Source organism: Rhineura floridana, chromosome 6 (genome assembly GCF_030035675.1).
Source record: "Rhineura floridana isolate rRhiFlo1 chromosome 6, rRhiFlo1.hap2, whole genome shotgun sequence".
In the NCBI taxonomy this organism is placed as follows: domain Eukaryota; kingdom Metazoa; phylum Chordata; class Lepidosauria; order Squamata; family Rhineuridae; genus Rhineura; species Rhineura floridana.
The window spans coordinates 36,558,286-36,680,181 of NC_084485.1; the positions used below are offsets into that span (position 1 = coordinate 36,558,286).

The window sequence follows — 121,896 nt, forward strand, 5'->3', positions numbered from 1 at the left end:
CTCCACTTTACATTTAAAGCAGCACCATACCTGTTTAAACTGCTGTGGCTTCTGTAATGTCACCTGTTTATTATACAGCCACTAGAGTGGCTGTATACTATAGCCAGCTTGGATTTTTTGTATTCCCCAATGTTAAATTGAAAATACCCCCACATGCATTTCTGATGCTTCCCATAAGCTCATTTCAAAACAAAACCTTACAAAACGTATAGTACTGAACTCAGAAACGCTTGCATAACAACCGTATAAATGTTTTCTCTGAGAGTTCTCATAATCTGTTGAAATTCATTAAAAATCAGCCATGTTCACAGAGTACCTGTAATCCTAATACTGACCATGCCCCATACTCTGACCTTCATCTTCTGCAGTTTAAAAGTTAAAAAAATGCCTGGCTGATCTTTAATAAATTTAAGGAATTTTGGCTGGAAGCCTATGATAACGCGGGGCATGCTCAGTAAGAACCAACTGTCAGTGTTCTAAAAGCCTCACAGCTGCTGGGCTTGCCTAATCGGGGCCACACCCACACCAGACTTGATTTCACTTGAGACAGTCATGGCTTCCCTCAGAGAATCCTGAGAAGTGTAGTTTGTGAAGGGTGCTGAAAGGAGACTTCTATTCCACTGACAGAGCTTCAGTGGCCAGACTGGTTTAACAGTCAGCCACTCTGACTGAAGGTCTGTGAGGGGAACAGGGCGTCTCCTAGCAACTCTCATCACCCTTCACTAACTACACTTCCCAGGATTCTTTGAGAGAAGCCATGACTGTCCAAAGTGAAATAAAGGCCTGGTATGGATCTGGCCAGGACAGCTTTGGTTTCAGTTTGGGTGGGAGGCTACATGTGCCTGCTGTAGAATAAAAAGATGGGGGGAATGCTGAAAAACAATGATACTGTTCACAATGTTTTCCTTTTGTTCTCTGCTATCTTTTTGGCGCCTTTTGAAGACTTTCCCTCTTTTAACAAGCCTTTCAAGTTGAGACCTATCCCAGTCTACGTCTGTGTTAGAATTGCCTTTAATATGTTTTCTTTAATAATGTGTTAACCCTTTTTTTTTAAAGATGTTTTTAAAGCTTTTAAAAAAATGTTTTTAACGTTGTTTTGTTTTAATGTATTTTAAGGTCTTTTTATGATGTTTTAAAGTGTTTTTATCATTTCTGTTTGCCGCCCTGGGCTACTGCTGGGAGGAAGGGCGGGATATAAATCAAATAATAAATAAATAAATAAATAAATAAATAAAGGAAAGGGGCTTCCCTTCTGCCCAGTACCCACCCATCCAATCTCATCCCCCTCTCCCTGCCCCTCCCGCAGATCAGTGTTGGACTATGACCTGGGAGATCATGGTTCGAATCCCCACACAGCCATGAAGCTCACTGGGTGACCTTGGGCCAGTCACTGCCTCTCAGCCTCAGAGGAAGGCAATGGTAAAACCACCTCTGAATACCGTTTACCATGAAAACCCTATTCATAGGGTCAACATAAATCAGGATTGACTTGAAGGCAGTCCATTTCCATTTTCAAACATGATTGCACAGAAATAAATCCCACTGAACTCAAAAAGTATGCAAATAATCAAACCCACCCTCCCTTCTCCTCCCTCCTATTCCCTCCCTCTTGCCTCTTCCGTCCCCCTTCCTTTGCCTCTCCCTACCCATCCCCAACCCCTTCCAATCCCCTCCTTCCCCTTCCCCTTCCCCCTCCTCCCCCTCCCCCTCCCCCTCCTCCCCATGGTCAGTTTTACCTATCTTAAGCATGATTGCATGGAAGTAAATACCATTGAACTCTATAAGCCTGCAAATGATCAGACCTGCTTTTTTCCCTCCTTCCCCTCTCCTCTACCTTCCTCCTCCCCTCCTCTCTTCCTTCTTCCTCCTCCCCTGCCCACTCCAGCCCTCCCTTCCTCCTCCCCTGGTCAGTTTTACCTATCCTAAACATGATTGCACGGGAGTAAATCACACTGAATTCAATAAACATGCAAATGATCAAACCTGCCCTTCTCCCCTCCCCCTCCTGCCTGCTCCCATCCCAGTCCTCCTCTTTGTGTTTCCTCCCCTCATCCCCTGTGGTCAGTTTTACCTATCCTAAGCATGATTGCAGGGGAGTAAATCCCACTGAACTCAATAAGCATGCAAATGACCAATCCATTCTCAGCAAACTTGGACATGATCCCAATTCTTACTTCCCGGATTAAAAAGCAGGGAAATTCACTAATCCTTGTGGTTTAAGAACGTACCTATAGCCCACAGCTATTTCTATCAAACTTTAAAAAGCAGGGAAATTGGGCAGCTATAGTGAATCCACCAGGGGAGCAGGAGAGCTGAACTCCTCTCTGAGATATTGGACTGCCCTACAAATTGGTCAAAATGCAAACACTATTTGGGTTGGTCTTTCACAGTCCAATCCACTTGCTGTGTAGCTTGCAAGAATTTGGTAACGTGCCTCTGAGCATATGGTGAGTGGTGGCAACACCTGCAATCAGCCCAAATGATAGAAAGAAGACATGTGCTGTGCTGATCTTGTTTTAGCAGGGAGGAAGCAGCATTATTAAGACAGTTGATATAGTTCAGATGGTCACTTTAGATATGTCTGATTTACTTTGCAATTTTAGTGAAGTTGCCTATAGGAAATCATTTTCTTTTGTTTCTATTTCTGTGATTATGTGAAGTAGAGCAAATTTTGCACTAAAAAAACTTCAAACATAATTGTGGAATAATGGCACTGATTTCTGCAGAATAGTCTCCAGTGGACCTCAGGAGTGTGCCAATTTGCACAAGATAAAACAGTGGGAGGTGAAATATATTCTAGCAAAATTCTAGCTGTGCTCTATGTTTTTAATTGACCATGCCCACCTTGCCTTAAATGAAGTGGTTTAAACATAGCAGGCTGAAAACATGCATCCTCTTTTTTCCCCACAGCTAAGAGTCATTTCAGAAGTAGCAACATATTGTAATCAGTCTGATTTTACATCAAACTGCAGTTTCAGATTCAACTGTTAATACACCCAAAATAGAAATAGAACATAACCTCCAATTTGAAACACAAAAGGCTGTCTTCACTATCATATGACATTGACCAATAAAAAGGCTTTGAAATTAATAAAATAAATTTGACACAGATTTCTGGGATGAATAATGAGGGAAATTAAATTTTTCTAGTTTAGATTCACTGTAGAAACATTAGTAACACAGGAAAGAAGCAAAGTAAGAAGAACACCAACAAACATAGACAAATATAATTCTCTGTCTTTGGAGATGGCAGGTGTTGCCACCACTCACCATATGCTCAGAGGCACATGTTACCAAATTGTTGCAAGCTACACAGCAAATCGATTAGACTGTGAAAGACCAACCCAAATAGTGTTTGCATTCTGACAAATTTGTAGGGCAGTCCAATATCTCAGAGAGGAGGTCAGGTCCGCTGCTCCCCTGGTGCATTCACTATAGCTGCCCAATTTCCCTGCTTTTTAAAGTTTGATAGAAATAGCTGTGGGCTATAGGTACGTTCTTAAACCACAAGGTTTTTTGCCTATTAGTGAATGTGTATATTGTTCATGGTAAGTAGTGTTTGAGTGAATAGAATGAGTGACAGGAAGTGGATATTTGCATATGGCTGGTGATTGGCTGAGAGAGTGGGGGAGAAGTGGGAGGGAAGGATAGAAGTATGCTGAGGGAGTGAGGTATGCTTGAGGAGTTCTGTTAAACAAAAAAAATAGATAGTGGTAGGGTGTAAGTTCAGTTGGTTCCATGACAGCTGAGGATAGGGATTAAAAGTTACAATGTCTAGGTTTTGAGTCAGGTCTATGATGAGACTGTGCATGATTGTAAAAGAGAATACATAGAAGTCAATCTAATTAGTAAAACAGTAATTTAAATATATGTGCTGGAGGAGGATAAAGTTGCTTCTTAATGAGTCACATCTTTCAATTGTAATTAATAAATATTCTGTTCTTTTCATCACTCCGCGCATATGGCTTGATTACTCCCAAGGTAATATAGGTAATATAGATGAAGGTAGTAAGATTAATGCATGTCTTCGCATCCTCATATCCTAAACAGTACAAGTATTTGGACCTGGGGTAAAGATCCTGGTGGCAGCATTTCTCAGTGTGTGATGGAAGGCGCTGCCTGTTGAAGTAAAGGACTGCTAGGACAGGGTATTGCAATTAAAGGAAAGAGAGCAGGGGTGCCACAGCTTCCCCCAAAGAATCCTGGGAACTGTATTTGTTAAGGATGCTGAGAGTTATTAGGAGATCCCTATTCCCTTCACAGAGCTACAGTTCCTAGAGTGGTTTCATAGTCAATCCCTCTTCCCACGTAACTGTGGGAATTGTAGCTCTGTGAAAGGAACAGGAGTCTCGTAACGACTCTCAGCACCCTTAACAGACTACAGTTCCCAAAATTCTTTGAGGGAAGCCATGGCACTGTTATGATACTGCCTTAAATGTATAGTGGAGTCTCACTCTTGTGAAAGGTCAAGCACACATTTGACTCCTGGCCACCACGAAAAACAAGTCCTAAAGATAATATGAAGTTCTCTCTACTTTTGTGTGTGTGTAGTGTGTATTTGACTGCCCTAATTCCTATATTTAACTATGTTCATTGGCTATAGAATAAAGACATGAAGAACAAGTGGCTGCTACATGAGGGGAAAATCCAAACCACTAGCTACACAGTTCAGTAGCTGCACAGATAGGGATGGGGGAGTAATTCAGTTTGGTTCATATTTTAATATGAACCTGCCTAATTCACCCTTCTTCAAATAATACACAAACCAAAACACAACTATCCTCTGAAATTTGCACTTTTCTGAATTTTATGATGGACTTCTCCAACCAAATACTGTGCACAAAAATGTATATATTAGAGGACAGTGCGCATAAGAATATGTGTATTAGTGAAAATAACATCCAAAATGCATTATATTAAGGAAAACTGCTTGCAAAAATATGTAAGTTAGGCAAAAGTGCTTACAAAAATTTGTATATTAGGATAAATGTACACTAAAATGCTGATGAATGTTCATGAAGACATCTTTTTAAGAAATCATAAGCTGATGCAAATATGGAGAACTGAATTTAAGATTGGAAAAATGAGAAATTGAGAGAACTGAAACTGACAGAATTGTCCATTCCTAGGTACAGGAAGATTAGTGATTCAGTGAAACCCATAGTTTGGGACTACATTCGTATGTCAGTTTGTGTGGGTAGCCTTTGCTGCATTACTAATCTTTTGGCCTCACAGTCTCTTCTATAAGGTTTAATTGCCCTGCCTCCCATGATTATGCTGAGAAAATAGCATTCCTAGTTTGAAGCCCTAAACTGTATCCCAGCAGAACTATAACAAGACAGAGTGGTATAATGTGTGCAGAGGCAATGAGCAGGGAATATGCAAAGGTGATAGGAATGCTTGAGAAATTTGATTTCTGTGATTTCCAGTGTGAACTGACCAGATCTACACCTTCTGGACAAATGTGTGGCTCAACCGTAATTATCATTTGGATTTTGCACTTTTCCAAATTTTGTCATTCAGTGCCAACTTTTTTTTACAAAAACCCAAAATGCATTAAACTGTTAAAATAAGAAAAACTATCTGCATAGATATGCAATGCACAAAACACAATTTTTGTGATAGCATACATATTTAAATGTGCATGTATATATGAATTTTCATGTAGCTTTTTAAAAAGTAAAAACAAACAAACCACAGATCAATGCAGAAACAAGATGGCTCAGACTTATGAATGAATACATGCAAAGCTGGCATGGACCAAGAGGAGAATATTTCATTCATCCCTAGCCCATTGGCGTAACACAGCCAGTACTATACTTGTAACACTAAATGTAGTATTTTGCAGTATTTCTACAACACAGACTTGAACTAATTAATACCCATTCCTTCAACACTGAGAAGGCTGGGAACTGTCATTCTGAGAAGGGTTCTATGGATCTCTAACACAGAAGTCTCGGTACTCTCACCAAACAATAATTCCAAGAATTCTTTGGGGAAAGCTGTGATAGATAAACTGGCATAGAACTGTGTGTCGCAATAGCTGCCACTGTCCCATAAGAGCAGCCCCACTTAGAGAGGCAGGGCCACCTTTAGGCCATCAAGCAGAAAATGATGGCCCGATTGCAGGGTGACAGGGATGCATAAGCATGATCAAAACAGAAAGGGACACTTGAGTATCATGACACTGAAAGGGGTGACATTCCTGAGTCACCATAAGATCAGGCAGACTCATGGCACTTTGGGAACATGTGGGGAGGACATAAAAACAGAGAGGCTGAGAAAAGCTGGTCCAGAAGCTAGCCATGGGGGATCTTTCCTTGTGGCTTTAGAGAGAAGCATCTAGGTTCTGTTAACTCCCTTTCTTGGTGAGAAGTCATAGCTCAGAGTTATAGCACATGTTTTGCATCTCCAGTTTAAAAGGATCAGGGAGCAGGTGATGTGAAAGACCTCCTCCTGATACCTTAAGAGAGCCACTGTCAATCAGAGCAGCCAATATTGGGCTAAATGGAGATCCAGCGTGGCGTAGTGCTCAGAATGTTGAACTAGGACCTGGGAAACTAATCCCCACTCAGCCATGAGGCTTGCTGGGTGACCTTGGACCAGTTACAGTTGTTCAGCTTAACCTATCTCACATGGTTGTTGTAAGGGTAAAATTGAGAGGGAGGAGAACCATGTATGCCACCCTGAGCTCCTTGAGGAAAGGTGGGATATAAACGTAATAATAAATCAAATAAATAAATAGTCTGACCTAGCATAAGGCAGATTCCTGTGTTCCTCTATCTGAGTGGAGCTGCATCATAGCTATCTCTTCCCAGCTACAACATGATACAAGTTTGTAGTTTAGATATGCCCCTTCATCCCAGGCAATAATGGCTGGTATGGTGCAACTTCCAGCATTGTGTTCCAGCAAGCAAGGAGTGCTTCTGCAAGTCATTTCCACGTGTAAAACATCACTAGGGAAGAGTCCATATACATTGCTTCTTATGAATTAAGTCCAAACAATGTGGGGTTTTTTGGGGGGGGGTGTCATGTGATTTATTGAAACCAGTCTCCACAAATTCCATGCAGATCCCTCACTGACCCACTGAAAGCTGAACAGGGTCTCCATGTCTTGATGCGGGCACATCATGGAATACCAGATCATGGGGACAGGGAATGAGCAAATGTTTGACAGTGTTGGATGGTGGGTTTGGGGGCTGATCAAGTAAACCTTTTCTTGGGTTCTGCTCTTTTCATAGTGTACCAGAACCCCTGGGTTAGCTTAGCCCACACAAGGGACACACAACTGGATATAATCCTTTTGGGGGGATATGCTTTGCATATGTCCATCCTTAGGTGACACAGAGATCTTGTATAGGTATTGCTGAGAAAGACTGGAAGGCCAAAGATGCTGGAAATGCTTGGCAATAACTGTGACAAACTGTAACAGATGGCAGGGTGGGGTGGCAGTTCTTACCTGACCTCCCAGCAGCAGAGTCCCTGCTGCTTACTGGGAGGGAGAGTGGGATGGCAAGGTGGCATGGAGGTTCACACTAACTCAGCTGCTTGCCCTTCCCACTCTCTCTACCAGTAAACAGCAGTGACTTTATTGCCAGGATATGAGTAAGCCATCCCACCCCACCATCGGCTACTAGTGAAAAGGTGGTAACAAATACAGTATATTAACCGTTCTTACATAAGACCACAGTGGACTTAATCACATTTGATGTTGTGTTGGATGATGGGCTCAGACTTTGGGCTCTTTCAGATAACCTGTTGATTGAGCATTCATCCTGATCTGTTTCCACAAAAGTTGCACTGAGGTTGTAAGATGTTGCTGTTTATTGAGCATTAATTCTGGTGACCTTGGGGCAGTCACTGCCTCTCAGCCTCATGAAAACCCTATTCATAGGGTTGCCATAAGTCAGAATCAACTTGAAGGCAGTATATTTACAATTTTTTTGTGCAGAGGTTATATGATGTCCCCTGAAATCGCTGTTATCCCACACTGTCCCGTGCATTTTCTCATCACTTGTCTTACCACAAACATTCTGAGCGCTTTTTTTGGAAATTGGTTTGTAGTGCAAGAGCACCAAATCCACTTTAACCGTGCAACCTAAATTTGCTGGGGTACAGTTGAATCATACAAAATAGTGACAGTCTGGAAGTGCCCTTGAGGACAATTGATGTGATTTTGATTCAAACTCTACAGCTGGGCAACATTGCTTGTTTGTTTTTGCATGGTTAGGTCTATTATACTGTCTATGGTCTGTCAGTAGCTTCTGGCATATTGAATGAAGCACTTGGATGTTCCAGCATGCATCCAGATTATGGATATTCTCACACAAAACATATTTGAGCCATTGCATTATTCCACACAAATGCACCAAGTGGAAGAGAGTGTTATTTTTGTTTGAATGTATTTTCAATTGCCAATGTTGGTACACCATTTCTGCAAATCTTACAGATGCAGGAAATGCAACAGCCAACTTAAATGCCATGTCAGTTTTCTATGATGTCCTGCTGGAACCCAGAAAAAAGGCCCAAACCCCAGTATGATGTGATCATTCCCAACACAGAGAACATTCAGTGGGTTTATGGCATTATTATTTCATGAGTCATTTTAATTTGCACAATTTTTTACCTTGCTTATCTTAATAACTTTCCTGAAAGGTATGTCATTGTTTTCCTTATTTACAGCTGGGGAACTGAGGCTGAATCTTGGCCAAATCTACATACGACAGAAGAAGAGCGATAGCTATTTGCAAGAGCACATTTTCTGCATACAGAAGATCCTGGATTCTAACAATGGTTTCTCCAGGTACCATAATCTAGAGATACTGCAGAAGTATTGTCAGAATAGCTGAATTAGACAGACCAACAATATGACTTATGATAAGGTGGTATGACTTGAACCCCGGTCTTTTAGGTAAATGTTCAAAAGGAAAAACAAGGAAAAGTAAATGTTCAGAAGATCAGCGTGCAAACAATTATGTTGATTTTACCACTTAAATTGTTTTGGAGGGAGGTGATCCATGGGAACAGGACTGTAGTCATCTGGGGTCTCTGGGGTGGGTGGGTCATAGACCCCTTACTTTTCTGGGAGCAGGATCCCAGCCAGGTCCCCATGTATGAGCCAACTAGCATGAAAGAGGAGCATGTTAGCCACTGAGAAGAGTCCTTGTCCTTTCATGCTGATTGGAGCCAATCAGAACGAAAGGAGGTGAGTCTGCCACTGAGAAGCCTCTTCTCAGTAGCTAAAACACAGCCTCCCCTTTCATGCTGATTGGCTCCTAGGGACATCTGTTGTAGTGGAGTGTGGACTAGGAGATGACACAGAGAGAAAAGGAGAGGTGGGAAAGTGGAAAAGGGGGCAAGGATGTGAGGAGTCATGGTGTGGCTATCACACAGAGACATAGCACTTCTGAATTTGCCACTATGCTACTGCAAGGGAGTGACTAACAGGTGAACCTTTGTCAACCCTTAATATTTAAAATGACATCTACCCAAGGTCTAGCCTGCCTGAACTACACCCCCTGTCAAGCAGCCTTCTCCAAAAATCCCAAAAGAAAAAGCGCTGGTTATGCTTATTTGCTCTTGAAGGGAAAAACAAACAAACACTTTCTTCTCTATTGTCACTTATGTGCTAGGCCTGTGACCTGGCAAATGGAAATAGGTCCCAAGAGGCCAAATCCTCGTATCCCTCATCTGCCTCACAGGTGGCACAAGGATGGAAGGTGTTGCTTTACACACTGAATCAGGCAATTGGTCCATCTACCCCAGAATGCACTCCTGCTTTGTCTCCTAACCCTGACTAGGGATGGCTCTCAAGCTGTGCTGAGATCCATGAAACACAGGTGATCAGACCAGGGACCTTCTGCCTGGCCCAGCGTATGTGCTTGCAAGCAGAAGGACCTTGGCAACAGTGGGGGCTGTGTCCACTGGGACTGGCAGGGCAGAAGGCAGGGAGATGGGCAGTAGGTGGAGCCACAGCCAGTGACAGGCAGAGCCACCCCATGACTTGCTGCCAGTAAGAAGGCTGGCGGGTGGACCTGGCTGAGAGCTCACTATTGGTGCAGCGGTGCCCCATTCATCTTAATGGACGAACCTCCACTGGCTATAGTTCATCTCCCTTATGGAAGACTAGGGAACCTACTAGCCGCAAGAGAGCACCCTATCTTCTTGGCTTGATGCTTTTTTTTAAAAAAGCAAACACTTGAGGCATGGGAAGAAGATTGTGCATCTTTCCCCAATGTGGATTGCAACACCCATCTTTCCTTTTGCTTTTGTCTGGGAGCTACCGGGGAATTGGTGCTGACTGCACATGGATATCATGTGGTTTATGAGGATCAGATGTGCTCAATCAAGGCACCAAAGGCCTGAGAAATCCATAACCCCCTGCCAACATTCCTCGAAGCTGGCATTCTTGAGGCAGGCACCCTCCGCCTGCCTCTCTCTTCCCAGGCCTGCCCCTCTCCACTCTCGGCCTCTGTCTCTTGTCTCTCATCCCTGCTTTTGTTTCCCTCCTCCTCCTCCTCTTTTTTTTAAGCATTTGTTTGATGCTGCACTGCAGGGGTTTGTCCCCTGATTGGTAGGGGCGAGCATTTCAAAGGCCAGCCGGCTGGAGGAGGAGATGGATGGACGATTATGCTAATAGAGAGAGAGAGAGGGACCCGCCTCTCTCCCCTGCCGTACTAGGGGAGCCGGGGCTGAACTGCAGCGAGGCGAAGAGCGAGGCAAGGTACAAAAGAGAGGCTTGGATTGGGAGCGAGGCGCTCAAGCAACCAGGGGCCAGAGATCCTCGTCGCCTTTGCCCGGAGCAGAGGTGTCGCTGGCTTGGAGACCTCGCCTCCGTTGCATGAGAGGATTTCCCCAGCCTTGGAAATCGGTGAAGAACTTTTCGTAAAGGAGCGAAGCACAGCCCATCTTCCCTCCTGAAGGGTTCTAAGAAAAGAAAAGAAAACTTTAGTTTTTCATTTTGGGAAAGCAGAGAGAAAACTGGCTCCAGCAGATAGTCCTTCGGCTGATCCGCCGTGACGAGAGGAGGGAAAGAGTTTACAGCCGCGCATCCCTCTCGCTCTCCTCGGAGAACATGAACAGGGCAAGGAGATTCTCCGGGGGGGCTTTCTCGTGCGCGTCGATCTCTTTGCTGTGCGTCGGGACGCTGGTTTGCCTGACCGATGCCAAAGGGACCTATTATCGCCACCCTGTGCCCATCCCTTACGGCAACAGATATAACCTCTATACCTCAGGATCTAGGCCCCAGCTCACGCCGGGAAAACCCATGGGAAAGCACAAGTAAGCGCTTCAGTTTCTGGCTCCTTCTTCTCATCAGTCGTCCTCGTATTCTCGCTCCCCGTCTCTTCTTCTCAAAAAGGCGGGGTGGGCGAGAGAAAGAAATGATAGTGTGGTGACAATGTCCAGTGACATTTCGAGTCAATTTCACCCGGTTTGTGTCAGGCTCGTGGCTTGTCAGTTTCACTCATGGGTCAGTTTCGTGCCGTGCTATCTCTCTCTCTCTCTCTCTGTGTGTGTATGTGTATCAGAGAGCGCGCGCGCAAATATGTTATTATGTAGCAAATCGCTTCGGGTTGCCTTATGAGAAGCGAAATGAACTGTAATGGGTTGTAGCGTCTCTAATGTTAGTCCTACTTAGAGTAGATATAATTAGGTCGATTAACGTCAGTGGGTCTACTCTGAGCATAATGTAGTTGAATACAACCCCCTCCCCTTTTTAAGGTGCTGCAATCTGGGATGAAGGATGGAAACCAAGGAGGATGATTCTGCATATGAAAAGGAAGAGCTGGGTGTAAAGACTCGACCAAATGCTTTCCTCCGGTCGCGTGTGTGGACTGTTGCCTTTCCCCTCCTTACACACCCCCTTCGACTCTTCCTTCCACGAAAACGGATCTGCCAACAATTCATATGGATTTTAACATCCTGGAATGCTCACAGAAGGGGGTGGGGATGGACTGAAAGAGAAGGGGCTGCCTTGTTCTGGAGCGCTTGTTTTGATTTCCAGTTGCTTCCGGGCTGTCTGTTTTCTGGGCAAGAGCTCCGTTTGCAAATCAGTGTAAAAAGAAAGATGCAGGAGAGGTTTCTCTCTGCGCACAGCCACACCGCCGAAGGTCGCGCGCGCACACCCACACCCCGATGGAAAAGGAACATTTTCCATCTGCACACTATTAAAGCATCGTATTGGCCCCAAACTGCAAGCCACAGGTGGGGAAGAGAGGGAGACTGTTTCTCCAGCCAGCGTTGCCCCGTAACCTTTTGCCTGACTGGCTTGGGATCCCCCGCGCCCTTCTCGCTCTAAGAACTCCTTAGAATTCGGCTCCTAGCCAGGCAAAGTTTGCACAAAGTTTGAGGAGGAGGAGCGAGTGCTAGGCTGCGGCGGCGGGGAAGGGGGGGGGAGAGATCAGGCCTCTTTGCCAACTGCGAAGGTTATTTAGGTGGTCATACCAAGGCAAGCAGCTGCCCTGAATTGGACTTGTTTAGATATAATCGTGAGGGTAATTCCAAGGAGCGAATATATTTGCTTCCTGGCCTGCCTCCACACCATACATTGGAAGCAGATTTAAAGCATGCACACACCCCAAGAATCCTGGGAACTGTAGTTTGTTAAGGGTGCTGGGAACTGTAGCTTCCTGAGGGGTAAGCTACAGTTCCCAGGATCCTTGGGGGGAGTGCTTTAAATGTGTGTTCGCAGCCTCAATTCCCCCCTTTTTTCTTCTCTCTAAATTTGTTTTAAGTGCTCCTGAAAGCAACTGCAGTAAAATCTTAAGCACTCTTGGAGGAAGTTCCTCACTTTTCAAACAGGAATGGCCAGCGCAGAGCCCATGGGCATGCATGTGCCCACAGAGGCCTTCCCTAGTGCCTCCACCTGCCCTGCCCATGCTGAAATTTGGCTTGAAAGCAGCATTATAATGAAACCAATAGAATAGATTGTGTTGTGTGCTTGGTTGACATGTATGTGTGTGTGTGTGCCCACAGCTGTTTCTCCAGTTTGCAGATGTGCCCATATGCCCCAAAACTTTGGCAACCCTGGGTTTACACTTATTATAAGGGTACCTGAGTGAAATCATAGACAGTGAACCTCTTCTATTCAGTGTGTTTATATGAATCATTTATTTGGCACTTTAAAGTTGGAAAGTGCTAGAAATTTTATTTATTTATATTTTTATCATGTTATTATATATTGCTTTTCTTCTCACAATGACCCATATGAGATAGGTCATCATTATTATTTCCATTTACTGATGAACTATGTCCACTGTTTCAGATTTCAGTGTGCGTGTGCGTGCACATGTGCATGAGTGTCTTGGGGGTAAAGGTTTTCAGAATTGAGGGTGGGGGGAGATTCTCAGACAAGTTGAATAGCGTACTGGTGGATATATTCAAGATTAAATTGCAAACAACAGTTTATTTTAGGAGCATTTTCTGCAGTTGCTTATTATACCACACAGTAACCTTAGCAGCTTTATCTATCACACACACACACTTGAAAAACCAAAAAGCATAAACAAAAAAGGCAAGTCATCAAGCTGAAAGGTACCTAGGAGGCCATCTAGTCCAACCCCCTACTCATTGCAATGCAGTATGCAAGAACAACATCCTTGACAGGTGGCCATCCAGCCTCTACTTAAATACCTCCACAAAGGAGAGCCCACCACCTCACAAAGCTGCCTTATGTGTGTTCATAACAAGTTGCCTTATACTGAGTTGGACCATTGGTTCATCTAGCTCAGTATCATTGTAGTAGTGTTTCTCCTGATTTCAGACAGAAACCCAGATATTCCAGGAATTGAACGTGGTACCATCTGCATGCAGAACAGGTACTCAGCAATATCACTAGCACACTGGCCCACAGAATAGTTTATAACAATTGCCCCTGGTGTATAGAATAAATGCACTGAGCAGAAATGCTGGCGCTCCTGACAAATAATCACAAATGGTCTGAAATGGAGGGGGTGGCTATTATCCTTAAATGCTCAACGGGCACCCTGGAACTGAAGCTTAGAGAGACAGCCTAAGAGACCATAACATGAAAAAGGTTCCCAGCCCCACTATCTTAAGAGTCAGGAATGAATTTTTACCCTAAGTCATCTGATTTTGACGTGTCAATTAGCTGACAGTAGCATCACTGAGAGCACACTGTCTCCCCAATCCTTGCAACACACACAGGGTAAGGTCAGCTAAAATGAGGCATGACTATAGGCAATATACTCATAAATGGGATATGGGTGGACTGTAGGAGTGGACAGTGTTGGGAACCAGATAAGGATATCTACTGGAATCCATGCCCTCTCTCCCACCCCACTATCCAAATATTATTCTTGTGTTCATACTATTATTTCCAACTTCACACGAAGCCTACTGGTAAGCCTCATGTTATATCTAGTGTATCAGCTTTTCTCCTAAAGGGTGCAATTCATCATAGAGAGTGCCACACTTAGGCTGCAAAATCCTAAGCATGCTATCTTAGAAGTAAGTCCCATTGAAGAAGAGCACATATTGTCTATTGTTTCCATTAAGTATACTGGTTTGGGACCAAAAGCTTTTAGGAAGGGTATGAAAGTGGAGGTAATAGGTGCTCAGAGCTGCAGCACTAAGAAATAGGTAATGGCCCATAAATGAACTTTCTCATCCTCCACTTTCTTTAATAAAATAAACATCTAGATCTGTTCTGCCCCCATTGAGGAGGATCCGATCTTTGTGGAGACCATCCAGATAGGCAATATAAGGCCAGACAGATCAGTGAATGATCTGATGCAATATAAGGCAGCTTTGTATGTTCACCTTCCCCAACTCTGCCCTTCTGCTGAGGCTCATACATGTTCAACCATAGCTCTAGCAGTACCAACAAGGAGTCAGCAGGTGATGGCATTTGCAAATATAAACCACAGGGTCACATGAGGGCAAAGTTGGATGAAATTTGATTTATAAGAGTCAAGTGGAGGACAAAGCTAAATTAAAGTAGTAGAGTTCATCTTCATGCAGAAGTATTGGATTTTATAGCATGGGGATGGGACGTATGATGGTGTATTATACACTTTTGCAGGGCAATCCAAACCCAAGATCTGCTGGGATGAGCAAGTTTGAAACAGGCGGGTCTTGGGGGTGTCCCAGCTGAGCCAGGGATATGCTGGTGTAACTCTCTCAACCTGGCTGATGGCTCAGCTGGGGGGGGGTCAGTTGGCAGAATATTAACTGCTTAAGCCTCAAAAAGAGGATGTTCAGGGAGCATGGTGGGAGCAGGGCAGGGAAAGGAGAGTCACCAGTTCCAAACCTCTGTCAGCTCAGTCACATGATCTGGCAACCTGGCAGAACATCCACCAACGAAAAGGTGGTAGAAGTCAAACTCTATGTTAAAGGCTTGTTTTCGCTGTGCCAGGCTCAGGCCAGCTCAGCCAACAATAGCCTGGCTCCTGAAAGGAGCTTGGTATAGGGGTAACTTACACAGGCTTAATGTAAGCTATATTCTGCCAGCTGAACCCCCTGGCTAAGCCATCAGCCAGGCTGAGGAAGTTACACCAGCAATCACACTGTGCAGAATTTAGAAAAACTCAAGCCCCCAAGGAGCTTGGCAGCAGGATATTTGATGGGCAGATTTCTCAGTGTTTTGCACAGCTTCTTGCCATTCTCCCTCACTTGAAGAATCCGAACAAGTTATGAAGCAATAATTGCAAGTTGGCTTGATCCGCGTAATTTATCCAGTGCAAGAAATCCAGCTTTGTCTAGCACAGAATTTGGACTACTGTGAAACACCCGCAGTTTTAGCTCTGGACCCCAGCCGGACTAAGGGCCACCACTACTTTCTTGTGCAACTCTGAGAACTTACCATTGTGGGGTATGTGAGTCTCCCACTCTAGAGTCTCCACTCCCCAACACAATGACTTCTGTATCTCATGTTGGAAGAGTGAAAGCCAAATGAACTCCTAGCCATGCAGAAGAAAAAGACTCCAGAGAGCACAACACTGAAAGGCCATAGTCTACATGGACTATAGGTTACTTGTGTGCATGCATGCATGGGGCTTTCCTCAGGAATCGGATACGACTGGTCTGCAGAAGCCATGCGAACTCTGGGCAACCCTGGGCCTGCACTCTTCCTTTACTTATGGGGGAATCATAGTGAGTCCAGCATGACCCTCACCACTAGCATTCTACCATACTGTATCATACTTAATTTTTCAAAATGTAATTTAGCCCTCAGGTCAGGTGCTGAATTGGAACCCCCCAACTCCCCCCCTCAAATCCACCCACCAAATAAGCAGTCTCCTGTGTAAATGTTCCATAAGAGCATATGTATATGGGAGAGGTCTTTCCTAGCCCCATTTCCTGATACTCCTTTGGCTGAAGATGCTAGGGACTGTCCTCTGCCATTGAGGTATAAGGCCCTTTTCACAAAGTCCTCCAAGTTATTTCCACTCAGCACCAGCAGACAAGAAATTCTTGTTGGGGCTTTAAACCCAGGTCTATTAGCATCCCAAGCAAGAATCATATGCATAAGCCTCACCTTGGAGTGATGCAATTGACTGTTAAAGGCTGCCTTCCTACACACGATTACCTTAGAGTAAAATCCATAGAATGGGACTTAACGTCTCAGCAGAAATGCCATAGGATTGTGCATGTAAGTGAAGTAGTATAGGTATGGTTTATGTGGCTCTAGAATGGAGTTCAACACTAGGGGTGGGTTGCAATCTGGTTTGCTTGTCGGAGAAGCCCAGTTAGTACCTCTGAAGAGTAACTGCTTAAATGGTCTCCAGTAGTGGGGCCGCAAACACCCCCTGCCACAGCACTTTGCAAGCTGATGGCCGTGCTGTGCTAGAAAGGCTACAGTATTTGATCTATTCTTAAATTCTGTGTTTTAATCTAGTACTATTTAAATCCATGCAACAGGATACCTGCCAAAGCAAAGATGGCATCAAGTCCAATAAGCTCACTGCAACCATATGCCTGGACACTCACCCAAGTCTCCTCTTTGGTCCCAGCTGGTATTTATTGAGCTGAACATAAGTTCCATAAGGGGCTATTTTCCTGGATGCCTGAAAATGGCTCCTTGTGCTTTTAATATCATAACCTCTTGTGCAAGCAAGTGTTTCTTAAAGACCAACCATTATGAGGGCTCACTGCATGATCTAAGACAGTGGCTCTCAAAGTCCCCCCCCCCCCGCATCACTTGAAAATTGCTGGTGGTCTCGGCAGACCACTTAATGATTTTTCTGCCTGTTGTAGCAATGTTAATGTCCTGTGCTAGATGCTGTAGGATTAATTGTATTTGGATTTCTTCTTTTATTGCAATTTAATTTGTATTGCAATTTATTATATTACAATTTGCATGCCCTAGAATTCAAAATATAATGCAATGAAATACAGTATAAGAAATAAAAGAAGTAACACAAATATAATTAAAAATCAGTATGAATATCTAATGCAGGCAGGCTCATGGACCACTGGTGGTCTACAGACCAGAGTTTGGGAACTTCTGATCTAAGAGATTCAGTTTCCATTTGCTTCCATTTGCTTCTCCCCTTCATTGCTAAAAGTTATGGTGATGACTTAGGGCATTTCCAGACTGTCACTATTTTTCGGCGGGATTCAGTCATATATCTGCAAATTCAGGTTGCATAATTATTGTTGATTGGGAAGTCTTGGGCAACTAACCCACTTCCCCCAAAGATTTTGTGATAGGGAAAGTGATGGCAAAATGCATTGGAAAGGGCTAGCCTGCTTGTCCTCAGGTGCAATGGAGGGCATTGTCCCATCACCAGTGATGAAATCTGATTCAGCTACTAGCCTGGTCAGCTTTTGTATGTGGAATGGGGAGGTTGAGGTGTTATTTTGTCCTTTTTCTCAGGCAGCAAAATGTTTTGGGATGGTTCTGTTGCTCATGTCCTGCTTACAAGCATCCCATAGGCATCTGGTTGGCAGCTATGAAAAGCATGATGCTAGACTAGGCAGGCCTTTGGTCTGATCCAGCAAGACTTTTCTTATGTTCTTACTAAATGATGCCAGGGTTTTTTTTGGGAGGGGGGAGTGGAAACAGTGGAAGTGGACTATTGCCTTTATGTTGTGGTTAGGGGCTTCATGGAAGCTTCTGGCTGGTGACATTTGGTCTGATCCAGCAGAGCTGTTCTTGTGTTCCCTGAATGCCCTCTTTGATCTTGGTCATCTGAGGTCTTATCTCTTGCCCGCCATCACTAAGGGCTACTTCTTAGGGTAGGGATGAGGGAATCTGTGGCCCTTCCAAGGTTGTTGGACTCCAGCATGGCTAATAGTCAGATATTATGGAACTGTATCCCCGCAATATCTGGAGGACCACAGTTTCCCCACCCCATCTTATGGGATCCTTTGGTATTTGGACATAGATGTAACTGTTAAATTAATGGTTTCATTACACTGCATGCAGTAGCGTATACATTCTAGTGTTAACTAAATAAAAACAAAATGAATGCACTGCCCATTGGTGTTTTCTCCTTTAAAACGCAAAGAAGCACAGGTCCAGATATCCCTTGTGTATTGTAAAAGTGGAAGACAGCACTAAATCTACATGCTCACTTCCTTCTCAACAGGCAGCATTTGTGTTTTGTATTTGGGCATTCAGGCCCTAATAGGCACAAGCACACACACAGATGCACACTTTCATTAAAAGGGTCTCTGAGCACACCACTGCGTCCTGTAACCATTCCCATCATGTTATCTTTTACTCAGTGCCCCATCCTTCCAGTGGGTGGTGCTATGAAAGACAAAGATGCTCCCTTTGAGTCCATCTCCCAATTGTATAGCTAACTGAAGCCATTTGGCACCTGTTGAGCCCAGCTACTCGAGACATGTGTTCATTCACTCTCATTCTCCATCCAATAAGATTATCTGCTGTTTCGGCTGAAAAATGCTTGGACAACATAAAAGGAAAAGTCCAGACTCAGTGTATGCTGTATAAGAGCCTGGTTTTTCTCTCTCCTGGGAGACTTTTGTACTCATTGAAAGAGATTACAGTGGCTGGACTGGATGAACAAAATGCCTGATTGGTAATCTGTAGTGAATTCCAGACCCAAGAGATGCGGTTCAGAGTTGCAGAGACTCAGTGCATCACAAAATTAAAGAGAGGGTGTGTTGTGTAATGTTAGCGAGCTATGAGCCAGGGAGTCCCCAGTTCATTCTTTCATCAGCTATGAATTCACACATGGCCTGAAGCAAGCCAGATCTCCTATCCACATCACCTCTGCTGCACCATGTGCACAGCATGGAGCTAATACTAGCCAACTTTACAGGGCTATTGTAAGGATTACCAAGACAATGTGTACACTATCTATCTATCTATCTATCTATCTATCTATCTATCTATCTATCTATCTATCTATCTATCTATCTATCTATCTATCTATCTATCTATCTATCTATGCAAAAACATTATTAAATATGAGACTTCTTTATTATAATGACAAGAATTTATTCTTAATGGTGGGATTTGCTGCCACAGAGTGCTCTGGTGGCCAGCAGTTTTAAAAGAAGATTAGATGATTCCAGCAGTTGGTGGCTATTGGCCATGAATGGAGCCACCATTTCAAAGGCACTATGCCTCCGGATGTTATAGCTTAGTCCCTACAAGCAAAAAGTAACGGTGCCAGGCACATTTCCCTGGGGATAGCATTCCACAGATGGGGGTGGGCACATGAAGAAGGGACTCTAATAACAAATGCAGTGTCTGAGTAGGTTCATATGGGAAGAGGCGATCATTGAGGGATTGAGGTACTGAGCCACATAAGTCTTTATAGGTAAAAAATAGCACTTTAAATTGAGCCTGGAAACTAAGTGGTAGCCAGTGCAGTTGTGCTAAAATTGGTGTTATATGCTCAGATTGCCTTACCCCAGTCAGCAATCTGGCCCCTGAATTTTGGCCACCAGCACTTTGAACTGAGCGTGGGAACTAATTTGTAGCCAGTGCAGTTGGGCTAGAATTGGTGTAATATGCTCATATCATTTTACCCTAGTCAGCATCTGGCCACCAAATTCTGCACTAGCTGCAGTTTCTGAACCATCTTTCAAAGGCACTCCCAAGTATAATGCATTGCAGTAATCTAAATAAATAATCTATCCTAGAAGTTACCACAGCACAGACAACAGAAGCTACACTATCCCTGTCCAGAGAGAGTCAGAGCTGAGCCACTAGCAATAGCGGGTGGAAGGCACTGCATGCCACTGAGGCCACTTGAAAGTAATGGATCCAGAAGTACCCGCAAGTTGCATACCTGCTCCTTCCCGGGAATGTAACCCCATTTAGAACAAGCTGGATCCACCCATCCAATCAAAGGAGATCCACTCACTAACAACACCTCAGTCTTATCTCGATTAAGCCTCAGTTTATTGGCTCTTATCGGGTCCATTACCAATGCTAGGTCTAGCACCTCCATCACCACACCTGCAGATATAAAGGAGAAATAGATCTGTGTATCATCAGCATATTGCTGACAATGCACTCCAAAATTCTGGATGACCCCACTCAGTGGTTTCATGCAGATGTTCAATAGCAGGGGGTATAAAATCCCTGTGGGATCCCACATCAGAGGCTCTATGGGGCCAAACAATCCCCCCCAGCACTACCTTATAGGAATAGTCATTCAAGTAGCACTGGAACCACAGCAAAGGGGTACCATCCCTAGTTCGGACAGCTGCTCCAGAAGGATACAATGGTTGATGGCATTGAACGCTGAGAGATCAAGGAGAATTAACAGGGATACAATCCCCATGTCTTTACCCCCCCCCAAAAGTCATTATTCAGGGCACCTAAGGCTGTTTCTGTGCCAACACCAGGCATAACCCCTGAGCGAAATGACCAAGAACTGCATTTTTTCTTTTAAAAAAAATGAAAATAAAATAAACCCTGATCTAAATCAAACATCTGATTTAAATTTTTAAAATCCATTTATTTATTATTTTTAATAATTTTTATCCACACTGGCTAAAAATGATGCTATATCCTGACATAGCTGTGTTTCCATTAAGGCATCCCCCATAGCTGTCACACTGCTGCTGCTTATAATAGCTGTGCCATTGCTTATAGCAGTAGCAAAGCTTTTTTTTACTACAACCCTTTGTCAACTCAATACAAAAGTTCTTTCCACCCCACCAAGGGTGGTCATTTATACATCACAAAAACAGAAGAAATGCATCATCAAAAAAAAAAGGACCAAAGAGGACACCAATTTACATATGCTAGTTTATATGTCCAGATGAAACATTAGAAATAACTACTAAATGTAAATCGAAATGCAATACATCTCACCACAGTAAGGAAGAGCTGACCTGTGTGCCTGCTCAGTCTGTGGTCCATGACTTTTGATGGGCACTTTTAAGGCCCCATACCCCTCTCTTGTTATAGTTCTTTATATTTAAACCAGACCTGGACCAGACAGCCTTTCAGCAGAGGACACCTTCAAATAGGTACAGTAACTGTCCTTTCACAGCTTGTCCAATGGAGGACTGTCCTCTGTGAAGTAGGACATCTGGCCACCCTATAACCCCACCTTGAAAATCTCAGAAAATGTCTCCTATATTCACGGAAGACAAATGACATCACCAAAGGGAAGGCATTTTTGGTCAAGCCTGAACCTACAAAAATATGCTGCCAAAAGGCGAGACCATGCCACGTTCCTCCATGGATCAACTGAATCCAGAATTTAGTGTCCTGGATGCAGGGACCAGGCCTGCCCATGACCAAATGACATGCTTATAGGACAAAAAGCTCTTCCTTCACACCATGCTCAGTGGCAGAACACATACTTCGGATGTAGAACATCTCAGGTGCAATCCCTGGCACCTCCAGGTAGACTCCTGTCTGAAACCCTGGATAGCTGTTGCCAGTGCAGACAGTACCAAGCTAGATGGACCAATGGTTTCATTCAGTATACCACAGCTTCCTATGTTTCTATATTCCTTGCATACATCCTGATAAGTGAACCTGCATTAGGTAGGTGGGAAGCTGAGGACATGAGCAAACAAGGTGGTTTATGCCAGAGTTAGCCTACAGAATGAAGGTTCAAGGAGAACGTCACATTACAAGAACACAAAGAGCACTAGAACAGAAGCCAACCCACATACTTCGGGGGAAGTCTGTAAGAATGTGGGTCATCTACTGGCTGATACAACAGTGATGGCCAGCCTTTGGGGCAGGTGTGTTTGATGTTGAGATCAAATAATAAGGCTGGGTTTACATATGCTGCAAAATGAGATGGCACAGTGAGGCAACTGCCCCAGATGGTAAATGCTTAGGGCAGGCAGATATCTTATTACTTGTATATGCCCCCTCCATTTAGGCCCTCCTCCTCACCCACAAAAGAGGAATATAAATTTGCATATGACACAAAGTCTATGCACATTTTATGGAAATGTGTGTTCTCTTTTGCTAGTGGGGCAGAGGGTCCCATCTCCAGGCAGTATACTGGGCCCAGGAAATTCTGTATGCATCCTCGCAACTCCCCTGTTCCTCACTGTGGTTTTGCCTTTACTCAACTTCTGAGGGAGCTAACAGCAATGCAACACAGAAGAAGCAAGGAGAAATGTGGGGGAGGCTCTCTTACGTTTCATCCAGGTGTGCTAGCAACCCCATGCTGCTCAAGCCACTCATAGCAGGCATGTTGAAGCTCAGCCATCTATGCCCATCAGGCACATCCTCTTGGCTGATTATACAATCTGGGATCAAGAAGTAGTTCCCAGACATATTAGCTAGTAGCTCGGACTGTTGGGTGCCTGCGTGGCTATTCCCCCATCAGATATGGTTTGGGGCTCTCTGTTCTGCAGGTATGTTGAGTGAGTGCCCCATATTCATGATCTTCACTTATGCCACACCACAGTCTTCTTTATATGAGTTGAGAGACAAAAAGCACAGGTGAACTTTCCTTGTGGCACTTAGTAGATATGAGGTTCTTTCATTCCATCTTTCTATTATGGCAAACTCTAATAGCAAACTCAGGTGGCAAGTGCTGACAAATAGGAAGCCACAATGGGGATACTGAGGAAAAAAGGGGATACTGGCAATCTTAAGAAATCCCACAGTTTGCAGAAATAAAAAAAACTGAGGGGGGCAATCCCCCCCAAAAAAACAGCCCAACGAGAACTGACCATGTTGAGTAACCACAGAATGTTGACTGTCAGTTGGGGGGGACAAAGCAGAAAATTGGAGGGGGAGGGATAGAACAGAATTGAGTATCCTGGAGAAAGGCGTGGCTGGATGGCTGAAACTGAACAGGAGCACAGAAGTGATGATGCACTGCAACATTTTGTTGCAGGTCCCACTCATTCTTTTCCTGTCTTCAGGCACCAGCATCCTCTTCCCAGTGTGGCAGCCTCTATTACCCCACTCAAAGTGGCCTAGCATCTTTCTTTGCAGTTGTGTCCACAAGTGACCTACATATATCAGATATGGTTTGGAGCTCTCTGTTCTGCAGGTATCTTGGTTAGTGCTCTTTGTGTTCATGATCTTCACTTATGCCACACCACAATCTTCTTTATATGAGACCAATTTTATATGGATTAGAGATGGAACAAATTTTGGGCAGAAAAGTTTCTGCCAGGCTTTCATTGCATCTGGACATATCAAGAGCTCAGCCTCTAAGCTTCAAGTCTAATGTTTGACTTTTGATCTTGGAGTATATTTTTAAGTTTGGTGGATGCAGCATTGTATAAAAGGATAAGAAATGCCTTGCTGGATCACATAAAATGCCCATCTATTTGGGCAATATTGGATAAGCCTTGCTGGATTTTTTTTAAAATAAACTCAGATCTCTCAACTTTTAGCCAACTTCACAAAATTTCCCAAGAAATCCGCTAAAGATTTGCAGCACTTTTTAATGCTTATGAGATGTTCAGGATATTTGGTATGCTTTGCTATGCAGTCTGATTTTCGTTTTCCTTTTTTGTTTTTTAACTGAGTTTCATTATTATGAAATTTCAAACACATGGGATTCCACTGGCAAACTGTTAAAGCAGTTGCTTCGGTATTCCGAACGAGCACTGCAATAAATTTCAGAAGATACATTTTATGTCAGACCCTCAAATTTCAGATTTCCTGTCTCGCAAATCCTCAAATGTCACATGTGCTACATATCAGGTCTGATAAGGATTGTGCCAACATTTCCTTTCAACTGAGATTTTTTATTATTATTATTATTATTATTATTATTATTATTATTACATTTATATCCCCCATCCATCCAAGGGAGCCCAGGGCAGCAAACATAACAAAACAGTTTAACAGCAACAAAAAGAAAAGCATTATAAAAACAGTTCAAAACATTATAGAACACAGTTAACAGTTTTAAAACATCATTTCATCCAGTAATCTCCAGGTTGCCAGTCTCCTTCAATCTGACTCTTTCCACATTTATACCTCTGAATAACATCTCCACTCTCAGCATCCTAACATCTCTTCCCATCTGCCATATCACAAGGACCTACTTTTCCCATCTTTTGACCTGATCTCTGCATTCTTTCTCCTCTCATAGTGCCATGTGCTATATCCCTGGGTCCTTATTCCTCCTTTGCTGTGTTGCCTTCTCTTACTTGCCACATTCTGAATTTCACATCATATCCCATATGTTTTCCATTTGCATCCAAGCACCCTGGTCTGAAATACCGTCTCAAGTCTCCATCTGTTCTACTACTATACACCCGTAACCTTTCTCCACTGTAGCCTTTATTGGAGAGTATTTCCTGCCTTCGGTTGCTTAAGCATAGAACCATAAAAGGCCCATAGGTAATTTAGTCCCACACTCCTGCAGCTAGGTGGGGCCATCAATGCAATTCAACCGCTAAAAATACTCAATTGTTAAAGGTTGAATTGTATTTAGAACTGGGCCTGTCAGTGCACAAAACCCCACTTGTGCAACCCAGAGAGTAAGTGTGCAGCAGGAGCATGCTTGTTGAACAATAGGAACCTCCCGTTGTGTACACTGGTGTATTTTCTGGTGAAACCACAGAATGGAGGAAGATCCTCCTAGGGATAGCTCCACCCATAAAGGGAAAGGTTGTAACTCAGTTGTAGGCTACTTGCCTTGCTTGCAGAAGGTCCAGATTCAAACCCAAGCATTTCAAGATAGGGAAGGAAATGTTCCCTGTCTGAAACTCTGCTGCCAGCCAGTGTAGAAAATATTGCACTAGATGAACCAATTGTCTGACTCAGTATAAATCAGCTTTCTAATGTTCCACCTGCAAGGCTGCCATTAGTTTCTCATTACCTGGTCTGGCTAGAAGCACTTCTAGATGAGGTCTTGGGTTTTTGCTTGGTATCCCAAGGATCCATGTTGGGATTGGTGTTTTTTAACATGCCCATAAATGATCTAGAGTTAGTGAGCAATGAAGCAGCCAAATTTACACATGGTGCCAAATTGTTCAAGGGGGTAAAAATAAAAAGTGGGTTGTAAAGAGCTCCACAAGGATCTCTCCAAACTGGGTGGATGGACAACAAAATGGCGAATGTGAGTCAGTGCTAGTAAATGTAACATTATGCACATTGGGACATTTTCTCTACATATACACTGATGTGGGTCTGTGCTGGCAGTGACTGATCAAGAAAGGAGTCCTGAGGTTGTAGTGGAAACCTCAATGACAACGTTGACCCAAGGTATGAAAAAAATGAATGCCATTAGGGAAGGAACTGAAAATAAAACTGCCAATATTGTTATATCTTTATAGTGTGACCATACTTGGAATACTGTGTACAGTTCTGATCAACATCATGATATATTGTAGAGCTGGAAAATGCAGCCAAAATGATCAGGGTCTGCAACTCCCCTGCAAGTTTGGGCCTTGTGAACTAAAAAAAAAAAAGCCCACCAAGTAAGAGAGGATATGATTGAGGTCTACAACATTATGCATGGTGGGGAGAAAGTGGCTAGAGACTCTTCTCCCTCTCTCATAACAGTAGAACCACAGGACCATTCAGTGAAGTTTGTGATGTTCCTGTGTCTCTGGGATTATCACCTCCTGATTCCCAAAAGCCTGGATCAGGAAATCCCCAGGAAGTCCATCTCAGCCTGGGTCAGATATGCCTTCTGGACCACAAGCTTTAGCCCCACCACCTTTTCCCCAAAAGGTGACCACTGGTGTAATCTGTCTGTAAAATTGCCATAGGTATAGGTACAAAATAGGACCTTAGTATGGTAGCACTCTTGACCAAGCTGGCATGTAGGATTTTGAATCAAAGAAAAAAACTTTATTATTATATAGCCACGAGAGTGGCTGTATACTATAGCCAGTGTGGATTTTTCACATTCCACAATGTTAAATTGAAAATACCCCCATGCCATTCTGATGCTTCCCGTAAGCTCATTTCAAAACAAAACATGTCAAAACTTATAGGCCTGAACTCAGAAACGCTTGCTTAACAACCCTCTCAATTTTCATGGCGATACACAAAACAGTCAGAGAGAATAGAGAGTTCAAATTGTAAAAAGAGAGAAAAAAACTCCAGACCCCTTTTGGACTTTTTTCTGTCAGAGTTCTCATAATCTGCCGAAATTCATTAAAAATCAGCCATGTTCACAGAGTACCTGTAATCCTATTATGGACCTTACCCCATACTCTGACCTTCATCTTCTCTGGTTTGAAAGTTTAAAAAATGCCTGGCTGATTTCTATTTAATTTAAGAAATTTTGCATTGAACGCAATGATTGTGTCGGGCATGCTCAGTAAGAACCAACTGTCAGTGTTCTAAAAGCCAGACCCCAAGCTGCTGGGCTTGCCTAATCAGGGGGCCACACCCACACCAGACTTTGATTTCACTGGAGACAGTCATGGCTTCCCTCAGAGAATCCTGGGAAGTATCATTTGTGAAGGGTGTTGAGAGGAGACTCGTATTCCACTGACAGAGCTCCAGTGGCTAAACTGGTTTAACAGTCAGCCACTCCAATTGAAGGTCTGTGAGGGGAACAGGGCATCTCCTAGCAACTCTCTGCACCCTTCACTAACTACACTTCCCAGGATTCTTTGAGAGAAGCCATGACTGTCCAAAGTGAAATAAAGGCCTGGTGTGGATGTGGCTAGGGACAGCTTTGGTTTAAATTTGGGTGGGAGGCTGCTGTAGAATTAAAAAGTGGGGGAAACACTGAAAAGCAATGATACTGTTCACAATGTTTTCCTTTTGGAAAGGAAAGGGGTTTTCCCTCTGCCCAGTGCCCACTCACCCAATCTCCTCCCCTCCCTGCCCCTCCGCCAGGTCAGTGTTGGACTATGACCTGGGAGACCAGGGCTCGAATCCCCACACAGCCATGAAGCTCACTGGATGACCTTGGGCCAGTCACTTCCTCTCAGCCTCAGAGGAAGGCAATGGTAAAACCACCTCTGAATACCTTTTACCATGAAAACCCTATTCATAGGGTCACCATAAGTCGGGATTGACTTGAAGGCAGTCCATTTCCATTTTCAAACATGATTGCACAGAAATAAATCCCTGAACTCAAAAAGTATACAAATGATTAAACCCACCGTCCCTTCTCCTCCCTCCTATCCCCTCCCTCTTGCCCCTTCCCTCCTCCTTCCTTTGCCCCTCCCTCCCCATCCCCCTCCAATCCCCTCCTTCCCCTTCAATCTTAAGCATTATTGCACAGGAGTAAATACCATTCAACTCTATAAGCATGCAAATTATCGAACCTGCCCTCCCCTTCCCCTTCCTTTGCCCTCCTCCAATCTGCTCCATCCCCTTCCCCCTCCCCCTCCTCCTCCCCCATGGCCAGTTTTACCTATCCTAACCATAGCTGCATAGGAGTAAATCTCATTGAACTCAATAAGCATGGAAATGATCAGACCTGCCTTTCCCCTCCTTCACCTCTCCTCTCCTCTCCCTTCCTCCTTTCCTCCCCTCTTCCTTCTTCCTCCTCCCCTGCCCACTCCAGCCCCCCCTCCCTCCCCTGGTCAGTTTTACATATCCTAAGCATGATTCCAAAGAAAGGGTATGCCAGTGAATGCAGTAATTATCAAACTATTGCCTTATCCCATGCAAGTAAAGTAATGCTGAAGATTCTACAACAAAGGCTCTTACCATATATGGAGCAAGAAATGCCAGACATCCAAGCTGGATTTAGAAATGGAAGAGACATCAGAGATCATATCGCAAACATATGTTGGACAATGGAACGGACCAAGGAATTTCAGAAGAAAATCCCCCTGTGCTTTATAGATTACAGCAAAGTCTTTGACTGTGTAGATCATGAAAAACTATGGAATGCTTTAAAAGAAATTGGGGTGCCACTGCATCTGCTTGTCCTCATGCGCAACCTATACTCTGGACAAGAGGCTACTGTAAGGACAGAATATGGAGAAACCGATTGGTTCCCCATTGGAAAGGGTGTGAGACAGGGGTGTATTTTATCACCCTATTTGTTTAATCTGTATGCAGAACATATCATACGGAAAGCAGGATTTGACCAAGGTGAAGGAGGTGTGAAAACTGGAGGGAGAAATATCAATAATTAAAGATATGCAGATGATACCATACTACTAGCAGAAACCAGTAATGATTTGAAATGAATGCTATTGAAAGTTAAAGAGGAAAGAACAAAAGCAGGACTACAGCTGAACGTTAAGAAGACTAAAGTAATGACAACAGAAGGTTTATGTAACTTTACAGTTGACAATGAGGACATTGAACTTGTCAAGGATTATCAATACCTTGGCACAGTCATTAACCAAAATAGTCAAAGAAATCAGAAGAAGGTTAGGACTGCGGAGGGCAGCTATGAGAGAACTAGAAAAGGTCCTCAAATGCAAAGATGTATCACTGAACACCAAAGTCAGGATCATTCACACCATGGTATTCCCAATCTCTATGTATGGATGTGAAATTTGGACAGTGAAAAAAGCGGATAAGAGAAAAATCAACTCATTTGAAATGTGGTGCTGGAGGAGAGCTTTGTTAAGCAAGCGTTTCTGAGTTCAGGCCTATAAGACAAATAATTGGGTGTTAGAACAAATTAAATCAGAACTGTCACTAGAAGCTAAAATGATGAAACTGAGGTTATCATACTTTGGACACATCATGAGAAGACATGATTAATTAGAAAAGATAATAATGCTGGGAAAAACAGAAGGGAGTAGAAAAAGGGGAAGGCCAAATAAGAGATGGATTGATTCCATAAAGGAAGCCACAGACCTGAACTTACAAGATCTGAACAGGGTGGTCCATGACAGATGTTCTTGGAGGTCACTGATCCATAGGGTTGCCATAAGTCTTAATCGACTTGAAGGCACATAACAACAACAAGCATGACTGCATGGGAGTAAATCCCACTGAACTCTATAAACATGCAAATGATCAAACCTGTCCTTCTCCTCCCCTCCCCCTCCTGCCTGCTCCCCTCCCCCTCCTCCCCTCTGCCCTCTCTCCTCCTCTTCCTCCTCCTCCTCCCCCTCCCCTCCCCATCCCCTGTGGTCAGTTTCACCTACCCTAAGCATGATTGCAGGGGAGTAAATCCCACTAAACATGCAAATGATCAATCCATTCTCAGCAAACTTGCACAGGATCCCATTTCTTAGCTCCTGGATTAAAAAACAGAGAAATTCACTAATAGGCAAAAAAAACCCTTACATACCTATAGATATTTCTATCAAACTTTAAAAAGCAGGGAAATTGGGCAGCTATAGTGAATGCACCAGGGGAGCAGGAGACCTGACCTCCTCTCTGAGATATTGTACTGCCCTACACATTTGTCAAAATGCAAACACAATTTGGGTCGGTCTTTCACAGTCCAATCCACTTCCTGTGTAGCTTGAAAGAATTTGGTACCATGTGCCTCTGAGCATTTAATTTCCCTGTTAACATGTGAGAGGAGATATGACTGGCATAGAGAGAATACAGGTCCTCTCATCTGCCTGCTCCTTTTGTTCAACTTTTTGCATGACCAAGAGAGAAGGTTTAAATCAAAGCTGGCATCTTCCCTCCTCATTTAAAACTCAAAATGTCCACTTTCAGTGATTTGCCATTGTGTGTGTGTGTGTGTGAGAGAGAGAGAGAGAGAGAGCCCTCAGATTTGTCCATCTCTTGAGAAACTGTACTATTGAAAGATAAAGTGTCAAAACGCTATTATCCAAACAAGAGCAACCTATGTACTATTTGATTCAGTCAAAAATTCACTCAGTGCCACATACAATAAGAATAGATATAATGCAATGCCTACACTGTGAGCCCTTCGCCATGAATTAAGGAAACACATGTCTCTCACAGGTTAACATTGGAACTGAACAAGCTACTAGCATAAGATGTCCAAAAGCACTTATTCCCTTTGTTTCTGTACAGTCCCAACAGCAGATCCCATTCCTCCAACAATTAATTCTGCTAGTTAGGATTTCACCTGTGAGAGACTAACCCTACACGGTTTGTCCTGCACAGATATTGCTGGGAAAATGGCATGGGCAATTCCAGTTTTGTTCCTGGTCCATTTAAGGAAGCATTTAAACTACCAGGAATATTTCCACCTATGAATAGCAACATCTATGCTACAAATCCCTTTTAGGTCACTCAAGCAAGCTCTAATTTTTTCATTATGATCCCTTACTAGACAGCCAACCTCGGAGGGGTTCCTCCAAATTCCATGCTCTTTCTCTGAGACTGTTTCAGGTTACTGGTACGGTATCAGTGAGTTGATTATTCCCAGGGAACCCAGGAGAGATCTCTCTGGCAAATACCGGGCAATTGCAGATAAAGTCTGGCCTGGAGAAGGGGCTTGGAATCAGATCTGGCCACCAGATGTTTGACCAAATCTTGCTTTGTTTCCAATGCAGGAGCTACTGTGCATATGTGGTGCAGAGGAATATAACTTGCACCCTTCAGGATGGAGCAGAGAGCTATGTGAAAGCCGAATATCACAAGTGCAGTTGGGGACCCAAGTGTCCTGGGAAAGTCCTGTAAGTAAATGCTGGAGTGCAGCTGTAGCATGGTGAGCACTGCACAGGATTATTGGCATCTTTTGACACTGTTAAGAGAAGCAGTTGCCTCCACAGCAACTATTATGAACAATTAACCATCATAATAAGTAGTAGCAAAAGTCCTACAAGTATGAACTTTCTTTTTCGTTTTCTTGTTATCTTCTCCCGATTTCTCTGCCTGCCTTGCCATTGTCTTCTTTGTTGTCACCTTGGGCCCTGCTAGGCAAATGTGCCACAGACAGCCTTTCTAGTGCTCATTGGCTTAGCTGCTGTGATGTCATAGAATGACAAGGCAAGTTAATTCTAGGCAACTAAGTGCTAAGTGAGACTTGGGAGACCATGGAGTGGAATTCTAAGTTTTAAATCGAGTAAGTATTGCCTATGTGTCATGATCACTGTAGTTACAAGATTGACTGAGTGGCTTTGGATCTTGCAATGAAAAGCCATTTAACAGAGGCAGACAGATGACACTTGCTGCTTATAGTATGTGATGCTTAATTTAGGGCAAACAAGGCCGCAGCTTCCCATGCTCCCTTGGGAGCTTTGCTTTCCCATGTTGTATTTTTAAGTGACAGAAGTGCTCTTGTATACCACAAGCTTAAAAGATTAGAAGGGTCTTATGTCTGCCTCCTTCCAGCAAAGGCCCATGCTAGCTAAGAGTCCAAAAACAGCTCAGTGTGGCCCTGTATCGCTTGGAAGTGCACCCAAATATAGCATAAATCCTTCACATGCTGTGGACTGGATCCAAAGAATCATGAGTGGAAGGAAAATAGCCATCAGTACCATTCCACGAACACTTGCACAAGAGACTTCATGTAATGCTGTCAGAGGTGGGTTCAGGAACAGTTCTCATGCTTCTGCTTGCGCAAGAGAATGCACTGATAGAAGAACATCTTGGGAGTTAGCTTCACTTTTTCATGGCCAGGTGAAATATAGCCCTTCGTTGAGCAGCAATGCCTTCTGTATGCAGACAGGCATCTTTGGTCCCAACTCTCTGTTTTGAAACAGAGGAATGGCACACAGAGCAATTAACATAAATGTGTCAGCTTAATTGCTCAGTAGGTGTTACTCTGTATATTTAACACTCCTGTACACACTTACTCTGGAAGTAAGTCCCTTCTTTCCTTCCAAACAAACATGCTTATGGTCAGGCTGCTAACAGTCTGCTTGAATGATGCATTTCATTAGCAGGACTGAGGATACCAGTAAAATCTGCAAAGCTGGGGCAGAGTCTTACCAAGCTCTAAATGGCTTTCAAAGTGCCTAGGAAGAGCTTGGGACAAGACACATTATACCTGGTTATGTTAAATATAGATAGAGGTGCATGAGAAAGTTTGATCCAATCAAAGTTAAGCACTTTTAACTCCCTATCACTACCACCTCCAGTTAGGCAGATATATGTAAATATGGCATGCTTCCTAACAACATGGCTAGTAGTAGTAGTAGTAGTAGTAGTAGTAGTAGCAGTAGTAGTAGTATATTACCATTATTTATACCCTGCCTTTCAGGAGAGTAGTTTGTCTTTAATACACCCAATTAACTAACTGACCATCTACTGAAGAAAGAAACAGCAATCTTACTACCCCAGCCAATGGTACAGTTAGGTAATATTAGACTCTGGATTTAAACATCTTACAAGGAAGTGAGACTTTTTAGATCAGGTATGGGGAACCTTTGGTCCTCCAGATATTGTTGACCTACAACTTCCATCAGCCCCAGCAAGCATGGCCAATGGCCAGGGATAATGGGAACTGTAGTTCAGCAACACCAGGCAGGCCAAAGGTTCCCCACACCTTCTTTAGATGGTAGTATGTGTTACTTCACTTCAAAATGCAGAAAAGTCAGCCTTGCTGCATTTGAGGCCCCTCTTGCTCATTCTGCTGATTGGGGTTCTGGACCTCTGCCCCCAAAGTCCTACTATGATGGCACCAGTTGTCCCCATCCTTTCATAACAAGCACATGGTATTTTCTAAAAAGGATGTTTTTTTGAACAAAGTCGGTCCTGCCAGATGAACTTTCTACATGGCTTGGAAAACTGAGAAATAGATGTAGCTTTTTCCAGCCACCGGGGCCACTGTTAACTGTTTATCCAGCTGCAATAAATACTTCCTGTTGCTGACATGTGGAGTGGAGTTTTTTGCACTTTGAGAGGACATTATTCCTGAAAAGAAGCAGTCTCCCCTCTAACTGAAAGCAGCACTTAGGGGCAACATGGCACGGCTGAAGCACCTCTCTGCCAACTATCTCCTTTCTATGACCCTCAAAAGGTTCTGCTCTTTCTACAAATCTTGCTGTCTGCCGAGAGAGGGAGAGAGAGAGAGAAGTGGGCAGTGACCCAGATGTGTGCAGAGAGCCAAGGCAATGGCTTGCGCCAATGTTGTTATTGACAGTGGCTCAGCTGGGCAGCTTTGTGCAGACTAGGCATGATTTCCAAGAGGGTTTACATGTGCCAACCTTGCTTTCTCTTTAAGCTGCTACAGCAAATTGGAGGCTTCTGCAGGGAGTAATAATCTGCAAAGGCCTGCATTCTCTGCTCCCACTCACATCAGTGAACGACAGAGAAGACAAACAGAAGTTTATGGTAGGTTCTGGTAAAGCCTGGAGTTCCATGGCAGCTTCCCAAAAGGAGGCTGCCAGAAGTGGCGCCTTTCCCCAGTGTCCAGTGGCTCACCGGAAAAATAACAAAGAACTCATCTAGTCCTGAGCACATTGCCGAAAACAGCTAACGTAAGTACATTACATAAGAGGAGCTTTGCTCGATCAGGTGGAAGGCCTGCCGACTAGTTCAGGATTCTGCTTCCCACAGTGGCCTACAGATGCCTATGGGGAACCCAAAAGCAGGGCAAGAGTAGTTATACTCTCTTGCACATGTTCTCCAGCAACGGTTATTTAGACAGGGGTATGGTGCTTCTGTTCCTAGAGGTCCTGTTTAGTCATTTTAACTAGTAGTTATTAATAGCCTTATTCTCCATGATCATCCAGAGGAGTGCTGTTTGTGGTCCCCCATGTTACAGAGGCCTAATTGGCCTCAACCAGAAGTCAGGCATTTAGTGTCACTGGTCCTGTTACATTGATCAGGATAAAATACAGCTTCTTTATTTAATAATTCTTAAACAGTAAAACATCTGAGCTTGTTCTGTGCTAGGCCTCACCCAGCACACACAACACTGATTCACTAACTCCAGTAACTAAATCAGTCTATCTCCTCCTAGGGTAATATCCTCTAGAGAAAGTTAACTCTTTCTTTGCTGTGCATCCCTAAAGACACATTTCACTACATTTCCCTTTCTTTGAGTTCTAACTTACTTTGTGTATTTTTTCTATCAGCAAACATTGTGTAGAATAACATTTAGTCTCTATAACGTTCTGGTTTTCGAATTACTCTTCCTCTGGATGTCACTCTCTTCGGACTCTCAAGAGATAGGCTGTCTTTGGCAGGTGATGCTTGCTCACATTAATTTGTCAGTTCTTTGTTCATAGTCTTTTGAGATTGTTCTGCTCTTCTGGTATTTCTGCCTCTGAATTCTCACTTTGTTGTGAAATTGGTTGTGGTTTGGGAACCAACTGTAGATGTCTCCTGTTCCTTCGGAACATTCCATTGTTGGTAGTGACAACATAAGATCTTGAAGTTTGACTTTGGCTCTGGACTGTTGCTGGTTCAGACCATTCTTTCTGGTCATCCAGTTTAAGTCTTACTTGTGAACCAGGTTGTAATTTTAGAATTCACTCCATAATGTCTGTTGTAGTAATATTTGTAGTTTCTTTTAGCCATGTTGTCTGTGACACTGACTTTTCCCAAATCAGGCCACTGAGGATACAAATTTGCTTCTAAGGTTGGAACTGGTGTTCTTAATTGTCTTCCCATTATCAGTTGTGCAAGACTGCACTTCGTTGCATTGATGGGTGTTGCTCTGCAGCCCGTGCTAGGAAGGGATCTTCCTGTCATAAGATTCGTTTTGCAGTTTGTACTGCTCTCTCTGCTTCTCCATTGGCTTGTGAGTAATGGGGACTGGCTGTAATGTGACAAAAGTCATATTTCTTTGCAAACAAAGTAAATTCTTTCCCTAAAAATTGTGGTCCATTATCTGTTACTAGCTCATTTGGGCATCCCCATCTGGCAAAGATATTCTTCAGACAACTGATAACAGCACAGCTTGTTGAATCAGGCATGTATTCAATCTCTATGTATCTGGAGAAATAGTCTATTGCGACTAAGTACTTTTGTCCTTGTAACTCACAGATGTCTGCTCCCACTCTCTTCCATGGTGTATCTGGCAATGGAGTGGTAATGAGTGGTTCCTTCCATTGTGAAGGTTTATTTGTCTGGCAAAACTCATAGTTTGCTATTATTGCCTTGAGGTCTTGCCCTATTCATGGCCACCAGTCATTCTTGCACGTTCTCTGCAGTTAGTGATTTCTTGATGACCTTCATGGAGTTTTCCCAACATTTCCTGACACATTGCCTCAGGAATGACAATTCTATCACCAAATAGGACTGTTCCTTCCAACTCTGTAAGGCTTCCCTTTTCTGCAAAGAAAGGTTTAAGGTTAGTTGCCACTTCAGACATGTACAATGGCCAACCAGTTCTGACACATTTCAGCACTGTTGAATGGTCTGGGTCAGTGCTGGTAGCTGCTTGAATGCGTTGAAGGAGTGTGGTAGATATTGGTTTAGAAGCTTGTAGAAGATTTACATAGACTTTGATTTCCTCAACTAACTGGGTTGTTTCAAGGTCTGGAGTTTCCAGTGGATTTCTTGACAGTGTGTCTGCCTCAACAAGAGTTTTGCCTTGTTTGTATTCTGCCTGAGGATTGTACCTCATCATGCATAAAAGGAGTTGCTGACATTGTATTAATACTCAATCCAGGTCTTTGCAATTTATCAGCGGTACCAAGGATAGCCTGACCATTGTTGTCCACACACTGGTAACCTCCAGGCTGGATTACTGTAATGCGCTCTATGTGGGGCTGCCCTTGAGGTTGGTCCGAAAGCTGCAGCTGGTGCAAAATGCGGTGGCGAGACTGCTCACTGGGGCAGGGTATCGCCAACATGTCACCCTGCTGCTGAAAGAATTGCACTGGCTGCCCATTTGCTACCGGGCCAAGTTCAAGGTTCTAGTTTTGGTGTACAAAGCCCTATACAGCTTGGGACCAGGATACTTGAAAGACCGTCTTACCCCTTATATACCCAGTCGATCACTGTGCTCTGCAGGTGAGGGCCTTCTGCAGATACCATCTTATCAGGAGGTTCGTTCTGCACAATATAGGAAATGGACCTTTAGTCTGCCATCCATTGCTTTCCTTTGTTTTGTTTTGTTTTTCAGTTGTTTCAGGAGCTCTGCTACCCTGGAGACACTATGAGGATTTCTTAACTTCTGACACCATGTTATATTGATCAGAATGAGACCAAGGATAAAATAGAGCTTCTTAATTTAATAATTCTTAAATAGGAAAACATCTGAGCTTGTTCTGTGCTAGGCCTCACCCAGCACACACAACACTGACTAACTAACTCCAGTAACTAAATCAGTCTGGCTCCCCCTAGAGTGTGTAATACCCTCTAGAGAATGTTAACTCTTTCTTTGCTGTGCATCTAACCTAAAGACACATTTCACTACAGGTCCCATGCTGTGGAATACTCTTCCACCAGATATCTGGCAGACATCCTCACTTTTGACTTTCAGGCATCTCTTGACTTTTTATGCTGACAGGTTTTTGCAGCTGTTTAATTTTTATTTTTGGTCATGCAGTCTCACCTTCTTGATTATCTGCTTGTTTATTTTTTTAAATGTTTTATGTTTTAACATTATACACTGCCTTGGTTTTTTTTTATGATATGGTGGTGTAGAAATGCTTCTATAAATAAATAAATAAAAATCTAGCAGCCACCCCCACATCTTGTGGTAGCAAATTCCATAGTTTAACTATGTATTGTGCAAAGTACTTTTGTCTGTCCTGAATCTGCTGCTGTTCAGCTTTGTTGGATGACCCCAGCTTCTAACATTATGAGAAAGGGAGAAAAACCTCCCTATTCCTCAACAGAGGACTAGGAATCCTGCTACATTTAGTGTGACAGAATTTGCTCACCACAGAGAGCTGAAATAGGGGGTTATTCTCATGACAAAACTGGCACTGAAGCATAGTGGGTTAAGCTAAGCCATGATGCCTTTGGCTGTGTGGCAAAGCTGCAGTAATTCTGTCATGAACCAGATCCACTTAATTACCAAAAAGAATGAAATATTGTGCAGGCGATCAGGGCTACATCCAACTAATCCACAGCACTTTCTAGAGCAGCCTTTCCCAACCAGTGTGCCTCCAGATGCTGTTGGACCACAACTCCCATCAGCCTCAGCCAGCATTGCCAATGGCCAGGAAAGATGGGAACTGTGGTCCAACAACATCTGGAGGCACACTGGTTGGGAAAGGCTGTTCTAGAGGATTGTCATTAGCCTTACCGATATGTAAAATATTAGTTTAATAGCATGAAATATGCATGTGATAACAAGGTATACAGTATAATCTTGTCAAGCATCCACATAACCATGTCATTTTATGAACTTAGTGGCTCAACTCACTTAGTAGTAGTAATAGTAGTAGTAGTAGAAGTAGTAGTAGTAACAAATAATTCTTACAAGCCCTTCACTATGAGGTCCCAGAGCAGTTTAGAATAATGTAAAAATATGAAAAGAAAAGGGTGGATCCTAAAAATATATATATCAGGTGTCAAAGACCAGAGGTAAAATGGTGCAACTTCTGCTTATGACAAAAACTACATGATGAAGGTCCCAGATGCACAAGGGACTTCCACAACTTATTGGCTACCACTGAGAATGCTCTCTCTTGTCTCCCCCTAAACATCTGAGGGTGGTGGAACTAGAAACATGTCCCTGCCATATCAGAACCTTGGCTCAATTCACATGACACAAGCACTTTTTTTGGTTGTGAGAATCAGTCCTTCAGTATAGATGTAACAAGCATGCGTATGCAAATGAGTGTTAGGATTTATGCATCTTCAATAATATAAATTGTAAATGCAGGGACCATACATTGATTTATTAGCAGGTAAGGCTCATCAGTTACAGTGGGACTTCTGAACAAACATGCTTAGGATTAGATGATATCATCACTGGCAGCTGAGAGCATGAGCTGCCTCCACAGGAAAATATGATGGCGTTTGAAGTCATGTTACCTGATATGAAAGCTCTGCCTGTAGGGTTTGATTTGTGATGGCTATTTTACTGACACAGCTCATCACTTGATATCAGGTGATACACTTGGACGTTTTCACTGTAACATCCACTTCACAATTTTGGAAGACTACTGCATCATCATCATCATCAAAAGATCTCTACATGACTAGAACTCCAATCAATTTCAACCACTTATTTGCTGCTGCTGCTGCTGCTGTAGATTTTAAGATCAGGCCTTTGAAAACGGATCTCTAGGTTTTGAGTCTTCTGCTATGTGCACATTACAAGCTTAAAATACAGTGAGGCTGTTTTTCTCTCTCACTGTTTCAATTTGATTTTGCAAATCCTGGTGTCTCCAGCTGCCCACTGTCTGTACCCGGTTTCTCCCCCCCTTCACCCACTCCAGCTCCTATTTGTGGAGCTATTATCCTTCCAACTCCATCCTCCCCCAAATCATCTTCTTATTGTTTCTCCTGGTGTTGGCACTTCAAATAATCAAAGTGAGTGGGAAGAGACAGATTCCCCCATCTTCTTGTTTACAGAGACTGATGGGCAGAGATGAGCATAGATCTCCCTCCTCCCCCCCCCCGATCTCCCCCCTCCGCCTTTTGTTTTGAAATGTGACTTGCAATCCCAATCCATTTACTGGGGAGTAAACCCTACTGAATTCAATGTGGCTTACTTCTGAATAGACATGGATAGGATTGCAGTGGGCAAGCAGTGAGTAAGTTAGTGGGTGGGTGAGAAGTGGGATGCACCTCCGTGATATAGACACCCTGCTGACGTCAGGCGTGTAGGACCACCCCCAGGAAACATTTCCATTGTATGCACCTGGGATTCCAGAAACAAAGGAGAGGTTCCCAATGACACAACACAAAACACAAAACAAAAATGCCAAAACAAATAATAAAGGATATGTGTACAAACCACAATTTATAAATGCAAAACATCCAGACAATTCATAGGTACAAGAATGCAAAACTGTGTTTTTTATAAACATTTTTGTATTCTTTCTTTGTATTTTATATTCTTTCTTTTAAATGTTTCTTAGGGAAGCCACCCATCTCAGCTTTGTATGTTGATTCATTTATTAATTGACAACCACACTCCTTATAAGACCTCAGTTTGATCTTTGTCACTAAGCAGCTTTCAAATATTCATTCTGACTGGGCCAGGTATTAGTTTGACTGGTTGATTATAGGTGTGTATTCTTAATTCTCATTTCTGGCAGCTATCAACACCTCAACCAGCATTTTTGCTTTGTGTTTTGTGTTGCACCTGGGATTCGCCACTCAAACAGTTTTAAAGTCAGAGTGAAGCTGGTTCTGGGAATACTGCATCAAAACACAGTATTTCAGAAGAAACTGTGGATTATGGTTAATTGTGTGTAACGTCATTGTGTACCCAGATTCAAAGAACACGGGTGACTGCATCTTAAGCCAGTGATGTGTCCCTACCCTTCAGTGCATCTTAAAAGACTAAAATGGCTATGGAATGTCAATGAATGCTGCTGGATGCCTGAGCTCAGGGTAGAGACACTCACTGTTCTGCCAGTTCCGGTACATCTCCACCTCTCTCTTCTGAAAATGGGGGCATACGACACTAGTCAAACCCCACCACCTTTTACTGTAGAACTTGATGGCAGCAGCTTGAGTGTGGTTTTTTTTAATTTGCTGCAAAGAGATTTCACAACTGATTGGAAGATCAACCCATTCCCCCTCCAGGTCATGTGTGGCCAAAATAAATGCTTTGCTACAGGCAACTAGTGTGCTCACAGCATTAACAGGGTTTAGGGCTGAACTGCAAATGTCATTTCTGCCTTTGTAGATCACTTTACTTTTCCAAAGCAGTGTAAGAAGTTCCATCCAGCTACGTAGCAGGGCTTTTGAAAACCCAGATTACCAATGCCCAATCTGCACTGGGACTCTAAGGTGAGGAAATTATGCCCCTGCTATGGTCCCAGCCTGGATTTGAGCACCCATGCCTCCACTCTGCAGAGGGAGCTGAGGGAACTCCCATTGAAGCAACTGGGAGGTTTTTCTTAATGAAATCTGCAGGCGCAGGTCCTCTGCTCTAGATAGGGACTGCAGCAGGTGGTAAAGGGTTATATCTCCCTCCTACCCTTGTGTCCCAGGATGGACTAGGTAGCCCACACTGGCAATTTGTGTAAATTAAAAGAAAAGAAAAACCCTGCATTTAAAGACACAGCTATGTGTTTCTCTTTTCTATATCTCTTTTTAACTGGAGATTACATATTTTCCTTTAAGCTGCTTTCTCCGGGCTCTGGTTTATGGACCCCAGATGATTAAGTACTACTCTTACGGTGCCTTGAGATTATCCATTATAGCAGAGCTTGGAAAAGTTACTTTTTTGAACTACAACTCCCATCAGCCCCAGCCAGCATGGCCACTGGATTGGGCTGATGGGAGTTGTAGTTCAAAAAAGTAACTTTTCCAAGCTCTGCATTATAGATACAAAAGATTATCATTACCACATTTCCCATGCAAAGAATCAGAACAGCGGTAGTGGTGGCAAGACATACAACTGATGGGCAACTGCTGCCCTCTAGTGCTGAAAGACAGCAGTTTTCAATTTTACCTGCAAGGTTGGTTTAGGCCTGGTGAAGACTGGGAGATGTATTTTCCCCCACAGAATCCTAGTTTAGTGGTTCCTAGATTTTATTCCCCATGGACCAATTGAAAATTGCTGATGGCCTTGGTGGACCACTTAATTATTTTTCTGCCTGTTGTAGCAATTTGTAATGTGCTATGCTGTGCTAGATGGTGTGTGATTTTTAATTGTATTTAGATTGCTTCTTTTATTTCTTATATTGCAATGTATGATATTACAGTTTGTATTCCATAGAACGGAATACCTCTGCATTCCATAGAACTCAAATTGTAATAAAAATACAATTAAAAATCAATATGAATTTAATGTATGCATTCCATGTGAGGCTCATGGAACACTGGTGATCCACAGACCACAGTTTGGGAACCCCTGTCATAGATGGTTTGAAGAGAGATCTTTATAGGGTGCCCTTGTGTCCTATTTTGCAGAGGACTGTTGAAAGTGATGTAAAAGGGCAGTCTTCTATTTGAAGGAGTTCTCTGTTTGAATGGCTGTTTGGTCCAAGTCCAGTTTAGCAATAAAGATAAGTAAGAATGGAACTGCGAAAAAGACAAATAATTGGGTGTTAGAACAAATTAAACCAGAACTGTCACTAGAAGCTAAAATGATGAAACTGAGGTTATCATACTTTGGACACATCATGAGAAGACATGATTCACTAGAAAAGACAATAATGCTGGGAAAAACAGCAGGGAGTAGAAAAAGAGGAAGGCCAAACAAGAGATGGATTGATTCCATAAAGGAAGCCACAGACCTGAACTTACAAGATCTGAACAGGGTGGTTCACGACAGATGCTCTTGGAGGTCGCTGCTTCATAGAGTCGCCATAAGTCGTAATCGACTTGGAGGCACATAACAACAACAACAAGAATGGAAGACAGGGAGTATTGAAGCTTACCATCAACAGGACTTGGACAGCAGATCAAGCCAGCCCCCATGTCATCTGGTCACAGTTTCCCCCACTTATGCCACCTTAAAGGCTAGCAAATATATTCTCTAACAGTGGAGGTGTATTCTATTTCTATTTAAATAAGAGTAATTATTTCTAAATGTGCCTTATACATATAAATTAACATGTGCACATTTTATGCAAATATGTGTCCCCTTTTTTAATTTGGTGATACATTTCCTTTTTGTGTGTGAGGTGTGAGTGGCTACTCCAGTAATTCATGGTGTGCATGCTCATTCCAATTTTGCCTCTGGTCAAAGGTTTTCCAGATTTTTATGCTGGTCCAAAGACCTGCAAAACCATTGACCAGAGATAAACATAGAACAAAATCCAGACCAGTACCTTCATTAGTCTGTTGCAGCAAGAATTCAATATCTTACAGCACCTTAAAGGTTAGCAAATACAGTATATCCAGCAGTGGGGGAAGAGTATTGAGGGGGCATGCAGCTTATTTAGGGGCAGGTACTCTCCTCCCCCTCAACTTCCCTTCCTCCGCTCCCCTCTGGCACCATCTATGGCCATATTCAAGGAAGAAAAGAGAAAACAGCTTAATTCTGTTTTTATATGTGAATGGTGAGCTGTGAGCCTTTTGCACCCAACTAGTAAAGCCTCTCAAAAAGCTAGTCCAGTGACATTTGTCAGACTCACATCTGAATGGTCTGCAGTTAGAAAGACTTAAGATCTTCGCATTTTTGCTTTCCATGTATTAAAGACACAAGCATGAGGGCCACTCTTGACACCTTGTGAAAATTATGTGTGAATGCACCCACCCGTCCTACCACAGGGTTTGTCCAATTGTGTTAGAAGGCCTGTCAATGATGACTAAATTTGTATCCCACCTTTCCTCCCAAAAGGAGCCCAGGTTGGCAAACTGAGCACTACTGAGATTTCCTTGATCTATGTGTTAACAGGTGCTGCGATGTAGAAGTGTGGCTCTTAATCTTCCTTTACCTTCCTTCCCTGTTTGGCAATCAGGTACCACACATTCTTCAGACCTAGGTACAAGATTGGCTACAAGACGGTGACTGAGATAGCATGGAGGTGCTGCCCAGGCCTCATGGGAGAAGGATGCCATGACAACCCTACTGACCAGCCAGGGCTTCTGCCCCAGCACCCCAGCCCTAAGATGCCTCCTACACAGAAGATGTTCCCAGGTCCTAGAGTTCCCCCTCATCCCAAAATTCATACAGACTCATTTCCAGGACTAAAGAAGAATCATTATGGTGAGTGATGACTTCATGTAGTATCATCTTTTGAGTTCCCTTCACCACAGCTGACTGCAGGAAGCACATGAGCTAAAGGAGCAGATAAAACACTTCTCACCCCTGTCATGCTTCCCCGCTGTCAAGGCGCGAGAAGGGCATGCTTCAGACCCAATTCCCACCCTTAGGGTAATTGTTCTGGAAACCAAATATCAAATTCCTCCTTGCCAAGGCTGTGTAAACTACCACCAGCCCTGCAAGGTAGAAAGTAGGCTGCAACCACCCCTTTTACTGGTTCCACTCAGAGCTAGGGGAACTCTGAGCCCAGACACAGAGCTTGGAAAAGTTACTTTTTTGAACTACAACTCCCATGAGCCCAATTCAGTGGCCATGCTGGCTGAGGCTGATGGGAGTTGTAGTTCAAAAAAGTAACTTTTCCAAGCTGCGCAGACAATAGGTAAACCAAGGTCTTAAAAGACAAGAGCCAAATTTACACTCCTTGTCAGGAAACCTCTGGTAAAACCCCACAAATTAGAATTAAGCGTTAACTCCTTTTTCCCTCTTTGGTAGTTGTAGCTGAATGGTCAAGGTGCTGGATTCAGAACCACCCTTCCCCTCAAGGAACACACCAGGTTAAATAGAAGTAGCTTTATTCAAAATATAAGTGCACATTAAAATATAGCAGCAAGTAATCCTTTAAGACCATACACCCAAACAGGGGTTTAGGTACATCTAAGAGAATTCATTTACACAACAAGAAAATAATAACATGTCTAAACTAACTACTTACACACGAGGTAGTTGGTTGCAGTCTTGTCTCTCCTTAGAGAGAATAGCATCAGTTATAAAGCAATGGAACCCTGCTTAGGTTGCCTCCCATAGGCACCAGGCAGAAGGAACCTTTCGGAACCTTCCTAAGGGAACAAAGGCTATGGGTCTCTAGCCCTATACTTAAGGAAAAGAATCCCAACGGTCCAAGATTAATTAACCAATCAGGAGTTTTCTGATGTAATCCCTTTCTAGATGTTTCTCCACTTTTGCGCGCCTTCTAGGCCCCCCTCCCAACAGTGTTTCAAACTTCACCGGCTAGGATGGCCTTGAGTGCCAGGCTCTTGCTAATCAGCACAGATAGCCAGGTGCTTCTGTTTAGGCTTCCCTTAACCGTCTTCAGCTGGAAACCGAAACTTAACTTTTTTACCCTTTCAGAGGCCTGTTTCTCGAACAAGATGACCTCCCAGAGTTCCTTGCACAGAGCCATGATGTTACCTATAATTTTAATAACTCATGAACATATCCAGGTTCATGACAACCCCATCAAGAAGATCCATACAGGATAAAACTGAGGACCACAAGCAGAACAATGTGAAGAGACCTGTCCTGCTGCTTTTGCCAATGAATGGGCTAGTCTTTCACTAAAAACCACTTTTGATGTCATGTTAAGGCAGGGGTGGGAAACCTTTTTCAGCCCAAGGGCCACATTCCCTCATAGAAAATCTTCTGGGGGGCACATTTCAATGGTGGGTAAGGCCAGAAGGAAAAGTGGGTGGATCAATGGATGTGAAACTTAGCTTTCTACAGTAGGCTACATTTCAAAGAGACAAGTCAGAGGGTTCAAAACACACAGACACACAAACAACTGTCCATCTTCCATCCAGGCAAGCATTGTCACAGTTCAAGGACATGTTCTAGTCTGGCAAAAGAACTTGAGGAGCGTGTGGTACAGGGTGGTGAGGGATGTGGCCTGGAGGAGAGGGCATGTGGCCTGGGGAGAGTCTTGGAGGGCTGCATTTGGGCCCAGGGCCTGCTTTAAGGGCTTGCAAGCCCCAGTATTGTATGCAATTTCTGTGCAACTCCACTAACGTCAGAAGCTCAAGATTGCATGGGAGTGCCCAGCCATGCTCCTGCTTCTATTACCAGCATCACCCTTCCCATAAGATATTTTTACTTAAATCGGAAGGAACCATGCCATTGGCTGCTCCTTTGCAAATCTGACCTTCCAATATTGCTGCAGTGGTAAAGGAAGGGATCACATTGCAACATTTCCCATACCGCCAAGGTCAAGTCAGATGGGGTCCTCAAGGGCTTTAATTGTATAGTTGAGGGCCAACAAAAGGGACTTTTTAAGGTTCTGTTTTACAGCATGGCAGACTATTCAGTCTGGTTATTTCCCTATCTTATGGAAGCTACAGTCTAGCTCACGGGTGGGGAAACTTTTTGACTCCATTGGCCAGATTTTAATCCCCACCCCCAGGCCAACTTTGACAGGTGGGTGAGACTATGCACCTGTCAATCATCTGACATAATAACTTCAGGTGATTGAAAACTGGTCGTCCTGCCCACCTGCCAAAGTTGACCCATGGGGGTGGGAGGAAGATACCAAGCAGGATTGTATCAGCTGGCACACTGGGAATTCAGTCATGCTTTCTTCAGGCTTCGGATGCATGAGGGAATTCCCTGCAAGAGAGTCTTTTGTGTACCTGAACAGAGCAGAATTGAACTCTACACTCTGCAGGGTTTGGCTGCATGCACTTGTTCCCTGCAGGGAACCAAGCAGGATTGAAATATGGTGATGTCACCTGCCCATCAGAGTGATGTCACCTGACTGACAGGTGAGTGTGGTTTTTGAATTATGATGATGATGAAAAATGACCTCACAGGCCAAATTGGAACCCCTCCTGGGCCAAGACTGGCTCCCAGGCTGGAGGTACCCCAATCCTGATCTAGCAGCTTACTATGAGCCAAAGCTGGCTTTCTGCGCAAATCTTCTTAGATACTTCAACAGCTTCAGTTTATGGTGACTGGCTAAGGGCAGTCTGCCAGTTTTGCGCAATGAAGTTTGCCACAGGCATGCTTAAGCAAAGCCTAAACAATCACCTCCCCAAAGGCTTGTTTCAAAGAGACCTTCCACATGGCAGTCACTGCTGCCCACACATGCACATTTTGTGCAGTGTCCACAAGGGGCTGTCCTTATTGATTTTTTTCATCCATTTAATCCAGATTTACCATTTCCATGGAAAATCTGAAATAAAAAACCCATGGAAATGGTAAATCCAGGTTAAAGGGGGAAAGAGGAGAGAGATGGGGTGGCATTTTGATAGGACAATGTTGTGTGGATGTTGTGTGCAAAACCTACATGCCTTAGCAACACTGAGTCCACCATAAACTGCTGTGTGGCAGTGCTCTTAGTTACAGCTCTTGTCATCACCAATATTTAGTAGCATCTCTACCACATTTTGTGTTTGTCCCATGACTGTAGATTTCTATGCACCTGTGACATAATATATGTACACATAATAATTTCAAGAGTGCTTCCTTAGTACTAGTAGGTTCATAAGGCTGCATTAGCAACTTCTAAGCAACTTTCTTCACTTATGATGAACTGGAAAATCCAGGTAGCTGCTATCTGAGCATGTCCTACAAGAGAGAAATGGTGACGCTGATTGTGATTTCTGTTTACTGCTTATTCATAGGTCGAAAAATACCTAATTTGTTTGGAGACCGACTGGATCGGCTAGAGGAAGAAGTCAGGCGTCTCTCACAGTCCTACGACAGCCTGCACAACATGGTGAGTGGCCTGGGGGACCACTTGCGGCTCACCATCCAGGAGGACACCAGTAAGATGATTGGCTCCCTGATGAACAGCCCAAATGTGCCAGACACAACCATGGGATTTGGAATCATTCCTGATGGGATTGTACATGCAGCAGACAAAGCTGACCTCTCCCCTTATCCACCAGTGGGTGAGATCCTAAGCAAAGTGACTGAGGTGAGTGACTCACTGAAAACCAAGACTGACTTGCTAGATGAGGTGCACGGCATGGTGCTGAACCATGATGGGCAGATCAAACACCTGCTGGAGTCAGCTCGGCCTTCTCCCCTCACCTCCATTGATATGCTAGAAGAATATGTGGACAGCAGGCTTAGCAACCTGCGCATGGAGCTGCTGGATGGCTTTGAGAAGAAACTGGTGAACATCCAGAGCACGTGTGATTATCGGATCAAGGAAGTTCAGCAACAATGTGAAGAAGGAAAGGCTTCCAACCTCCATCTTCAGCAGACCCTAGATGGAAAAGAGCTGGAAATAAAGAAGGAAATCTCCCAACTGGAAACCCAGATCCAAGGGCTGACCATTGTGGAAAGCTGCTGTAGCAACTTGAACTACCTCACCAAACGGATGGATATCCTGGAGAAGGGCTTGCACAGTATTTCTGAGTCTCAGAAGAATCTGCACTCCAGGTTGGACAATGAACTTTCTACTATTACCTTGGGGAACATCTTTGAAGGGCGCTTTGAGGACCTTGAAGCCAGACTGAATTTCACAGAAAGGGGAACAGGAAGCTGTTGCTCCAGTGTGGAGGACAGTATGAGAGGTCTGATGGGATCAGAGCTGGATGGCACAAGGACATTGTTTGAGGACAAAATAAGAACCTTGGAGGAGAGATTTATGACCGTTGTTGATGTGAATAATGTCAGCTCCACAGTGGCACTAGATGGCGCTGTAATGCCCCTGTTGGAAGGAGAGCTTGCTATCATAAGGAAGGGAATGGATGAGAAGATGGAAGTACTACAGAGCCAGATGGCCACCTTGGAGAGCACGTGCTCACTGGGTTGCATATCCACTTCCAAAGATGTAGAGATATTTCGTACAGAAATTGAGGATTGCCAGAGCAAGAACCAGGATTTACTGCTCAGAATGGACAGCAACTCTGACCTGCTACGGAAACTTAATGCTACCATCTTGGAGATCCAGAGGCGGATCGAGGAGGAAGCAGCTGAGTCTTTGCAAGGCGAGATAACTCTGTTGAAGATCAACCTGAACACCATGAGCAAGTCCCTAACTGGGCTGAAGGATTCTGTTTCCCAGTACTCGGACACAGTGCTCCATGTCAACTCATCTCTGGACGAACGTGAGCGCAAAATGGAAGATGAGGTCCACTCAATTCAAGAGAAGATCAACAACCAAGGCTCCCGGCTTCTGTTCAGCAACAAGCGTGTCCTAAACCTAAAAGGAGACCTTGAAAGACTCAAGTCCAGAATCATAAATGATTTGAGCAACTGCAAGAATGTGGCTCACGGCCTGCAGAAAGAAGTACTCCAGTTTGATGATCGTGTGGCCCAGGTGGAGGACATGTGTGGCAGACTGGGCACAGTAACGGGGAGTCTGGACCACATCAGAAATGAGTTGGAAAACAATGCAGGAACTATGTGGGGCTACATGAACCATATGAATGAAACCTTAGCTTCCCACTCTCAGGAAATAACTCTACTCAAGGATAACTTGTTGGATTGCCAGGCAAAAGTTACAGAACTAGCTGAAGACATCAGCCTCTTAGAAAGTAAGTGTCAAGGCAACCAGCATTAGCTTTATCAAACCCAAAGTGCAACTAACTTATATCATGCAGACTCCAAAGGGATGATACCAGGATTTTATTTTATTTGGAGAGTGAGGAGGTTACTAAATGTTAAAAGCTGCTATAATCCCTTCTCTCATTTCTTTCCTAAAGAATGATATTTTTCACTACAGCTTAAGTTGTACATTTGCCATTACTGTATTCTCTGTGGACATTTAGCAGCTGTACACATGTAGCAAAGTGCCTTTCCATAGATGGAGTCATGCTTGGGTTGCATTTCCAGTATGCAGTTCAGTTCAGGAAGAAACTGGAGACAGACCTGTCTAATGGGTTCTTTGCTTTGGGAATAATGAAAAACCCGATGTTTAAGAGCTGGGATGCAGAAAATCAGTTCCTGTTGAATAGACCCATCTACTGGAACCAAAGGTCTGGTTCAGGGACCTTTTGAAGCAATACCGCTAGCCAAGAGGAAGTCTGATTTCTGCGAAGACTTTCCCCTGCTTCCATTTTGTACATATGTACAAAATCTGAACTGGAATTCTTCATGGCAGCATTGACTGATACAAGTACATGGGACACTCCATTGAGAAGTCAACAGGTATTGTATAGGTGCATCCAAAAAGAAAACACCCTGTATGCACAATCATCTTCCCCATTGCATGAATCATTGCAAAATTCAGGACAGATTTCTCACAACTGGTATTTTCAAGTGCTGTGTATGCTGACTGCTTTTTGCATGAAGGAAGGTGAATAGGTGGGGGGGGAGAGGAAGAGAACTGAATGCACCAGCTTCTTAGGGCCAAAGTAGAATATGCATTAGCTCCATATCTGTTTGTAAGTGCAGGGTTTGTTTTTTTTTTAAACACATGTTGCTAGCATGGGACCCCTGATCTGGATCCAGCCCCTGGAATGGAAGGTATGAAGGCCTTGGCCCTGCCCGATCCAGATCAGCTTCCCACACACATTATTTGAATAGGAAAAAGCTCCCATTGAAGTAAAACAGGGGTTCTTTTCCCCCTATGCAAACTGCTGATGGAGAGAACTTAGTCCTAAGGGTTAAAGTCTTCCTATCCCCATGCGAGGGACCTGATCCTGATCATAGGGCCTGTGGTGGCCAACTGTGTTGAAAATAACCTGAACTCAAGGACACAGATACAGAGCTAATGTATCTTTAAGTTTGGCCCATAGATGGCTTAGTGTAAGCTTAGGGGCTGGTGGAAGAAATACATGACCTTATAAGTATAGTGCTGTAAGAACAGTATACCGTCGCTCCCTGCCCTTGCAAGGAAAAAAGGAAGGAAGGAAGGAGACCTGTAGCTGCAAAAGATACAAGACCAACCTGTTTTGAAAAAAGTTCCTCATCAGGGGCACTCTTGAATAACGTATGACAGGCCTAGAGTTTTGTTCAGCTGAGCTCTACTCAGAGTAGACCCATTGGAATTAATAACTCTAAGTCATGTTTATTAATTTTTGTGAGTCTACTGTGAGTTTGACTAACACTGGATACAGCCCCCCCAGTTTCTTTACACTGTTGCAAAATATTGTGCAAAGAGAACAGGAGCCCTGAGGAAGAACTCAGATGAAAACACATTGGGCTAAATAAATTCTCTTATGCAGCTGAAGACTTGTTTCCTTCCCATTTGCCCTATGATTTGTGCCTTCCCACCTTTTCTTGCTTGCTCCCTGCCCATGTGCCAAAATAAAGTGGTCTACACAAAACATCTACCCATGTGAAGACTACATTAAACAGCTGGATGTAGCTGTTGCTATTATATAATGTAGAGAATATGGTCCAAATGCATAGCGAGTCATTGTATGCAATTTCCTATGTTCCTGTGATGGGATGAGCAAGGAAGTCTGCTTCTAACAGGTGGCCCTATGAATAGTCTTGCATTTTCAGTCACACATTGTGAGGGGCATTCCCCATTTGGATTCATCTCTCAGACCCCGCCAGTCATCATTAGTTTTGCCAAATTCAACCTGCTCTACCCTGAACTCCCTTTATCAAAGTGAGAATGCTCTCAACCTTATCAATGATCATTCATCTCACTTGTGGGAATCTCTTATTGGACCTCATGTTTGATATTTATTGTCACCACCTCAGCTGCATTTTTTGTTTTAAAAATGTAGGTCATTTATCTAGACAAAACATAAGTATTCACAAGTGTTCGAATGCTACCCATCCCATTTCATAACATCTATCCTCAAGCCTGGCAACTAGATGCTAAACATATTTACTTGGAAGCAAGTTCCATTGATGTAAATTAAACTTTCCTCCAAGTAACTACATGTTTAGGCTTATGAACGTAAGATTTGCTTTACTGCATCAGACCAAGGAGCCATCTAGTCCACCGATGTGGAACCTGCGGCCCTCCAGATGTTGTTGGACTCCAGCACTAGGGATCAAAGGAGCTGTCAGTGTTGGTTCTTTCCATTTCTCATTTGTTCCAATCTTAAAATCAGTTCTCCACATTTCTGCAGCAATTTGCAAATTCTTTTTTTTAAAAGATATGAAAATTCTCCAGCATTTCAGTGAGAATGTCTCCTACTGAACATATTCTTGTATGCAGTTTTGACTAATGTACACATTTTGCAAGCAAATTCTCACCATATAATGCATTTGGTATGCTATTTTTGCTAATACATTCCTCTTTTTTTGCACACTTTCCTCTAATACATGCATTTTTGCAAACATTGCTAAGGTGGAGAACTGCATCACAAAATTCAGATATGTGCAAATTTTGAAGGTTCTCATGTTGTGGTTCTCATGTTGTTTTGGAAAGTGCGGATTTGATCAGTTTGGCTTTAAATGTGAACTAAATGGAAATTCTCACTCATCCCTATCCAACACCCATCATCAGCCCCAGTCCGTATGGTCAGGAATGACGGGAGTTGTAGCCCAACAACATCTGGAAGGCCACATATTCTCCAATCCAGTTCTTGTCAAACATTATATTTTCAGTAATGGCCATCCCATGTATCATGGGAACTTCACTAACGGGACATGATATAACAGCCATATGTCAATTGCCTCCAGCATCCAGGGACATGATGCTTCTAATCATGGAGACACTATTTGGCTAGTCTAACCTCCCCCTTAATTAAAAAGCTCTACAAGCTAGTGGCCATCACCACATGCTGCAATGATGAACTTTGTAATTAGCACACTTTGTGAAGTACTTTCTTGTGTGTAGCCCTAGTCCTCTCAAAACCTCAGCCTGAAGTCTGTGTGTGCTGAGAGATGGAGAAATACAAGCTCACCTGAAACATCTATCCTCTGTAACCATCTCAGGTAGGACTGTGGGTGAAGCATATGCACCCTGTCATGTTTCAATCCACTTACTATGTGCATCACCCAAAACCAGCATAGTATCAACACATCTACAAACAGCAGGTTGGGCTAGCCAAAGACATTTTACCAAGCATCCACTGCCTGGAACCACCTCACTTTGCCTATCAGCCTAGGAGACTTGCACCACTGCCATAGAAATACCATGGGCATACAAAGCAGCACCATAGCAAGTGCATTTAGATGTGACAGGCTGTACATTGGATGCTCACCAATGGACCATATATTAAGCTGGGCCTCCATTTGAAAGTTGGGATTAAAGTAATCTGAGCCACCACAATCCTTTAAAAACCAAAGCTTCTTGTTTGAAAGTATATCACAGCAAACAGAAACTGTCCTAATCTACTGCCTATTTCTTATAGATGGGGGGTAGGGATGATTGGGAAAAAAGAGTTATGTGTCTCAGCAATGGTGCTAATGTCTGCATTTGTTCTTGCCCAGAAACTTGAAGATTTTGACAGTTTTCATAGGTATCTGTTCTGAGATAGCCAGGTTTAAAATACTTTGTGGTTGTTTTCAAGGAACAGGGCATTGTGTCACTTCTGAAGAAGGACGCCAAGTTCAGTTGCTGGTCCTGATGGGATTTTTGTCAATACTGGTAACAGATCCTGTTCAGTCCAGTTTGTGTTTTTTAAAAAAGATATTGTGCATTTTGTACAGATTGTAAAAGGTGAAAGACTGTACTGTTGGGCAGGAGGAAGACTCTCACCAGGCCTTCCACGATTGCATTACTGTATCTTCTAAACATAAAAAGCAAAAAAAAAAAAAAGGCCTACAAAGCATGAGGCTTGAGTTACTGAGAAAATGAAACAGTACATGTCAATAGTTTGTTTTCCAGATTGCTGAGATATGTGGATAAGCAGGGATAGGTTTGTAGCAATGACAATATCTGTAGCTGCTACCTGCAACCACTTTCCAAATGAAGTGCATTGCTTTTGAAAATGAAATCTTTATTCTTCAAAACCTGCATGAGTCTAGTCCTGCAGCTTCTGTTCACTCTGAAATTCCAGTCTAGGGCTCATTTCCTTAAGAACCCAAATCCCAATTAGCTGCGTGCACAAGTGTTGTTTTCTCCAGTGTCACAGTTGTGCAGGCCCAGAACTGTCCTCCACATTGGACAAAGAGATGCGCAAGTTCATTGGAGCACTACCAGAAGTCTGAGGTTTGTTCAGAGTTAAGAAAGCATGAGGGAGAAAGGCCAAATTACACACATGACAGGAGAGATTAGATTTGCCACACTCTTTTTCTTTGACTAAAAGCGGCAAGAGATTGGAGACTAGAGAAAATACCATTTGGATTACGGCTGTAGCCCTGATGGAAAAGTGTTTGAATTTTTTTACATAAGATCCTAGTCCTCATAACTTAAATGTCCATGGCCAAAGCTATTTGCTTTGCAGAGAGAAGACATGATATCTGTTCCATGGCTATTTGCAGTGTTGGCAGAGGCAGACATCAGGGCCATGGCAATTGGGGGAAATGATAAAACACCACCACCAAAACTCTCCATCAGTACCAGTGACCTGATCCATATCAGGGGCCCTGCAGCTACTTTTATCTAAAGAAAAGGATAGGGGAGATCATGGATCTCTTATAGCATGCATTAGTGTGGCCTTAAAAGAGAAATGGCCCTCCATATGTTGCTGCCCTAGCCAGCATAGCTAATGGTCAGGGATGATGGGATTTGCAATTCAGCAACATCTGAGAGGACCACAGCAGGTTCCACATCCCTGCCCTAAGAGACTTGACTTGCAAGTGAACCAGAAAGCCCCCACTGCAGATTTCACAACCAGTTAGTCTAAGGCAAGCCACTCTCTCTCAACTTCATTCTGGCCATCCCCAGCCTCTACAATAATTCTACCTACAGCATCAAAAATAGGGGAAAATATATTAGGGGAAAGAACGTATGCTGAACACCGATTATCACACATATGTGTTGGGGAAAGACATTTAGGATAGTTTGAATATCTTTCTCTGAATGTGCGGAGACTACATTATCATCGGCATATTGAAGTTCTACGACAGAGGTTGACATTACCTTACTTTTTGCTTTCAGCCTACTGAGGTTAAAAAGCTTTCCATCTGTTCGATATATGATTTCCACACTAGTAGGAAGTTTCCCCTCAATAAGGCGTAGAATCATAGCAATGAAGATAGCAAATAAGGTAGGAGCAATGATGCATCCCTGTTTTATGCCTGATCCCACTCTGAATGGATCTCTCTGAAAGCCATTGTTATCCAAAACAGTTCTATTAATAAAAAAGTTCTATTAATAGGGTGGAGGTGAAACAAGTCAACCCAGCAGATTGTCTCCAAACATGCTAGGATTTTACAATGAAGGTGCTTCTTTAAGCCTAAGTGGGTAGTGGCTGCATATTGTGAAAGCACCTGGAATTTGTAAGTCTGAGAGAGGTGGAAACCAAGCACGTTCCTTTCACATGATACCAGAAGTGAATTAAATTCTGCTGCAGGGAATAGGGAGGCCATTGATGGACTGCATTACCTGCCACCAATATGGATAAGCTTCTCTCTCCCTACCCCACAACTCTTGACATTTCCTCTGGGACAAATAGCAAACCAAAAAGTCCATGCATTGTTCAATACTGGGTCCGATTCTTGACCGTGCTTTCCCCAGGCCAATGCCTCTTGTTTTTTTTACCTGCAAGACTAGCTGACCTTATAAAGCCAGGAGTGGGGAACCAGTGGCCCTCCTAGATGCTGCTGCTGTCCAGCTCCCATCACAGCCCTTGCTACAAGAGCTGATGGTCAGGGTCCAGGGATGGTGGGAGATCTTATTATGCAAGATCTGGAGGGCCACAGGCTCCCCATCTCTGGTATGGTGATAGAAACAATTTGGAAGGGGGTGGTGGAAATTTTATTTATTTATTTTATTCATTCCATTTATACCCCACCCTTCTTCCCAAAGGAGTCCAGGGTGGCAACTGCAACTAAGAACTGCAAATCTATTGCTTAGGGCAGCTGCAAATAGAAAATCACTAGTGACAGTCAGAAAGGTTTAAACAGGGACATAGAAAGATGTTTTATGACCAGGTCAGAACATTTGTCCATCTAGTCTAGTACTGTTTATTCTGACTGGTAGCAGCTCTCCAGAGTCCCACCCAGAGGTCTTTCACATCTGATGCTTTTAACTGGAGATGCCAGGGATTGAACTTGGGACCTTCTGCGTATAAATAATGTGCCCCACCACTCAGCTATGGTCCTTCCCCTCTGAGCTGACTAAAACTGTAGATCTGATGGAAAGCACTAGAGAGACACGGAATGTTTCAGACACTCAAAAGAATTTATTGCCACACCTGTACAGTAGAGTATTTTAGCTCCAACTTGCATCAGCTATAGACTAGCAGATGTGTCACAACAGAACTGGCTCACAGAACTTGTGTTAAACCATTCCTCCATGCAACCCTGCTAGGTTAACAAAAGGAGGAAGTATAAGTGAGGTAGAATAAGTGGTGCCTAAGGTTAGAGCCTGGGTTCACAGTAATGCTGCCAGTGTTCAGTGGTGGTGGTTGGAATCTGCAGATACCCTCCAAAGTATCTCAGGGTTAGTTTGCTGCTGTTATGCATTTCCTTCCTCATTTCTGCTACCAGTGCTAATCTAAGGAATACAATGTGCACATACTCTATGGGGGAAATGCATCATCATACATCTGTGGTGTCTTCTCATACAAAACATGGCCAGCAGCAAAAAAGAAAAAGAAAAGGCATAACCTACAATAGTCCAGGACCAGAAAACCATACATCTTGGTTTGTGAGAACAACCATACCCAATGACCATTTGGTCATTTGTTACATACCTGACCAAGCAGCAGTCTAAAAGGAACTACTGCCCCATAAAGCAATGCATTCCAAGGGGCACCTTTTCACTTAATTTTTTGAAACCAAGCCTCATACCTCTGCTGTATCTTAGATGCCCCATGGTAGCAACCCATCAGGAGGGCTGGTGCATGTTGCTATGTTCAAGCCAAGAGGCAAAGGAGAGCCTCAGCAGCACCAGGGTCTTTGTCAGAAGGAATAGTGACATGCCTTCAAACAACAGTTTCAGGTTATGACAAGGGAGCACTCCTTTAACTTCAAATGTTACTATAACCAACTAAAACATGAGGCTCACAATAGTTGACAGTGGCATGAAAGAGGTGTCATTGCTTCTGTCCGACTGTCATTTCTGATTAAACAGGATTTGCTAATTTTTGAAACACTACAATCAATACCTGCAAAGAGAGATTAATATGTGTGTACTCCGCAAGCAATATTACATCTATCGTTATCACCTTCAACTGTTTGGAGGGGGGCATACACACACACCTGTCTCCACCTTAATAAGTAAAATAAGGCTCAGACAGATACACCATCTCCAGCAAATATTATTAAGGCACTTAGCATCCAAACACATATTGATGTATTTTGTCAGTATCAACCATAATTCTGAGAATGTATGACAAGGCCAGAGGAATTAGTGAGAATTCATTATCCGAACAGACTGGAGCAATAAATGCCCATTAAGGGAGTTTTCTTCTTCTTCTGTTTTCCCATCCAAAGCATGTGATTTCTGCTGACACCAACTATGCAAGCATCAGCCCCCCCAAAAAGGGGGGGGAGACTAGCAGCCGCTATTCATATTCAGCCAAATCCACCATGAAGCCTCTCACCAACTTTAAAAGCAGATGACACCATTCAAACACTCTAAGACCTCATAAATGCACCAAATTTACAGGTAAAATGCATTCAGTCATATGGCATAAACAAGTTTTCCAAACCCTGTATTGAGAACCTCCCTTCCCACACATTCCCTTTAAAATATAGGGGAAACTGAGCTCTAGATGTCCATTCTTTCACCCAGTTTTTCTGAATATCCAAGTATTTCACATTGCGGAGAAGGTGCTGCAAGAGGCGTTTGCTGTCGCTCCATCATATTAGAGGACCAATGGTGACAGGTCCTTTAGAATGTTGCCAACTCTGCAAAATCTTCAAAGTCCACTGTGGGTAGTGGAGATCTCCAGTAAGAGAATTGGCTGAACTCTGGGCAAGCCAACGAAATGCTCACATCCTTGCCGATTGGTGGAAAGAGAAGCTCTACCACCTCACTCAGCCGATCATATCTAGAAGAAACAGGATGTCTAGGATTAAAGCCAGCAAACTTCCATTCTCGCACTCTTACCTCTTGCCTTGGCACTCACATCTTCCTTGAATTTTACTAAGGCAACAAATGCCATTTCATTCACATACAGCATGAGTGGAGAAAAGGTATCAAGCTACTGATTGTAGATTAGGGCAAGCAAAAGAGTTGGGAGCAGTAGGCATTACATCCACATGACAAGTCTGCTCATTCACCCATGACTTTTAGGAGTGCTCACCATTTAGGAGTGCAGTGACATCATATTCTAAGCTTTCACTCTCACCCTATCAGCGACTGATGCTTATCAAAAGGCAAGAAAACTCATAAGCATTACTCAGTATCACGTGGCAAGTATACTTTAATGTTGCTGGAGCAGAGGAGAGGAGAACTACTGCTTTTGTTGCAGAGTTTGCTTTTACTGGATTTTAAAATACATACCAGTGTGGTATAGTGAGCAGAGTGTCAGTCTAGAATGTAGGAGACCAGAGTCCAAATTTCCTGCTGGGTCATGAAGCTCTTTGGGCAATCACCATCTCATACCTACTGTTTGTCAACTTTGGGTCCCGGATGTTGTTGGACTACAACTCCCGTCATCCTTGGACATTGGCTAAGCTGGCCAAGGATGATGGGAGTTGTAGTCCAACAACAACTGGGGATCCAAAGTTGACAACCACTGTCATAGCCCAACCTTTTTCACAGATTTGTTGTGAGGATGTTAATGGGTGTGGGGAGAAACATGTATGCCATCTTGAATTCCTTGGAGGAAAGGTAACATAAGAACATAAGAACATAAGAAGAGCCTGCTGGATCAGGCCAGTGGCCCATCTAGTCCAGCATCCTGTTCTCACAGTGGCCAACCAGGTGCCTGGGGGAAGCCCGCAAGCAGGACCCGAGTGCAAGAACACTCTCCCCTCCTGAGGCTTCTGGCAACTGGTTTTCAGAAGCATGCTGCCTCTGACTAGGGTGGCAGAGCACAGCCATCATGGCTAGTAGCCATTGATAGCCCTGTCCTCCATGAATTTGTCTAATCTTCTTTTAAAGCCGTCCAAGCTGGTGGCCATTACTGCATCTTGTGGGAGCAAATTCCATAGTTTAACTATGCGCTGAGTAAAGAAGTACTTCCTTTTGTCTGTCCTGAATCTTCCAACATTCAGCTTCTTTGAATGTCCACGAGTTCTAGTATTATGAGAGAGGGAGAAGAACTTTTCTCTATCCACTTTCTCAATGCCATGCATAATTTTATACACTTCTATCATGTCTCCTCTGACCCGCCTTTTCTCTAAACTAAAAAGCCCCAAATGCTGCAACCTTTCCTCGTAAGGGAGTCGCTCCATCCCCTTGATCATTCTGGTTGCCCTCTTCTGAACCTTTTCCAACTCTAGAATATCCTTTTTGAGATGAGGCGACCAGAACTGTACACAGTATTCCAAATGCAGCCGCACCATAGATTTATACAATGGCATTATGATATCGGCTGTTTTATTTTCAATACCTTTCCTAATTATCGCTAGCATGGAATTTGCCTTTTTCACAGCTGCTGCACACTGGGTCGACATTTTCATCGTGATGTCCACTACAACCCCGAGGTCTCTCTCCTGGTCGGTCACCGCCAGTTCAGACCCCATGAGCGTATATGTGAAATTAAGATTTTTTTGCTCCAATATGCATAATTTTACACTTGTTTATATTGAATTGCATTTGCCATTTTTCTGCCCATTCACTCAGTTTGGAGAGGTCTTTTTGGAGCTCTTCGCAATCCCTTTTTGTTTTAACAACCCTGAACAATTTAGTGTCATCAGCAAACTTGGCCACTTCACTGCTCACTCCTAATTCTAGGTCATTAATGAACAAGTTGAAAAGTACAGGTCCCAATACCGATCCTTGAGGGACTCCATTTTCTACAGCCCTCCATTGGGAGAACTGTCCGTTTATTCCTACTCTCTGCTTTCTGCTTCTTAACCAATTTCTTATCCACAAGAGGACCTCTCCTCTTATTCCATGACTGCTAAGCTTCCTCAGAAGCCTTTGGTGAGGTACCTTGTCAAACGCTTTTTGAAAGTCTAAGTACACTATGTCCACTGGATCACCTCTATCTATATGCTTGTTGACACTCTCAAAGAATTCTAATAGGTTACTGAGACAGGACTTTCCCTTGCAGAAGCCATGCTGGTAGGATATAAATGAAACAATAAATTTAGGAAAGGACTAACACAGCCAGCCTTACAGAGAGCTTTGTATACAATGAAGGAAACTTGCAGGCTTACGTGGACTTGTGCATTGTTATGTATTCCTGGGTCAATTCTCCCTTGGGGTTCACAGTGAATATACGAGATTCTGGCAACTTTACTTCCTTGTAGGCATAGACATCCTACTCAAGGGACAACAAAACAAGTCCAAGGTCATGGTAATGCAGGGAGTCCACACAAGCAAGACCCTACCCCTTTCACACACTAGATGATGCACACTCACATTTGTTCTGTTCCCAAAAGCAGCATGGAATGGCTGCTTGATGGAGCCAAAGAGATTCCGGATGTCTGTTAAGCAAGCAACTTTGAACACCTCTGGCTTCTTCTCAATCACTTCCCTATAACAAAGGTGGGCAGACATTTCATTAACACCACTGTGGGGTGGGTGCTGCTCATGCCCTCCCCAAACAGAAAAGAATGTAAAAGGGAAAAAAAGAATAATCTACGCCAGCTTTTGCCAGGTTGGCAACTGCTAATGTACATAATATCCAATTCAACATTCCATCACTTTCCCAACATACTGTGACAGAATAGAAGAAACAGAACACAGGGATTTGGGGTGAGAAGGTCATAATGACTAGGCAGCCATCAGCAAGGCACAGATTTAGCCTACACAAATATCCCTCTACATTTTCTCCCAATAAGTCAATGAATGCTATCGGTTATTTTGGGAAAAAGTAAAAGTGTGGCATTTTGAGATACTTTTGGTAAGAATGTAAAAGAAAAAAAAAAGAATAATCTACACCAGCTTTTGCCAGGTTGGCAATTGCTAATGTACATAATATCCAGTTCAACATTTCATCACTCTCCCAACATTCCATAACATGTATTAAATTATGGCCATACATTTTAACACCTCGCAACCAAACTTTAAGTTTACATTTTTGATACTTTTGAAATTGTCCCACATGCAAGCCAGCGTCTCTTGTTTCATGCACATGACATTAAATGCAATGTTAAATAAAGACGTTTGCGGCCTATGGATTTATTATTGGAGTGTTTGTACATATGGATAATTATTTTATTGTAATAAAGAATTCTGAATTTTTAACTCTCTGTGGTTGCAAAGTGTTTTTGTTAGTGTTAAAGATCATTTTTATCTTGGTTATTTGAATCTAATATTTCATGCACTTGACATTAAATGGAAAATGGAAAAAAATCCCAGTGCGTAAAATACTTCACAAATATGTTCCCATGTGCTGAATTAGCTTCCTATCCTTCTCTACACTGGAGATGACAAAGCATCTCATCTGGAGACAAAGCAAACAGAAACTGGTGAAACATCAAAATCTGGTTGCATAAACCAAACAAGCAGAGTTGCATCTAAACATGGCTGAGAAGGGTGGGGTGAGGGGAATTTACCTATGAAAGGCTGAGAAGAGACTGCTAGGCGCCAGCATTATGGGACCTTTTGGGAGCACACAGCCTTGGTCATTGACACATTCCAGGTATCCTTTGGTGATATGAGCCATACCAATGGCTCTGGCTGAACAGTAAAGAAACTTGTAACCATTCCTGTAATGAACATAGAAGCAAAACAAGTAAAATCTCTACTTTATTCCTCACTCACCCCTGGCTACCTTAGTCTCCACCTCCAATTGTAAAAGTTTAACTTCATTTATTCACATCCATTTCTTACTCTTAGGGCAGTGCCAAATGTTTGATCATTTCAGTTTGGGGATAGGGCAAAGCAAGGCAGCAGGTTGCGGGGTAGGGTGCTGAAATGTTTCCCAAAGACCCCTCTAGTGCTGAGACTGTTTGCCTTTTAACAGCCTTGTCCCTTCCTATTCTGCTGCTGATTCATTGCCTTTGCCATGTCAGAAGAAAGGTGAGATATAAATGTAAGAAATTAAAAAAAGAAAAGAACAGCAGGACACAGGAAAAGAATGTCAAGAGCATACAGGCACTGTTTAAAGGAGTCAGGTTAAAAAAAGATATCATATCCTAGGAGCTAAATGAGTCGTCAAGTGTAAAATGCTACTGAATTTAGATCTTTTCTTTTTTCTGTACCAAGAGGTGTAAAGCCTCATTAATGAAATGTGCCAGGAGGAAAAAGAGAAAATAGCCATTGTTTTATGCTTAGTGATACAAAGAATTTGACATTTATCAGTTTTTAAAATATCAGAATTTTTGTAAAGTACACATTGCCCTCCAGTGACTCCAGATACCAGAACACATTAATCTGAAGAAGCCAAAAAGCAGACCTTGCTCTCACCTAAGGCGCTGTAGCAAGTTACTCACAAAGCCCTACAGGGTGAACTACAAAGTACCTACAAGTGGATTTTGTGGAAGAGTTTAGCGATGCCTTGGTGGGTCCAATCTTTCCCCAGATGTGGCAAGATGTGCCCTAGAGCATCAGACCTAACGGGAAGAGGAAGGATTAGAAACATACCTGCATGTGGTACAACCCATCTTTGAACTCCTTGCTGTACAACTCAAGCTGCAGGGTCTACCCTGTATAGTGAAGAACTGGTGACCGTTATATATTCTTAAGTGGGACCTGCTACAAATTGTTGCAGTATTCCTTCACTTTCTAAGGGGAACGCTTCTCTGCAGAGTTACAGCCAAGCAGCCAGCCATGCCCACCTCCAGGATACTATAAGCTATAAAGAGTTCAAGCCAGCCAGTTTATTCTTCCCCCTCTTCCGCTAGTTCTCAATTCTTCTTTTCCAACTGATACTTAACATTCAATGGCTGATGGAAACCTGTTCTCATTGGGTTAATTTGGGTGGGATTTGTTTATTTATTCTTGCTTTTGTTTCCCAGAGCATGTTGACACATTACTCTCGTTTCTCAGTGGCCCCATCTTGGCTCCAATCCTGTTGGCACAAGGACACTGTGATCAGTGTCAGAGGGAGTGACATCAAAGGGCACTTACCTGGTGATGGTCCCATCAATGTCAGAGATCACCACCTTGTCATCCCAGTTCCATAGGTAGATGTTGGCTTCACAGCGACATGTACCCTGGTACTGAGTGGTCACACTGAACACTACCTCATTGGAACCATCTCTCAGATTCAGGCTTTTCTACAGCAAAGAGAAGTTTGTTTGTTTGTTTACTAAACTCATTCAGCATTTGACCATTGCTGATAATGTAGTATAAGAGCACTTTAAAACTATGGAGTGGCTGTGACTAGACTAACAGTCACAGCTTCCCCCAAAGAACCCTGGGAACTGTAGCTTGCTAAGAGGGCTGAGAGTTGTTAGGTGATCCCTCCCAGAGCTCCAGGATTCCTTGGGAAAAGCCATGACTGTTAAAGTGGCAGAAGAATGTTTTAAATGTGACCACCACCATCGCATAGTGGATTTAAAAAATAAGTAAACAGACCAGACATGGAATAGGGGCATGTGATTAGTGCCAATGGGGCCATTTTTCTAATTTTAATTGCCAATCCCTCTGGGGGATTTTTTTTTTTTTTTTACAAAGATTGTGGGGAGGGAGGAGGCTTAAAACTTCGCTTTCCCACATGCTGTAGTTCCAGTGACACACACCTGCCAACCTCATATTTAATTATCAGAAAACCCAAACTACTGATCTTATGCCATTAACATCAGTTAGGCCCTTAATGTCTAGTGGTCAAAGACTGGGATTGTTTGGGGTCTGTAACTCATAGCCAAGGGATTTGGTCTGTAATTGTAGAGGGTCATCCGAAAATTCCAATGAGGCAAGTCCCATCTCTCAAAAGAAAATCATATTCATAAATACAAAAAGTGGCAAGGAGAAAACCATCAAAACAACATACAATTTGATCTGAAGAGAGAGTTAAGGATTTCTTGTAGGTTGGAAGAAATTTCTGTGTGATAGCATCTGGTACGGGTCTCTCCCCTCGGCCTGAGGACATTGACTCATCATCACTGGATGAACCATCGTCTCTTCTACAGTACACAGAAGCAGAATGAGAAATCAAGAGCAGCAGCCAAATCCCACACTGGGGAATAGTCAGTCATGCAACCACTTGAGAAAAAGGAACTGCAACCCTACATAATGCCTGGGAATCTGAAACGAGTCAAGGTCATCACCTAAGCCAGCTGTGGCCCTCCAGATATTGGATTCATAACTCTCATCAGCCCCAGTACTGCAAATGCACCCCATAAATCTGTTCTGGGGGCTTCCCCAACCCTCCGGCACAGATTTGGGGGCAGCATGGGGGGAGGAGAGTGGGGAAATGCCATTGCAGTATCACTAATCCTTGAGCTAGTGCAACAGTTTCATTGAATACCATCCCTGGTCTGAAACCCTGGAGAGCTGCTGCCAGTTGGTGTAGACAGCACAGAGCTAGATGGAAATATGGTCTGATATGGTATAAAGCAGCTTCTGATGTTCTGCAGACTGTGTGAGCCTATGATAAGACCAATCATGTTCAAGATTTTGAGCAAATTGCTTTTCCATTCCATTCCCAAAATTGCTGTTCTATCATGACTACTTTCCCATTCATTGCCCCCAGTGGAAAGACTCATAGAAAGTAAGGGCAGTTGACACACCCATCACATACAGAATTTGCCCAGCAAAGAGGAAGAGAGCTCCTTGGCTCCAAGATCGCTCCCAGACTACCTGTTTATTGAGCATTCATCCCAATGTGTTTCCACAACATTTGGAGAGGTTAGATAGTGCCAGATATCTATTGAGCATTAACACTGATTTGTGCGCAGGGAGGCTACATAATGTTGCATCATGCAATTGTTAGCCCACATTTTCCAGTCACTTTTCTTATCTTGAAAAGTCTGGGGGTTTTTTTGGGGGGGGAGCAGGTACAAGAGCACTAATCAGTTTTATTGCACAAACCGAATTTGATTGAATCCCACCCCAAGCATAGCAACAGTCTAGAAGCACCCCATGTCCCTCCCAGCAGATGTCGTTGTGTTCTCAGTAGACATTCCAGCCCTGGGGAAGACAGAGACTGCGGTTTGCTGAGAGATCCCCGAGATCCCCTTAAGTAAACTCCACTACTATAGGAGATGGAAAAATAGGAGGCTCCTGGGAGCAGCATTCACCCCTTCTCCAGATGGCATAAGATAGCAAAGGCTACCTTCTCTCTGCTTGTGTCATCATCACCTGCACAGCAACCCCCTTGGTAGCCCCACATTCCAAAGACTTTACGGGAACTTATGCCTCAATTAGTCTGGGGACCAAGATTGCTCAGTACTGCAAGATTTAAAAATACTGATATAGTTTCCTCATGATAACTTTTTTAAAAAAAGCAAAACATTGCCCTTTGATACCTTAAACAGTGCTCTACATCTTACCTCTGCTGCTTGTCTGGTCTGCTGGTTTTCTGTGCACTGGATTCATTCTATGGACACAAGAGACTGGCAATGGCTAAGATTGTTTAAATAAGAGTATATTCACTAAACAAAGGTGTCATCCATGCCATAAAAAAGTGGATGCAATGATATGTCTTAGCACAGCCACATATATCAAGCAAAAGGTTTCTCTAGGGGTGGGGGAACATGTGGTCCTCAAGACATTGTTGGAGACTCCCAACAGCCTTAAAGGAGAATTTCAAACTACTTTCAAGGAGTACAAATCCCCCATGGATGTTCAGAATATAACAAATTTGCATAGAGAATAATGCTATTTTTCACCCTTAGGAATCAAGGGGAGGAAGATAATCTAATCAAGTACGGTCATGCAGAGTTTTGACACTTGGAACATGGTATGTCCAAAACATATACAAGGAACTCCTGTGGAGATGGGCCATCAGCACCTTTTAAAAACCCATGAAGGTGAAAGTAAAAAGTGACAGAGAACTAGCACCTTGACTTCCTCCAAAAAATCCTGGGAATTGTAACTCTGTGAGAGGTCTCCTAACAACTCTCAGGACCCTTAAACTACAGTTCATGGGATTCTTTGGGGGAAGTCATGACTATTAAAGCAGCATAAGAGTGCTTAAAATATATGGTGTGAATGTGACCTCAGTGTCTCTTCCAGTGTTGCCTCTGCAGCTCCAGAGAGACTGTATCCCACCTCCTTCCTATGCTTCTCCAGCAGTGTCAGACTTCTGAGTCTGAGAAGAACCAGCAACACAGTCATTTCCCACACCAACGTCACATCCCTTCTAGGATCAAGAGCAATTATGGCATGGGAATAAATCACAAATGATCTCTTGTCCTGAGCCTCTCAGCTAAGGGCAAGCAACCAGAGAAGATAGAGAGGACGTTAATGGTGGGTTGATCTAGGCGGGATGAATATGGAGATAGAGGCGAAGAACTAATGGAGTTAACATGGGAGTGGTGCCTCAATTTTGGTACACCCACCTTCTGGAGGCATGCATGGTCATGTTGTTGGGAGTTCACTGATGGAAATTTACCTGTATTCTCTAGTTCTTGGAGGTTATGGTTGGATTGTTTTGGAGCATTGGTTTTGTGGTTATATTCTTGATCTTGTTGATATATTACTATATGTTTTATATTGATGTTGATGTTTGCTGATATATGTTAAATGTATTTGATCTGTAATTTGTTTTGTAAGTTGTAAGGATGTGACTTGTTTGTATGTAAGCTGCTTTGACATCACTTATGACAAAAGTGGTATATAAGCTCCAATAAATTTTTAAAAATGGCTTGCTCTTCCCACAAGAACCTGGGCTTTTGACAACAACATAGCAACAGAGAAACCATCTGTAGCACTTCCCATGCTGCTGAAGTAAATGCTAGAATTTACTCCAAGGGGAAACATTCTATTTCCCACTTTTGCATCTATGTTGACTACTCCCAAGCTGAAGCTCAGCTCAAACTCAGTTGCAACATTTTAGTCTGAGCCTCCATACTCAAGACCATACAGCAGTGTTCCCTTCCCACACAATTTCTTCCTACAGCATAACTTCATAGAGTCACAGTGCATGAAGTACCTCCTCATGTGAAAGTTCTCGTCGCCGCCAAGAAAACCACCACCTGCCACCTTTCTTGGGCATCTTTTCCTTCATGAGTCTGTCAACAGTACTCTGAAGACAAAGAAAGGCGAATTATGGTGAGGTCACCCCCATACCATGACAGGAAGTTTTTACCACCTTAATTAATTTCTGCAACGATTTGCATTTAAAAAAAAAAAATCTTATAAAAATTCTTCAGTGTTTTAGTGTGAATTTCTCCTAACAAACATATTTTGGATGCAGTTTTGACTAATGTACACATTTTTGCAGGCACTTTCTCCTGATATAATGCATTTTGTATGTTATTTTCATGAATATATTCATTTTTATGCACACTTTCCCCAATATACACATTTTTGTAAACATTGGTTGGTTGGAGAATCGCAGCACAAAATTCAGATAAGTGAGAATTTAGAGTCATGGCTGTGTTTCAGTTATCATATTGTTTCAGAAAGTGCAAATTTGATAGATTTGGTTTTAAATGTGAACAATAAAATTTCTCCCCTATCCCTAGCAGCAGGAGACATTTTGTCATGGCTCTCAAAGAATGAAGGCCTAAATTTGTTGTAAACCACTTTGATTTTTTTAAAAAAAAATGAAATAGTGGTATATAAATATATTTAAAATAAAATAAAAATAAAAATAAATGCATTATCATCTCAGAAGTCTCTTCATATGTAACAAACGTTACATGACATGGTGTCAGAAATCACAAATTCACAGCACAAAACTGAAAGAGAATTACACACAGTACAAGGGCACAGCAAGTAACTCCTTCCCACTCTCACCCCGTAAACAAAAAAATTATTATAGTGAGGCAGGGGGAGATCAAGCAACAGGTTATGCTCTAGAATATGGGTACCAGCCGGTCAGTGATCTGGGAGAATGGAGGAAAGAGAGCTTCTCCTGTGTTCAGGTTGTCAACCCAGGCAACGTCCAGTGAAAGGGAGAGATTTTACCAAGCAAGATTAAGAATGTTTTTCTTTGGGGTCAGTCCAAGAATGTTTTGTTTTCCATTGTCTTTGCAACATGAAAGGGCTAAAATAAAGAGGATTTGATTAAGGGCAAGACCAATAATTGTATCTTGGATAAAGTTTGCGGTTTAATTTCACTAACAAAATATTAGATGGAATGGAAGGCATTACATTCACAGTGGATTAATAAAATTAAAGAACACTAAATGTAGTAGTAAGCCAATCAGCGAGAATTTGATTATATATTCACTTAGAAACTGTGCCACAATATCTGTTTGGCCAACTATTAAAGCCGCTGCCTTATTAGCAAGTAGCAAAGTTAAGAAACCGTTTGCCAATAAATCGGATTAGTTGAAGACAGTGATATGAATAATAACGTAAGTGGAAATTCTTTCTTAGTTATTTCCAGTGACGGGCAAAGCCATTAAGCTTGTTTTTCCATCCCTCTCATTGCGCAAGCATGTACAGTGCAGATGATTTGAAATGGGTTGGCTTGCTTGGTCAGTACACCAAAACAAACAACAGTAGCAGAATCAGTAATATGAAAGGTGGCACTCTGATCTTGAGAATAATTTTAATTAAACGTAATAGTGAACTGCTTGTTCCATCATCTTTGTTATCTTCTATCAAATGTCCCAAACCCTGGCTATGGAATTTTATCCTAATTTAATTAATGTAATTAATTACATTATTTTGATAAAGCCTAAATTATTATTTGTTCTGTTTATAGACCACCCTTCATCAAAGACAGTACACTAAAACCCAATAAACGTAAGCCCATACAACAATACATAAAATAATTACCACAGAAAATATAGCAGCTATGAAAGCAAAGTTATCAACTAGGATGAAAGCAAAGTCATGAACACATTAGAGTAACTCAAACATGATGTTATCAGTGCATGATCACTATCACTAGGCTATCCTGATCCAGGAAAGGCCATAGCTGGGGAACCAGCTATAGCCAGAAATAGGCACTCCTAGCCATTGTGGTCACCTGGATCTCCAGTGACAATAAGAACATAAGAACATAAGAAGAGCCTGCTGGATCAGGCCAGTGGCCCATCTAGTCCAGCATCCTGTTCTCACAGTGGCCAACCAGGTGCCTGGGGGAAGCCCGCAAGCAGGACCCGAGTGCAAGAACACTCTCCCCTCCTGAGGCTTCCAGCAACTGGTTTTCAGAAGCATGCTGCCTCTGACTAGGGTGGCAGAGCACAGCCATCACGGCTAGTAGCCATTGATAGCCCTGTCCTCCATGAATTTGTCTAATCTTCTTTTAAAGCCGTCCAAGCTGGTGGCCATTACTGCATCTTGTGGTAGCAAATTCCATAGTTTAACTATGCGCCGAGTAAAGAAGTACTTCCTTTTGTCTGTCCTGAATCTTCCAACATTCAGCTTCTTTGAATGTCCACGAGTTCTAGTATTATGAGAGAGGGAGAAGAACTTTTCTCTATCCACTTTCTCAATGCCATGCATAATTTTATACACTTCTATCATGTCTCCTCTGACCCGCCCTTTCTCTAAACTAAAAAGCCCCAAATGCTGCAACCTTTCCTCATAAAGGAGTCGCTCCATCCCCTTGATCATTCTGGTTGCCCTCTTCTGAACCTTTTCCAACTCTAGAATATCCTTTTTGAGATGAGGCAACCAGAACTGTACACAGTATTCCAAATGCGGCCGCACCATAGATTTGTACAACGGCATTATGACATCGGCTGTTTTATTTTCAATACCTTTCCTAATTATTGCTAGCATGGAATTTGCCTTTTTCACAGCTGCCGCACACTGGGTCGACATTTTCATCGTACTGTCCACTACAACCCCGAGGTCTCTCTCCTGGTCGGTCACCGCCAGTTCAGACCCCATGAGCATATACGTGAAATTCAGATTTTTTGCTCCAATATGCATAATTTTACACTTGTTTATATTGAATTGCATTTGCCATTTTTCTGCCCATTCACTCAGTTTGGAGAGGTCTTTTTGGAGCTCTTCGCAATCCCTTTTTGTTTTAACAACCCTGAACAATTTAGTGTCATCAGCAAACTTGGCCACTTCACTGCTCACTCCTAATTCTAGGTCATTAATGAACAAGTTGAAAATGATGGATCCAGGAGTACCCCTAAGTTGTGCACCTGCTCCTTCAAGAGGAGTCTGACCCCATTTAGAACAGGCTGTCTTCCAACTTCTCAGACACAGAGCCACTCACCAACAGTGCTTTCAACTTGTCAGGATCCACCCAGTTTATTAGCCCTTATCCAGCCTATTACTGCCTCCAGTTGCTGGTCAGAACCTGCACAGACATACCTGATTCAGATTGTATGGAGATATTCAGAGGGGTGTCATCCACATGCGGGTGGCTCCTCACCCCAAATCCCCAAATGACCTTTTGCCAGCAGCTTCATGCACATGTGAAAAAGCATGGGGGACAAGATGAATAACTGCAGGGCCCCGAACCACCAGTGCCATGGTCTCCTAAATGCTACTATCTGGAAGTGGTCCTGCAGTTAGGAGCAGAATCATCATATCACCATGCTTCTGACCCCCACCTCACAGAGCCACTCCAGGAAAATGCCATGGCTCATAGTATCAAAAGCTATCAAGGAGGTTTGTACTACCATCTCTCTCCTAGTGTAGGTCATCAACCGGGGTAACAGAAGCTGTTTCATTACCAAACCCATGTCTGAGGCCATTTGGAAATTTAGATATTTTGTTTAGATAATTTAGATAATTTGTTTCATTCAAGCACACCTGAAACTCTCCAGCCACCACCTTATCCCCAAAGGGGATATTTGCCACTGGGCTGTAGTTATCAAATACATCTGTGTTCAAGATGGCCTCTTAGGGGGTGCATCCAGCACCTCTTTCAAGGCTTTTGGCAGTACCCCCACTCACAAGGATGCATTAACCACCTCCTAGACCCACCTACCCATTTCCTTCAAATTAGTTCTTATTAGCCAAGATGGGCAGGGTTCAAGAGCAGAGGTGGTTAGATATTGCATCTCACAGCTCATTGTATAATATATTTAAATATATCATTGCAGACATAATTCCACATCTTATGATTCTATATAGTGGATTTCCTGAACCGGCAGATGATCTTTGAGGTCATTTCCAATTCTATGATTCTGTGATCATTTACTCAGGTCTGCTGCACTGCAATATCAATCTATTAAGAAATTGTTGTACAACAACAATACTTAAGATTGAGTTGCAAAATCATATTAGAAAAGCATTTCCAGCTTTAGAGCCAAATATCTGAACACAGGTGGCAGCATGCCCAGCAAACAGACACCCATCTGAGCATGCATTTGTTGCCAACCTTTTAAATCTTTTACCATAAGTTTGTTCAATGCATCATACTCTGAAAACAAGAGAATTAAGAATATAAGACATCTGATCCTCATAACAGAAGGGGGATGGCCTTGGTAACCTAAATATGTGATGGCATCCGAGGACATTAAGAGAATCTGACAATATGAATGGAAGTGGACAAGACCAGTTTATTTGACAGCATATTACAGCACCCTGTGCATAGGGCCTTTCAGAGAGCTCATGCCAGCTTGTACATTAGGACAAGTCACAGTATTTCATGCATGCGTTAAAAGTTCACATCAAAGCCTTCTTTGAGTATTGAGACCTCTGAGTTTAAGAAAGAAATTACATAGAGTTAGGAGAACTCAATACTGTTTTAGCTTACCTTGGGAAGATTCTTTTGGAAAGCTTGTAGAGAGAGAAGCATAGGAGCTGCAACTGCCCAGTTGTAATACCTGCAAGCAGAGAGAGGGAAAAAACTTCAGTCTGTATATAGCCTCATGCATGTGGTAGCAAAACACAGGTATACAGTAGATGTACCAGCAAGGATGAAGCATGAAAGGACATACATACAGAGCATACATACCTGGACTTGCTACCTTATGGGGTATCTAAATTGTTATGATATTTCTGCAGCAGACAGAAGGCTGAAATTTGGTATACTAGAAAAAAGCCTAAAAATTGGTATTTTGGTAACGCTTTCCTCTGGAAAGTGCAACATGAATTATACCCCATAGTAGCAGCCAGTACTCCAGCAAACTACCAGCCAAGCTTACCACACCTTATTTTGTTGTTGTCAGTGATGCTGAACAAAGAATGGCTGTGGACCTATGCTCTTCACTCACATCAGCGGTCTCATGATTGGACAGGGGGTATTTTCAGTGCATTCAGAACATACAACACCCAAGAGAATAAGAGTGGAATGCAGCACCATACAACAATCTTTGGTGAATGCGCAGGGGGAAGGCAGATTTAAAAGAACACCCAAGAATTTCACTATATTTTATGGAATGCAAGCCAAATTAACTCGTGTGTATGTATATTACTGTACATAAAGCAGTTACCGGGAAATTAGAGCAGAAAGTGACCCTTCTACTCACTTCTTGTGGATCTGTATCACCAGATTTTGGTCCTCAAGTACTGCTGGGTTCTCTGCAAATTCTTGGTAGGAAACTATATGCTTCATAAACTTCTCTGCTAGAAATGGAAGGGAAAGAAAAATATGTCCCAGTTGGCCAGCAACCCTCAAATGACCTTATGTGAAGCTGTTGGTGGCTACCACCTAGAGGACCAGAACAAACGCGGAGCTGCTGTACTTTACCAGAAGGCCAGCAGTGGTCCATGCAGCGGGGCAGAGCCACTCTCCCAACATCAGCATCACTGCAGCTTACCTAGACAGGCAGTAGCATAATGGCAAACCCCTAAGTGCAGGGTCCCTTCATGATAGTCACGCCACACCCCCTCAGCTGATGCGCCCTTTCCACTTTCCCTCATCTCCCTTGTTTACCTTGTAAGCTTGTGAGTCTACACTCCACTACAACAGACATCCCTAGGAACCAGTCAGCATGAAAGGGGAGGGGGTGTGTTAGCTACTGAGAAGAGTCTTCTCAGTGGCTCTCACCTTCTTTCACTCTGATTGGCTCCAATCAGCACAAAAGGACAAGGACTCTTCTCAGTGGCTAACATGCTCCCTTTTCATGCTGATTAGCTCCTATATAAGGACCTGACTGGGACCCTGCTCCCAAAAAAGTAATGGGTCTATGACCCCCTGCATCCCTGGATGACCACACCCCTGTAGACAGGGCTGGGCAAGAGTGGCAGTAAGGTCAGGGCTACACAGGCACACCAGTGAAGTCAATCTGCTGCTTCAGCAGCACTCTCTCAACCTCATCACCCCCCCGCCCCTCTCCCTCCCAGTAAGCTCCAGTGACACCAGATCACCACTGCACACATCACTACCGCACAGGGCTCCCACAGACACACCATCATAGTTATTATATGCAGGTTAGGGCCATAGCTTGGTGAAAGAGCATCTGCAGAAGGTCCTAGGTCCAATCCCCAGCATCTCCAGGTACAGCTGAGAGAGACTCCCTGCCTGAAACCCTGAAGAGCCACTGCCAGTCAGTGTAGACAGTACTGAGCTAGATGGATCCAATGGTCTAATTCAATATAAAGCAGCTTCCTGTGTTGCTATTACTCTTAACAGCTAACCCACACTACACACACTTTTTTTGAAGTGTTATCAGTTTAACGGCTATTGTTTACCCAAAAGATCCAAGAAACACTCAGTTTTCTGCTCTGTCCTAACTTGGCCAGCTAATGAGCCATTCTAATTGCTAGCCATCTGTGTGGCTCTTTTCCAAGCCATTATTATAAGGTAATCCTAAGGTACAAGAAGAGTTTTTTAGATCAAAAAGTGGCATGGGGTGGGGGTAGGGAATAAGCTCCCTCCCTGACACCATGGTCCCAATGTGAATATGGGCCTTGAGCCACATTTACCCCCTTAAAAAGCTGTGAAAGACACAGTCATCTCTCTCTTGACATATCTAGTTGCACATTAACAATTAATCTGTTTCTTGATGTATCAACTAGCCGTACCCTAACCGTTTTACTACAGGTGTTGGTTTCCAGCAGCACCAAACTTTTACTCTAGCTTAATCTGCTAGCGCTGTCAGAATGCCAGCACACACACAAAGTCACATTCACTGGGATGTTCAAAGTCCAAAACTGTAGATTATTCCAAAGGTCTCCAATTGGTAATCAACAAAATTGTTGTGGGCACTAAAAATACCCATTTCACAGAAGAAAAAACTAGTGATGATGAGAACCGCCCAAAGTGGCAAAACAACTACTCTCTCAAAAACACAGACTGAAAAAGCAGGCAATGCTCTCCCCCAACCTCTGTCCTTGAAACAGACAATCCCACCCAGGCAACCACCAAACAACCCCCCTTTTAAAAAATAAAATGAAATTGGGGGGGAAGGGGCCTTAGCAGGCACCAAGAGAGTATTTGAGGGCTCCGTGGTGCCCACAGGCACCACATTGAGGACCCCAGGATTATTCCCTCTCTTTCAGACATACCATGAGATAATTCTCCATCATCCCCAAGACCTCCACAGACAGACAGGAGCATGTGGGGCATCAGGCTGCTTTCTGTAGGCTCCAACAGATTATCTGTGCTGTTGTCAATGGTAGCACCACAGTGCAGGTGGGCACGAGAGAAGCTGCCAGGATCAGTCTGTGCTTGGCCACTCAGCTCAGCGTCACTGACAAACAACAGAAGAAGAACAAATCACTGATACCATGGAGGCCGTTCAATGACTATGATTCTTTAAATGTTTGGAAAGATGTGACAAAGAAGGCATTAGAACCTTTTTATTTTAGGAAGCTCTCCCTTATTTTAATTTCTGAGTTGCTTTGGTGATCAGTAATATTAAGGCACATCCTTATTTCATAATGTTACCGTTACACTTCAGTGCACAGATTTCTAAAGAGCTGTTAAACCACCAACTCACAGAGCTACCTTTACTGCCCCTGCGCTTTGCTCATGTGTCAGTCCAGGTATATACAAAGTCTTCTGCCCACGTGGTTCATTTCAACACCAAGTGGATGCCTCTTACATGGTATGTAATCACATCATCACTGGGTGGACAAACGTCAACTTAAATTTTTTAAACATACATACTAAGTCTTTTTAATGTACCTTCTAAGCTTCTTTTAAAGAAAACATTCGTTAATATTGTCATCTGAATATGAGCATGTTAGTTCTACATACAGCAAACTGGCTTGTACATAACAGCAGAGGGTGGTCCATTAGAGCAAGTGGGGCACGGCTGCCCAAGATCAGTCTGTCCTCAGCCAGCCACCATCTGATTACCTCCAGTCTAGTGAGTGGCACTGCCTGTCATCCTCCTCCTGTGCCTTAAGCTCAGGATTGCCTTTCTAGAACTCAACAGAGAAAAGGATAGGGGCAAGACTAGAATTAGTTGGCTCCATCAGCCATTGGCTCTGTCTATTGTTGGCCTCCCTGCCTTCTGCCTTACAAGTCCTAATGATCACCAGCCTCCACTAATAACACTAAAACACAGTTTAGCATTATGTGCATGAGCAGTGGGCTTGTGCACTCTCCCCTCTTCTTTCCTTCAATACCACATAGCCACTAGAAGCATTTGCAGCAATTTGTCATTATGTCCGAACTGGGACAAACAATAGTTAAAAACTTACTATAGTTTGTCCAAACAAGTTAGGATCATTATATCCATGGGAAGGCACAAGACATTGTGCCACCTGAGTCAGGTGGGCCTCCTCTCTTCCAGTTTCATACACACACCCTGGCACAAGCTGCTTTTGCTGCTGTGGCATTTGCTCCATGTCTTGCTGAGCTTGCTCTGAGAAAGGGGCTCTTCCTCCGAGTGTGGCCTATGGGCGAGGTGATGTGGGAGAGAGCCTGCACCACCACTTTGCAGCAATGGCAGGAAGGAAAGGTCACCTCTGCCAGGCTTAGTGTGATTCATATTAGGGCTGGTCCTGATGTAGATAAATGCAAATACTTTTGCATAGTTTATTTTAAAAAGATAAGACATATTTTAAAACATTACTCATATGCGCATCCCTGCCATGAGCCAAGATGGCGGCAAAGCCCCGCCATTCCCTCGCTTCAACCTACCTTTCGTGGCTGTTGTGTGGTTGCGCGAGCAGCGCTGCCATTAACCACGATGGTGGCCGAGTTTCCCTAAGAGGCTGAAACCTCGGCTGCCATTTTGGTTAATGGCAGCTGCATGCGCAACCACATAACAGCCGAGGAAGGTAGGTTGAAGCAAGGGAATGGCGGGGGCTCCAAAGCTTTCGCCATGTGATCCGTGGCAGTGATCCTGCCGCAAATCGCTGAAGGGGAGCACCAGGGCCCGGGGCAGGCTTGTGCTAAAGGGCCCCAGCATGTCTGGGGCCAGCCCTGCCAATAGGTGTCTAAGACAAGTACCCCAAGATATGCATATTTACTGCTGGTCATGTTTGCTGGAGGCCTCTTTCAATTTTTCCAGAGAGTAGTGTGATATTGATTTCATGAGAATCTACAGCAGGGCAGCATACAAACCACTGTACACCTCGTGGCATGACAGCACTATGACACAGCAGCCATTAAACCTCTGGAAAACAAGGCTCCTCAGACATTCTGTGCCAGAATTAACAAACAAATCATGCTTCATACCTTTTAGGGAAATAAAGTGCTAATTGCTCTGCATCCAGGTTTGAGAGGTCTTCTAAGTAAATATCAGTAGGTCCCAGATGAGGGCTTCTCTTCATGGAACCTGATACAAAAAGGATGAAAATTAACAGCCCTATTAATAAGGAACGTTTGCTCCACAGACATACAAATAAATAAATAAATAAAAAGAATTCCCGCTAACAGCAAACGTCAGTGGTCAGTGCCTATCAGTTAGGAAGCAAAATGAGCCTCCCAAAAATAAGTCAAATGATTTGTTCGTACTTCAGGGACTCCCTAGATATGCAAACGGTTTGTAAGTTAAAAGGAAAATGGTTTTAAATCCACAAAACACAGCCATCTGAGCTTCCACAACCTGTAGAACATTGAGGGCATAGGAATTAAGACAAATGTCAAAGTGGACCCTTATGCTGATCAGAGTTGCAGTCCAAAACATCTGGAAGGCAGCAGGTTGGCAAAGGTTGAGTTAAAGTAACTCCTCTAGAGAGGACACTTCGGGGTCAAACACTAAACACCAAAGATAGGAACTTCCATCTTTCCTGCTATTGTGTGTGTGTGTGTGTGTGTGTGCGTGCGCGCATGTGTATAGATGTGCACATGTGTAGGTGGGTGAACAGGCTGCTGTCCAATTTCTCCATGGTTTCAGTGGGCACCTCCCTAGTAACTTATAGTATACTGAAGATGAACATGAAGAAGGTTGGAGGGGACAAACAAAAAAACCAAAAGCCCCCCCTCCTCAGTATGATACACACATCTAACAGCTGAAAAATGGCAAAACGCTCATATTCACAGGAGGACGTTAGCCCTGAACCTGAGCCGTATACAACAATATAGCGGGGGGGGGGGCAGTTTCAGTAGCAGGAAAGAAAAAAAATGTTCCCTCTGTCAACTGCAGGCGGAACTATGAGGCTTTCATTCCATGCCGGCTGGAGCCCTCAATAGGAGCACTCCTATTAAGGGATGGGGATACACTGCAACATTTGCTGTAGATCCCCACATGCACACATTCTAATAGCCTTCAGACTTGTCTTACCCCGTCTCTTCTCCAGGTTCAAGTCTGGACTCCTGCAGGGCTCTGGGCTTGCGAAACTAGTTCTCCTTGAAGATGGCGCTTTCATATCCAGAACAGGTTCAGTAATATCCTCAGCTGATATTATTTCTTCATTCTCTGGAGCTGTTGACAGGCCTTGCTCATCACATGGAAGGCCATGCGTAGTCTCTAGAGTGCTGCCAATCAGCTCAATGGAAGCACAGGGCTCTTTGCCTGCTGGAAGGCCATTTCCAGAAGAAAAGACAGGTGTCGGCCTAATTACAGGAGAGGCTAGAGCACACGATGCATCGGAGTCTTCCAGGCCCAAGTCGCTTTCCGAGCCTGGTGTGATGGCAACAAAGTGCGTTGTCTCACCTACAGGAATGGTTGCTGTTGGGGGGACGGCTGCTGTCGTGGAGACACTTGTGGTGGGCTTTGTTGCTTCTACTCGGCCAGATTTGCTCACCTTAAAGAAGGGGGGAAGGGGGATAATAAAACAGCATAGAAAGAGGCAAACTAGGATGGTCTTTTGAGACCAGATATGCATTTGACAAATACTCTCATGGCTCCCATAAGCTCCTCATATTTTTTTTCTTCCTGCAGGTGCTCAAATGATGGGTATTTTTCTCTTTGTTTTTTATTTTTATTACAGTCTGCAAGCAAGCCCACACGCATAATCCATTTCTGGCATTCCAAAACAAGACAATTCCTACTGGAATTCAATCTGAGAACCCATGAATATTGGAATACCTGAAGAACCACAATGGAAAGGAAATTGGGAAATTCATTCACCCCCAATAATAACCAAGAATAAGGGACTCCAGAGGAATAATGACATACGGTTTTGGAGGGAAAGCATACTCCTTCCCTGTCTAAATAGTATCCTATTGTTTAGCTGACTTTGTAATACAACTCATTTGAAGAACTAACACCTATCTTCCCTTACTGATTACACATCCAAGTAAATACTGCATGCATAAGAAAGAAGGGCTCCAAAGCCACTCAGTGTGTGGAAATACCATTCTTAGAGTAGGAACTGCACTTTCCCAGTTTGGTAATGGCAATTTAGCTGGGAAATACATACCAAATGCTAAGGGTGTCCCTACATGTCCTCCTTCTCTCCCCCATGATAGCTGCAGCAAAAGGCATGTCATGATCATCATTATCCCACCCCACATTCATTGATTGTTGGTTGCAGGAGTGGAGAAGCTTGCAACGTGGAGCTATTCAAGTTACTCATTTTTAACAGAGAGAAGAGAAAGGGGAGAGTTGTGGGGCTTTGCATTTAAGTAGTAACAAAAACAGATGGACAACTACACTTTCTGCTGAGGAAGTTTACTTTTTCTTTTTCTTATTTTGGTTGTTGCAACAAGTAGCTCAAAGCAGATGAGTAAGTAAATTGTAACACTCACACAGTAGCATTCACCAGAGCTCCTCTCTAATACTCACCTCAGGCAGTCTTCCCCATGACCACTGCATGTGGGATTCAGAGCCAAGTGGTATTTCAGGATTTCTAATCTCCAATTCAGAGTCACTTTTGGGGGCTGATGGGCAGTTCGGAGAAAGACTGAAAAAAAGGGTGAAATAAAAACATAAGTCTTTTACTAGCTATAGTGGAGAAATCTACTGGTCTAAGCTCTTAACTATGGGTTAAACTATGGGTTTATAGTGTGGCAGAAAAGCAGAGGGTCATCCCATCCTTACAAAGCAAAATCTATTGCAGAGTTAGAAATGGAATCCTGCTGTTTCACTCCTATCAGATAGCCCCATTATGCTCATCAAGGAGAAGTACGAGGGTGGACATGTGTCCTACTTTGCAGACAGTCTTCCATTTGAAAGTCTCTCAGGGGCCAGTCCTCTATTTAATGGAGTCTTCTATTTGAAAAGCTGCCTGGCTCAATTCCAGTTTACAGATAGAGAGCCATAAGAAAGGAAAACAGGAGAGGGCTTGAAGTTGCCCTGCACGATGAGCACCAGGACAGCAGACTGAGTAGGCACACAGGTCAACTTGTTACAATCCTCCCTGCTACGATGAGATGCATTCGTATTTCTACATTAGCCTATACAAATTGTTGTCTTCTTTAGTCTCCTTGTTGCCCTTTGTAGAACTGAGTAGGAAACAAAACTATATATATTTTAAGGGCTATTGTGCAGACTTTGGCTCTCTGCTCCATCATCCACTGCTATGTACGTACCTTTGCAGGGGAGCCAGCTCTCCATCAGAATAAGGATAGGCTTCTTTAGGTTGCAGAGTCCCGGCTCCTTCACTCTGAACATCAATGAATGAGTAATACATTGTGTTGCTGATAAGAAACATTAAAAAGAAAATCAGGTATAGTGCCATCATTGAAAGCATAGGGGTCTTAAGGAGTACTTTTTGTTACCTGTCTTGCTGCAATTTGTAACTATTTTGTGAGCAGCAGTTCATAAATTTCAGTAGTGGCTCCCTCACTTTGGAATTCTTTGCCAACTGACCTCCGTCAGGCCCTTTCCTTGTTATGCTTTCGTCAGGCCTTGAAAACCTGGCTCTTTAACCAGGCTTAGGAAGGGGGTTAGGGTGGCAGAGGGTAGTTCCAAAGGGGTTTATCCAGTTTTAAATTTTATATTGTTTGCTTTTTGAATTGTTTTTACATGGATTGTATTGTATTTTGTTGTACTTCGCCCGGAGTGGCAGATTAACCTCTGCCAGATAGGCATCTAACAAATCTAATAAAAATAATAATAATAAATACATTTAACTAACTAAACTAATTAAAATGATAGTAAATTTTAAAAAAACAAAACTTAGAAACTAGGCAATACCAGACTAGACAAAGCAATTGATCAATATAAGCAGTAGCATAAAAGTGGCCAACAGAGGGGGAAATTGGCAAATTAAAAACCAGGGGCTGGGGAAGTATTTTGTTTTGTAACATTTTTACACCATCCATCAACTGGGTATTCTGGATGGATTGCAAATTATATAAAAATCAATAAAATATAACATACAACCAAAATATAAATTATCAATCTTAAAACATAAAACCAATTAAATCAGCATAAAACCAGTATAAAGAAATTGGTCACAGTCTTACAATTGCTTCCAGACTACTGTGAAGTTCTAGACTGACTGACATATTAGCCAGGATAAAATTATTCTTTAGGCATCTCACCATCCCCACATGTCACTGCTACAGCCTAGAGCCCAGTAATAATCTTCACCTGGTGCCCTAATGACATCAATGCAGGCTTGTAGGGAGAGCATTCCACAGTCATAGGCCCTTTTCCCTGTAGCCACCCACTACATCTCAGATGGCAGGAATATCCAGAGAACTGCCTCCTTCACTGAAGATCTTAGCCACATGTGAAGCCTTGCTCCTTCCTGCTTCCTCACTACTTCAGTTGCCCACTGTTACTTCCAGCAAGGATAAGTCAATAAAATCATCTGACATCTTGGTGCCCGAGATGGAAGAAGGTTGTATTGTTTGCTTCCATCTGCAGCATAACTTCTCCCAGAAGAAGGGAGTGAGCAACAAGGGAGAAGACTGATGGGCAGTGAAATATCTGCTACTTATTCAGCAGGCTAGCTGTGAAAGTGTGTCTTGAGCCCCGCAGTTCTGACAGTCTGGACTTGGGTAGCAATGCTTGACAGGTGAGGAGGAGGAGAAGGCGAAGGGGACAAGTGAGCTGGAGCCAACTGAGAGCAAGGAAGAGGACCCAGCCCCCTTGACTGAGGATGGCGATAGTGCCATGAGTGAACATGCCATACCTAGTTGCTGCAGTAAGCAAACAAAAACACTGAAAAAAGCACACATTGTCCAACAGATCCATAGTTGAATAACAGTGTGCGTAATTTAGCATAAAACAGTCCCAAACTCAATCCCTGGCATCTAAAGGATCTCTAGTATTTAGGACCACCTGAAACCTTAGAAAGTAGGCAATACTAGATGAGACAGAGCAATTTATCAATATAAAGCTGCATCATATGTTCATCTCAGGAAGATATTGTTATTTGCTCTCCACTTCCCTGACCAGTGAAGAGTTCCAAGGGTGGCTCTTACTCAGGTTTGATTCCCTTTAGAAGAAAGATCATAGGACAATTATGCCATTTGATTAAATTTATTTATGAAAATACAAGGTGAGAATAGGTGGAGGTACTAATAACTTTATCAAATCGCAAATCTCATATCAGATCTCCAGAGAGAGCCCCCCCCCAAAAAAATGATGCCTATTTTCCTTCAGCTCCCAGTCCAGCCATCTGTCCTTCCATCTCCCTCCAATTCAAAATGTAGTTTTCTGTTCCTGGATTCACATACAGCCATGTTTTGGGGAGGAGTATGGCAGGAGGGAGACTGATTTTGCAAAAATGGCTCTGATCTTCCAGAAGTGCCTTCAGCTATTTCATAGTCATTCTGGGTCATTTACCTATAATTTCCCTAACAAAAGATACATGCAACACACTTGGCCTTTGACCATTAAGGAACTTACAATAGTCCTCTGGCCTCATTACTGCTTTCCTGTCCAACCTATGAACTTCCAACAACAAATAACAAAAAATATTATAGTCACAGACCTGGTAACCAGCAGCAAATACCAATTATAGTTGGTACTTGCAGCCGTTTCACAGGTGCAGGCAGCCCAAGTTTGGGTTATCATCACCTACTTACTTGGAAGTCAACAGTTTCCGCTTCTCCTCTAGAGATCTCTCGTTTTCAGTCTCATCTTCTTCTGAAGTGGAGTCTGCCAATGACTCCCTTTTCTTTGGCTTCTTCTTGTGCCATCTTTTCTTACGAAGGGCTGTGTCTGAGCGCAAGCTTTCAGGGCCTCCATACAAGCTGGAAGGCCTGCCCACAGGATCGTAGCTTTTCTCCAAGGGGATGGGGGATGTGCACAAGGAGGTGGGGATGCTCTCCTGGAACATAAGAGGGGCACACAAAAATGCTAAACCTCTGATCCAAGTTAGGGGTGGATTAAACTATAAAAGATGGAGAACTTCTGGCTATTCCCATGTTGTTGGACCCCAATCCCCTTCAGCCCCTGTTAACATGGCTAATGATCAGGAATGATGGGAGTTGCAGGGCATGTCAATACCGGAGTATAATTCAGTGCAGACAGAATATCTGGGACTGCAATTAGAAAGTAGGCACACTCTGCCTTCTACAACTGGCCAGGGGATTGATTGCACCCCCCATCTTCCAGGGGGGAAAAGTCACAGCAAGGGGAAGAACAGCTGGGTGCCATCCATCACCCAAGGAAACAGCAGCTGCAAGAAGCTTGCTTCCCCACTCCCTGCCAGAAATAACTCTTGGCTGAGGAAGGCAATGGTAAACCTCCTCTGAATACCATAAAAACCCTATTCATAGGGTCGCCATAAGTTGGAATCGACTTGAAGGCAGTCCATTTCCATTTAACAGGCCAAGAGCAACAAGCCATTAAGAGGAAAGGAAGAACACTCTGGACACAATATATTGACCAGAGGACCAAGAGTTACTGCTGTGTGCGTGCATGTGCGTGCGTTATTAATCTATTGTAAAATATCTTGAGTATCATTTTATTGAAAGCTGGGGTATAACTCTAAACAAACAAAAACAGAATAAAATTATGCAAGTTACATATTAGGTCATCAAGCCTGCTAATCATTTGTGTTTGGCATGCTCTGGGAAACCATCTCAGGACTTGAGCTGAATAGGCCATTAAGTCAGAATTCATTCTCTCATTTGTTATTGTGAACTTTGACATGATGGCAAGTTAGTGCTGAAAAGGCAGGAATATTTAAGATGGTTTCCCCCCCCAGTAGTATAGTAGCAAATTCAAAAGTGCAGGGTCCCTTCATGATAGTCATAGCCACACACCCTCCCCCTTTTTTGCTGCAGGGTTGAGAATTGGATCCTTGTAAATGCCTTCTCTCACAATAGACATTCCTAGGAGCCAATAAGCATGAAAGCAGAGTGTTAACTACTGAGAAGACTCTTCTCAGTGGCAGACTCACCTCTTTTCACTCTCATTAGCTCCAATCAGCAGAAAAAGTCTAGGAAGCAGTGGCTAAGACACTCCTCATTCATGTGGATTGGTTCACGGGATGCTGGAAACATAGGGGCCCTGCTGGGACCCTGCTCCCAAAAAAGTAAAAGGTCTAAGACCCCTCGAGACCCTGGATGACTATACCCCTGTTTTTTCCCCTTTCAGGCTTTGCACAAGTCACTACTCCCCAAATTCGATGACCTCTCTTACAGAGAGAGGGCAAGAAAGCCCAGGATGCAAAAGCAAAAAGCAAGGAAGGCAAATGAATAACTCTGAGGCTAGGATAAGATTATATAGCATGCAATTTCCTTACAGAGTGAAGAGAGAGAGGCTGTGAACAGACATTAGCTCTCTTCAGGCATTCATTAGGGGGCAATTAATATGCACAGGGGGCACCATGCTTTATAACCTGCTCTATCTCTCAGAGTCAGCTTAGAAATCTATGGAGTGTACTCTGCAGGGCCACAGATTCAGAATTTGGTATTGTCAGAACTTCAAGTTAAAAAAAAATCAAGTATCTAGTCTTCAGTGCCTGCTTATGATGGGCTTCAGAACATGTTTCTTTGAGAACCCATTTAGTAGATTTCAAGGAAGGGGAAGCGGTACTCATAATCTTTTCCCTCTGAAGAGCTTATTTTTTCAAACAAAGCTTTGGACACCTGTTGAAATGCAATCACTACTTGCTGAAAGCAGTGCCTGGCAAAGTCTCAAAAGGCAGATGGAGGAGTCTGAGCTGGATTTCAAGAGATCAGGGAGCTGAGCTTCAGAGACTAGCCAAAACAGACAAAAGGTATGCAAAAATGGACTTCCGGGAAGGGTGACTTAGCCTGTGCCTGCTTTTGAGACGGGCTCCTGCCTCAAAAGAAGCTTATTCAGATATATCAGTCAGATTTTTTCTTTTTTTTTTGACTGATTAAACTTCTCCCGGGTAGGGAGAAACGAAGAGATTAACCTCAAAGCCTATTTTTGTTGGGACGACCAGATCTCATTAATTTATGGGACGAGGTCCAGCCGACGAAGGTGGGACGGATTTTTAACAACAAGCTCTATCTGGAAAAGCGAACGTTCATCTTATCTTCTAAGAGAGAACGCACTAACAGGCAAGCACCCTTCTTTCTATATTTTTCTTTTACTTGACTTAAATTGTTGCTGTTTAAAAGAGATTTGCCAGATTGATCGGTTTTTGACATCTCACTGGGGAGCCATAACTTCTCTCTGCTACTCACTAATTAATAGCTTATCTCTGTTTTTGTTGCAAAAAGCTGTCCTGGATTTGCATTCTAAAGATATACACTGAAGAGGGATTTCTATTCCAGATTTTTATTTTGAAGAATATTATATTGCCTGAGACTACTCTCTTTTTGGTCTATTTTATTTTGACGAATCTGTTTTCTGACGACCGCCATTAATTGTTTCGATCCTGGGAACTGCATTTTGTTTACTTAAACATGGAGAGATAAGGCTGTCTGCTCTGTTTATACTGTGATGTCACCAAGTTTGGAGTATTAACCCAATTGTTGCTGAAATAAGAAGTGGTTTTCCTATATTTTTCTTTTAAAATGGCAATTAAGAAAGTGGCTGAGAAGCTGGAAATAACTATGTTTCAGAAAATAATGGATGAGATTGAGATAACGAAACAAAACCTGCGACAGGGTTGTAAGGAGCTGAAAATTGAATTGAGTAAAATGAAGCAGGAGATTAAAGATATAGGGGTCCCTGTGAGAGAGGTGACCCTGGAAGGGGTCCCTGTGAGAGAGGAGACCCCGGAGATTGGAACAAACGTGGAACAGGAAAAAGATTTGGAGTCTATGGACTTTAGAAACAAAATTTATTGTTTGGAGACACAGGAGATTAAAGACATAGGGGTTCTTGTGAGAGAGGAGACCCTGGAGACTGGAACAGGGGTCCCTGTGAGAGAGGAGACCCTGGAGACTGGAACAGGGGTCCCTGTGAGAGAGGAGATCCCGGAGATTGGAACAAACGTGGAACAGGAACAAGACTTGGAGTCTATGGACTTTAGAAATAAAATCTATTGTTTGGAACTCAATGTTATCTCTGAAGAAATTAATGAAGATTCTAGAGATAAAGTTATCAATGGCATGGATAATCTTCTGGACTGGAATGATGTGATGGAGCCCAATATAGAGAAAATCTATGGAATTAACTGCAGCCATGTGACAATGGAAAAACTTTCAAGAGATGACCCAGTGTATTTTGAAAAAAAGAACAGAGATATGATTTTACAGCAGTATTTCAGCAACCTATTCAGAATGGATGGCAAGAAAATATTTGGGATAGAGGTAATTCCCATCAGACTCTTACTATATGACTATGGCTTTGACAGCAAGATTATTATGGAATACTGATAATGGAAGATTGGATACTGAAATTACTGGACTTAACAAGACTACTGAAGATGGAAGATGGAAAATGGAACTAATAGGGATAATAGAACAATGGCTACTGAAATTACTGAACTTAACAGATTCTGATGTGATGGATTAATTGAAATGTTTATTTTGACTATGGTTATGACAATAAGATTATCATAATTAGTAATGAGATGGATTAATCGATATGCTTATCTGGAAAAAAAATTGATAGATATATTTCTTGAAGAATTGAAGCCTCTCTTTGACTTTTTGTGGAAAGAATAAAGTAATGTTTATGAGATTTGATGATTGAGTAGGATAGCTACTGGAGGAAAGTGATTTTATAATATGACTTAAGAGACAGGATTGTTATATATTATAGACTTATAACTGATTTGATCTTTGACAAATGGGAAGTCAATATTTTACTCTTTATTTTTTATTTTTGTTTTTTGTTTTTTTCTTTTTTTCTTTTTGTTTGGCTATTTTTGATTTTGTTTTTTGTCTTTGAATGTTTTGTGATTTTGTCTTGTATGTTTTATGAAGATCTGAGTAAAAATTATTGGAAAAAAAAAAAAAAAAGGTATGCAAAAATGAGCAAATATATGCAGATGATCTCAATCTGTAATGTTCCAGAGAATCAGTGCCAACTTTGCACACACCATTCTGGTTCAGAGAACAGAAACCTTGATGCTGGTGGTTATCAATATCACATCCACGCCATGGGTTGTATCAATTGCTAGTCCTACTCAGAGTAGACCTATTGAAATTAAGGAACAAAACTAACTTAAGTCCATTCATTTAATGGGTCTACTCTACATAAAACGTAGCTGGATAAAACCCCATATATTGAAAACATGTGGTTTCTCCCAAAGAATCCTGGAAACTGTAGTTAAGGGTGTTGAGAATTGAAGCTCTGTGAGGGGTAAGTTACAGTTCCCAGGATTCTTTGGGGGAAACCACATACTGTCAGTGTACTGTGTGGATGTGACCCAAAAAAGGGCCAAGCACCAGACATGGAATACCAACAGCAAAGAAAGCAAGACAAGAAATCCAGTAGATTATGGTCCAAGATGTAGGTGAATGATTAGGAGCAATTTATCCAGAGGCACAGAGAGGGAAGATGCAAGTCAAGGACCCCAGTAGCGAGAAGGCAGAAGAACACTGGAAAAGCAACAAGCCTTCAGTCTAGTTTATTAGATAGCATGTCTGAAAAGTAGGCCAAGGTAGTTTTTCTGCCCTGTAGTCAGCCCACCTTTTGTTCTTCTGACTCATGGACAAAAAAGGCTTCTCCATTGTCACCCAGCTTCATATGCAGATTGACTGGCTCCCCGTTGATTTCTATGTCAACCTAGAAAGAAAGGGTTCATTATTTGAAGCTTAGTAAGCCAGTGGCCCAAACAGACCTGACCTGCATTGTAGGTATAACGTGCAAGTTATCCACTGACTTTCACACTTCCCAAAGTTCCAGTGCAACACTCAGCTCAGAACTGGTAAGCTGCCCAGAGAACTTTTATGTTTTGAGGTAGCAAATGACTATAGTTAATAGAAACACATTAAAAAAAATTAAATGCATAAGAAATATACATAAGATAAGAAATATGTGTTTCAAGATAAGAAATATGTATTTTGAAAGAAACATTGTTGAGAAATTTGTACTTAAATGCGAATTTTCAAGCAGGTTTAAAACTTTTTAATATAGCAGATCCGTGCACAAACAGCACCACATGAAATTATTCTGTCATGTTTTCTTAACGTCTTTGATTTGAGCAACTATTTTTTGCAGCAAGAGAACAAAATAAAGCCAGCCGCTGCTCATTTATACATTAACTCGTTAAAATGCACGTGCGTGCAGGCAAATTCATAACTTTACATGCTAGACTTTCTGAGGCCGAGCATTTTGGAGAGGTAGTGAGAGAGGAGCACAGTGAGGTAGCAATAAGACAGCCAGGCCTGTTGAAAAAAAGATGAAAGAAATCAGCCAGGCTGCAGGCTTGGTTTTACTGCGAGAACTTTTGGCACAGCACATTTCACCAGTACAGACAGAATTCTGTTTGAAATGGAAGTTTGCTTCACAAGCTGACAACTGTCTCTAGGGTCCAGCAAAGGGCTTCAGCTTTCCATGCCAAGAAGATGGCCTCTCTCCTCATCATGAACCTTCTTCAGTGGCCCAGGCTTCCATTCCCCCCTTCACATGAATGGGACTTTGCTCAGAAACATGGGAGACAATACCCTCAGTCACATTCCTTTTCAGAAATATTATGCCTCTCTTGATCTCCATCTCCACCAATGAGAGTTGCAGATTTGAGATAGCAGGAAGCAAGCAGAAAGGTTGAAGTACATGTTCTCTCTCTAAAAGTCAGGAACAACGCGGCATGAGAGAAAGCAACAAACAAGTTCATCCACCCATATAGCAATCACACCTTGGTGCTATACAGATCACTTGGCTGAGTTGTACAGAACTGCAAACCCAGTTCAGGAATGGCCCTCAGTGGTATGCCAATTGCAAGGGTTAATTGTGTGATGGTAAGCACATCCCCACTGTAAAGCTGATTGTATTGTGTTATTTGAGCTAACACAGACACTATCATAGCCCCATGCATTTATTGATTGTGGTTTGTGGCTGCACAGCTGTCTCATGGAAGATTACTGGGGAGATAACAAATGTGGGCACAAAAGATCATGGACTGCTGGAAGATAGGAATGAGTGGATGGAGAAAGTGAACTACTTTAATGCCTTCATATTTAGCAGGCACTTTCAGAGACCAGCTAGAGAAGATCTAACCAATAGTCAATCTATAAATGTGAAAGTCTGAAGTTCTGGAGGGCACTTAGATGACAGGCCCATTTATACAATTATTTTTAGCATGAGAGTATATGGATTACTGGATTTGCTCAGTTGTCACAATCAGCTCAGTAATTCATGTGATGCCATGCTAAAAAGACTGCATGAGCGGGCATTCAACACATAATTCACAACTCACATCCTGCAGCATCAAGCTGTTGGAATGATTGGGTGGATGGACACAGACACAGATTAGGTGTGTCTGTGTGTATTGGTGGATGTGTATGAGGTGTGGGAGTATTATGGGAAGAGCGATATAGAATGACTAGTAGGTGCAGCATGATTTGTGTAGGTGTAAGGCAGAATTTGGATGTTATGTGAAGTATTTTGTGAGTCAGGATGTGCCTTGGCAAGAAGGTGGGTGAAGAGGGACGAGATCTGTTTTGGGCTATAATAACAATAACAATATTATTATTTTATATCCTGCCCTTCCTCCCAAAAGGAACCCCAGGGCAGCAAACAAGTGACAAAACACTAAAAACATCTTTAAAAACATCTGAAAAGCAAAGCATCTTAAAAACATATTTTTAAAAAATTCTAATACAGATACAGACTGGGATAAAACATCTACTTATAAAAGGCGTGTTGAAAGAGGGAGGATTCTATTGTTTTATTGCATTATACTGCAGTTTCTCAGTTTCATTGCTTATTATAAATTTTCCATTTGTTACTTTGTAAACTGCTTAGGGGCAGTTTTCAGTATTAAGCAAAATATACATATATTTTAACAACAACAACATTTTCTTAAGTACACTTTCTTAGAATTATTGATTGCAGTGGAATTTGGGAGTTTCCATATTAAACTTCCTTGATCTTAAGCGTATGAAGAACCATGGGCATTAGTCCTTCTCACCACACATCAGGGGTCACTTACCACTTTCTCTCTGGAATGCAGAACACGCAGCTTCCCAAAGCGCACATGGAAAGGCGAGCAGCGAAAGGAACCATCCGGTTGCCTCACCACAATGACATCAATGCAACCAGTCAGAGTGGCTGGGTTCAGGCCCTTATACAGCTCCTTCACAGTGCCCAACACTGTTTCGGCGAGCTGGCCCACATAGTTCATTGTCTGAGACTACAAGCAGAAAGGACAAGGAGACAGAAGAATCAGGTTTTTAAAAAGGGTGTTTTTTTTAACAATCATGTAATGCAAAGATGGGGAACCTTTTTGGCGCTAGTGGCCAGATCTTTGACAGATGGGTGGGGTAACCCATCTGTCAATCACATGATGTCATTATGATGCTGCGTAATTGACAGATGGGTTATCCTGCCTACCTGTCAAAATCCCTTGTGCAGGGTCCCCAGCTTGAGACCCACAAGGGGCATTGCCAGTGCTATGCTTTGCAAGCCCCACCCATCTGTCCATTTAGTGACTCTAAAATTTATTTATGTATTTTAATTACAACATTTATATACTACTTCATTGTAAAAAAATATCAAAGCAGTTTACAGAAAGAATTAAAACAATAAAATTATTGGCAAAACAGTTAAAGTCAGGTATTAAAAAATATTCAAAATAAAACCAACAATGAGTTAAAAATAGATAAAAACACAATACCTTCTACATGCCTGGGTAGGCTTGCCTAAACAAAAATGTTTTTATCAGGTGCCAAAATAAGTACAATGAAGCACTTGACTAATGTAAATAGGCAGGGAGTTCCAAAGCGTAGGTACTGCCATACAAAAGGCTCGATTTCTTACAAGAGTGGAACATGTTCTATGTGGAACCCGTAACATGAAAAGCGCACCTTGAACTTGGCCTGATAGCAAATTGGCAACCAATACAGATTTCAGAGCAGAGGTATTATGTGCTGATAGGGTCTCACTCATGTCAGCAATCATGCCGTGGCATTCTGCACTAACTGTAGCCCCTGGGTCAGGTTGTACTGCATTGGGATTTCTGTGACCTTGGCTAACTGGCCCCCAGGATTTTTTTAGTTTTCGTTTTTGGTTAGGAATCCTGACTGGTTGTGGGATGCTGAGTTTTCTGTCTCACTCAGAGGAATCTTGTTGTGGTTGGTATGGTATTGCATTTAGGAAATCATCACTGTCTTTTCTTTTTCTATTTGCATTTCATTTACCTTTATTCTCATTCCCTTTCATCCACAGAAGCAAAAAAAGTGGTTTCATGCACTTCACTCAACCCCCTTAAACCCACTGATGATGCACCTTGTTGTTTACATTACAGTTTGTTTCTTGCCCAATAGTGGTAAAAAGTAATTCACATACTGTGCAGCGTGGCTGCAATTGTTGTTTCCAAGCTGCTGCCTATGAAGGAAGACCAAACCCTGTGTGTTTTCTCTCTGTCAGTTATTATTCACTGGAATTGGGTTGGCTATCAAAGTGAGTTTATAGCAGCCCACAGCAGACAGAAAAGAGCAGAGAATTGTCTTACTCTTACTCATTTCTCAGACCTCCTTCTGAAGTGAAGGGTCAGATATGTAAAGAAATTTGGAGCAGCCATGTTAAAATGTAGGGGCAGGGCATTCCAGGCAGGGGGTTGCCAATCCCACTTGGATATGGATATCTTTGCAGAAGATCAAGCTTTACAACAACACAATCCAAACCATATCTATTGAGAAGCAAGTCCTGTTGAATTCCATGGGGCTTAGTCCCTTAGTAAGTGTGTTTAGCATTGCATCCTTTGGGGGCATCCATCTTTACTCCTGAGTGCTCCCATCTAACATCTCCACAACACTAGGCTCCTTTCTTCCTACAATGGCCTTCTGGTGATTGGGCTGACCTGAGGGCACTTAAACCCTTCTTGGCAGAAGCAAGTTGGCTAGATTAAATATTCTCTACCCAGGTTCCATCTTTTTGCTAAGATTTCCATCTTTACTTCCAATCAGAGAAATGTTTTTGTTTGAATTGTATGCGCCAAGCAACTGTGATTGATGCTTAAGATATCATGCTTAATATCATCACTTGGGCATGCCCCTATGACATCACTCAGGCACACCCCCAAAATCTCAGGGTTTGGGATGCTTCTGACCTGGCAACCCTAATGCTACCTATTAAGATTGGTCCTGTATTGCAAGAGGCTTTGTTGTGGCTGCTTTTTTTAAATACTCCACAGTGACATTAACACCAGTTATCCTTTTCTTTCTTTCTTTCTTTCTTTCTTTCGCTAAGAGATCCTTCTCCCTTTGGCCTGTGTACTTGCCATGGATACTAAAGTGTTTGTAACAAACTACTCCAGCCAGAGCGAGATACTTGATCAGCTAGTGCATGGTTTCAACAACCACCTTTGTGGAGATAATGGAAACATAGTGGCAGGGGTTATTTGCAGGAGATGTTCATTGGGCGCAATGGCAAGATGCTCAACCATTCCCGCACCTACAAATGCTCCCCCCAGCAGACTCCCTGGCAGACTCATTTTCCCACTTGGGAAAACCCACTTGGTGTGGAGGACAGATTTTAAACTGGTGGGAGGAGGAGACCTGCCAGGGAGAACAATCAAGCAGGGAAACAACTAAGCACTCCCTTTTACTCAGTTCCCCCATGCAAGCATCTCCCATAAACACCTCAGTATTAAGAGGTAAACCTGAGTTTCAGAATCTTGTGTTCCCTTTGTAACGTCTAGCACTGCCTTCAGTGCACAGAACCACCAAGCTAGTAAGAAATGATACAGGTGTCCCTGAGTAATATTCACAGGTAGCCCAACAACACAGTGCAGTGGAAGGAGGAAGAAGACAGAAACAGAATTAAAACTACATGTGTGCCCATTGTTCCCCAAGGGGAGTGGAAGGCATGCCTGCTTCTCAACAAAGTGATGATTCATAGACTGTGAGTAGTGGACTGATTTATCTGCTCTGGTTTCAGTCTACGCTTGCACTGGGACTGGGAGCAAAGAACGGTACACTTCTACCTAGATCTAATCTCCCTTCTCCAAGCATGATCTTTTCAATGGACAGAAACAAATATTCATCAGTAGAATTATCAGCTGATAAATTGCATAGCTTTTAGCCAATAAATCAGGTTAGTGATGAAATTTACATATAGGGAAAACAATTGTTCTGAAGAAGCATACTTTGATTTTAGAGGATACACACAAGTGTTGTAGCAGACATCTCAGGAAGAGGCATTTCCTTCTCTTAAGAGGATGCTCACCATCTCCATTCTGTATATTTGTATTTTTTAAAAATTAAAAGATTTCCTGCCCAGTTTAAATAAAGGATGCCTTTTTAGTCAAATGTTTTTAACATTAGTTGATTTAATCTAACCAATGTTACAGCCTTCTTTGTTAGCTGTGTTTCCATGCTAGACATCTAGGAAATTAAGATGAGGAATACAGAAGACTTAAACAAACTTGTATCTTGGCAAAGCAAGCAATTTCTAAGGTGATCAGTGTTACAAGATTACAGGTACATTTTTGATATAAGTCATCCCAGTTTGCACTTACATTATTCATGGGAAAGGCTTTGAACCTTATAATTAAGTCACCAGAAGTTATTGCAGACATTTAAAGTCTTCTTAATAACAACGCAGTGATGCCCTTGGCTGTGCCAGTACACTATACACCTACCCAAATTAAGTAATCATGATGAACTCTTCTTACATGGAAGTTATCATTACAAACTTAATTAGCACAAAACAGGATTGACAATATGGGCAGAAGCCTCAGTCATTCTTACGGTCTATAGCAAAATGGGTAGAAAGATAAGAATTGCTTTGATCTTGAATGGATGTAGAACAAATGGAAGATTTAAAGGGCAGGAAATCATGTGTGGTACCCTCTTTGGTATCTCCCAATAGAAGCAGACAACTCAGCTTGATTAAGCCAATCCACCACCACTCTTACTTTGTTGAAGCTGAGAACCAGACATACATTTCTGTTGCCACAAAAAAACAATGTGTAGTTCTATGTCTTCTCTGCCTAAATCTAATCCAGTCTAAAACAAATGAATGGTGATAGCACTAGTGAAGGGAGATAGTGGCATAAGGTAACTGGCACATTAAATGTTGCCCTCAAACATAACCAAAGAGTTTCCACAGACAATGAATAAGGAAACATTGAGGTAAACAACCACTTCTGATTAATTAATAAAAAGAAGCACAATTAAATTAACAGCATAATATAGGAAGATAAACCAGTTGCGAAGATGATTAATAGTTCATCATCCAATCACTGTTCAAAAATATGAATTATCCTTCAGTGTGTGACATGGTTTACTTTGCTTTAATTTTATTTTTGGCATAAAGTGGCCACATGGCATGATGTTACAGGAAGTAACACAAGTCAAATTAAGGGTGGTGCTATATATACTCTGATGATGTAACGTTAGGGTTCATTCAAATCCTTGGGCTTCAGGTCTCCCAGTCACACACAAGCATGCACAAAGTTTCCTCAGGAGATGTGTTACAACAACAAACTAGTTAAATGCATGGTAAGACAGTACAAGTCAAGACCACTTGCCAAGAGGCTGGATGCCACCTACCAGAGTGGCTGTAGTAGCGAGTTTCCTGCTAGACATGATGATCTTTGAGGTTCCTTTCAATTCTGCAATTCTATTAATAATTCTCAAGGATGTCAGCTGGCAGCAGGCTTCCCCCCCCCAACAGCCACTAATGCATATCAAGGCCTGTCCATTTCCATTTCTTATCAAAGGAGCCCATTGAAAGGAAACTCTAGACAATGTGTGTGTATTCCCTTCGTCACGAGTTCATCTTTTTCAACTCACTTGACTGTCTATAAATGGGCCCCAAGGAGGAAGCAGCATCACAGAGACTTGATTTATATGGTACACAATGTCATGTAGCATTGCTCATTTAGACTCTTCAACCCTCCAATATTTCATACAAGAAAATAAGAACCAAGTATGTATTTTGTAACAACCTGTGTGCTGTGTTCCTTTATTCAGCAGTAGTCAGCCAACCATTGATTAGAAGAAAAGAGAGTATTTATAATTTTGGATTACCCTCATTGGCCTATAATATTTTTAAATGAACACTACTACATTACATGAGCTCTGTCCAAAGTCAGATGTCCAAACTGGAACCCTGGTCAGATGTCTAACTAGAATCATGTTTGTTGACCCCATCCCTGACCTCCACTTTTGCACAGGAGCTTACATGCACATGACCTGTGTCTTGCAAAGATACACAGTATTCTAGTGTTGGCATAAATGCATCTCTTAAAAAGCAAAATACACAAGAGACCAACCAAGTTCAATGGGACTTACTTTGGAGCAAGGATGCACAGAACTACAGCCTTAGGTTCTAAAGACCTGGACCAGGGGTCTGAAATCTGACCACATCTTTAAAGATGTAACAAAATACAAACACATAACAAAATAGGGGCAATTTACCAGGGTCAAGTGTCAGCAAAATCAGAACCATACCCAATATATGAGTGTCACTGGAGTGTATAATATTGCTATCATGACCAAATTTGAGGTCACATGCCAAGATTATTGACAGTCTGGTATGCTATTTGGGTCTTATTGTCCAAGAAATCAAACTTCGAAAGTGACAGACCTATCCTCTTGTTTGTGTCATACTATAAAGATAGCTAATCCATAATGAAACATGACAATGTAACATGACACTCACATGTCAATGTACACAGCACTCCAAAATGCAACAGTCATACCAAGAGGAAGACAGACACTCCAGCAACAAAACTTTGCTGTTCGGTATCCTGAGAAAATGCCATTTCTCTACAGCATTATCCTATCTTGGAAAAAGAATGCTCCACAGCGAACAATTATGCATTTACTGTATGTGATACACACAAACCCTTTGATCCTATGGAAAATGCCTACAGTCATAAGAAGAGCATCTCCAACTCTCTCTCCGTCTCTCTCTCCCTTCCCCCCCCCACAGTTATTTCTTACCCAGCAAAATTGGGATAGTTTCACATCACCTCCCTCCCTAGAAAGAACTCCATCTCTCCTGAGCAATTCGAGCGAATTGATCTTGCTCCCCAGCATCTCACAAGTCCCTCTGGAATCTACACTGAACCAAACTATCCCAGGAAGAGGACCACTCTTCCCTTTCCTTAAGCAGTCAGGCGAAGAGAGCTCCAGTTGTTTAGCTTTTCTTTCCTGCAAATGTCAAGGATAAAGCAATTCCTAGAACTGAGAGAAGGGTAATGGGACAGTCCCCTTGTCACAATTACCTGCTGAGCTGAGCATTCTTTGATGCAATTTAATTGGCAGCCACTCAGGCAAGCTCACAACCCACAGCACAGAAAGTGTTAAGAGGTTAGAGCTCCTCTCTCTATCTTCCACTTTTATATTCAATGAAAGTGTTGAGGGCAACTTTAGAAAACATCTGGAAACACAGTACATGTGCACGATTGTGTATAAACAACACACACATTGCTACATTGTTATGGACAGTGGTCGTGGATCATAAACAGCTGTATGGCAGGCAAAAGTCGGCAGGGGGCTCTTTCCTCCATCAAGGGATCTCCATGCTAGACAAAGCTGTCAGGGGCCCAGAGTTTGCAGCCCTAGAAAAAATTGCATGCGTTTGTGGCAGAACTGTGCATTTGCGAACTTATATCAGAGAGTATTCCAGAAAAACATGGGAAGAAATTGCAAAGCAAGCTTATTTAGGAAAGCATGGAACATGTTGATGGGGGAGGGAAAGGTCAAGTACTTCTGCCTTTCTTCCTAGATTTTTTTTTTGTGGGGGAGGGATAATGTCTTGAGGTTTTGTTCCAATGATATCGTGAGAGTCACCCAGGATCTAGCTTATCCAGTTTTTCCCATAAAAGGTTTTTGTACTTGAGAGTTAGTGCCAAAGTCAGTTAGTGAAGTTGATACAGCTACAATGGCCAGTTGAGAAGCTGGCAGACCTAGATACAGGTTGAAGTTAAATAAGAGGAAGATCCCAGTTCTGAAAAAGTAAATGACTATCAAATGATCTGATACCAAAAGCTAAACAATAAGTGGAGGGTAAGTTCTTAAAACAGGAGTAGCCAATGTGGTGCTGTCCAGATGTTGTTAGACTACAATTCCTATCATGCCTGACCATCAGCTGGGCTAATGGGAGTTGAATTCCCACAACTTCTATAGAACATCATATTGGTTATTCCTGCTCTAAAATATGGCACACTCACAAGAGGAGACCACGGAACAGGTAGACAATATGCCTTCTGTTGCTATAGCACAGGAGATGGTAGTAGTCAGAATGGCAGGTGCCTAGGCCCACTGTGAGAGCCAGTGATTTCCTCCCTCAACCTCTTTTATTTCTGACTTCTCATTCAGACACCTGATGATAACTGTCATGAGCTTATCAGTGACTACAGTTCTATATCAGCTTTTAGATCAAAAAGGAATGTTTCCACTGGGCCGGAGCTACGAGGTCATTGAATCACATTAATAAATTACCAGCTTCAGAGGCATGGAGCATTGTGGAAATAGTACTTTAGAACCCTGCTCAGACTCCAAAATTCAAGCTATATAAATACTCAAAAGGAGACCAACCTTTAACTGACAGGAACAGCAGGTGTAGGGTTGCCAGGTCAGAAGCAACCCAAAACCTGAGGTTTGAGGGGCGGGCCCTAGTGATGTCATGGGGTGGGCCCTAGTGATGTCATCAAGCGTGATACATTAAGCATCAATCACAGTTGCTTGGAGCATACAATTAAAAAAATTCTGATTGGAAATTAAGATAGAAATCTTAGCTAAAAGATGGAGCCTGGGTAGCGAACATTTAATCTAGCCTACTTGCTTTCAGCAAGAAGGGTTAAGTGCCTTCAGGCCAGGCCAGTCATCAGAAGGTCACTGTAGGGACAAAGGAGCCTAGTGTTGTGGAGATGTTAGATGGGAGCTTTGGGGAGTAAAGATGGATGCTCCTGAAGGCTGCAATTCTAAACACACTAAGTGATTAAGCCCCATAGAACTCAACAAGACTGACTTCTAGTAGATATAGTTTGGATTGTGCTGTTGGTAAACCTTGACTAGGGATCCTCTACAAAGACATCCATATCCAAGCAGGGTTGGCAACCCCCTGCCTGGAATGCCCTGCCCTTATCTTTTAACGTGGCTGCTCCAAACGTCTTTACAGATTTGACCCTTCACTTCAGAAAGAGGTCTGAGAAATGAGTAAGAAGTATCTTTTCAAATTGTTCTTTTCAATTCACTCTTGAATGCACATCATACCTAGGGCAGATCCACACCATTCATTTAAAGGACATTCAACACCCATTTGAAGCACATGAATCCCACCACAGAATCAAGGGAACTGCAGTTTGTTAAGAGTGGTGAGAACTATAACTGTGAGGGGGAAATGACACTTCCCAGGATTCTTTAGGGGACGTCGTGCACTTTAAATGTGAGTTGGATGTGCTTTAAACGTATTGTGTGAATCCACTTAATAAATTTTGCCTGCATGTAAATTGTTTTAATTAATTTTTCAAAATGGAAATGAGCTATAAACTGTAGTGGGTGACCATGGGCTACTCACCATCTCTCAGCCTATCTGCCCCTCAGGATGAAAACAATGGAGAACCATGACCACCCCAAGGCATACTTAAAACGTACAGGAAGTATTGTACAACCATAGTGTGAAATCAGATACTTATTGGGACACAGTATGACAAAATATTTATATAAGCTTGACTATCAAATATGTTTATTATTTATACAACCTGTAACGATATTTATAGTGCAATCCTATGTTTGTTTACTCAGAACCAAGTCCCAATGTATTCAATGGGGCTTACTTAACCAGGGAAAACTGTACCCTGAAGTGATAACTTGTTCTTTTAACAAGCCTTTTAAGTTGAGACCTTATCCCAGTCTGTGTCTGTGTTAGAATTGCTTTTTAATATGTTTTTAAACCTTTTCTTTAAAAAAAATGTTTTTGAAGCTTTTAAAAATGTTTTTAAAGATGTTTTGTTTTAATGGGAGCCATTGTGGTGTAGTGGTTAAGGTGTTGGACTACGACCTGGGAGACCAGGGTTTGAATCCCCATACAGCCATGAAGCTCACTGGGTGACCTTGGGCCAGTCACTGCCTCTCAGCCTCAGGCCATGGGAAACCCCCTCTGAATACTGCTTACCATGAAAACCCTATTCATAGGGTAGCTATAAGTCGGAATCGACTTGAAGGCAGTCCATACTATACTTTGTTTTAATATATTTTAAAGTCTGTTTTTATGATTTTTAAAGTGTTTTTAGTGCTTTTGTTTGCCGCCCTGAGCTCCTACTGGGAGGAAGGGCGGGATATAAATCAAATAATAAATAAATATAAATAAATAAATAAACTTTCATTCACTCAACCCAAAATTCAGAATCATGCCACTTTAAGCTGTTTTGCAACTGTTTATACTTGTTTTATGGTTATTGGTTTCTAAAGTGATTTATTTCTTATTGTGAGCTGCCTTGGTTTCCAATCACCAACCCTACCTCACAGGGTTGTTGGAAAGGACACACACACAGAGAGAGGTGTAAAAATACACCCCATATAATCCTAACCATGTCTACTCAAAAGTAAGTCCTAATGGAGTATTGGATTAAATACTTTCATATTTCATAGCCCAGGGTCTCACTCTTGCACAGAAGAGGAAAAAAAACTCTAAGCCATATTACTTACACAAACTTCAAAATCTGAAAGCCTCCACTTTCTGACGTTGACATTAAGCTTAGGCATGCCTGGATCAAGAAGTCACAAGCTGGGTTCATTTATTGGCTACAGTCCTGAAAGGGTGGGGTTAGAGCCAGAGCTTGAACAAGTTACTTTTTTAAACTACAACTCCCATCAGCCCCAGCCAGCATGGCCACTGGATTGGGCTGATGGGAGTTGTAGTTAGAGCTAGGAACTGTTCTAAACATCTGTAAAACAGATTTAACAGTCGCGCAGGGGGCGGTTGATGTTTTGGTGTATATATCGGGAACCAGACCACCTAGAAACTTATTTTTTTTAATTGAAGCTGAGAGTCCGGAGATTAAGGGGTGCTAGCCAGAGAGGGCCCCCAAAAACCGGAGACTCCGGCCAAAAACCGGAGATCTGGTAACCCTAAGCAGGTGTCTTTCCTGGCTATGGGAACTTTCTAAGAATACAAGGGGGGCTCTGCTTCACTCACCAACCCCCCCATCTGCTCTTCTCGCCAGCCAGGAACTCCCAAACACACAGACACACATACAGGGACTCCCAACCCCTCAGACTCCCAAACACATGCACACACACACACACACACACACACACAGAGGGACTCCCAAACACATACACCTCAGGCACCCCCAAGTACACACTCCCAGGCACTCACGAACACACACAGACAGGCAACTCCCCAAACTGCTCTCCACCTCCAGGCAGCTCCCAAAACTGCCCTGCAGGCACTTGCGACCTCCACATTTAAGCAGCTTTCTTGCCTCCTGCTTGCCCAGGCTGTTGCTGCTGCCACCCTGCCTCCTGTGTTGTCACTGCCACCCACCTGCTCGCTCCCTCCACTGCCTGCTCACCTGTCCCCACCACCACTCACCTGCCCCATTCCCTTGCTCATTCACCCACCCCTCTGCTTGCTTGCCCATCCCTGCTTGCCATTCTTGCTTCCCTCACTCCCTAGCCTCACTTGCCTGCTGCCCTGCCACCACACTCCCCCCCATACATGACAGCGTGATGACTTACAAAATATTATTGTGCATCAGCTCTGTGGGAAAGGGAGCTGAATTATCAAAGCAAATCAAGATGATTCATGGGTCCCCTCCCCGCAAGTCAAAGCACAATATAAATAGCCCCAACCCCCATCAGATCTGGGCCCCTGCAAAGCCAACAAATACTCTATCACTCTGTTTCTGTGCAATTACAACTCTATATTCTCCTGTATAATATTCAGAGCTTGGAAAAGTTACTTTTTTGAACTACAGCTCCCATCAGCCCCAGCCAGCATGGCCACTGGATTGGGCTGATGGGAGTTGTAGTTCAAAAAAGTAACTTTTCCAAGCTCTGAATATGTTTCTATATATCCACGGACTTTGTAAAAAGTGAGGCTATTGAAAATGTTGCATTTGGAAGACTGAAGAGACCTTATTTATTTATTTATTTATAAAAGCACAGGAGCATAGGTTTTTTTTTTAAAAAGTTAAATATTTCCATTTAATTTTTTAATTCCAATGTTGCTCTGCTTTAACAAAAAGAAAACCATCTAGAACTCTCTGGAACTCTGCAGGTAGCATTCTAGACAGCCCTATGTTGTAAGGCCCAGCCTATCAGGAGGCCTGTAAAGCCTATTGGAGGGCACAAACAACCACCAGAAAGAAAGGCTGATGTGAAGCTGCAAAGTTTTAAAAGTGTATAAGCAAGAATATGTTCCACTTGCCCACCTCTTAATTATTTTAAGGTAAGAAAGAGCCCTTGGACCTATTCGCCTGCAATTTGGTAGGCTTAAACCACTCTGGAGGGGCTCCTGTGCATGTCTATTTCATCCACTTTGGCCAAAAGGAGAACAAGTTATAGCTGTTTTTAGATTTCCCATTATAGTGAATGGGAAAACACAAAGGTTTGTTTTATACAGAGCAATTTAGAAGCTGAATTACAGATCAAATCTGAGAGTGCAGAGTGACTCAGAACTGGACTGCAGGATGTGTTTGTGTGCTTTTAAATGCACAGAGAACAAGGTGAATCTTGGGGCCACTACACACCCCTAATATATATCTCAGACAGTGAAATGTCTCACTTCAAATCCAGCATATCACATGCCTTTGAGAGGTAATACCCTGCGTTCCAAATTTAAAAATCACTGGCAGAAGAGGCCAGTAATCCTAATTCCTGAAATGGAGGACAATCGTGTATCAGTAAATGGGAAGGGAAGAGGCATTTCATGGAAAACACAAGAAATCCTCCATCTACTTGATATTTGGGGGCAGAAAAAGATTCAAGTACAGTTTAGCGGCAGCCACTGCAATCTGAGCATATCGCTCAAGAGATGGAAAAGCAGGGAACAAACTATCTCAGCATATCAGTACACCAGCTTCCAGTTCCTCTTTTTCCAATATGCTATCTTTCAAAAGACCCACAAAAAATAAAATAAAAGGTTGGTGTAACTGCACATGTGCAGCTGCAGGAGAGCATTATGTTGTTTCCGGCAGCATTCAGGCTTGGAAACACTAACTGAGGGAGGGGAGCAGGGAAGACCAATGCGCTCTAGTTTGTACACCGGCCCACCAGTGTGTGCTGACAGCATGGATAGCAGCTGCTGGTTTAACAAGCATTGTGGGGGGAAGGTGTGCAGAGTTGCAAAGTGCTATGTACCAAAGCCCTCCATGTGCGTTTCAAAGGCTACATACGTACACGTGCCCTAAGGCTTTCCCCGCTACTGCATCTCCATGCAGTAGAAGGGGAGATAGATACACTAGCTGGGTTTCTGCCCTTCATAAACAATTAAAGGCACAATTACTCTGCCAGAAAACAAAGCAGGAACTCTAGACATAAAGGAGCCCCAGAGTCTTTAATAACAGCAACACAACAAGAGGTTGAGTAGAGGGGTGTTCTCCTCACACAACAGCCAGATATAGTCAGCAGAAGATGGACAGCATCTCATGCCAGCATACAGCTGAACTGTCAATGCTGTGAAAGGCATATTGAGGGATATTTTGTTTATTTTGCACTAACTAAAGTCATAATAATAATAATAAATTTTTATTTGTTAGTCACCCATGTGTCTGAATTAACAGACACTCTGTTAGTCAGGATCATTCAGACCATGGTATTCCCGATCTCTATGTATGGGGTCCAGTTTGGCCCATGAGGCCATTTTCCCTAAACCATGCCACCTGTCAATCAACCGATGTTACTTGTGGCATGACCTGATGGGCAGGAGGGTGGGGTTCAATTCTGTGTTGGCTGTGGTTGCCTGTTCCTAGCAGGAAACAGGTGCCTACAGCAAAAGCAGCAAGCTTTAACCCCTGCTTGACAGCTGACTAGAAGGCATTAAATCCTGCTCAGGTTGGCTGTGTGTGCCTGTTCCTAGCTGGAAACAGGCACTCATAGCCAAAGCAAATAGCCCCATTTTTCCCCCAAGCATCGGCTAGGCAAAAGAAAGCTTGCCCCACCCACCTGTCAAATTTGGCCTGCGAGGGCAAACCTGTTAAGGATCTGGCCGATGGAGCCAAAAAGGTTTCCCGCTCTTGATGCAGACAGATAGAGGGAGATCAAGGATAGTCAATGTGGTGCCTGCCAGATGTTGTTGGACACCAGTTCCCATCAGCCCCAGAAAGAATGCTCAATGGTCAGGGATGATGGGAGGCCTACAACACCCGGAGAGCACCACATTGGCTACCCCTGAGCTAGATAGGCCAATGGTCTGATTCAACGTAAGACTGCTTCCTGCATTCCTCTATTTGGCTTCAAGTGTCACAAGTTATGTACAGACTTGTATGAAGGGATGCCATACAGTTTTATTAGAAATGGCCCTGTAAAGTGCTTCTTAGTCCCAAATCCAAACAATCATAGTATTGCTATAGAGGTTCTTGGAAGAAGGGCACATGCTAAATAAGGGGGCAATGTTGCGCTCTCTCTCTCTCTCTCTCTCTCTCTCTCTCTCTCTCTCACACACACACACACACACAAACACACACGAGTGAAATGACATTATATAAATGTGAGGTTGTCAAAATGGCATAGCAGAAGCATATTTTCTGAAGGAAGGCAGTACCAAGGCATAGCTGAAGCTGGCATTAATATTGCAGAAGGGAACATAAGAGGATACAGCCAGACAAGACAGAGAGGCTGTTTCAGCTCAGGACAAGAGACAGACAAGCCAACAAGGTTTAGATATCACACAGCCATTTAGCTCTTCCCACAGACTACAACAGCAGACAGAGAAGAGCAAAAGGTTCAAACTCAGGGAGGAAAACAAAAACTTTGGAGAAAGCATAAACAGGATTCTATGAGAGAACAGTGCATAAAGACAGATTTATTTTTGCATTTATATTTCACCCTTCTTCAAGGAGTGCAGCACAGCAAGCAAAAATAGTCTTTGTTCCTGCACCCATTTTATTCCCACAACTATTCTGTGAGGTAGGTTAAACTAACAGACAGCAACTAGAACAACTGCAACCCCATTTGATGGCCTTTAAAGTACATTTGAAGTATTTTTTTTCTATAAGAATTCTGGGTGCTGTAGTTTGTTAGGGGTTTCTGGAAACTGTAACTCTGTGAAGGGTAAACTACAGTGCCCAGAATTATCTGAGGGGAAAATGTTCTTCATATGTGCTTTAAAGGCATAGTGTATGTCTCTCTCAGCCTAATAGGATGCCTGATAGGATGGCTGGGCAGGAGACATGTATACCATCATGAGCAACTTGGAGGAAGGGTGGGATAGAAGTGTAAGAGATTAATGCTTATTTAGCGCTGCAGTACGTGCATACAAATAAACAGAGTTACATAGGGGCTTATTTCATATACCTACTTGTCCATAAATAGCAACCAATCATATAGTTTTCCACTTTGCATAAAAAAAGAGAGTAAGGCATACAGATCTTCAATTTCAGTGAATTTAAAAACACCCCAAACTTCTTAAGAGAAAGTAGTTTAATGTCCAATATGCTAATTCCAATCCACCTATACTACATATAAGGAAAAAGAAAACAGTAAACAACCACCACTACAAACAGTACAACTATTTCCACAGTATCCAATGTACTGGACATCTCTGCAAGACTTTTTCTACACAACAAAATCCCCCACCCCAGTCTGTGTTCTGCAATCCTCAAACTGCAATCTTATACCCACTTAGCTGAGAATAGGATCCACTGATCCCAATGGAACTTATTCCTGAATAAAAGGATGCAAGTGTCTGACTGTTTCCAGGCAGACTACTGCTGCTTGCATTCTCTGCCCTAGTAGTCCTCAAAATGTACATATGAGCACAGAATCAACACCCCAGAGCAAGAGACTTTTCTCAGTATACATGCCATTCAGTTCACGTTACCCGGATAGCAGCTGTAATCTCACTTCAGTGGTTCTTGGACTTTGAAATAAGCACAGCCTGATTCCAACAGGTTACTCTACCTACAGATACATCTCTCCTCAGCTCCACCTACTTACCTGATACTTCCTGTTTTCCTCATACCTGAGGGAGAGGAGGAGTCTGTATAACAAGCATTACCAGGTTACTGCAGGCTCAGCCTATAGGAACATCAGAAATATCTCCTGGGCTTCCTTGCATTAAACCGCAGATATGTGTTTGAGTGGTAGATATTTGACACTTCAGCCAAATCCATGTTCTTTTCTCTCTCACAGGCTTATCAGACCTGACAGATTGTCACTAATTAGCAATCAGGGGGGCTCCCTTCTGTTTGATTGATCATTCACTTTGCAGGCAATGGATTTTTCTGTGTGATTTCCGGGAACTGGATTTTTCCAAAGACGCATATAATCCAAAGAAAGTTCAAATATCTTAAATTAAGTGGCTTAAAATTTCACATAATGACAAAAAAATTCACTTGCTTGACTGAGATTTTTTTTTATAGAAGCTAATTTCTAGTAAGTGTTGCAAACAGAGCATAAATCTTAGAATTCTATTCCATTGGGCAACAGTGTGTGCTTCCTGTTTTCCTTGAAGGAAGGAGTAAGGACCAGTGCTCTTGCAAAACAGAAGGGCTGAGAATGAGGGTTCCTACTGTTTTGTTTTGTTTTTAGTTTCACAACACTGGAATGCAGAGAAATTAAACAGGAGAAGCTTTTCTTTTCTTTTTTGCTTACTTAGCACCATCTCATAAAAAGCTCCACTTAATTTCTGCCCTTCAGATGTTTTTGGACTCCAGATGCATTCATCCTTGATCATTGGCCATGCTGCCTGGAGCTGATGGGAGTTGGAGTCCAACAACATCTGCAGGACAGCATGTTGGCTACCCTGTGTGTTAAAGGAACAGCAACAGAATCAGTTTTTCACATTTCTTTCTTTTTCCTGTTTTTTTTAAAACACCACCACAGAACAACCCTATGGGAATCACATCTTCTTCCACATTCTATTCTTCCATCCATCTTTCCTGTTAACAGTGAAACCAGAATGGTGAGATGTCAGGAAACTAAGTTGAAAGAACTCAGGATGTTTAGCCTGGAGAAGAGGAAAGAGGTGATTACTGTATTCAAATATATGAAGGGATGTTACATAGATGGTGGACACACTGCAAGCTGAACCAGGTCTACTCAGAAGTAAGTCTCATTATATTCAATGGGGTGAGGACTGCACACTAATTGCTCCCTGTTGCTCCAGAAGAAGTGTGGGGGACCTTTAGCCCTCCAGATGTTGCTGAACTGCAACTATAATAATAATAATAATAATAATAATAATAACTCCCATCAACCCTGGCCATTGGCCATGTTTGCTAGGACTGATGGGAGTTGTAGTTCAGCAACATCTGGAGGACAAAAGGTTCTCCACTACTGCTCCAGAGCACTAAGATATTCAAATGCCAAGGGAATTTCCATTAAACATTAGGATAGTTTGAACTGTCTGACAGCAAAACAGATTGCCTTGGAAGGTAGTCAACTTTCCTTTGTTATATGCTTTTAAGCAGAAGCTGGATGGCCAGGGATGCTGTAGTGCCAGGATTCCTGCACTGAGCAGGGAGCTGGACTACTAGAAGACCTCCAAGATTTCTTCCATTTCTAACATTCTATTACTCTACTTCTTCTTTACCCTATCTAGGCCTATTGGGAGAATAAAGCCTACATACTTTGGTAGTGATATTCATTCTGCTCTGTTTTCTATAATATATGAAGTTTTCATTGCAAGTGGTGTCCCAATGCCTGCCTGCCTGCCTTTCCTTCCAACATTTAAACAGCTATTCCATAATAGGAGTTCCTTGGGTAGCTCACAAAGCACTTATAAGTCACCCCAAAACTCTGTCAAATCCCATATGAGTGAAACCTAGCCAAAAGAAATGCACAACCAGTAAATTCTATCCACTAATAGCAAACTCTTTCTCTGAGGCTGTGTGCACATGACTTAACCCAAATAATCCTGAGAACTGTAGCTTATTAAGGGTTAGGAATTGTAGCTCTGTGAGGGGCAAACAGTCCCCAGAATTCTTTGGGATAAGTCATGAGCTTTAAATGTATGTTGTGTACTCAGCTACTGTGTAGCATCAATATATAGCCAAAATGACACCATCCAGGCACAAGAGGGAGATATTAGCACACCAGGCTTGGGGAAATCTCAAAATCTGCGGAAGTAGAAAAAATGTTTGAAGGGTAAAAAAAACTAAGGGGAAGGGAGAAACCCCAAAACAGCACAATGAGGATTGAACACACTGGTTGACTTGGGGAAGGAGAATGGGAAAATGGAATGGCATATCCTGGGAAAGAGGATGGCTGGCTAGAACCCTGAACAGGAGCCTTCCACACTGCAAAATTCTGTTGCAGGTCCCACTTGATATTTTTAATACTAAAGAAATTTTTAACATCTGAAGAAAAAGTTAGTATTTCATTACGCCACAAGATGGCAGTGGTCTATCTCTATTAAGCTGTATAGTTGCCTCAGTTTTATGTGGAGCAAGAAATGCCAGTGTCCAAGCTGGATTTAGAAAGGGAAGAGGTACCAGAGATCATATTGCAAATATACACTGGATAATGGAACGGACCAAGGAATTTCAGAAAAAAATCACCCTGTGTTTTATAGATTACAGCAAAGTCTTTGATTGTGTAGATCACGAAAAACTATGAAATGCTTTAAAAGAAATGGGGGTGCCACAGCATCTGATTGTCCTGATGTGCAACCTATACTCTGGACAAGAGGCTACTGTAAGGATAGAATATGGAGAAACTGACTTGTACACCGCCCTGAGAGCCTGTTGCTATAGGGCGGTTTAAAAGTGTAATAAAATAATAAAATAATAATAATTGTTCCCCATCGGAAAGGGTGTGAGACGGGGGTGTATTTTATCACCCTATTTATTTAATCTGTATGCAGAACATATCATACGGACAGCAGGATTGGACCAAGGTGAAGGAGGTGTGAAAACTGGAGGGAGAAATATCAATTATTTAAGATATGCAGACGATACCATATTACTAGCAGAAACAAGTAATGATTTGAAACGAATGCTGATGAAAGTTAAAGAGTAAAGCACAAAAGCAGGACTGCAGCTCAACGTCAAAAAGACTAAAGTAATGACAACAGAAGATTTATGCAACTTTACAGTTGACAATGAGGACATTGAACTTGTCAAGGATTATCAATACCTCAGCACAGTCATTAACCAAAATGGAGACAATTGTCATGAAGAAGGCTAGGACTGGGGAGGGCAGCTGTGAGAGAACTAGGAAAGGTCCTCAAATGCAAAGATGCATCACTGAACACTAAAGTCAGGATCATTCAGACCATGGTATTTCCAATCTCTATGTATGGATGTGAAAGTTGGACAGTGAAAAAGGCGGATAAGAGAAAAATCAACTCATTTGAAATGTGGTGTTGGAGGAGAGCTTTGCGGATACCACAGACTGTGAAAAATACAAATAATTGGGTGTCAGAACAAATTAAACCAGAAGTATCACTAGAAGCTAAAATGATGAAACTGAGGTTATACTTTGGACACATGATGAGAAGACATGATTCATTAGAAAAGATAATAATGCTAGGAAAAACAGAAGGGAGTAGAAAAAGAGGAAGTCCAAACAAGAGACGGATTGATTCCATAAAGGAAGGCACAGACCTGAACTTACAAGATCTGAACAGGGTGTTTCATGACAGATGCTCTTGGAGGTCACTGATTCATAGGCTCGCCATAAGTTGCAGTCGACTTGGAGGCACATAACAACAACAAAGAACAAATTAAACGAGAAGTATCACTAGAAGCTAAAATGATGAAACTGAGATTATCATACTTTGGACACATAATGAGAAGACATGATTCACTAGAAACTACAATAATACTGGGAAAAACAGGAGGGAATAGAAAAAGAGGAAGGCCAAATAAGAGATGGATTGATTCCATAAAGGAAGCCACAGACCTGAACTTACAAGATCTAAACAGGGTGGTTTACAACAGATGCTACTGGAGGTTGCTGATTCATAGGGTCGCCATAAGTCATAATCGACTTAAAGGCACATAACACACACATAACCAGGTACATGCAGGGTACGGAAAGTTCATTTTAAAAAGGAACTAGTTATAGTTCAATATGTAAAAAAAAAGAATTAATTCCAGTTCATGGTCATGCTGTTATAAGGCAAACTATCTGGGATTGATTCACAGTTTCATTCAAATTCATCCAATGATCCTCAGCAAAGAAAATGTCAGCATTGCCACACAGAGGAGGGCCAGGATCTCTTCTTGATTGTTCCAGAGTGCAGGACATGGAATAATGGGCTCAAGTTAGAGGAAGCCAGATTTTGGCTGAACATCAGGAAAAAAATCCTAACTGTTAGAGCGGTATGACAATGGAACCAATTACCTAGGGAGGTGGTGGGCTGTCCAACACTGGAGCCATTCAAGAGGCAGCTGGACAGCCACCTGTTGAGTATGCTTTAATTTGGATTCCTGCATTGAGCAGTGTGTTGGACTCGATGACCTTATAGGCCCCTTCCAACTCAATGATTCTATAATTCATAACGTTGCAAGCTGCTGTGCTGAAATACAAAGCATATCTATAAAGACTGCGAAAGCATCAAAACACAGAGAGAGAGAGTGGAGTGTGCATGGTGTGATTTATTTTCCAAACAATTATGATCTTCGAGCTTAAGCCTTATACCATGTCACAGAAAAAGGGACTGTCATATTGTCCAGTTGGCTGGGTTGTATTTGAATTTTAGCCATGCCACCCAATGTCTGTTTGCACAATTATCTTGCCTAGATTCTCAGCTTTCATTTTTAAAAAAAGGTAAACCCTTGTAGATTTGCACATATGAGGCAAAATGTGCTGCCACTCTTCTGCCCAGCGGTTTTATGAGAAATGAGCCCACTCTTGCCTTTCAGTGTTTTTAGCCAATGAGTAAAGTCTCAGCTATGCATGATTATACAGCCACAAGAGTGGCTGTATTGATATTTAGGGCAGCATTGCTAACCCTAGAGATCTAGAAAGTGTACATACCCTATGTCTGGAGTGGCAACTGACTAGTTCGGTTTGAATCTTTTTTTTTTTCCGTCTTCCCTGGTGGAGAAGTGAATTGAGGCATTCAGAATTTTACAGCTGAGCCCTTTATATCAGGGTTGGCTAATTACTTTTTTCTGTCAGAGGCTATGCTATAAGGTAGAGATGGGGGGGAGAAATTTGGTTTGGTTTGCATTTAAAGTCACACCTCTCACATTTAAAGTCACACAAAACAATAAATGAAGTGAAATTTTATTTATTTAACAAGATTTATATACTGTTCAGTCAACAAAAATGCTATTAAAATATCAATAAATTTAAACGTCAATACCAAGTTGATACAAAATACAAATCAGCAGCTTTAAAATAAATATATGTTAAAAATTATGTATCTGGGTAGGCTTTTCTAACAGTGTAGGTTTTTTTAGCAGCAATATAGCAAAGGTGTAATATTAATGGACAATGACTTCCAGAGAGTAGGTGCTGCCACACTGAAGGACTGCTTGCTTGCAAATGAGGAACAAATGTTATATGGGACTTGTAAAAATGCCAGATCCTTAGATCGAAGCAGTCAAGGGAAGATATACGGGATAAGGCAATCCTTCATGATCACAAGTTGTTGAGGGCTCTGTATACTTATACAAACACTTTGAATTTAGCTGGTAACGAATTGGGAGCCAATGCAGATCTCTGATAATGGGTGTAATATGCTGACAGGGTCTCACTCCTGTCAGCGATCATGCTGCAATATTCTGTACTAACTGCAGGTTTTGGACCAAGCACAACAAAAGGCCCATGTAGGGTGCATTGCAGTAATCCAGTCTTGAAGTTACCAATGCCTGGATTACTGTGGTTCTGCTATTCTGGTCCAGGAATGGCCACAGCTGTTGTACCAGCTGAAACTGATAAAAGGTGCTACTAGCCACCAAGGCCACGCGGGCCTCCAATGACAAAGCTGAATCCAATCCAACTATCTTTCAAAATTCACTTTTCTGAATTTTGTGATGCAGCTCTCCAACATTTTTTTTTAATTTCCTTACTCTGAAGAAGGGAAGGGGGTCCTTCCTCAGAGTGAGGCATTCTGGGGGAGGGGTCTCAGACACATGCCTGTGCTGCCTCTGCATGTCTAGGGCTAGGCACTCTCTTTTAAAATTATTTAAAAGTTAAAGGCACTGCCTCAGGCCATCTCTCCCAGAACGCCTAACTCAGGCCATCTTACCTCCCTCAGAGTGATGCAGCAAGGAAGGGGAGGCAGAGTGGAGGCAAGCTGCTGCTGTGTGGGCACAACTAAACATTAAAAGTAAGGAAAGAGTAGAGAAGGTGGAAGGGAAATGGGAGAGAAGGCATGGAGTGGCGGAAGAGGATGATCAGTGGGGGCAGTTTGCTTCAACTTGTCTTACCCCTGACCTGAGTGACAACAATTCCTTTCTGACACTGTGCATGTAGCACACTAATCTTGACAGGCAATAATAAATAATAATAATAAAATTTTATTTATGAGTCGCCTATCTGGCCGAATTAATGGCCACTCTAGGTGACATACATTTATATGGTAAAGTACAATAAGAATCAATAAAACCACAACAATAATTAATATACCGGTATTAAAAACAACCCACCCCAGATATCCCATAGGTCTGCCTGAACAGCCAGGTCTTCAAGGCCCGGCAGAAACCTATCAGGAAAGGGGCATGGCGAAGGTCAAAAGGAAGGGAATTCCAGAGGGTGGGGGCCACAATCGAAAATGCCCTCTCTCTGGTCCGCACCAGCCTCGCTATCTTAACTGGTGGGACCGAGAGAAGGTCTTGTGTGGCTGATCTCGTCAGGCGGCATAATTGGTGATGCTGGAGGCGCTCCTTCAGATAAACTGGGCCGAAACCGTATAGGGCTTTAAAGGTCAACACCAACACCTTGAATTGGGCCCGGTAAACAACTGGTAGCCAGTGTAGATCTACTAACACCGGAGTGAAATGATCACGGCGGCGGCAGTTCTTAATCAAGCGTGCTGCCGCATTCTGTATCAGTTGTAATTTCCGGACCGTTTTCAAGGGTAACCCCACATAGAGCGCATTACAGTAGTCTAAGCGAGAGGAGACCAGGGCATGTATCACCCGTGGGAGCAGATGGGCAGGAAGGTAGGGTTGCAGTCTCCTTATCAGATGTAATTGATACCAAGCTGCCCGGCTCACTGCCGAGACCTGAGCCTCCATGGACAGCTGGGAGTCATAATGACCCCGAGGCTGCAGACCTGGTCTTTTAGGGGCAATTTTACCCCACTGAACACCAGGTCTATATCCCCCAACCTGCCCCTGTCTCCCACGAGCAACACCTCGGTCTTGTCGGGATTTAGTTTCAGCCTATTCCTTCCCATCCATCCACTTACAGATTCCAGGCACTTGGAAATGGTGTCCACAGCCAACTCTGGTGAGGACTTAAACGAGAGATAGAGCTGAGTGTCATCCGCATATTGGTGGCACCACAGCCCAAATCTCCTGATGATGGCCCCCAGCGGCTTTACATAGATGTTGAATAGCATGGGGGAGAGTATAGAACCCTGTGGCAGTCCACAATTGAGAGGCCAAGGGTCTGAAACCTCATCCCCCAATGCCACCCATTGGTGCCTGTCTGAGAGATAGGAACGGAGCCACCGTAAAACAGTGCCCCCTATTCCTAATCCCTCCAGGCGATCTAAAAGGATACCGTGGTCAACGGTATCGAAAGCCGCTGAGAGATCCAGGAGGACGAGGAAGGTGAATTCTCCCCTATCCAGTGCCCTCCTCATATCATCCACCAGGGCAACCAAGGCTGTTTCAGTTCCATGTCCAGTCCTGAAGCCCAATTGGAATGGATCTAGATAATCTGCTTCATCCAAGTGTGTCTGTAACTGTTTGGCCACCACTCGCTCAATCACCTTGCCCAGAAATGGTAAATTAGAGACTAGGCGGAAGTTATTCAACTCTTGGGGATCCAAGGAGGACTTTTTCAAGATGGGCTTTATGACTGCCTCCTTGAAGGCTAATGGCATTGCACCCTCTTCCAAGGATGCATTTACTATTGCCTTGATCCCTTCGCTCAGTCTCTCTTTGCAGCTCATAATGAGCCACGAGGGGCAAGGATCTAACAGACAGGTGGTTGGCTTCACAGTAGAGAGCACCTTGTCCACTTCCTCAGAGGGAAGAGGCTGAAACCGATCCCACCGTACCGGAATGCAACTGGCCGGCTCTGGCTCATTTCCTGTGTCCACGGCGCACAGAATCATGCTCTTCAGGCGCTCGATTTTATCAGCAAAGTGTTCAGCAAATGTGTCGACTCACAGGAGGCTTTAGAATGCTCCATGGGTTCCTGAACAACTGGACCGACCAGATTTCGGACCACTTGGAACAACCTCCTGGGACAGCACTCTGCGGACACAATAGAGGCAGCAAAGAATTCCTTCTTTGTTGCCCTTGTTGCCACCTGGTAGGCAGCTACTGCTGCTCTAACCAGTGTCCGATCGTCTTCAGAGCAAGATTTCCGCCACCGGTGCTCTAGTCGTCTCACCTCCTGTCTCAGACCCCGAAGCCGTGGTGTATAAAAGGGTGCTATCTGAGTTCTATTCAGGGGGAGAGGACGTTTCGGAGCCACCCGGTCTACTGCCCTAGTGATCTCCTTATTCCACTCCATCACCAGGGTTTCAACCGGGAGGCCTTCAGCCGGCTCCAAATCTCCCAGCGCATTCAGGAATCCTTTAGGATCCATCAGGCATCTGGGGCGGACCATCTGAATAGGTCCTCGTTCCCTGCGGAGGGTGTGTGGCATTGAGAGGTCTATATTCACCAGGTAGTGATCTGACCATGACACGGGGTTAGAAGAAACAGCCCCCATTTTCAGAGCACTTCCCTCCCCTCCCAAGACAAACACAAGGTCAAGAGCATGACCAGCTACATGGGTGGGCCCTATATTACTAAGGTGCAGTTCCCAGGAGTCATGGTTTCCATGAAATCCTGAGAGGCTCCAGTGAGGACGGTCTCAGTGTGCACGTTGAAGTCCCCCAAAACCAATAGGTTGGGGGAAAGCATTCGTACACCCAAGACCACCTCGAGCACCTCGGTCAGGGAGTCTGCTGTGCTGCAGGGTGGGCGGTACACAAGTAGAATCCCTAAACTGCCCTTTGGGCCCAACCTCCAGTACATGCAGTCAACAAACTTGGTCTCATGCAGAGGGGGCCTAGCAAAGACCAAGGACCCTCGATAGATGACTGCCACTCCCCCTACCCGCCTACCAACCCTCGGCTGCTGTGCGTATTGGAAACCGGCTGGACACATGGCCTCAAGCGTAGGAGCTGAGGCCTCATCCAGCCAGGTCTCCGTAATACACACCAGGTCTGCGTTCTCATCCAGGATCATATCATGGATGAGCGTTGTCTTCTTTACCACAGACCTGGCGTTACACAACAGCAGTCGAAGGTCGGATGGAGTCCTGCGTCCCCCAGTTGTCTTCTGGTTGTGGACAGGCCGGGAACGGGATAGATAGTATGCATCTATCCCTTGTTCCCTAAACTGGCGTGGCCTGCCACCCGCACCTTTCCAGGATCTGCCGCCTAGCCTTTTAATATCATGGCTCCCCCCCCCACGGTACCCCCCTCCGGTCTGCACATGCCCCCCTTGTTATCCACCAATCAGGCAGGCCCTCCTCCCCCAAAACTGCTATCCTCTAGGTAAAAGGTGTTTTCTTCAAAGAGACCCACTAAAACCAGGGGTCCCAAGTCTGTCTTCTCGGACCGCAGACAGCCCGCTTGGGGGCGCAGGGCAAGCCACGGCACAGTCCCCCCCACAGTCGAGCAGCAGCGCCACAGATCAAAAGGCCCTCCAACAGAAGGGAGGCGGTGCCGCTTCTGCTCAGAGTAGACCCACTGGCATCAGGCCAGGATCGCTGGCGGTGGCTGCTCTGTGCCGAGCTCAAGTAGCTGTGCTAAGGGCAACTGCATCGTGGAGCATCCGTCGATCTCCTCCTCCTTCTCCGGCTTGGAGAGGCCCGGCGGTGGCGGCGGCGAGGTTTCCCCAGATGGCGACGCTAGCGAAGGGGAGAAGAGACGCTCAGCCGCCTCAAGGCCTCACTGGCTGACTGGGCTGGACGGAGAGGCCAACGGGCTGTATAGTGGGCGGTGCAGGCTGGTTATAGCTCCGCGGGGCCAAAGGAGGGCAGTGATGGCGGCGTTTCCCAGTCCAGTGAAAAGTAGCGGCCAAGGAGAAAGCGCAACGCCGCAACTCCTGCCGCCGCTGCCCTGGCCCCGGCCCCCGCGCCCCGCTCCCAGCTGATGAAGACTCGACCGCCGCCCAAACCTGAACAGGAATGAACAGGAAGGAAGGAACTCTGATGGGATGGGAGAATGGAGCATCTTTGGGAGGAATCAGGAGGGCACATAAAATGAGGCTTGGCTTGCAGGTTGCACGCTTGTATTATATATGTTTACTCAGAGGTGAGTCCCATTGAGTTTCATTTGGGCTTATTCACTGGGAAGTGGTTATAGGACTGCAGCCTGAAACACCTAAATGTACACCGATAAATAAAGTTGCAGATGAGCACAGAGCTTGTTGGCATGTCATTACTTCAATGCTACAGAAAGAACAGTCTAGTGTAGCAGACTGGCTTCCATCAGACCCCAGCTGTCCTATTTTGAGTCTTCTGTGTGGTACGACTGCACAGTGTACATTAGAGCTGTTCTACTTATGTATGTTTCCTGAGCACAGATCAAGGGCCTATGTTTGTTTCCCCTTTGTTACACGCACATTAGTTATATACATATATTAGACACACTCATATATATATATCCACTTTCTAGAGTAGCAGTAATCAAGGATGCTAACAGATTACATATGCCAGATAGTATGAAAGAACAAACTCCAGTATAAGCAAAACAGTGTAAAGACACTCTAAAATAGTGGCAGAGATAAAAATACAAACTTCTTTACCCCTTTAACTAAAATCCCACCCACCCCCAGCATAGAAGGGGCAAATTTGGCTCAGAAAAAAACACCCTGCATCGTCTTGACAATTGACATATTATTTTCCTAAAAATATAGAGGTCCTTTCCACCTACCCTTCAGAATTCCCTAGTTTGTTGCACTCCCCATCCGTTTGCAGATCCTGTGGGTTACAATGTATAGGACAGATGTGATTTGTGCAGCAGTTACCAGTTCTAAACTAGTGTCTGTTGTCAGTAATGGATTGGATGAGGGCAAATTGATGCTTAATCTAGACAAGACAGAGGTGCTCCTGGGTCAGTCAAAAGGCTGATCAGGGAGTAGGGATTCAACCTGTGCTGGATGTGGTTACACTCCCTGAAGACACAGGCTCACAGTTTGGGTGTACTCCTGGACTCAGCACTGAGCCTGGATGCTCAGGTTTCAGCAGTGGCCAGGAATGGATTTGCACAGTTAAAACTAGTGCACCAACTGTGTCCATTCCTGAAAATGTCTGTGGTGTATTGGTTAAGGTGATGGACTACGACCTGGGAGACCAGGGTTCAAATCCCCACACAGCCATGAAGCTCACTGGGTGACATTGGGCCAGTCACTGCCTCTCAGCCTTATGAAAACCCTATTCATAGGGTCGCCATAAGTCAGAATCGACTTGAAGGCAGTACATTGCCACAGTGGCACATGCCTTAGTCACACCCTGTTTGGACTACTGTAACAGTAACATGCTGAACATGGGGCTGCCTTTGAACGTTCAGACACTTCAGCTGGTCCAAAGAGTTGCGGCCAGATTATTAACTGGGGCTGATTACAGGAGTGTTCTTCAACCTTAGGTCTCTAGATGTTGTTGGACTACATCTCCCATCATCCACTGTCAGTTTAGCCAATGGTCAGAGATGATGGGAGTTATAGTCCAGACAACATCTGGGGAAGAACAGTGGATTACAGGGAACATATGGCTCCTTTCTTACAACAGCTCCACTGGCTACTGGTTTGTTTCCAAGCACAGTTCAAAGAGCTGATCTGGTTATGACCTATAAAGCCCTGTATGGCTTGGGTCCAGGCTAACTGAAGGACCATATCTTCCCATTTGAGCCTGTTCAGGCTTTTAGGTCTTTGGGGAAGGCCCTTCTCTCAGTCCTGCCACCCTCACAGGCATGGAAACACAGAAGAGGGCTTTCCCAGTGGCTGCCCCAAGGCTCTGGAATTCCCTTCTTGGGGAGGTTAGACTGGCTCCTACTTCGCTGTCCTTCGACTGGCAGGTGAAAACGTTCCTATTCCAACAGGCTTTTAGGAACTGACTGCAAGGGCTTTAATACTGTACTGTTCTACTCATCTTTATCTTTGGCTTTTTTAATGGATATGTTTTAAATGGGTTTAATTCTATATAGTTTAGTTTTGACTAACTTTTTGTACATCTTTAACTGCATTTGTTTTAATTTTTGTGAGCCATCTTGAGTCCCAGTTTTGAGGAAAAGGCGGGATATAAATTATTATTATTATTCAACCAATAGTGTGTATTAGTTATATCTCAGCTAGAAAGCAATCAAATGATACATGAAACCTAGATTTGCCAGGTTCAGGGCCTGAGACTGATCCTGTATCTTTTGGAGAAGAGAAAGTCAGCCAAGTGCAGGTGTTCTTGCAACTCTGTAATGAGAAAAAACCACAAGGTGGAATTCTTCCTTCCCCCGGCACAACTTCTAAACATACAGAAGACCCCTTGGTTGCCAGGCCCAGCCTCCAAAGGTCTTCTGCATCTTTAAAAATTGTGCAGGGGGGAGAGAGAATTCCACCTTGTGGTTTTTCCCATTGCAGTGTTGGAAGAACACCTGCACTTGGTTGATTTTCTCTTCTCCTAAAGATACAGGATCAGTCTCAGGCCCTGAACCTGGCAATCCTAATGAAACCCCTTACACATGCAAAATATATATATAAAGAACACTGACAGGCCAATCAGAAAATCCCTAAAGGTCACTGCTGTTTTACATTCACCCTAGCCATTTAGGTTCAATATTCTACTTTCTCTTACTCATGAAGTAGTCAATTCCATACATTTTAAGAAATTATGGGACAGCAATGGCAGGTGCCCATTGGGACTCGTAGGGTGGAAGGCAGGGAGTCCAACAGAAGGTGAAGCCAGAGCCAATGACAGGCAGGACCAACTAATTCTACTTTTGTCCCCATCTTCCTCCCTGCTAAGTTGGAAAAGGGCAACACTGAGACTAAGGAGGAGGAAGCTGACATACTATGCCACCTCCTTGGTTGGTTGTAAGTAGGAAGGAAGGCAGGTGAGGGCAGGCTGAGGTTAGTGGAACCGTGACCCCTTTGTCCTAATGGGCCAGCCTCCACTAATACAGAGGTACAACAGGTAGGTACCATGATGAAAAACTAAAACAAACAACAAGTGTAGACTTCTATTAGTCAGGTTTTTTCAAGCTCACTACCAGGGCCAGCGCCAGGCATGCCTGAACCCTTGGGCATTGGCCTGCCCCGGGCCTGCGGCGCCATAGCCCAACCCCATACAAGCAGTGCAGGGCTAATATACCCACCTGCACATCCCACCTAGCTTTATCATCCCTGTAAATAACATGCGTGCTGTGTGCACATGCCTGCCATCAACCAAGATGGTAGCAGGGCATCAGCCCCTTAGGGAAGCCTCCACCGCCAACATGGTTGATGGAATGAGAGAGGTAGGTGGGGCATGCAAGCCGGCTAATTGAAGCCTGCACTGATTGTATGGGGGGAGGTGCCTGGGAGCTCCCTCTCCGCAATCCGCGGCAGGTTCAGGAGCCACCGCAGATTGCAGAATGGGAGTGCCACCTTCCCACCCTCCAAGGCCCACTTGAGAGGGTGGAAAAGCAGGGCCAGTGCCAGGGGGTGGCCAGGTTAGACCCTGGCCAAAGGCCTGCTTTCTACCTCCAGGGCCCACTTGAGAGGGTGGAAAATTACTGAGGCCCACCAGTCACAAAATGGAAGCAGATGAAGGCGGAGTTTGACATAATAAACTGATCATTTTCTATTAATATCTAATCTCTCTTTCAGAATTTCCAAATTCTTTGCCACGGGGCTTATTGTGAGTCATATAGTTGTGTATGATTTTCAAAGCAGCTACGTGTCAACACAGCTGTTAATATGTCAAATTTTTTAAAAAAAGAAGCCTGAGAGCTCCTAATCATCGATCATCCACATCATGTCCTATTTGGCCCATATACTGAAGGAAATGTTGTTAGAAGGAGGAAATCTCTTAGGAAACATGAAGCAAGTAGCAGTCTGAGTTTGCAATCGAAACCACATGCCAAGGCATGCATAGGATGGCTCTGTAAATTTACAAACTCTAAGAAAGTTACACTTTCAGTTCCTGTCCCTGTACATGGCCTTCAAAATAGATTCTGAGTGGAGGCTTAACAGGTTATGCTTCCTTTTTTTCATTTCATTCTTGCACAGAGACAGACTGATGAATACCTGCCAAGCATAGGCATCTCTTGCCGCTGAACACAAGATACACAGAGTTGCCAGTTTGGGCTCCAGGCTTTTCTGGATCCAGCTAAAAAGGATCACTCTCTGAATCAGGAACCTGAGGCATAAATCAGATATGTATCTGAGTACAGAAGCTCTCGATCTGCATCGCATTGCTCTCAGTGAGATGTATGCAAATATGCATATTGTGATGCACACATCCCCACCCGCATGTTGACACAACCCGTTGAGGTTAGAATGGATGTCTATGGGCCCAATTTCCCACACACCTCACCTACCCCCCCCCCAGGTTTGAGGGTGCTGAGGAAGCCAAGAATGAAGATGTGGCTGGAGATGGAGAAAGTATAGCCCCCTTCACACTTTTTTTATTATTATTATATTTATGTCCCACCTTTCCTCCAAGGAGCTCAAGGTGGTGTATATATGAATCTTTCCCTCCCCATTTTATTCTCACAACAACCTTGTGAGATAGGTTAGGCTGAGAGACGGTGACTGGCCCAAGGTCTCCCAGTGAGTTTCATGGCTGAGTGTGGATTTGAACCCTGGTCTTAGTCCAACACTCTAACCACTGCTCCACATTGGATGAAGGGGTCCTCACACAGTGACTAGGCAGTGTAGCCAGGCCTCTGGCCCTGCCGCACCCCCAACATTGAGCACGTCGCTGGCCCTGTCCAATAGATATCCATGAGTTGACGCAGAGCCTACAGGGTGAAAGCTTGCATGTGAGCAGTTTCTTGTTCACAGGCTTCCGCACAATTGGGACATCGGGATTGGGACTCCCAATCCCATGGAAGCCGATGCATGAGCAGCTTTCTCCCTGCAGACGTGGGCAGTCGGGGATGTGGCCAGCGGCTTGCCCAATGCTAAGGCAGAGCTGGTGGTACTGACACAACTCTACTCCCTGCTGATCACATGAGGACCCCTTCAAGCATACAAAGTGAGAAAGGGGGTGAAAGTTAATAGAGAAATTGGAAGTGCAGGAAATTTGCTCCTCCCAGTCTTCAGGCATATTGATGAACAACAGGGGAGTACTGTATGAGTGTAAATCCTGTGGTTAGTGACAGGGCATAATGAAGGCAGTGGAGAGGAAGAAATTCCCAGCACTAGAAATGGGTTTCCTTTTCATTTCTCTAACTCCATCCCAGCCCCCATGAGGCTGAAGTTGGTCACTAGTTCCCAGTTCCTTATTTTTAGCACAATACCGTTTATCAACTGTGATAACTCTGATACCCTCAGATCCATAGAGGTGTAGTGGTTAGAATGTCAGACTAGGACCTGGGAGACGAGGGTTTGAATCCCTGCTTGGCCATGACCTTGGGCCAGTCACTGCCTCTCAGCCTAACCTACCTTGCAGGATTGTTATGGGGTTTAAATTAGGGGGGGAGAACTATGTATGTCACCTTGAGCTCCTTGGAGAAAAGGTGGGATATAAATGTAAATAAATAAATAGGCTGCAGGAGCGGGTTCTCTAGAACATGCTCTAGCATCATATACAGCCCAAAAGTTGGTTTTAGAGTAATATACTGTCAATAATATGACCATGTGCTGTTGGACAATATATGAATGAAGAACTAGGGGCAAGACACTTGTCAGTATCCACCCAAACCGAGCGTTAAGCCAGTCATGATGCAAGAGGGCCTTGCAGACATAGGCAACCATTTCCTGGGCCTGTCAGCGTAAGATATGTAACACATCCAGTTCTTTATTCATTTATATGTAGATTGGCTATTATTGTACACTTTATTTACAATCTCATGTTGATGAGATCCAATGCACTGGGCCAGACACAATGCTGGGATCTCTCACAGAGACCACTGTCTCAGAGATGTAGTTGTATGTGTTTTGGTGGCTCCAACCATAGTTTGGGGTAGATATTCCCAGTTCCTCATTTGTAAACTACCTTAACTAATGCATTATGTCTTTAAAAGCCAGAGTATATGAATTCTTAGACCATATACATACAAACATCACATCTTTTATATCATTTTATGTAAACTGCTCAGAATTTTTTATTATTGTTACACAACATATAAATCTTGCTAAATTAAATAAAATTGATGCATTCCAAGGTCGCTATAGGTTAAATAGTATTGTACAAAAAAAAAAGTTTCACTGGAAAACATTCTTGTGCATCTCAAAGTGGATTCTCCCAGCAGAGAAACATATGAGGTAGCCCAAAGCTTACCTTTTAGGAGTTGGGAAATGTAAACTTCAGTTCCTTATTGAGGCTACTCATTCAGCCCTGTTTCATGGGAATAAGGGATAGAAAGCTGGGAATAGCCTCCTGAGGCAGGGACACCTGAAGCCTCAGGGAATGAATGAGACGGTTCATATGGGAGAAGGTTATCCTTTGGGTACTGTGATCACAGGGCCATTTAGGTCCTTACAGGTAGACACCAGCATTTTGATTTGAGCCTGAAAACACACTGTAAGTCAACGAACAAATGAACTGTATAATAAGTGCATTGCAGTAAATCTCTGTCAATAATCTCACTGCAATATAGCTGAAGTTTCTGGATGCCTTTCAAAGCCCGGCATATTACACTGTGATGTATAATATTTCTCTTCCATTGTTTAGAGGCTTTACCTCAGACTTGCAAGGAAGTGGTAGGAATGTGGGCAAGCATACTACATAGTAAAAAACTGAGATGTTGCATTCAGAAATATTATGGGAGATATTTACAGTTTTCCAGGGCTTTTCCTGGGATAATATTCTTTCTTTTTTTTTAACAAAAACAACAAATTTATATTGTTCTTCTAACTCCATCCACATGCGTACACATCCCAAATGTTTGTTTCTAGAAGAAATTAAGTCCATTTTGTGGTACCTGTCATTTTTGCTTGGCGAGGATGCCATTTTAAAATGTAGGCTGTGTGTATCCACAAGAGCAAGAATTTCATTTTTTAAAAAAAGCAGTTTTCAGTATATAATGTGTAAGGAATAAAAATAAAACTTTGGACTGGAATTGACTATTGTTGTTATAGTTCTCATATAAAATAAACAAAGATTAATTAACAGTTAATCTGGATTGCTGTCTCCCTTCATGTACTAAATTTCTCAGTTTATAAAGAGACTGCCAATCCCACACAGTCGCCATGATGACCTAAGAGTCTATCAGCAACCAAGACATGTAGTCAGAATCTGCAAAGTCACTGGCTAAGTAAAGAGCCAGACTGGGTTCCTAACTCTGATCCTGATGCTGGTAACAGGCAACCACTAAGCCTGAGGCTGGTGGGCCGAGGCCCCCTGGACCAGAGCCAGAACTCTCATAGTACCTTCCTCTGGACCCTAAGAACTGAGTGCCTCCCAGTGTATGTCACTGGTTCAAAAATGCAGGGAGCACACCAGGCAGGAGTGAAATCAATAAAAAAGCAAGGAGATGTCATGGGGCCCATGGAGGACTTTTGGCAGGATTGGTAGAATGGGTTACAGATATTGTGGAGAGGGATGGAGAAAACATAGGAGAAATACTTCCAGAAACCTCTAGCAGCTCCTTGTCTAGCAAGTTAATTGATGTCAGTAACCCCCCATCATCTATGATAGAGAAAAAGGAATCCTCACTGGCACCCAACCCAGACCTAGCTGTTGGACAGATAAACCCTAATGAACAACCTGGACTCTTCAGAGCAAAGTGAAAGTAGTATGTCAGAGTCGGAGATAACAGTTTCTCCAAGGTCATGTAGAATAGAGAAAAGGAGGTTTCAGCGAAAGGAATCAACATCTGTCCCCAGAAGGAGCCCCAGTCTTGTCTCAAAGGCTAGAAAATTCTAGAGTTAGCGAGTGCAAATAGTGTGCCTGCACCCTCACTTTGATAAGGAGTGTTGAGGGAGGAATCCTGGTTGCAACAACTCTCTGCTGTTGCTGTAATGTCTAGTTCTGTATCCTGATTCATGCCTAGA

The 121,896-nt window shown here is 43.2% G+C and overlaps 2 protein-coding genes across 9 annotated transcripts; one reads left to right on the top strand and one right to left on the bottom strand.

The window, feature by feature from the left end:
- The first annotated feature begins 10,563 nt into the window (after positions 1–10,563).
- Positions 10,564–52,475, top strand: EMILIN3 (elastin microfibril interfacer 3). 3 transcript variants are annotated; one of them, XM_061631471.1, is made up of 4 exons: positions 10,564–11,280; positions 30,754–30,876; positions 42,643–42,890; positions 46,340–52,475. In XM_061631471.1, the coding sequence occupies exons 1-4, from the start codon at positions 11,075–11,077 to the stop codon at positions 48,229–48,231; spliced, it is 2,469 nt and encodes an 822-aa protein (XP_061487455.1). In that variant the 5' UTR covers positions 10,564–11,074; the 3' UTR covers positions 48,232–52,475. The 3 variants fall into 3 exon arrangements, with proteins under 3 accessions (XP_061487455.1, XP_061487457.1, XP_061487456.1); XM_061631473.1 differs by lacking the exons at positions 10,564–11,280; positions 30,754–30,876 and adding an exon at positions 30,879–30,908; XM_061631472.1 differs by lacking the exons at positions 10,564–11,280; positions 30,754–30,876 and adding an exon at positions 33,550–33,624.
- Positions 52,476–54,848: 2,373 nt separating this feature from the next.
- On the bottom strand, positions 54,849–114,657 carry LPIN3 (lipin 3). 6 transcript variants are annotated; one of them, XM_061631489.1, is made up of 20 exons: positions 114,639–114,657; positions 88,444–88,644; positions 85,980–86,075; positions 80,999–81,243; positions 78,548–78,655; positions 77,802–77,919; positions 76,356–76,818; positions 75,308–75,407; positions 73,183–73,367; positions 71,202–71,298; positions 70,487–70,556; positions 65,795–65,887; positions 64,191–64,237; positions 62,690–62,822; positions 61,825–61,973; positions 61,221–61,307; positions 60,309–60,461; positions 59,170–59,284; positions 58,965–59,068; positions 54,849–56,683 (listed from the first exon to the last, which is right to left on the bottom strand). In XM_061631489.1, exons 2-20 carry the CDS (start codon positions 88,633–88,635, stop codon positions 56,524–56,526), a joined length of 2,715 nt encoding a protein of 904 aa, XP_061487473.1. In that variant the 5' UTR covers positions 88,636–88,644; positions 114,639–114,657; the 3' UTR covers positions 54,849–56,523. The 6 variants fall into 6 exon arrangements, with proteins under 6 accessions (XP_061487473.1, XP_061487472.1, XP_061487470.1 ...); XM_061631488.1 differs by lacking the exon at positions 114,639–114,657 and adding an exon at positions 108,560–108,631; XM_061631486.1 differs by lacking the exon at positions 114,639–114,657 and adding an exon at positions 103,571–103,718.
- Between the last annotated feature and the right edge of the window lie 7,239 nt (positions 114,658–121,896).

Coding starts and splice junctions, on each gene's coding strand:
- EMILIN3 (XM_061631471.1), top strand. CDS start 11,075: ATGAACAGGGCAAGGAGATTCTCCGGGGGGGCTTTCTCGTGCGCGTCG. Junction 11,281..30,753: donor AAACCCATGGGAAAGCACAA/GTAAGCGCTTCA, acceptor TTTCCAATGCAG/GAGCTACTGTGCATATGTGG. Junction 30,877..42,642: donor AAGTGTCCTGGGAAAGTCCT/GTAAGTAAATGC, acceptor TTTGGCAATCAG/GTACCACACATTCTTCAGAC.
- LPIN3 (XM_061631484.1), bottom strand. Junction 73,368..75,307: donor GCACTTTATTTCCCTAAAAG/GTATGAAGCATG, acceptor GTTGTTTGTCAG/TGACGCTGAGCTGAGTGGCC. Junction 61,308..61,824: donor ATTGATGGGACCATCACCAG/GTAAGTGCCCTT, acceptor TCTTCCCGTTAG/GTCTGATGCTCTAGGGCACA.